The sequence below is a fragment of the Lytechinus pictus genome, chromosome 2, assembly GCF_037042905.1.
Source record: "Lytechinus pictus isolate F3 Inbred chromosome 2, Lp3.0, whole genome shotgun sequence".
Taxonomy (NCBI): Eukaryota; Metazoa; Echinodermata; class Echinoidea; order Temnopleuroida; family Toxopneustidae; genus Lytechinus; species Lytechinus pictus.
Window position 1 is genome coordinate 46,607,445 of NC_087246.1, and position 120,738 is coordinate 46,728,182.

General features: G+C 36.6%; 6 protein-coding genes across 6 annotated transcripts; 3 read left to right on the plus strand and 3 right to left on the minus strand.

Annotated features, from left to right (window-relative positions):
- Window positions 1-7,842: 7,842 nt before the first annotated feature.
- On the plus strand, window positions 7,843-18,454 carry LOC129271353 (growth factor receptor-bound protein 2-like). Its single transcript, XM_054908732.2, has 3 exons — window positions 7,843-8,183; window positions 12,921-13,021; window positions 18,298-18,454. Exons 1-3 carry the CDS (start codon window positions 8,106-8,108, stop codon window positions 18,422-18,424), a joined length of 306 nt encoding a protein of 101 aa, XP_054764707.2. The 5' UTR covers window positions 7,843-8,105; the 3' UTR covers window positions 18,425-18,454.
- A 4,628-nt stretch (window positions 18,455-23,082) lies between these two features.
- LOC135153238 (uncharacterized) lies at window positions 23,083-23,760 on the minus strand. Its single transcript, XM_064095665.1, has one exon. It carries the CDS (start codon window positions 23,758-23,760, stop codon window positions 23,083-23,085), a length of 678 nt encoding a protein of 225 aa, XP_063951735.1.
- A 1,653-nt stretch (window positions 23,761-25,413) lies between these two features.
- On the plus strand, window positions 25,414-38,320 carry LOC129278847 (growth factor receptor-bound protein 2-like). The gene is made up of 5 exons (XM_064094943.1): window positions 25,414-26,059; window positions 28,528-28,660; window positions 31,892-31,930; window positions 32,956-32,988; window positions 36,857-38,320. Exons 1-5 carry the CDS (start codon window positions 25,998-26,000, stop codon window positions 37,052-37,054), a joined length of 465 nt encoding a protein of 154 aa, XP_063951013.1. The 5' UTR covers window positions 25,414-25,997; the 3' UTR covers window positions 37,055-38,320.
- Window positions 38,321-47,471: 9,151 nt separating this feature from the next.
- Window positions 47,472-49,991, minus strand: LOC129278837 (uncharacterized). Its single transcript, XM_064095666.1, has one exon. It carries the CDS (start codon window positions 48,663-48,665, stop codon window positions 47,472-47,474), a length of 1,194 nt encoding a protein of 397 aa, XP_063951736.1. The 5' UTR covers window positions 48,666-49,991.
- An 11,357-nt stretch (window positions 49,992-61,348) lies between these two features.
- LOC129278817 (uncharacterized) lies at window positions 61,349-62,591 on the minus strand. The gene is made up of 3 exons (XM_064094945.1): window positions 62,540-62,591; window positions 61,873-62,273; window positions 61,349-61,572 (listed from the first exon to the last, which is right to left on the minus strand). The coding sequence occupies exons 1-3, from the start codon at window positions 62,589-62,591 to the stop codon at window positions 61,378-61,380; spliced, it is 648 nt and encodes a 215-aa protein (XP_063951015.1). The 3' UTR covers window positions 61,349-61,377.
- Window positions 62,592-66,863: 4,272 nt separating this feature from the next.
- LOC129278806 (uncharacterized) lies at window positions 66,864-120,436 on the plus strand. The gene is made up of 6 exons (XM_064095667.1): window positions 66,864-67,052; window positions 111,142-111,281; window positions 112,603-113,071; window positions 114,233-114,412; window positions 115,685-115,811; window positions 117,049-120,436. Exons 1-6 carry the CDS (start codon window positions 66,864-66,866, stop codon window positions 117,204-117,206), a joined length of 1,263 nt encoding a protein of 420 aa, XP_063951737.1. The 3' UTR covers window positions 117,207-120,436.
- The last annotated feature ends 302 nt before the right edge of the window (window positions 120,437-120,738 follow it).

Genomic DNA, 120,738 nt, shown 5'->3' on the forward strand with positions numbered 1-120,738 from the left:
TGGCAGAGGTAAAAATGGCAGAGGTAAAAATGGCAGAGGTGGATATGGATCGCACTTAATAAGGAGCTGATATTTTTCATTACTATTACTTTGAGTTTTAACATATAGGACCGGGACATCCTTAGGACACGCATATGAAAATGATGACTATCTCACAATCACAAATACAATAGACAAATGACCTACCATTGTAAAGCTTAGAATCTCCTCTTTCATCTGAAATTACTTAGATTATTTCTCATTCACGCAAAAATGGCAGAGGTAAAAATGGCACAGGTAAAAATGGCAGAGGTAAAAATGGCAGAGGTAAAAATGGCAGAGGTAAAAATGGCAGAGGTGAAAATGGCAGAGGTGAAAATGGCAAAGGTAAGAATGGCAGAGGTAAAAATGACAGAGATAAAAAATGTGAGAGGAATATATGGCAGCGGTAATAATGGCAGAGGTAATAATGGCAGAGGCAAAAATAGCTGAGGTAAAAATGAAAGAGGTATAAATGGCCAGTCTTAAACCCCCATGCCAAAAAATAAAAAAGCCCCTCTATGTACAGTAGATTAAATAAGAAAAGGTCTGAGAAGAAAATTGGAATTATAATGTTGGACTAATGGAAAGGGTAACATTTTTAAACCATACTGTAGATCTTCTGCACCAAATTGATAACACTTGAGTTGGTATTTCTTTTTTCCCCCGGAACTTACATGCACGGCCTTCTCATGTCAAATCGCTCTTCTAATATTCAATTTTGAAGCACACTTTGGATCCCAAGTATTGTACTTTATTCATTAAAGGGGGAATTCACACTGACATATAGTTTATTGTAGAAATAGCAGAAAATAATTAAAATGATATTGATGAGGGTTTTAGGGAATCCATCAAAGATTTTAAAAGCTATTAGAACTTTACATTTTAAAGTTCACGTCATTTGCGAGCAGTTTTTCCCACATATGGTGTAATAAAAAAATATGAATGAAATGTCATTTTCTAAAAAAAAGGAAATTGGTTTTCACTGTACCTTAAGTATATCAACATACAAATCATTTCACATCCGCTCCTGAAAGATATTTTAGCAATCATGAACCACTGATTAAAAATTGAAAAGTATACATTTTTGGTGCATAAAATACGGTGAAGCTGCTAGTATATGTCGTCACAAATCAAAAACTCAAACTTCTAATAACTTTCTTAATCTTTGATTGGTTTTCCGCAAACCTTCACCAATATATTTTTCTGCTAATCTAACAGTAAACCATTTGTCAGGGTGAATTTCCCCTTCAAAACAGGTTGATAGAATGGTACCTAAGAAACACCTATAAATTTAAATCCCTGATTCGCTATACACATTTAAAAATTCATGCGGTAACCGTTACCATAGAAACTAGTTTAGGAACCTTACATCCACTTGGACTAGCTGCAATGCGGTATTGCTCTGAAAACCTGAACGCTAGTTGCTATTATTATATAATTTACATTAAACTATATATGTATCATATCAATATCCATTCGGATCCATTGTGATGTTGAAATATGAAGAAATTACTTTTATTACAGAACGTTTTATTTTTCTGTTATCCAAGTTTTGCAAGTGGCTCAAAGAAATCCTGAACTTGTCTATTTCAGTGTGTTATTATGGTAGCGCACATTGGTGTTTACATTACAATTCGTTTGGTATGTATGCAGTGGCGTACCTAGGATTTTCCACAGGGGGGGCAAAATCGGCCGCAAAAAATTTGACAAGCAAAAAAAAAAAAAAAAAAAAAAAAAAAAAAAAAGGTCTTCAATTAAAAAAAATGAAGGTCATCGTACCAGAAAAAAATTGACAAGCAAAAAAAAAAAAAAAAAAAAGGTCTTCAATTAAAAAATGAAGGTCATCGTACCAGAAAAAAATTGACAAGCAAAAAAAAAAAAAAAAAGGGGGGGCAGGTATATGTCTTTTGTATGGGTTGTGGCTCGTCAGGGGGGGCAGAGTGCCCCCCCTGCCCCCCCGTAGGTACGCTAGTGTATGTATGTGATGAAGTGCTGTTCTACTTTATGAACTGTCCAACATAAATCCTTTCATCACTCACTAATTGAAATCATTTTGGCATGAAAATGTTTGAGTTTATATCATATCAACGATAAAGTATAGACCTATAAAATAAAATTTTACTGTTATGAATAAACATAAATATATAATATCATAATCCTTATTTATATAATGCGAGCGCGAAGCGCGAGCTAAATTTCTTTAGAAATATTATGTATTTTTCCTAAAATTTTGAAAATTCTGGGCAATGTTTGCTATCCTGAAAAAGATGTGTATGTAAATGAATAATTACTACAAACGTGAAGCGTGAGCAGAAATGAACTGATGGAAAAGATACTTGTTAAAGACTGCTTGCAGTTAGCCATGAAGACGTTACATATTTTAAAAATCAAATAATGCGAGCGCGAAGCGCGAGGTGAAATTTTTTGACATTTTTACCTAAGGAATGAAAATTCTAAGCACTTTTTGTAATTTAAACAGATAGGTATATAACTAAACAATCGATGCGAAGCGCGAGCGCAAAATTTCGAGATTTAGACCTACTGAACGAGACACTCTATTCAAGTTTTGTAAATCATGAAAAGGATGATTAATTGGGGATCTTCGTTACATTAATGCGAGTGCAGAGCGCGAGCAGAACATTTTTGTATACGTTTTGAACTGATCGAAAAGGTACCTGTTGAGGACTGCTTGCAACTTAGCCATGAAGACGTTACATATTATAACAATCAAATAATGCGAGCGTGCTGAAATATTTGGACATTTACATAAAGAATGTAAAATTTTAATCAAATTTTTTAATCGTGAACAGGATAAGTATAACTAAACAATTGATGCGAGCGCGAAGCGCGAGCGGAAAAAATCGAGATTTAGACTTAAAAACGGGACACTATATTCATGTTTTGTAAATCATGAAAAGAGTGAGTAATAGGGAATCTTCCTACATTAATAATACGAGCACAAAGCGCGAGCAGAGAATTTTTGATATTGTGATCTGAAACTGGATAATGATTTAAATAGAGAACAAGTTGATCATCTGAATAAACATGCGCGCGCGTGTTTCATATATTTAGACCTAGAATCTAGGCATCCTAATTACATCTTTTATCATAAAATTCAAAGCGAGCGCGAAGCGCGAGTTTAAACTATGTGATATTCCGATCTGAAAAAAAGAGTCAATTTCAGCTCAATATTTTAAGCACTTTGTAGGAAAATTGTGAGGTGGATATGGATCGCACTTAATAAGGAGCTGATTTTTATTTTATTTTTCATTACTATTACTTTGAGTTTTAACATATAGGACCGGGACATCCTTAGGACACGCATATGAAAATGATGACTATCTTCCTATTCCTCTTGCTAAGCGCGAGATGAAACAAAAGGGACAATTTAATTATTAAATTAATATCTTATTCATTAATGCCTATAATGAGGGCGCGAAATCTGATGATATTATGGCCTGAAAAAGCACTTTGTAATTATAAATAGGATACATCAGTTAATATATCAAATAGTAACTTAGATACCCTTGACTTGATACAAAATCATTGAAATTAGCTGCCCCATTTATTGCCCTATCCTTATGTGACATCTTTAACACTAGTTTAGATACGGGGATTTGTTCCTGCTGACTGGAAAATTGCACGTACGACACCGATTTTCAAAGGTAAGGGTTCAAAAGACGAAAAATCGAATTACCGACCAATCTCAGTCGGTAGTCACATCCCCAAAATCATAGAAAAGGAAATACAATCTATCCTACCTCCAAAAGCATGACATGATTAATGTTGATCAATACGCATTTCTTCCGAACCATTCAACAATAACGTGCCTACATCGTGTCTTAGATGATTTCTATGATGCTTATAAATATGAAAGAAATGGTTGCTGCATGCTTTCTAGACATCTCAAAATGTTTTGATTGTGTAGATCATGGACTTCTTCTATTCAAACTCGAAAAATATGGAATTATCAATAATATGCTCACTTGGTAAAAAAAAACTATTTAAATGATAAAAAGCAAGCTGTATTTTCCAAAGGAAAATTATCTAATATTAAAAAAGCTTTCTATTGGAGTACCGCAGGGCAGTGTTCTGGCCCCCATCCTGTTCTTAATTTGTATTAATGATATATCTGAATGTATTACTGAAGGTACTTGCAGCATATTTGCTGATGATGTAGTAGTATTTGCCTCAGACAGTAAATTGGAAGATGTAACAAAGAAATTACAGAAAGATGTAGACGCCTTAAATGACTGGTATAACCGAAACCGATTACGCATTAATACAAGCAAAACCAAAACAATACTATAAATTAAATTAAGATCATCCGATACATTGAATACATTCATTAATAATGATCTGATTGAACAGGTAAAGTCTATAAGGTATTTAGGCATTGTGATAGATGAAAACCTGAAGTGGAATGTATATTTAAGAGAATTATGTAAATCGATTGCCTATAAGATCTACTCTTTAGGCAAGTTGAGTAAATTCCTGAGTTCACATGTACTAAATATCCTATATAAATGCATAATTCAGCCCTGTATAGACTACTAGTATGCAATCTCTGTTTGGGGCAACTGTCCAGCAGCTTACAAATTGCCCCTAAATAGATTGCAAAATAGAGCTGCCAGATATGTATCTGGAATTTCTGACTATCAAATTGCGAGCGGGAATACATTGATAAATCAACTCTCCTGGCAAACTATTGACCAACGTCGAGATTATTTTCTGGCAATTCTCATGTACAAGTGTATAAGGGGCGTTGCCCCTCCCCGCTTATCAAATGAAATTGAAATGTACTTCGATCGCCATGACATGAACACTAGGAATGCAAATTCACTAAATGTAGTATTACCCAAACCTATCATATCCCTATTTAAACAATCCTTTAAATATGCCGGAGCAGTAACTTGGAACAAACTCCCGGAAGATATCCAGAATGCCATTTCTGTTGAAAGTTTCAAACATCATTACAAGAAATTTCGCTTAAATCTATAACAATTATTTAACTGTTCTTTCATGGTCCATATATATCTATAGTATTGTTATTATAAGCATGATTACCAAATAATACACATCTACTTATTATCGATTATTATGATTTCCTATGAGTATTTAAAATTGTTACAATTCTTTAAATTGAGACCCATTCCTGTCTTGATATCAATGTATAAAACCTCTTTCCTTTTCCTTCACTTCTTTATCTTACTGTGAGATAAATCTTGCTATTTGTTCTTTTTTTCTGATGTTTCATTTTTAGCATTATTTGTATTTTAGTTTTGCTGTATATAATAACATGTATTTCTAATTATTTGTAATCTTTCTCTTTAATATGTGTATATTTTCTTTATGCAGGACCATTATGTGAAACAGCCTGCGAGCTGATTAATGTTTTATCCTGTTGAAAGATGTTTTAATAAATAAATATAAATAAATAAAATATTTGAACCATTAATGCGAGCGCAAATCGTGAGACAAAATTTTTGATAAACTGTCATGAAAAGGGGATTTTAAGTAGTTTGTTGTATAATCAATATTGAGACATACATAACTCACAAATAAAAATGCGAGCGTGCAGCGCTAGCTGATACGTTTTGACAATCAGACCTGAAAAGGGTATTTTGAAAACTTTATGGAATACACGAAAATAATAGGTACCTGTTCATCAAAATTTGCGAGCGCGCAGCACGAGCAGAAATGTTGATATTCAGACCATAAAATTGACATTTTTACAGAGCACTTTTAAAAAATAAATTTGTAAATCACACAAAATAATAAAAGTTCGATTTCCGCGGTGAAATATGTTTTGTATATTGACATCCTAACTTGATATTTAAACTCCATTTTGAACAAGAAATGAAAATCATCTAACAGGCAATGCGAGCGCGAAGCGCGAGCGAAAATTTTATATAGCTTTAGTGACATGAAAGATTCTTTTTATTTTCCAAGTCTCCCCCTCATCTTATTTTATTCACTCGTTTTCCTCCTCTTCTTTTTTTCTCCTCTCTTTTCCCTCTTTTTCCCCCCTTTTTTTTTCTTTCTTTCTCCCCCTTTTTTTGCTCCGCCAATGGGGGGGGGGGGGGGGCCTCGGGCCCCCCTGGATCCGCCTATGATGTGGGTGATACCTGCAGAGCAATATCTCCTCTAACATTTCCAAAAGCAATTTGTTTGATTTTGCCCTTCATTAACCAATATAATGATCATTTTGATCAATATATCTTTTTAGAGTGTACCAAGTTCGGATAGACTCAACCAATTGACTCGAGGTTAATTTAAAATACATTCTAGTGTGCGGAGCCTCAAGGACAGTTACCATCATGATCAGTGGCGTACCGTGGTTCACGACATTGGGGGGCATCAGCAAAATTCTGAGTCACATAGTGTGCGCGCGAAGCGCGCTCAACTGCCAGGTAGGCCTATACTGACCTGAAAGAGAAATTTAAAGGATTGTGCCATGAAACGTATATGTATCTCACTGATCAATCAAAGCGAACGCGAAGCGCGAACTGATATTTTTTTCATATTCAGACCCTAAAAAGGGACAATATAAGCAAATTTTTACAATCATAATACACATCTCACCATAGCCATCTAATGCGAGCGCCAAGCGCTTGCTCATTTTGTTAGAATTACATTTAAACACATTAAACATTTTTTTGTAGTCATTGTAATCATGAACATGATCACTAATCAAATATTGCGAGCGCGAGCTGAAAGTTTTTGAAATTCAAACCTAAAGAGGTGCATTTAATGCTTGTTCATAGGAATTCACTAAGACCATACTTATTTCACTATACAAGTGATGCGAGGGCGAAGCGCGAGCTGAAAATTTTCGATATTCAGACTAGAAAAAGGGACATTTTAAGAATTGTTATTTAGGAATTCATTAAGAGCTAACATATCTCACCAATCCACTAACGCGAACGTAAGTACGGATTGGAAATGTTTTATATTCAGGCCTTAACAGGGGACAATCACTTTAGGTAATCATGAAAAAGAAGCATAATATTATGCCACTACATAAAACAATAACAACTGGAACTATAGGCCTATTTGGTGTATATAGACTTGAAAATGGGATGTTTTAGTACAGCAGGAATTAAACAGACAATGCGAGCACCAGGAATGATGAACACATAGGCCCTAAGCAAATTATGTTTCATAAAGTTATGAAAAATATTTCTTATGTAATATAATATAATATAGTATAATCTAATATACAATAATTTCTTCATCCCCCACTGCGTCTTTCTTTCTTTCTCCCTCTTTTTCTTCTTTTACCCGTTTTTTTTTTTTTGGCCAGTCGATTTGAGGGGGGGGGCACGTACCCCCATGCCCCCCGTAGTTACGCCACTGATCATGGTTTACTTGTGATTTTGACGAGGGAGTGGGAAAGCCTGCTCTTAAAAGGGAGACAATTTGTGCTGTCCTGTGTCGTCTATGTTGTGTAGTATCGGTGTTGTATCTGGGTCTTATGTCCTTTACCATTGTTTATCTGGAAACATTAATATGGCTATGTTTCTTTTCATGTAAATAATTATGTTTGAAACTCAATAAAAAAAAACATACATTCCAGGCGTGTCTTAATGTCTTCCTGGTACTAGCTCAAGCATCACCTTTGTACAGTTGTCCTATTTAGACTTTTAAAGGGTGCTTTGGCCTGGGGATTTGATGCAATAACTTGTTTCAAAAGAAGTCAGACAATTACTGTCCTTCAATCAGCGATCTGTACAGCCTATACAGATCAGTGCCTTCGATGCAGTGAAACACATTGTTAGGCCGTTCCGGATAAGGCATGCGTCAGTGGTCCTGTATAAGATTCCGCTTCAGTGAAATAACAAACTGTGACGACGCAATCGATGAAATAAAGGTACATCACCTCGATCAGGACAATATTGGTTCAAATTGATCAACGTAGTGGTCACCATTGACGTCCAAGACTAGAGTGGTTTCAGAGTGTGATCAATGAATGTGATTCCATCTACACAACCTGTAGGTAATTTGCGACACGTTTGATCTTTTCTTATGACCAGTGGATTTGAATTCTTGCCGCCAGTGATATTTGTGATCTTGATTTAGACATGGAGGCGGTTGCTCGACACGATTTTACCGCAGGAGCAGAAGATGAACTTAGCTTCAAGAAAGGCCAAACCTTAAAGGTAGGATTGGATGGGGGAATACGGAACCCTTCTTTTCCCTCTGTACACCAACTCTCAAACAGTCAAGTGGCTCAAGTGTAGGGCATATATTCTTGAGAAGTATATGGGCTCCCTCTTTTAGAAGACCTACGTGCCCTGGTATAGCTCATCATTAAAGGGATGCTCCGGATTGAAAATATTTATATCTAAATAGAGTAAATTCACAGAGCAAAATGCTGAAAATTTCATCGAAATCGGATAACAAATAGCAAAGTCATTGAATTTTAAAGATTTGCATCATTCCGGTGAAACAGTTCTAGGCATGTCTTCATGAATATTCATTAGGTGGTATATGATGTCATATCCCCACTTGTTCTTTTGTATTTTATTATATGAAATTAGCCGGGTTTATTCAAAAAAAAATTCTACCAAGCACTAAAACAATTGGATTGACAACTGATTCAGTGCATTAGTTATTCCTTCAGTTGCTGTAATTCTTATTTCATAATAATGGAGACACATCATTTACACATATATGAAAAAATGAAACATAAGAAAAAGGAGAGTGGGGATGTGACATCATCAGCCCACCTAATAAATATTCATGAAGTCATGCCTAGAACTGTTTCACCGGAATAATGCATATCTTTAAAATCCAATAACTTTGTTATGTGTTCTCCGATTTTGATGACATTGTCAACATTTTGCTTTGTGAATTTTTACTCTATTTACTTAGATTTACTTAGACAAATATTTTCAGCCCGGAGCATACCTTTAAGAAAGCCATCTAAGATCATGTGGTAAAAAAAAAGGAGAAATAAACCAAAAAAAAAAAAAAACAGACGCTGAGGTCTTACCCCCTCCATAATCAGACAAGCATTTAAGCAGGATAGACATGATATAGAGCTCAGCCCCTCCCTATCTCCTGAGACATACCTTTCTCGATCCGGGCTCGGTAAAATTGAAAACTAAAAAAAAAAGAAAATGTTGAGTAAATGCCGTCATAAGCATCTTACTCAAGCTGAACAGCATTTTCACTCATCGAATTTTGAAAATTTTCTCATCCACTGTTAGCACAAATGTCTCAAGTTAATACATACAATTCAAAATTTCGCTCGCGCTTCGCGCTCTCAGTGGCTGTTGGTTGAGATGAATGAATGATCTATTCAATAGGATATCATGGGGCTTTAAAAAATCATTGTTCAAGTCAATATGCACAAATTATTATTCTCGTGATTCGAGATTTTGTTATTTGTTTTAGCTATAGATACACGTCCTTCATGCACGTTCGCAAGTACAAAAAAGTGATGAAAATTAAAAAATTAAACCCTAATCCTACTCGCTCGCATCAACATTGTTTAGTTATATGCCCTTCCTGATCATGGTGATTATAACGTCAATCATATCAGGATATTAAGACTTTCAGCTCGCGATTCGCGCTCGCATTATTTATTTGGTGAGATATTATCTTCATATGAGTCACTACAAATAGTCATTAACAGATCCCTTTCCAAGTCAGTAGGGCCTGTATTAAAAAAAATAGCTCGCGATTTTGTGAAACAGGCAAAAAAAAATTGTGTCCGTCTTTGCTCCCACATTTGCCACCCCCCAGTTTAAAATTCCTGGTGCTGCCACTGCTTTATATTGCAACACGAAAACTGAGAAGAAAAGGAAAATGTAAGGGTTTTTAATACGAAAGGTATGTTTCATTGGGGGGGGGGGGGATAGCCTACTCGTCGAAGGACGCAAGGAAACAATCTTTACACTAAATTTAGGCCTACATTCATTTGTGTAACTCCCAGTGGCGAAGCTAGTATTATTTTCTCCGGAGGGGGGGGGGGTGGGCTGTGGGTCCTTGCTTGTTAATGGGGGGAAACAATTTTTTTCTGTGTATGTTTCACAGGGACGGATCCAGCTTTCGCCAATAGGGGGTGGGGCCCAAAATTATTTCACCCGATACGTCGTTCAAAGTTGTTTCTTTGAAGGGGCAGTCCTCACAATCACTTCTTAGCTATATTCTTATAAAACAACATAAATTGGAAATAATCTCATAAGCCCTTTATAAAAAGTGCGAGCGCAAAGCGCGAGCCAATTTTTATTTTTAATTTCATGTATTTTGTACTGAAAATTTAACATTCTGGGCAATGTTTGTGATCCTGAACAAAATGCGTATACAACTAGATTGTCTAGATAATTACCGCGAACGCCAAGCGCGAGCAGAAATTTTTAATAAATGTTCTAGCCTGATCGAAACTGGGACTTGTTAAGGACTGTTTGCAGTTACCTATGAAGACGATATATATTTCAACAATTAAATAATTCGAGCGTGAAGTGCGAGCTGAAAATTTTTGCCATTCCGACTTAAAAATTAATTGTCATTCTAAACACTTTTGTAATTCTGAAACGATAGGTATGTGCGCCTGTTTTAGATTTAGACATAGATTATGGGCATTCTTTATACATTTTTTAATCATGAAGATCAATAATGCCAGCTCGAAGCGCGAGCTGAAAACATTTATATTCTGATCTGAAAAAGGGTCAATTTAAGCACTCTTGTGAACTGGATGTGGGTCACACTTAATAAAATATGATGCGAGCGCGAATCGCGAGCTGATATTTTTTTAGTTATTATTTTGACCTAGGACCGGGAGATTCTAAGGACATTTTGTCATCATATGAAAATGACTATCTTCCTATTATTCCTAAGAGCGAGATAAAACTTGTCGATATTTCATTCTGAAAAAGGGCCAATTTAGTTATAAGGAATTCATGAAAATTTTATTTTATTTATTATTCTAATATGATTAATGATAGCGTGGAATTTGTTGATATTAAGGCTTGAAAACTGGACATTTTAAGCATTGTAATCATAAATAGGACTCATACATTTTTGACAATTAATGCGAGCGCAAATCGCGAGCCGAATTTTTTATAACCTGTAATGAAAAGGGGATTTTAAGTAGCTTGTTATAGAATTAATATACAGGTATACATAACTCACCAATCAAAATGCGAGCGCGCAGCGCTACTTGATAGGCCTAAGATTTTTACAATCACATCTGAAAAGGGATATTTTGAGAACCTTATGGAATACACGAAGACAATAGGAACTTGGCTAATCAAATTATGCGACCGTGCAGCGTGAGCTGAAATGTTGATATTTTCCATAAAACTAAAATTTTACAGAGCACTTAAAAATCAATTTGTAAACTAAAAAAATAATGAAAGCTCGATGTCCAAGCTGAAATATGTTTCGTATATTGACTTCAAAACTTGATGTTTTAAATTCCATATCAGCCTATTGAACAAGATATGAATCTCATCGAACAGGCAATGCGAGCGCAAAGCGCCAGCGAAAATTTTACAGTGACATGAAAGTTTTTTTTCCGCAAGTCTTCCCCTCACCTCATGTTGTTCAGTCGTCTTATTTCCTCTTCTTTCCTCTTCTTTTTTTCCTTCTGTCTTTTCCCTTCTTTTTTTTTAATTTCTTTCTCCCTTTTTTTGCTCCGCCAATTTTTATCAGGAGGGCACCTGGGGGCCCCCGTAGCTACGCCCCTGGTAACTTCCCCCGTCAGGGGTGAAAATTTCTAGTTTCTAGTCATGAAATTGACAGTTTTAATCAAGAAAAGTGCCTTCATTGTTTATTTTATTTCCTTTCCCTTTCCCGCCATAAATTCCGTTCCATTTTGCCATTTCTTGGTTTATTTCCCTTTTCTCACTCATATATGTGAGTATTGTGTGGAGCGTAGTGGCCCAGTGGATTAGTCTGACTTTGAAACAGAGGGTCGTGGGTTCGAATCCCAGCCATGGCTAGCCTCTTGTCGAGGCCCTGGCAGCTGCTTCCCGAGCAATTCGCGAAGCGAATTAGTCCTGGCGAGAGCTGCGCTCTTCTTCGCCATGCATGGCTATATATCCCTCGCTTCGCTCGGGAAGCAGCCGACAGGGCCTCGACAAGAGGCTAAGCCATGGCGTAATTTCATTCAGCAAGAAATTTATCCATATTGTGCTGCACTCAACCCAGGTGAGGTGAATGGGTACCCAGCATGAATATTTCCTTGAATGCATAAGTGCTGGGCTGAAAGGCAGCTCGAGCTAAAGCCGGGGTAATAATAATAACATCGCGCCTCGGAATATAATATTTCTAGATAGATGGCGCTATATAAATGCCTATTATTATTATTACTATTATTATCTCGGGATCATTTCTTTCTTTCTCACATGTTTTTTTTTTCATTTTCCTCTCTTCTTCCGTTTTACCTTTCTTCTGTTTATGTCGAACTTCTTTCTTTCCTCTTTTCCCCTTTCCATTTCCCTTTTCTTTTCTTTCTTTCTTTCTTTCTTCCTTTCTTTCCTTCCTTTTCCCTTCCTTCCTTCCTTCCTTCCTTCCTTCCTTCCTTCCTTCCTTCCTTCCTTCCTTCCTTCCTTCCTTCCTTCCTTCCTTCCTTCCTTCCTTCCCTCCCTCCCTCCCTCCCTCCCTCCCTCCCTCCCTCCCTCCCTCTTTTCTCTTCCTTCCTTTCTTCCTTCCTTTCTTCCTTCCTTCCTTCCTTTCTCCCTTTTCCCCGATGTTTTACTTTTCCGGTGATCTCCGCCAGGGGGGAAGGAAGGGGCAAACTGCCCCCCCCCCCCATCTGTTACCCCACTGGTGTTACCCACGGAGGTGTTACCTCCTAATTTTACCCATTTTGTAGTTAGATCATCTGAATTACTTTGAATGAAAAATTCATATTGAGTCATCTGTTTCATTTCTACATGTTTTAGTTGTTGGAATCCACAACGGGAGCTAAAAATTGGTTGCGTGCTGAAAGTAATGGACGGGAAGGACTAATACCATCAAACTATGTCAACCCTAAAGATAATTCGTAAGTCATTTCAAGCGCGGTTTTAGACTATAAATTTTGTGGGGGCTTCTGGGGGTTTGAGAAATTTTAGACGTTGGTTTATTCAATGCAATGGAAAATGGCCTATACTGGGCAGCATATACGTGGGAGAGTACTGATCTGACAAGCAGGTAGCCCCTCCACCTCGGCCCTAAAATGTTTCTAATATGCGAGGGAGTGTAGCGACCGAGCAAAAAAAAGAAAATCTCACATTCCAAACGCTTGAGAATGCTTTTCCTAACCGATTTCATCTACATGTATAACACCCATCGAGCCACGATTTGGGGACATGTGATAATGATTTCACTTCACGATAAGGGGGCTTGATTTGTTACTCTTTCCATGCGTTTCATTTATTTCTACGGCAGTGAGCCAAGTGAACGAGCGAAAAATTCCTACTTTCAAGAGCGATATTTTCAAATATTAGAGACCTTTGATTATGACGGGCCAAGTGTCCGCCAGTATATTTCGTCGAATTCACGCCATTCCGTACACAAAATATGTTTTATTCAGACGAAAATAACTTTGTCATGACGCAGTTTTATTTCGTATACGAAAGTTATTTTTTGTCACACGAAATGAATTTCGTCGAGACGAAATGTAATTGCGTCTACAAAATTTATTTCGTACCATACGAAATGAATTTCATTGAGACGAAATGTAATTGCGTCTACAAAATTTATTTCGTACCATACGAAATGAATTTCATTGAGACGAAATGTAATTGCGTCTACAAAATTCATTTCGTACCATACGAAATGAATTTTGCTGTAACGAAATGTAATTTCGTGTACAAAATAGGCGCGCCAAGGGTCCAGTGGAAAATTCCGTCGAATTTACACCATATAATAGAATATGGCAGGAATAGGATTTTTAATGTCAATGGTACCAACCCCCTTAAATGTGGGGATAAAGTTTTTCGAAGGTTAACCTAGTATTTAGAGCACTTTATTACGAACTTCCAAATAATTGTAAATTTAGAACATCTTTAAATTCCTGACTGTGATTCTCAACCTGATGATAGGCTGCATAAAAACATGGCCTTGGGATCGTCGCTCAATGCTATATAGGAATCGAGGGAGGGGCGATCGCCCCTTGAAAATATTCACTGGAGGGGACATATCGATTTGCTCCAATAATTTTCATTTCATTTCATTTATTTCCATTTCCAACAATCATTTACAATAAATTTTGTTCCATACATTTCGATACATAATCAATAAAACAAGGAAAGTTTAAATGAATAATTATCAAGATAACCATGAAAACAGGGTGGAAACTGCTAAAAAAAGCGTAGCTTGTATAGTGCAGCCTCCTATTAAAATATTCGTATAAACAGTGTAAACAAAAACACATGGTGAAATCTGAACAGAATACAGTTGAATGTATTTGGCAACTTGTTGACAACTTTAAAAAGTTATAGTATTCAAGCAAAACATATATTTGAAAAGTATCAGAAAGCACTATAAAACCAATTTACCTGACATCAAAATTTTATTAAACATACACAAATTGTCAAGTTTTAGACGCTTTTCATTATACAAAAATTCTATGTTAAAAATTGCCGCGCAGACCGCACCTAAAATAATGGATATTTTTTCACTCCCCCATCTGGAACATGGATCGACATTCCTGACTCTAAACTATATTCTTTTTGACAAATTTAGCCTCGGTCGTAGAGAATATAGCGACCAAACCATTTTCTTTTTAAAAATATACATTATCCTAAAGAATGAAAAAAAAAATCAGAGTGCTTTTGACAAAAATAAACAAATCTAGGGTTAAAACTGAATTTTACAGCATTAGTATTCGTGTTGGGTACAGTAGGGAGGTGAATATGAAATAAAAAAAAAAAAGTTGCTAGGAATTATATTGCATTACAGGGGATCATTGACATGCTATACTCGCACTTTAAGAGAGCATTAATATATTTTGCATTTAGAAGTTATTTTGCGAAGGATCGTGTAGCGACCGAGCGAGAAAATTTCGAATTTAAATAGTAAGATAAGAGCTTTAATTTTAGAACATTTGACATGTCGATTGAATAGAATATTGCCCATATAGGGCCTACATAACTATTTATTTTTCCTTTTTGGTCGAAAATTTTTGGAGGGCTTCTGTCCCCCCCCCCCCCCGCATGGAACCGCACCTGGGTCATTTTCTTGCCATTTTACAATTATTTAGTTTATCGCATGGGCAGCTACATGATGTATCTCTCTCTCTCTCTGCATTGCCTGTATCGGAAAGAAAAGGCGCCAAAGAGACCCTGATTTCAACACCTGGCGCCTGGTTTTTAAGCAATAGGGGTGTTCATAACCTTTCACTGTTGATCATTACTGACTTCGAAATTTCACCCTGACAACAAGTTTATAGTAAGAATAGCAGAAAAATATTTAAAAATATAGTAGTGAGGCCAAGGTTTGAGGAAAGTTAGTCAAAGATATAAAACGTTCGTATAATTTGTTTCATTTGTGACGTCATATGCGAACAGGTTCCCATGTATTGTTATATAAAATCAAGAAAATCAATGAATGCCATTTTCGCAGACAAAATGAAATTCAGTTTTATGGTACCTTCAGTATCTCGACAAAAATATGTCACACCCGCTCCTAAAAGAAGGAAATTTTTAGTCATCATGAACCGTTAACAAATTGATATTTTATGCATTTTATATTTCATAACATATGTTGCAGCTGCTCATATATGACGGCACAAGTCATTAATCTTTTTATCACTCGGATCAGTGGCGTACCGTGGGTCACGGCATTGGGGGGGGGGGGCACCAGAAAAAATGTTGAGTCACGTAGTGAGCGCGCGAAGCGCGCTCAGTTGCCAGGTACACTGACTTAAACAGTGCCATTAAACGGATATGTATCTCACTGATCATATAATGCGAGCACGAAGCGCGAGCTGATTTTTTTTTATATTCAGACCTAAAAGGGATATTATAAGCAATCTTTTGTAATCATGATATGTACCTGTCTCGCTGAACAAACAATGCGAGCGCAAAGCGCGAGCTGAAATTTTTGTATATATTGATCCCAAACAGGGACATTTTAAGGACTATTTTTTTAAAGAATCCATTAAGAGTACACATATCTCACCATAGTCATCTAATGGGAGTGCCAAGCGCATGCTGATTTTGTTATAATTACATCTAAACACATAAAGCACTTTTTTTAGTCATTGTAATACGCATCTCACTAATCAAATATTGCGAGCGCGAAGCGCTAGCTGAAAAATTTGGAAATTCAGACCTGAAGAGGGGCATTCTAAGGCTTATTTGTAGGAATTCACGAAGACCATGCGTTTTTCACTAACCAAATGACGCGAGCGCGAAGCGCAAGCTGATTTTTTTTTTTTTCAGATCAGAAAAAGGGACATTTTAAGGACTGATTTTAGGAATTCATGAAGTGCAGACATATCTCACCAATCCACTAATGCGAACGTAAACACGGACAGGAAATGTTTTATATTAAGACCTTAAAATGGGTCTCAATAGCTTAACGTTGTTTATTTAAATACATGAACACTTCATATTGACTGGATATTATAATTGCACATGGAAACAAACACACTTTATTATTAAATTCTTTGTTTTAATGAGTAATGCATCTAAACATATATTGCCATTTTATACCGATTTTATTTTTCTATCTTTGTAAACCCCGACTAGTGAGGAGAGCTTCATAACAGAAACTAGTTTTTCTTTTAGTCATCCTCGGGCACTAGTTGGTGGTAATTTATTCCTCTTGTACATATTCTTGTTGTCTTTTGCCTGAAAAAAAAATATTAAAAAAATATTAAAAAATTGGGCAATCACTTTAAGTAGTCATGAAAGAGAAGCATATGTCAATTAATAAAACAATAATAATTCGAAGTGCGAGGAAATATATTTGGTGTATATTGACTTGAAAACGGGATGTTTTAGTACAACAGGATTATATATCTCGTTAAATAGACAATGCGAACACCAGGAACAATGAAGACATTGGCCCTGAGCAAATTATGTTTCATAAAGTTATGAACTTGTTTTTATTTGTATGTAATATAACATAACATAACATAATTATAATATAATATTATAGTAAACAATAATTTATTCTTTTTTGGGTGGGGGGGGGGGGGGGGCACGTGCTGTTTTGCCTCTTTAAATCATTGTCACACAGTGTTGAAAGCGGTGACGAGTTTTTTCTATTATTATTATTCTATTGGCTCTGTCCGACCTGTATTATCTCTAAAAGACTGAAAGAAGAATTTCACCCTGACAATTAGTTGGTTCCAATAATATAAGAAAAAATTGAAAAAAGTCATCGTGGAGGTCTGACGAAAATCCTTTGGAAAAAACGGAGTTATGAAAATTTAAAGTTTTTATTTTTTGAGGTCACAAACAGGCAACTCATCCATATGCCGTGTGACACAATTCCCACAAATTGGCATTATCTAAAAAAGGAACTGAACTGGATTTAACTTGTTGGATTATCCTCAGACACGTCATTTCATACCCCTTTCTGTAAGAAAATAATTTTTACTCATCATTATGGACGAGCTGCTAAAAAAAATAAAGACTTTGACAATTTACAAATCTCTTAACGGATTTCATCAAACCTTCACCAATGTTTTTCTATATTTTTGTTCTGCTTTTATTAAAATTAACTCGTCATCAGGGTGACCTTCCCCTTTAAACTGACACTCACGGCTGAAAATAATATAATAATTAAAAATGTATGAATATATAAAGCTAAATCAGACATATAACACTGGACATTTCATCGAAATCGAATAAGTAACAACTAAGTCATGGCACTATAGTTTATATCATTTCGGCAAATACATGTCTTCATAAATATGCATGCAGTAAGCGAGCTGAAATTATATTTATTGGAATTTTGTCTTCCAAAAATGTACACTGCAATATGATTTACTGCAACTTATTTTGTTACGAGGGCACTTTTTATATGCACACATGTACGAAAATATGAAATGGTTATCATTTCATGTAATGAAAAAAAAAGGGGGGGGGGTGGGTAAAGAGGGTGCCTGACATCATAAGCCTACATATTTCATGCATATTATTGCTATTGTTTTCACAAAATATTGCTAAATTTTAAAATTCAATAACTTCGTTCTTATTTGCTTTCGATGAAAATTTTCAACGTTTCTTCGATCGTTTTGGTTTAATCTATCTATTTAGACATGACTATTCAACCTGGAGTATATGCACCCCTCTAATCATTTCATATTTATAATCATGACAGCTGGTTTGTCGGGCAATTGAAGAGAAACATGGCGGAAGAATACTTGGCAATCATGCCTAATGATGGCGCCTTCTTAATAAGAGAGTCAGAAAGCACTCCCGGAGACTTCTCTCTCTCAGTAAAGTAAGTGAATTCCTCACTACTGTTATTACCCTGCCCTTTTTCCATTAATCGTACCAATTATATGTAAATATTGTGATTATGTTTGTGATTGCTAACCCAATAAAACACATAATTTAAAAAAAAAGTAACTGAATTCAAGGCATATTACTTTTGGGTATATAAATTCAATTACAAAACAGATCACTTCAAGATGAATCTGGATGTACTTATTACAAGCAAAGCTAAGTCACCATTTCCGTCAGCAGATGCTAAGAAATACACTGTTAGAAAATTTATCCTTAAAATAAAAGAAGTTCCTGCAGCAGAGTCTCGAGAACACCTGCAATCTTACCAGATTGCGTAATCTTACATTGGGTCATTCCATGCCAATTCACCCAATGAATGTGCAATTTTGCACCCGACCCTCTCGGAATTCGTTGTAATTTGGTACACATAAAATTCACCATGGCCCACACACAAAACAAAAAAATAGGTCCAATTGGTCCGTTGGTTCTCGCGCTACGGCCCGCCCTTTTCTCCTTGTTTTGACAAAAATGGGCGTGACCCTCAACTTTAAATGGCCACTGCGTCGTAATGTGTTGACCAATTTTCATGAAACTGGTACCATTTATTAGGAAATTAAGAGAGGAATCCAAAACATGCATCACATAATGTATTGGAGCGATTTATAAGGTCTCGACCTTTGACCTTGAGTTTGACCCCCAGACAAATAATTTTTTAACTTGATTTTCGTGTATGTTAATTATTAGTATGATATTGACAAAATATGTTAAAATCAATGATGATATTTTATTTCTTCACCTTTTAAAACTCTTCCAAAGATACCATTAAATTTCACTCTAGTCCTACATACTGATATTCATGTTAGTATAGTGTTTACCAGTTACATGATTTCTTCCAATCTTAAGTTACAGTATGAATGCACATGAAAAGAAATTAAGCTCATCAGTTCACAAATGAAACATTAAACATTTATGCTCATGAATAGGTATCTGTTTAGGCATTTTTATGTTCAGCAATATATAGGGGAAGGCGGGGTAAGTTGTGACACTTTTTGCATTTTGCATGTTAGAATTGATATGACTAATAATATTGTAGAAATAAGTACCTTGCCTTTAAATTTGATTCTTGGGAAATATTTTTCACCTATATATAACTTTCTACCCCCACACTGAAATTCATTGTGACCTTTGAAAAAAAAAATGTCAAATGGCTCAACTTGCCCCATATGTGGGGTAAGTTGTGCCACCTTCTGGGGTAAGTTGAGCCACAAAAACTATGTACAAAATGTATGCGGGAAGAAGCAGCATGTCAATTTTTTATTTCAAGTCTTTTCACTTGCTAATTCTCTATAAATACTAACATCCTCTAAAAGAAAAGAACTGTCATGAAAATTTACACCATTCTGCCTGCATATCAATGGCTTTTCAAGGTTTTTTAATTTTTTTATTCTTATTATCATAAGAATTACCATGGCTCAACTTGCCCCATGTTGGCTGGCTCAAAGTACCCCAGTCCGAACTTAATGCGATATTTTCACATCCACACATTTCTTATGCATCCATCATTTAAAATACTATGACAATAATGAAGATCTATACCTGGACAAACAATATTGTTCTTATTTCTTTGTTATATTTAAAGACGTTTGTGGGTAAAAAGCACTCCTCTATTTTACACCCTTTTTACTATTTTGGCTGAAATTTGTATTTTTCCGTTTAAAAAAGTACTTTTTGTTTCAAAGTCAAAAACAATGTGGTTGGGTAAAGGGTTATGTAATGGGTCATCAATACATGACACCACCACAATGTCTGACTCATTCATTATTGGCTTGGGGGTGGTGGCTCAACTTGCCCCTATGTTCAACATACCCCGCCTTCCCCTATCATATGTATATAAATTCTTGTTAGTAAATAGGCATATACTCAACAATTTGATGATAAAAGTAAACACTTTACTAACAAGAATATATATATACATATATATGATATATATTGCTGAACATCAAAATGCCTAAACAGATACCTATTCATGAGCATAAATGTTTAATGTTTCATTTGTGAACTGATGAGCTTAATTTCTTTTCATGTGTTTGCATACTGTAACTTAAGATTGGAAGAAATCATGTAACTGGTAAACACTTTTACTAACATGAATATTACTAGTATGTGGGACTAGAGTGAAATTTCATGGTATCTATGGAAGAGTTTTAAAAGGTGAAGAAATAAAATATCATCATTGGTTTTAACATATTTTGTCAATATCATACAAATAATTGACATACACGAAAATCAAGTTAAAAAATTATTTGTCCGGGGGTCAAACTCAAGGTCAAAGTATAGGTCAGAGAATAATGACGGCGATATGGCCATTCTAAAGGTTCACTCAAGCGTGACGCGCGCACAATAGAATATGACGTAATACATTAGCATAACAATGAAGGGTTGAATAGGGATAATTAGCATAACAATGGAAGGGTTGAATAGGGATAATTAGCATAACAATGGATGAATAGTCGGGAAAGATGGCCATTGAATAGGGGGTCGATTAGCATAACAATGGAAGAGTAGTCTGGAAGGATGGCCATTGAATAGGGATCATTAGCATAACAATAGCGAGTGCGGAAAGATCGGATGGACATTGAATAGGGGTTGATTAGCATAACAATAGCGAGTGCGGAAAGATCGGATGGCCATTGAATAGGGGACATTTAAATAACAATAGCGAGTGCGGAAAGATCGGATGGCCATTGAATAGGGGTTGATTAGCATAACAATAGCGAGTGCGGAAAGATCGGTTGGCCATTGAATAGAGGATATTTAAATAACAATAGCGAGTGCGGAAAGATCGGATGGCCATTGAATAGGAGATATTAGCATAACAATAGCGAGTGCGGAAAGATCGGATGGCCATTGAATAGGGGACATTTAAATAACAATAGCGAGTGCGGAAAGATCGGATGGCCATTGAATAGGGGTTGATTAGCATAACAATAGCGAGTGCGGAAAGATCGGATGGCCATTGAATAGAGGATATTTAAATAACAATAGCGAGTGCGGAAAGATCGGATGGCCATTGAATAGGAGATATTTAAATAACAATACCGAGTGCGGAAAGATCGGATGGCCATTGAATAGGGGATCATTTAAATAACAATAATCGCAGTGACGTAGTAATGTTACGTATCTGTTAGAAGGGACGCGTAGTCTCCTTGGCAACGAATGAACAACCATAAAGTTGAATGGAAGGATTAAAAGAGTGTTATTGTTAGAGTAGATTTTGGGTAATATAATAGCACTGGGAAAAAAGGGCAGGAGTGTCAAAGTTTGACTTACCCTTTTAATATTTCCATTCGAGCGTCGATCGTCCAAAATATTCTCCATATTAACATTGTCATAATATTCAAAACCTAGTTTCCCATGTCCATATATTACAGTGAACATATTTACAATGAAGATTAAGTGATGCCATTATACATATATACAACTCATATTTTATTGAAAATTAATCGATTTCATCTATAGGTAAGATCCCGTTTATGGTTCCTTTGTATAGAATCTTCGACGCTGTGTATCCTTTTTTGAACCAGCATGGATGTTTGTAGAATGAGAAGGAGGCTGCTGGAATCTTCGTGCTTGCAATGTGATTGAGATAGACATCGATGAATAATTTATTATTACAAAATCGTTGAAGAATTCGTCTCTTCCACCCTTTAGACCAATCTTCTTTCAACTCGTGAGGCATGCCGTGCCTGTGTAAGAGTTCGAATTTCTCTTGGTCTGAAATAGTTTCGTAGTGATTGGAGATGAGACACCCTGGTATCGCTACGCAACGATTTTCTATCGACGCCATCCCTGGAACACAATCCTTCTCAAACCTGTCCAGCGTGTCTTTGTGATCTCCCCAAATTAATTCCTTTGCAACTCCTTGATTTTCCATCGCTTCCATCGATTTTTCCTCTTAATTTTGGATCTTCCCCCATACTCTTCTCCCTCTATCATCTATATTATAATAGATGAAAGAAAACGAACCATTCAAGATGTCATGGTCGAAAACAACCTTTGATTTTCTAACAAAGCGAGGAATGCATGAACTAATCTTTGTATCTTCACTCCAATCGGTTATTTTGGTAAACGATAGAAAGCAAACTACTTAACGATGTCTTGGTCGAAAAAACTTTTGATTTTTCGAACAAAGCGAGGAATGTTAGAAACTAATCTTTGCATCTCCGCTCCAATCAGTTCTTTCATACTTCCATAGTTTTCATTTTGACCCGCATACACGTCTCTCTTTATTGGCTTTCTGACTCACACAAATTGTATTACATAGATGGCACTAGCTTCAGGTCAACTCCATTCACGCACATGGTGATAACATAGAACACTGTACAATTACATGTTATTATTATTCATTTTTATTCCATTTTAAGTCCAGACATATACACAAAGAAGATTTTGATACAAAGGTAAAAGTAATCGAAGTACGTATTGTGTAGACAAAATAATTGTTAACTGTTATATCTTCGCTGTAACACAATCCATGTATAGGCCTATGGCTGGTATGCATATTGACGATAGAAATAATAGAGTTCAATCTGTCATTTTTGTTGACGGCGTTTTCAAGTTCTTTGATTATTTTTGTTGACAAGGTGGTGTTGTGCCTTTAGTTGTAGACTCCATCCTCACTCTCTGTTTCTTCATCATCGTCGTCATCGTCACCTCCATCTTGGAACTGGAATAAACCATCAAATTGTGGACCATGCCTGGCTAAGACTCTTTGTACGGCTTTCTGGAATTCCATGCCATTTTCTAGTCTTTCCTTGAGATCAGAAACGATCTCGTGATTGACGTCAGCTTCTCCTAGGCTAATGTTTTGCTGCAAGAACTTGGAGTAAAGATCGGAAAAGATGCGTTTGACGGCCCACAGTAATTTCACGTGCGCTTTTTCTTTAGCGTCTTCTTCTTCCATTCCCTCTGAAATATATTTCTGATATTTTTCGTCTCTCAGGTCCTTGGTGGCTGTCATGGCCTGCTCCAACCATACTTGGTAAGCAAGGTTGTCTTCAATTTCATCCATGTTATCTGTCTCTGACATTGACGATTCATCCTCTCCATCGTTTTCTGAATCACTAGATTCTTCAACTCCCTCCGTTTGAGAGGGTGGTTCGGAGTAATCATCCTCACTTGTACCTTCTTCAGCGTCGGAAGATTCAATTTTGCCTTCATCTTCTGTATCAGGGTGAGCTTTTTGTTCATGCCTCTGCATATCAAACTTCCGACTATAGGTCCTATTGCATTGGGAACATGCGTAACGCCGGTTGGACATATCAAGAGCGTTCATGTTGACTCGATGCTGTTTAGGTCAGAATTGAATCAAAGTGTTATCAATCGTATCTTTATACATGATGTCAACATCCATAAACGAATCCGTAGATCCGTAATGGAATCCATAGATCCGTTAAACGAATCCGTAATTCCGTTCAACGATTCCGTATAAATCCGCTAAACGAATCCGTAGATCCGTAAACGAATCCGTAAATCCACTAAACGAATCCCAAGATCCGTAAAAGGATTCGAACTTCTTTGAATCATATTGATAGAATTGACAAAGTTTAATCTGTTTTAAATCAAGGAACAACCAATGACTTTGATATTGGAGTACATATTTTATTACTACCAATGGTTTAAAGAGTTATACAGACCTCATGTAGGAATTTATGACAATACTGATGATTCGCAATATTTGGGGTTTTACTAAGGATTTATGACGTCATTACTTTTCAGATTACGCAATGCATTCTTGGATGGTGCAACGTCGAATTGATTTTGTACATGCAATACCGTGTTATGCACGAATGATCAAGCATGCAACGGCTTCATGAGCGTGGAAAATCCTATCACTTCCCCTACTTCATTGAAAGTATAAAAAGTCAAGATTTAATGCTCAAAATCAACTTTGTTCGTATATACGATGTTATCTGTTTGGAAAATTCAATGACACACTTTATTACCCTACCATATGTAATATTCAGCGTTATGTAATATCGTTGCGCACGGCCGATCGAGTGGGCATAATTGACGTCATGCTTGAGGGAATACCCAATAATGTTTATCAGGGCCCCGTCTTAGAAAGAGTCAATCAATTGTAACTCTTTGGAAATCCATCCACCATATTTTTTTTCTATGGGAAATTTGCACAATATCTTTTGTAAACAAAGAGAAGCATATATAAATTTTTAAGAAAACAATGAATGCTTGCATATACATCATCGTTGAACGGAATTACGGATTCGTTTAGTGGATTTACGGATTCGTTTACGGATCTACGGATTCGTTTAGCGGATTTATACGGAATCGTTGAACGGAATTACGGATTCGTTTAACGGATTATTTCTATCGTCAATATTCATACCAGCCATAGGCCTATACATGGATTGTGTTACAGCGAAGATATAACAGTTAACAATTATTTTGTCTACACAATACGTACTTCGATTACTTTTACCTTTGTATCAAAATCTTCTTTGTGTATATGTCTGGACTTAAAATGGAATAAAAATGAATAATAATAACATATAATTGTACAGTGTTCTATGTTATCACCATGTGCGTGAATGGAGTTGACCTGAAGCTAGTGCCATCTATGTAATACAATTTGTGTGAGTCAGAAAGCCAATAAAGAGAGACGTGTATGCGGGTCAAAATGAAAACTATGGAAGTATGAAAGAACTGATTGGAGCGGAGATGCAAAGATTAGTTTCTAACATTCCTCGCTTTGTTCGAAAAATCAAAAGTTTTTTCGACCAAGACATCGTTAAGTAGTTTGCTTTCTACCGTTTACCAAAATAACCGATTGGAGTGAAGATACAAAGATTAGTTCATGCATTCCTCGCTTTGTTAGAAAATCAAAGGTTGTTTTCGACCATGACATCTTGAATGGTTCGTTTTCTTTCATCTATTATAATATAGATGATAGAGGGAGAAGAGTATGGGGGAAGATCCAAAATTAAGAGGAAAAATCGATGGAAGCGATGGAAAATCAAGGAGTTGCAAAGGAATTAATTTGGGGAGATCACAAAGACACGCTGGACAGGTTTGAGAAGGATTGTGTTCCAGGGATGGCGTCGATAGAAAATCGTTGCGTAGCGATACCAGGGTGTCTCATCTCCAATCACTACGAAACTATTTCAGACCAAGAGAAATTCGAACTCTTACACAGGCACGGCATGCCTCACGAGTTGAAAGAAGATTGGTCTAAAGGGTGGAAGAGACGAATTCTTCAACGATTTTGTAATAATAAATTATTCATCGATGTCTATCTCAATCACATTGCAAGCACGAAGATTCCAGCAGCCTCCTTCTCATTCTACAAACATCCATGCTGGATCAAAAAAGGATACACAGCGTCGAAAATTCTATACAAAGGAACCATAAACGGGATCTTACCTATAGATGAAATCGATTAATTTTCCATAGAATATGAGTTGTATATATGTATATTAAATGGCATCACTTAATCTTCATTGTAAATATGTTTCACTGTAATATATGGACATGGGAAACTAGGTTTTGAATATTATGACAATGTTAATATGGACAATATTTTGGACGATCGACGCTCGAATGGAAATATTAAAAGGGTAAGTCAAACTTTGACACTCCTGCCCTTTTTTCCCAGTGCTATTATATTACCCAAAATCTACTCTAACAATAACACTCTTTTAATCCTTCCATTCAACTTTATGGTTGTTCATTCGTTGCCAAGGAAACTACGCGTCCCTTCTAACAGATACATAACATTACTACGTCACTGCGATTATTGTTATTTAAATGATCCCCTATTCAATGGCCATCCGATCTTTCCGCACTCGCTATTGTTATGCTAATCAACCCCTATTCAATGGCCATCCGATCTTTCCGCACTCGGTATTGTTATTTAAATATCCCCTATTCAATGGCCATCCGATCTTTCCGCACTCGCTATTGTTATGCTAATCAACCCCTATTCAATGGCCATCCGATCTTTCCGCACTCGGTATTGTTATTTAAATATCCCCTATTCAATGGCCATCCGATCTTTCCGCACTCGCTATTGTTATTTAAATGTCCCCTATTCAATGGCCATCCGATCTTTCCGCACTCGCTATTGTTATGCTAATGATCCCTATTCAATGGCCATCCTTCCAGACTACTCTTCCATTGTTATGCTAATCAACCCCCTATACAATGGCTATCTTTCCCGACTATTCATCCATTGTTATGCTAATTATCCCTATTCAACCCTTCCATTGTTATGCTAATTATCCCTATTTAACCCTTCATTGTTATGCTAATGTATTACGTCATATTCTTTTGTGCGCGCGTCACGCTTGAGTGAACCTTTAGAATGGCCATATCGCCGTCATTATTCTCTTAGGTCAAAGGTCACGACCTTATAAATCGCTCCAATACATTATTTGATGCATGTTTTGGATTCATCTCTTAATTTCCTAATAAATGGTACCAGTTTCATGAAAATTGGTCAACACATTACGACGCAGTGGCCATTGAAAGTTGAAGGTCACGCCCATTTTTGTCAAAACAAGGAGAAATGGGCGGGCCGTAGCGCGAGAACCGAAGGACCAATTTGACTTATTTTTTTTTGTTTTGTACGTGGGCCATGGTGAATTTTATGTGTACCAAATTACAACGAATTCTGAGACGGTCGGGTGCAACCACTGGGTGAATCCAGATGGAATGACCCCATTATATCATGTAAAATTACAGGAAATTGGTATTTGGTGTATGGAACCTTACAAACTTCCTTAAATAAATACCATTTTCCCCCTTTTAAACAGACCTGTTCTGTTAAAGGGTATAAAAATTCCTGTTTTATGAATAAACAAAATGATTCAGTTATTGCTTTCTGCAAAATCTTGTTTTTTCTGTAAAATCAGGGTATTTTAACAGTGTAGAACTTTACCTTTTTTTTTAAATTGCAGATGATATAATTTTCCGCCAAGAAGCAAAATTACACCAATGAAACCCGGCGATGAAATAAAATTAGACACCTTTTATGTACATGATAAGTTATGACGGGGGCGAAGCAGGGAGATATGCATTTCCATTATAATGAATTAAAAAATGTCAAATCCTCCAATTCATAAAAATATTGGGCTGCTTCAGGGGAGCGTTTCATGAAAGGACTTGTCGGACATTTCATCCGACAAGTCCTGTTTTATCCGACAGTTACCATAGTAACAGTGCCTCTCGGCCAATCAGATTCAAGGAAAGTTGTCAGATCTGACAACTTGGAGGACAAAAATGTTGATGAAACACTCCCCGGAACCTCGATCCAGCACCCCCGCTTCCCAGGGCCATGTGTTCAGCATCAATCGGGTCCCCAATTAGAACATCAGTTTGGCCCCCGTTACATTCGGGTTGAGTTTGCGCCCCCGAGTTCCAGATCAATATGGCACCCGTATCAACTTTGCACCCCCTGTTAAATATAAATTTGGCGCCCCAGGCGCTTCCATAAAGCCCAACGCATACTATGCGATGAGATTGCACCAGTTAAAGGACAAGTCCACCCCCAACAAAAAGTCGATTTGAATAAAACAAGAAAAATCCAACAAGCAAAACACTGAAAATTTCATCAAAATCGGATGCAAAATAAGAAAGTTATGACATTTTAAAGTTTCACTTAATTTCACAAAACAGTTATATGCACATCATGGACAGTATGCAAATTAGGAGACTGATGACGTCACCAACTCACTATTTCTTATGTATTTTATTATATGAAATATGAAATATTCTAATTTTTTCCTCATTGTCAAGTGAAACAAATATTAATTTCTCCCTGATCATATGGAAACAGCATTGCTTAATACTATATGGTTCAGTCAAGTTGGTTCTTATTGTCAAATCCGTAAAGAATGAAATATTGTATAATTTTTCTGGGGTGGACTTGACCTTTAAGATCCGATTACAACAAGTTGCCAATCCCATCTCAGTGCAATCACTTACACACAAATCGATTTATTTCTGTGCACGTTATCATGTTTATGATGATAAAAATTAACTTAAATATATGTTTTGTTTTTCTCATTTTTATTGTTTTGTAAAGGTCTAAAAATAGTGTACAGCATTTCAAAGTTCTTAGAGACGGGTCTGGAAAATATTTCCTTTGGGTGGTGAAATTCAATTCATTAAACAAACTTGTCGAGTATCATCGAACATCCTCTGTGAGCAGAACACAGGTATGACTGATAAACACAGACTTTGTACCTCCGCATAAGTTTAACAACATCTTAAAAGAAATGTACAAGCGATATTATTATCATGATAGTAGTAATTGTAGTAGTAATAATAGTAGTAGTAGAAGTAGTAGTAGAGTAGATGTAGTAATAGTTATAGTAACTTCAAAATAAATATGCCAGAATGCTTTTGAAAAAAGATTATAATACATCACAAATTTCTTTGTTGCAGTCACTGAAGTGGCAATCAGTAGATCAGCGTATAAAATATCAGTATTGTGTTCTTGTATATAAAGTAATGAATGATTTAGTTCCAAATTATTTAAAACCTTTAGTATGTAAACGGCCCGTGAAATACAGGACACGGTATTCTTTACGATGCCCCCTTCAGCTTCCCAAAGCTAGAATTGAACATAAAAGAAAATCTTTCGCATATGTCGGACCCAAATTATTCAATGCACTTCCTTCAAATTTACAAGTTTGTACCTCCTTGTTTTTAAAAAATTATGCAAAGCCTTTCATACGAATTGATAGAGAGCGAAATGATATTCCATTGATTTACAATGCTATGTATGTTTAAATTGTCACTTCCCACTCTATATTTTGGTGTTAATTGTTTCTGATGTTAGATATTTTGTATTTTTGATGTTGTTTGTTGTTGTTGTTCATAGTTATCTTGACATGTATTTTAAACTGCAGGGCGCCTTTGTAAAGCAGTTTTAAGCACTGAACAGGCCTACCCTGCAGTATAAAATAAATAAAACAAAATAAATAAATAAATGTTATTAGTAATATTAGTAGCTGTAATTAGAGTAGAATTACAAGTAGTAATTTAAAAAATAGTCGTAAAAGTAGAGTAGTAGTAGAAGAAGTTGTAGTAGTAGTAGTAAAGTATTAGCAGTAGTGGATAAAAATTAGCAGAAGTAGTCGTAAAAGTAGTAGTAGTAATAGTAGAGTAGCAGTAGAAGAAGTACTAGTAGTATAGTAGTGGTGGTGGTGGTGATAGTAATAGTAGTAGTAGTAGTAGTATTAGTAATAGTAGTAGTAATAGTAGTATTAGTAGTAGTAGTAGTAGTAGTACTAGTAGTAGTAGTAATAGTAGTAGTAGTAGTAGTAGTAGTAGTAGTAGTAGACTACAAGTAGTAGTAGTATAGTAGTAGTAGTAGTAGTAGTAGTAGTAATAGTAGTAGTATAAGTAGTAGTAGTAGTACTAGTAGTAGTAGTAATAGTAGTAGTAGTATAGTAGTAGTAGTAGTAGTAGCAGCAGCAGCAGTATAGTAGTAAATTAGAAGTAGTAATAGTAGAAGTTGTAGTGGTCATGGTGGTGGTGGTTTCGCACAACAACGCGAACGGACCTCTGCGACGCTAGTGATTTTTGGAAGAGACTTTTAGCCCCGTCGTAAAAAAAAGTGTGTGATATATCAGAAAATAAGACTTTTCGCAACCGCAACAGAGACGTTAGATCTGCGGTTCGTGTGCAAAATTCTAGTTGCTATAGCAACTAGAAATTGGTTACAGCGACATCTCCGACTTGGGATGATTTTTTTGCAACCATCGAGAACTACACGCTCGAGAGCGCCCTATAATATGGAAGCGAACAGCCAATCAAGTCACCTCTATATACACTAGATACTTATATTTTTACTCTCTGTACACATAGTACAGGGAACCCACGGGGCATATTTCCTTCACATTGTGTGGAAGACGGCTTGCCGTTTGTAAAGGAGGAGCCAAATCAAGCGAGAAAAAAAATCCAGACTTATTACAGACGGATTTTAGCTTTGCAGATCAACGCATGACACACGGTTTAGATTTTACAGGTGAAAGTGACCTTTGAATGTAATTGCAAGCGATCCACCAATCCATCGGCCGCTCAGATGAGCAAGGCTCTACAGTTTTTTTTTACGACGGGGCCAAAAGTCTCTTCCAAAGTCACTAGCGTCGATCGCAGAGGTCCGTTTGCGTTGTTGTGCGAGAACTCTCTAGTGACAGGCGACCTGACTGGCATGTGGCTTTCGACTTTTGAAAAAAAAAATCATCCCAAAACGGAGATGTCGCTGTAACCATAGTACCAACAATTTTTGCACACGATCGAACCGCAGATCTAACGACCCCGTTGTTGTGGTCGCGAAAAGTCTCTATACTGTCTCACCAAACTTCAGATCGGAGGTCGTTTTCATGTACTTGCTTGGTTTATATCCGTTATCGGTATTATTATTATTAAAGGTCAAGTCCACCCCAGGAAAATGCTGACTTGAATAAAAAGAGAAAAATCAAACTAGCATAGTGCTGAAAATTTCATCAAAATCGGATGTAAAATTAGAAAGTTATGACATTTTAAAGTTTCACTTATTTTTCACAAAACAGTGATATGCACAAATAGGTGAGTCAGTCGATGATGTCCATCACTCACTTTTTCTTTTGTTTTTTATTGTTTGAATTATACAATATTTCATTTGTTATAGATTTGACAATAAGGACCAACTTGACTGAACCATATAGTATTAAACAATGCTAATTCCACCTGTTCAGGGAGGAATTAATCGTTGTATCACTTGACAATGAGGAGAAAATTAGAATATTTCATATTTCATGTAATAAAATACAAAAGAAATAGTGAGTGGATGACGTCATAGTCTCCTCATTTGCATACCAGCCAGGATGTGCATAAAACTGTTTTGTGAAATTAAGCGAAACTTTAAAATGTCATAACTTTCTTATTTTACATCCGATTTTGATGAAATTTTCAGTGTTATGCTTGTTGGATTTTTCTCTTTTTATTCAAATCAACTTTTTGTTGGGGTGGACTTGTCCTTTAAATACAATAGACAGGAAATTTAATTGAATAAATAGCAATAAGGATCCCGGTCTTCGAGTTAGAAATTATTGATAAAATTTGATAAATGGAAAGCTAGACGTGATTGATCATAGCGTGTGTATACGCGCACTGTTAAAATCACAGCGATACCATCTTACATGCGATTAATATATTTAAGCCCCGCCCATAGATAGGTTCCCCCCCCCCTTTTTTTTTAATAACTATTAACGGCTTGGGGTCCTATTCCCGCGGCTTATGACGTCAGATGTCGGAAATCATGCGGCATTTTTTTTTGCCAATCTCGAGACAATGGTTGGAACTAACTTTGTTCAGGGGTTTAGACCAATCACCTGCTTAGATTTTTATCATGACGGATATAAAATAAATTAATTTCTCAATGATCGTTTCTCTTACAGGTGATTCATCTCAGAGACCCACCTATAACAATAGATACGGTAAGTATATTTCTTATATAAAACCAGCAATTCATGGGCTAATGCTGGGCTTACGTATGAGGTCTCATTGTTTAGTGAATATATTGCACGCATACCTTGCTATTATAGTATTAAACACTATTCAGCGAAACGTCATATGTTGTCCATGTTTCAGTGAATATTGTGACGCTTATAAGGCCCGGCCCCACTGCATTACGGATGCAGAGAGGGTGTAAAACGGAAAAAGAATCTTGCCATCCGTTTGAAAACGTTATGTATCCGTTGTGTACTCTTTGCATACGTGTTACATATGCTCTATATCCATCGAGCATCCGTCCACTGTCTTTTCATTGTTCGCCCATTTTGTCCCATGTCTAGCTGGAGCAGATGAAAACGGATGGAACCACCACGAAATTTTGCTTGTCCGCAGTATCCGTTATGAATACGTTTTGCATCCGTCGGCCAGTGGGATCAGGCCTTTACCCTGTTGGGTTAAGAAATTCCCAGTTGCCAATAATCATGACACAGTGTATATGATATAGTTGTTTTAACATGAACTTTGGTTGAGAATGCAAGGAAAGTACACACACCTGCAAGGGCAGTCAATTGTGGGCATCTTTCGTAACGGTCATCAATGATTTTTCACTTCAAAATAATAAATAATAAAACAATAAATTGTCGCGATCAAATTTTGTTACGAAATATCTTTTGCAGGTCTATTTTCATTCAAACCAGGGACACGATAAGCACGTTAAGATTAGGCAAAAACATAGAAGGGTTTGCTTGTCAAAATTTCCAGCCCCTGGTCCCCGTGCCTTTGGGGAGAGATTTCCGCCCTTGCCTCTTCCCCCCTTTTTTCACCCCTACCATCCTTCACCCTGTACCATCCCCCACCCTGGAGTGTAGATCCGCCTCGACTGAAAAACACCTCAAACCATTGCATGCAGAAATGTAAACATGTTGTTTATCCACAATAATATAAACTAGATTTATTCTTATATATTATTTATTACCCGTCTTCTGCATTTTTATGTTTGATTATCCAGAGTAAGACACCAGATGAGCTCAGAATGCAGTTGGTGAGTTGATATTTGTTAAAGGGCAAGTCCACCCACCCCAACAAAAAGTGGATCTGAATAAAAAGAGAAATAATATCCATCCAGCTCAACACTGAAAATTTCATTAGAATCAGAGGTAAAGTAAGAAAGTTATGGCATTTGAAAGCGTCGCTTAATTTTACAAACAGTTATATGTATATCCTGGTCTGGATTATGCAAATGGGGGGGGGGGGGGGGGGGGGGCTGGTGACGTCACCCAATCACTATTTCTTTTGTATTTCATTATATGATATATGGTATATATCTCTTCATTGCCATGTGAAACAAAGTTATATTGCTCCCTGAACATGTGGTATTACCACTGTTTTAACATTTTATGCTTCGGTCAAGTTGGTCCTTTTTGTCAAATTTGTAAAAACTGAAATAACGTATAACTCAAACAATAAAAACAAAACAAATAGTGAGGGACATGACCGTCTCATTTGCACGTCACTGAGATGCAGTGGCGTAACTACGGGGGTGCATGGGGGGCACGTGCCCCCCAATCGGCTGGCAAAAAAATAAAAGGGGGAAAGGGAGAAAAGAGGGAGAAAGGAAAAAAACGTAGCGGGAAAGAGGAAATTATTGTTCATTATAATTATAATAATAATTATGTTGTTATATTACATAAGAAACATTTTTTCATAACTTTATGAAACATAATTTGCTCAGGGCCTATGTCTTCATTGTTCCGGGTGCTCACATTGTCTGTTTAAAGAGATATATAATCCTGTTGTACAAAAACCTCCCGTTTTCAAGTCAATATACTTTAAATATATTTCCTCGCACTTCGAGTTATTATTGTTTTATGTAGTGGCATAAATTTGTTTTCATGACTATATAAAGTGATTGCCCCATTTTAAGGTCTTAAAATGTCCCTTTTTCTAATCTGAATATCAAAATTTTCAGCTCGCGCTTCGCGCTCGCATCATTCGGTTAAGCCCCTTTCACAATTGACGTACGACCTGTTTACGACCGCCTGCAACAGTTTTTTCTTGTTGTTGCACGATCGATCTCCTGGTGTCTTGCGAGCACTCGCAGTGGTTGTAGACGAACGCACGAATTTGAGGTGGTCGTGACTGGTCGCATCTGAATTTGAACATGTTCAAAATCCAAACGCGATCAAATACGATTGATTTACTCGCATCAGGTCGTACCATCGGTCGGGCGATCATCGTGTGAGTGTTGTTCAACGTTGTGCGACTTGGTGCGAGAGGTGACACAACTACGTATAGTCGCATTTAGTCGACTGGAGGTCGTACAACACTTGCACATGCGCTAGATATATACCTACAGAGACCAGTCTTGCGACTGGTTGCGATAATATAAGACTGTTGCAAGACCGATCGAAATTACGGCTTACAACATTCCACTACCGTTGCATTCGCATGTATGCGACCGTACATTCCCTTTCACAATTGACATCCGACCAGTTTACGACCGCCTGCAACAGTTTTTTTCTGCTGTTGCACGATCGATCTCTTGGTGACTTGCGAGCACTCGCACTCGTTGTAGACGGTCGCACGAACTCGAGGTGGTCTTGACTGGTCACATCTGAACTTTGAACATGTTCAAAATCCGAACGCGATCAAATACGACCTATTCACTCGCATCAGCTCGTATCCGGGGTCGTACCATCGGTCGGGCGATCATCGTGGGAGTGTTGTTCAACGTTGCACGACTTGGTGCGAGAGGTGGCACAACTAAGTAGTCGCATTTACTCGACTGGAGGTCGTACAACACTTGCACATGTGCTAGCGACCTACATGTACAGAGACCTGTCTTGCGACTGGGTGCGATAATATGATGGGCCATAAGACTGTTGCAAGACCGATCGCAACGGCTTACAACATTGCACTACCGTTGTTTGCGACCGTTCCCCTCGCAATCCCTCGTGCAACACTCGCATGTGATCGCACGAGCACAATAGGATCATAAGCGACTTACTCGTGCAAGGGGTTTTACTGGTTGTTTTTGTTGTACGACAGCTGTTGCAACTGTGAAAGCCTATGTGCGATATTATGAGATGACTGGCGATTGATGCCTGTTGCAGCCTGTCGCACGACCAAAAGGTCGCAAGTGGTCGTACGTCAATTGTGAAAGGGGCTTTAGTGAAATAGTATGGTCGTAGTGAATTCCTACAAACAAGCCTTAGAATGCCCCTCTTCAGGTCTGAATTTCCTAAATATTCAGCTCGCACTTTGCGCTCGCAATATTTGATTAGTGAGATGCGTATGATAATCGTGATTACAATGAGTACAAAAAGTGCTTCGTGTGTTTAGTTGTAATTTTAACAAAATCAGCAGGCGCTTGGCACTCGCATTAGATGACTATGGTAAGATATATATACTCTTAATGGATTCCTTTAAAAAATAGTCCTTAAAATATCCCTGTTTGGGGTCAATATATAAAAAACTTTCAGCTCGCGCTTCGCGCTCGCATTGTTTGTTTAGCGAGACAGGTACGTATCATGATTACAAAAATTTGCTTATAATGTCCCTTTTTAGGTCTAAATATAAAAAAATTTCAGCTCGCGCTTCGCGCTCGCATAATTTGATCAGTGACATACATATCCGTTTAATGGCACTGTCCTTAAAATGTCTTAGGTCAGTATACCTAGCAACTGAGCACGCTTCGCGCGCTCACTAAGTGACTCAAATTTTTGTTCTTGTGCACCCCCCAATTCTGTGACCCAGGGTACGCCACTACTGAGATGTGCATATAACCTGTTTGTGAAAAATGTGCGAAACCTTAAAACGTCATAACTTTCTTATTTTACATCCGATTTTGATGAAATTTTCAGCGTTCTGCTAGTTTGAGTTTTCTTTATTGATTCAAATCAACATTTTTATGGGGTGGACTTGACATTCAATAATTTGGGCATGTTACTGATGAATAGTGTAGCACACTCGAAAAGCAGACATCGCTATTTTCTGATCCCAGTGATGTCACACACTATACAGTACATGCGTGTGCGCCGGTTATGATTATCTGAATGCTGATTTTGGGGGTATTTAAGTTTCATCATAAGATATACCGGATGATTAATATATAGTTATTATATGCAATCGGTCTAATACCCCGGGCTTTTTGTCATATTTCGTAATGATCGAATGACTCTAAAATGTATTTTTGTCTTTTCAGGGAATATTACTAGAAGATGGCTAACAATTATAGTTTTAAATTGGCAATTCAAATTTGTAATTGAAGATAATTGTTAGCCAAGATCAACACGCTATAGCATCGGAGAGGTTGGAGGAGAGATAAATATTATATATTTTTTTAAATGTTATATTTGAACCTTGCATAATTTAGTTCAATAACGATGCAAATGCACATCAACGGTACGTATGTAAAGGTTCCGTGACACTTGCTCCGGCGACAATTGCTCCGCTGTAAATTACACACACTAATGGACTGACCAACTTCAACCCTGGATTTGACACTACGGCCCGTATTCTGAAGTCAGGTTTAAAGTTGTGGTTTAAGTATGGATAGCCAATTGTTACATAAATCACTAACAGTAGAGATATCATATTTCAGCTCATTTTGCTCTCAAATCATTCATAATTGTCTATAGCCTCTAGGAAGCATAAATAGACGATTGTCTTCACCATTGAAGAATCAGGAAAGAGCACAGTAAATATAAGAAACATACAACTTAATAAAAATTTTGACACTTTTGGCTTCCCATAATTTTAGCACAGAGTAAGACCATGGTCAAAGATAAACCTGACTTCAGAATACGGGCCTATATCTTAGACGAAATGAAGCCCGGGGTGATTGTCGCCGGAGCAAATTTCGTGACACCCGTATAAAACTCGTATTCATATATATTTTACACTTGTAGGGTGCTGGGAAAAAGAAGTACAAGGCATTATGGGATTTCGAGGCAGTGGAAGAGGGATATATGTCTTTAAAAAAGAATGATACCATTACTCTCATCAACAAGGTAGAAGGTGATTGGTGGATGGGAGAGATCGTAACGGAAACTGGAACACGAGATGGTCTATTCCCCGCGACATATGTTGAAGAAATTCATTCTTAAAACACCGTTAAACGCCTTAAACCACGAGCACATGACCAAAAAGTCTCCCTGATTATCTGCATATATAGACATTAAGAATCGGGTAGGTAGAGGTTAACTATATTGATAATTCATACTGCTTCTTTTAATATTTGTACATTTTTTAGAAAAGTCTTTTAGTATCAATTATGTGCGCCCAGGAATTTATTCGGAATTTTCCTTTCACAGGTACATTTTTTCAAATAAAGGATAGACATATAAAAGCTGGTAAAAATCCAGGGGCAGGGGGTATCATGAACCCACTCTACTTCGGTTCAATGAATAAAAATGCCCGAAGATTTGTGCCCCCCCCCCTTGAAAGTGAGGAATGAAATATATCCCATTTTCCCTTATGTAATGGATCCCTATCCCCCTTCTTTTGCTTATCAGAACTTTTTTTCAAGTGAAGTTAGAGTGAACTATTTTTAGCGAGTTTAAACAATAGTTGTCAGAGTGATGGGCTTAAACAACGTGCTTAAAATGTTAAACATCGTTCAAGTTATATCCCGACTTACGAGGTCCATCAGGGGCAACTTTTGTTGTTAAGATGTTGAAAAAGTTCAGTGAAAAATTTACAGCATTTCTAAATCATTTGAGTTATCAATACGATTGTAAGAAAATGTTTAGATTTTGAAACAATTTCCATTGATTGCGTAGTAAAATAATTTTGCTTTACCATATCACCATGATTTTTTTAATTTAAAAAGGTTTCTAAGCTGGGGGATTTACGACTGCTTTATAATGTTGAGTATATTCATTGCGTATAATTATGTTCATTGTGAGTTATAAATTTGCATATTTCGCACATCATTTTCAAAATAATTATTTAAGATTTCATTGATATTTATGATTTTTCAACATAATATATACAGTATTACTTATGGTGATGTATTTTGTTTTTGTATTGAAGAATTGTTATGTAATTATTATAGTATGTTATTTCGATAATTTTTTCAATAAAGTATAGGCTATCGGAGGATAGTATAAATGAGTATACGAGAACAACCATTATGCTATGAAATATCACTCTTTCAATATAATTCAAATTCCCTTTTTATGGGTGAAAATATTCAAACTGGTTTAGTTTATATATTATAGAAAATAACACGAAGAGGAATTCGAAAATGACCAATGTGTATGTAAACAATGCATGTTTTTGCGATAATTTGGTTCAAGCATGTAACCATTTATTAAATGTTATTTTAAGCACATTTTTAAAATTAATTAAATATATATATATATATGTGACTATACCTTTCATTTTTGAGAGCTATGCTCCTTTTAAAATCTACGATTTTATTTGTAGGGCATTTTCTAAACCATTTGTGATTATTTTATATATAATATATATATATATATATATTTGAGAGGATGCTATATGTAGATACAGCGAGAATAAAGCAATGAAACGTAGCCGGGGTTCAGTTCATCAAGTTATTCACAAGCTTTCGGCCATAATTGGGCCTTCTTCAGGTATCTGAAGTACAAGAGAAACAAGTGGCCATAATGTACAAACAAATTTGCGGAATATGTATACACAGAAGAATGTTACTACAACTAAAGTAAGGCTAATTTAGGTCGTAATTTAAGTCGTTGAAGTCAATAAGTATTGGCAGCCGCCTTATGAAAATCTATAAACAGACGTCTTAAATTACGACCTAAATTTGATGAACCTCCAGTCAACCTTGTGAACTTGTGTTTATTATATATATATATATACATATATTTATATGTATCTATATACATGTATATATGAAGTACTAATAAAAATTAATAATTTTTTTTGCTCAAAGTAAGCATTGGAACTTATGATATCGAAAAAAATAATATTTTTTCGAATAACTTTTTTTAAGGCTACAGTTGGGGTGTGTGTGGGGTTGTATTGAAAAAAGTGTGGGTTTTAAAATTGTGCGAGCTCTTGTTTAGCCGTTTGTCGCAGAACAGACCACAAAAGAAAATGCATTCAAACAATGGTCCTTTCATGGGATATCGAGAGATTATTAAGAAACAATAATTGTCTTTGTAAATATAGGATTACAGATATTCGGGTTATAGATTTTTTTTTTTTACCCATGAAATTTATTTGGCCTTATTACCAATTTTTTTTAAAATATTTCCTGATGATCTATACGACTAAATTTACTTTTAGTATTTCGAATTCATGTATGTCACTAAACAAATATTGTGTGCGCGAAGCACAAACTGAAATTCTTTGATATACTGACCTGAAAAAGGGACGTCTGTTAAGACGTCTCAAGGAATGACCGGAGAGTTTTCACTCCGCAACGTACGAAATTTTAAAGAACACATACATTTATTAAAAATGCCCGTCTAACGACGTACAGCTGGGAGGTCTTTGTCGAAAATTGGTGATCCGGAACAGCATGAAGTATCGTCCTAAGTTTCGGAGCTGACAAATAATTTGAGTCAAGGACTTCATCATCATCATCTGCTGTAATCTTCAAAGGGCTCTGCAGCCTATCTCGAAGATGAAATTAGACTTGGACGCACGTTATGATGAGTGGGGGATATTTTCAAGGTGACTTAAGAGCCGTTTTGATTAGCAAATTTTCGACAAAGACTTCTTGGTCATTCTTTGTCGTGAAGGACATTTTGACCAAAAAAAATCTCTGTTCTTGTATTCTCCGTACATCGCTGTGCGAAAACTCGACGCAGAACCCTTGAAGAACGTAAAAAATGAGTTACACACATGCACACAAACCTGGTACAGGAGAACAACTTTTGAAGCCCCCCCCCCCCGTTGTCTTGAAATCATGCTTTTATTTGACTCCCCTTCTTCAACCCACCCTTTCGAGAAAGCCTCCCCCTCCCCATGCAGTTTTCTCGGAAGGGTGCGGCCACCCTCTCACGCTCCGCGAACGAAGACTGTCCTCACAAGCCAGCATGGGGAAAGGAGGAGAGGGGGTCTCACGAAAGTTGTCAGCACTGACTAGATTATTGTCAGCGCTGACAATTTCAGTGAAATTCTTGGATTTGGATGGCTGAGATACACTGGCCTCTGAATGTTACTATGGTAACTGTCGGAGAAAGTCAACTTTTTAAAGCAAACAACTCTTATGAAACGGTCGCCTGTTGTAAACATGGCACTGTTTCATTTATCTTCGGAATGTTAATGGAAACTCTTTAAGTATCTCTCACACAGCTCGTTTAATTGCTTTTAAGTGGTTTGGGGAAATTCCACTTACGATCTCGATTGTATGATAATAACATATTATAAAATCTGAATAGATATGACACTGTCTACTAGTTAAGCGAAGTTTTGGTTTCTTTTATCATGTTTTTCAATACATTGAATATGTAAGAACATTTGAAGTTGAGGCCAATGTAACGATGTAAGGAGTATACAACATTAATCTTGATATTTCAAATGTTTCAACCATAAACAGCATGGTTGTCGAAATGTCGCCATGAATGATACTCGGCTTTTATTTCCACTTTCTTGTGCAGTAAATGCATCGGTTTATTTTCATTTGGTCCAATGCCAATTCGTCCTATTGCCAACTCGTCTGCTATCATTTGGTCTATCATCAGTTCGTCCAATATCCACACGGTCTAACTGCCATTTCGTCCACTCACCATTTCGCCTAATAACCAGTTGGTCCAATAGTCATTTAGTCCATATACCAGTCTAATTGTCAATTTGGGCAAAATGAATGAAAATAAAAACGAATATCAGACCAACTGGTAATGAGACGGAATGGTCATAGACGAACTGGTGATAAGACGAAATAATGATTGGACCAAATGGATGTTAGACGAAATGTTGATGGACGGAATGGCAATTTACCCACGCATTCCCTTATATTACTACTGTATCAGTTACCAGATGATAAAAACATAAATCGCTCGCAGACTTTTTTGCAAATTAATGATTTATTACAAAACTACCAGAACAGATAAACATTGTGCGTGATATGAATAAATAATTAAATACACGTACAAACTGAGGTCCATTCAGACAGGAATAATGTATTCATATCTCAAAGGGATAGTGGGATGGAGACACTATTATGTCTTTAGGAGTACCTGGAAAACTTCGCCAGGAAGGGAAAATATTCGGACAAGCCTCCACTCCCAGAAAAAAAAAATGGAAATACCATTAGAGATGATAAAATAGATGTTGAAAATCCACATTTTATTGTTCGAAATAGACATGAAATGGAATACTCGATCGTGGGCCCAGCAGCCGCTGTGCAGCGCCAGATAGACGAGGCCCTATCCCTTAAATTATTGAACGCCAAACAGGGTACGGTAGCAGCAACTCTAATCTTTTAACGTCTTTAGGTCTGACACTCTGACGCTACCGGCGTTTTAACTCCGGACCTCTCGGTTGTGAGACGGACGCTCTACCGACTGAGCCTACATTCCGTTCTTTCGAGGAGCACTCGAAAAAAAAGGCATCGTTTGTAATCCCATCTGAGGGCAGGGTGTGCTCTCTTTAACGCCTATGTTTTTATGTCATCATGAAGGATAGATCTATCCAGATATTCATAACCAAACAACCAAATTTAATTCTCTAATGTGTCTTAAACATAGGAAATCCACTACAACTACTACGATTATACGACTGATGTCAACTGTACTGAAAGGGAAATGTACTTGACGATAAGACCGCAAATCACGTACCCATGGTACCATATAGAGTCAATAAAAATGGCTTGTGTCATCACATCGAGTTATCACGTCGGGTCGGGTAATCGCGTATACCCGACCATTCGTGAAAAGGACCCCCTAAATTCCGAAAGGTCGGGTCCAGTTTACCCAATGTTTTGTGAAAATGATTGCAAAATTATCGAATGGTCAGTTAAAGTGGACCCTACGTTTCGGGAATTTAGGGCAGGGGCGGCGAAACCGTAGGGGGGGGGGGGGCAGGGGCACAATTCATTTTGAAAAAGGGCATTTTGATTTTTTTTTCAAAATGAAAATGCCCTTTTTTCAAAATGAATGTGCCCTTTTTCAAAATGAAATATCCTCAGTATTGAGGTAAAACCTAAGACATTTTAGGCAAAAAAAAAAAACATTTTTGGCTCGCGCTTTGCGCACGCATCAATTATTGTTCAGTAAGGCATTCAACCTGTTCATGGTTACAAAAATGCTTAGAATTTCCGGTAGAAACATCACGAATTTTCAGCTCGCGCTTGCATAATTCAATTGGTGAGATATCCTATTCATGGGTAACTAAATGCAGTCGTTTACAGGTTCCTTTTCTGGTCAGCATATCAAAAATTTCAGCTTGTGTTTCGCGCTCGTGTTAATTCTTTAGTTAGATACACATCTTTTTCATGATTACAAAAACTGCTCAGAATGTTTGATTTTCATGTCTTATTATATGAAATGTCCAAAAGTTTGAGCTCTCGATTCGCGCTCACATCATCTCCCAAGGATGCCCTTTTAACAATAATTAGCGCCGTAATTAACCAAAAATGCAATTTTGACTGGTTTGACTCCACATCAACTGCACAGACTTCAGCGTCTGCAGAACATGGCCGCACGTCTTGTGTCCCTTCAAAGAAAGAGAGTCCACATTACTCCAATTCTGCGTGACCTACATTGGCTGCCTGTAAACCAGAGAATAGCCTATAAACTTGGGGTCCTCGTATTTAAAGCGCTTAAAGTATACATCCAAAGAATCAAAAGTATTTTATAATGACTTTATGTGGTCATCATTGTAAAGGGGAAGTATACTAATCAGATATATAACTTCACTTTTCAAAATAGTGATCAGAGTTTGCAGAAATCAGCTCTCAAAAATGATTTATTTTCATGCCATATTTCTGCCTTCCACCGGTCCTCTTGCGAGCTCCAGCTGAGTGACGTCACACAATGAGCAGTGAGCAGCTGAGCTGACAGCAGCCCATTGGAGACAATCTTTCCAATCAGCGTTTTTTGCTCTTAGAATTGTTTATTGCTCTTAATATTGGTCTTGTTATATAGATAAAAGTTTGAATTTACTGAACAGTGAAAAAAAGTGCACATTTAACGTATTTTGGTAACCGATATTTAGCTTAGAATTTTTTTTTTTTTCAAGAAATATATGTGAATAAACAAAGCATATTTTCACGTAGAAATCACACTTGCGTCACATTAATATTATAATCAATATAAAGCATAGACATTCTTCTTTATGACTGAACAAAAATCATGAAATTTCATTAAGTAGCAAAGTCAGGAACCACAAAAAAAACACAGCAATATCCATCGCGAAATGACTGAAATTGCAGTTGAATTGCCGAAGCATTATTAGGCAACAGCGGCGAGCGGACTTTATTACATATATTTAAAAAATGCCTTTCCGGTAGGGCAATGGTCTGTGGCCAAATGCGTTGGCCATTGTTTTGTCATGTGCGAGGACCCTGGTTCGAAACTCGGATTTTTTTTTCTGGGCATTTTTGTTTTATTCCTTCCCCGTCCCTACCCATCTTTTTTTCTCTTTTTATTTTCTTGTGAAATTCTATTCAGACCTGTATTTATCAAATCTTGCTTATTAATTGCTGCTTTTGATTTTCAAGTTCTTGATTAGATTATTTCTACTCTTATTTGGGATGGGAGGGGTAGAGTTAAAAGTCAAGTCCACATCAACTAAAAATTATTTGAATAGAGTAATTTCCCTTGTTGTTTTTACTCAAAACAGTCATATACACAAAACAATGATATGCAAATTAGAGTTGTCACTCACATCACATTCGTTTCTATTTTTTGTGGCATTTTGTTTTTTATTCTTTGCAGATTTGACGATAGGAAACTCTTCATCTGATCACAATAGGTTATATTTACGGAACTGTTAAAATAGTAATTATATAAATTTGAATCAAAGTTTTAATGAAATTTCCTGCAATATCTTGTTATTTTTCTTTAAATTCAAATGAATTTTTGATTGCGTGGACTTCTCCTTTACTCTTAATGTAGGGAATGCATAGCAAAATTTATCCAGAAACAAAATTGTCTTAGAATATGCAAATCAGTAATTGGACACATGTTCACTTTTCTTTCATCCAGGCCACTTCCTCACATCCACCAGGCTTTCAGTCTTATAACAAAAATGATGAACATCACACAACAGCACACTACATTCACAGTGCTTCACAATAAATATTTCACTTCTGTTCATACATGCAATAAATATTGTGGAAAACAAATAAAAGGCGTACCCATATTCAAATACCGTTTAAAAGGACAAATATATTATACTTTTCGAGAAAAATCAGCACGTTAAATATCTGATAACAAAACATAATTATGGGGCACTGCAAGAAACTTATGTTCAATTGCAAATCAAGCGTAAGTCTTAAATTCAAATTCAAGCGTAATAAGGTCGAGTTGCAATCGCAATTCAACTACATGTTTAATCAAAGGACTTACCCTTGATTTGGGACGTGTGATCGAGTATAACATTTCTCGCAAAATGCCCTAGTAACATTAAAATTGTTCTTTCGTTTTAAATTGTGTGTTATTATTTTTGACAAGCTGTATTCCTGTCCAAGTCAAATTTCTTAGTTCTCTCCAAAACTGTGCTCAAAATTGTTTCCAAGATTGATAAAGAAAATTTTTCTTTTGTATCATTATCAGTCCACAACTTGCAAACCGTAGGTCCTGGAAAGAGTGAAGAAAAAAATGGCTATATCCAAATCATAGTAAAAGGACATGATGGAATCTCCCAGATTGAGGTAGCAAGCAGAGACCAGAAGTCACCAGAGTCAGCAAGTGTGCAGATCTGTGTGTAGAAGAGAGAAAAAAAGAAATAGTTTAAATAATCAAATCAAAGTATGAATTTAATTATCGTGATGATTGATGACGTGCGGTGGCATGTAATTCCCGGTCAACAACAAATGATAGTAGGTTAAGACACCTGAAAAGTTCCACTCAGAACACTGGTGCTCTACCTCAAGTGATGTTTGTGTAGGCCCCACTCCACTTCACTACCGCTACACTACCGTACATGTACGCCACACCTACCCGGGTAGGTGTGTAGCGTAGTGTAGGCTGTAGCAGTAGTGAAGTGGAGACTACACGAACATCACTTGAGGTACGGTGCTCTCTGAGTCTCTGTGTCATTACAAAGATTGCATTTATCTTCATTGTTGAAGGCATTACGCATGCATATATGCAGCAACACTCTAATCAGAAAGAAACACCAGACTCTAATTTTGGCCCACCCAAGGGTTCATTCATGCCGCCGCGCACAGAAAATTCAAGCCATAGAAGTCGTGTGTTGTGGACCCAAGAAGTGAGATCCCAGCACGCGCGACCCACTAGTTAGAAATCCACTGCCAAACGCGGTTCGTGGTGCGAGGTTAGTATACTAATACTAACCTCGCAATACGTGTGAGTGATTTTGGCCAGGAATCAGGGTAATCACTGCTGAAAATTTGTCTGGCTTCATGACATCGGCATCATGGTGATATAATTCTGTGTATAATAAAAACTTAAACATTCCTCTGAAACAGCAGATTTTCAGCCATGGTCCATACCAGTGCTCCTAAATAATTTAATCGCCTGCCTGAGTCCTGAACAGTTTTAGAAATCTGAAGAAAAAATCTGCTGGAATTGTGCAAAAACATTATTTCTAAAATAAAGACTTTTTAATTTTAATAGTATACGCCAAAATGCATGATTCTAAACTTATATCAGATCTGTATATGTCATCTGACCTGAATGCATCGTCAGAACAAGTAGAGTTTCCAAACATGCTTACCTTGACTTTTGACTGGATCAAACAGCGTAACCTGCAACATGCATCGGGAGCAAGTGAATGGGACCGTGCAGCTTGGAGTTTTTCAATAGTTAGTAGAGCAACACAACGAAGACTGTCGAGTGGACAAAATCGATCTTTCCAGTTCACAATTCAATAAAAACCGGGCAAAATAACACAGTTCTGGTTCCCTTATAGTCTGAAGTTGTCGAAAACAGAATTCGGATATCACAATACATGAAGAAAACGGTAAATTCGAAGAAAAATAGAGACCAGGAAGGTGAATCAGCTATCAGTGTACTGCTGGCTTGCACAGAGCTAGAGAGCGGCTGAGTGAGTCGATCATCATGTGACGTCATTATTCTCGACTGTATTTGATAGCGTTATTGTCTGTCTGGGGGCGGCTGGGGGGCTGAGAAGGGTCTCTAATAATTTCATTTCTTGCATTTCCACGACATCAATAAGACTTTTTAGTGACATATTTGTGTATAAAAATACAAGACCTTTCCATTCATATATAATTTGTCTATAATCATCACTTTCGTGAATTTTCTTTGGATGTATACTTTAACGATAAATCTCCACCCTACATATCAGAGCTCTTATCTCAGCATAGACCAACACGCAGTCTCAGATCAGCAGATCAAGCATTGCTGACAGAATCTCTCAGCCACACAACTTGGGGTGACAGAGCCTTCTACATCTCTGGACCAAAGCTGTGGAATAGCCTTCCCCAATTTATCAGGAGAGCAGAGACCCAATCAACTTTTGAGTCTTACCTGAAGACTTTTCTGTTCCCCACTCCAACATTATTGCAAGAATAACTCAATTGTAGCATTACTAGGACAGTACTTGAACTGAATGATGATCCTAAGCACTGTTTGAAGACAATGAAATTTGTGAGATATTTCCTATTTTTGAGCAAGCGCCATGAGCGCCCAGCTGAGGCGGATACCGGCGCTATACAAGAACCCATCATCATTATCATCATCAAAAAGCAAGCTTTACAACTACAGATTTGAAAAATTTCCCAAGCAATAAAAAAATGCCTAAATATATATCTTATCAATCAGAAATCACTTTAAAAGGGATTTGTTCAACTTAATTACTATAAAACACACAACTACTTCACGCAGATGGTAATCTCATGGTGAAAATATCCGTTTGCACCTAAATACACATTTTGACCTATAAGTGCCCCTTCTAGCTTTGCCCCCCCCCCAAAAAAAAAAAAAAAAAAACGTTCCACCGCCCCTGATTTAGGGGGTCGCTTTCTCGAATGGTCGGGTAGGCTGTACACGATTGCCCGAGCCGACGCGATAATCCCATGGTATGGCACAAGCCATAAAAACACACTCTTTACATATCGTAAATTATTGTGTATGATTGTGTTAATGGGACAATATGACAAGTGAGGGTATATATCTTACATGTAATTATGTATAAATTTTGGATGTGTAGATTGTACAGAACTACTGCATTGGCCCGACCTACAGGACACGACCTCGTTCTATATCAGAATCCCTAATCGCCAATATACACAGTCTTAAACAACGAATTCACAGTGCTAAAGGTTACTTAATATTTAGCTTTCTTCGGGAGGGTGTGAGTAGAAAACTTGTAAGACAACTTTTTTTATGGAGTACCTGTTTCCGACACTCGTTTCAACTCGTGTGAAATAAAACGAGTTTAAAGATGTTGCTCTGTAGTATTACAGGAGATCGGATAGTTCCACTTAATGAATTCCTGGTCCCCTTTGTCCAGTTTCAAGCCCAAGTAGAAACCAATGGCGGTAAAGAGAAGGGTGGGGGTAATCTCTCTGGGGTTGTCCGCGTTGATCTCGTGCAGGTACTTGTTGATGGCCCGCCAGTAACTTTTGTATGCATACCTCTGATTCTTGGCGATTTCGTACTTCAGCCGCTTCCAAACGTGCTCCAGGTTCAGCCCACCTATTGCTATGCATGGGACCACGAAGAACATGACCTTCTGCGCGCTGACGAGAATGTTGAGAGATCTTATGAGATCGGGAGTGCGATGGGGGTCATGAACATCCATGTTGCTGTAGATGAGATAGTTCCAGGTGAGGTGAGCGGTCAGTCCCCAAGTGGCGACGACCATGGTGAATGCCATCCACCACCGGATCAAACGACGCAGAATGTGGTAATGCTCGTAGAAGCTCAGTATCCGTCTGCGTACCCCGTCTATATTCTTCGCGGAGGCCTGGTCGCGCGCGAATTTGGAAATCTGACGCACCTCGCATTGAAACGAAACGCGCTCGATGTGGATGAGATAGCAAAAACAGCCGTAAAAGATGTACCCGACAAGAGCGCTCCAGTGAGAGACTTCTTTGTAGACTGCCAAGCGACTGTGACAGTTAGATCCGATCCGGTAATCGTTGGCCAACCTGAGCGTAGCATTCGTAATCGGCCATGCGAGGAAGCAGACGAGACGAAACCAGGACAGACCTTTGGCGCCAAAACGTGAGCCAGTCAAAATCTTTACGCGCCTCGACAAGAATCCACGAAAGAGCGGAGAACCTTGCCTGTAACGCGTTCCCATGGTGATGAAGCCAATCCGGGAGAAGAGGCATGCGAATGGAATGACCATTACCTGAAAGAGGTAAGTGGAGTAAGACACAAGGTGAAGGATGTCGCTTTTCTTTCCCCAGAAGTTTCTGAAGTAAGTCTGGAAATCATACGTCAACAGAGCGCACGACAAAAGAAGATAAAGGACAGCGATGACGTCAGAGATCAGACGACCTGAAATATAATTATATACAAATTGAGAGGATTTACAATTGGATAATATTTGTGAATTGCCTTCAAAGGCGGCAATGATAATGAGATGCCTATGTAGAAGGAAATGGTCCTGCCCCTTCCCCATATCAAGATTCCATCAATATAGTCATTTCCAACATGCAATGTATGCCCGTGTATAGTAGTAGTACATCATGTCTTTATTAAGGATCAAGCATAACAAGATCCAGGCCCGGCAACCTATCAGGTTGGCCGGCAGGTTAAAATTACATTATTACATGATACATAAATCACAGTATATTATACATTACAATCATAATACATTATTATACTACTGTTCGATACAGTAATATACCCCTTAATTATGCGGCTGATAGCAGCATAATTTGTTCGTAAAATCGGAGGAGGACCAGAGTTATCCGCATTATTTTGATGCTGCAAGTATCCGCATAATAGCAGCATCGGGACAATATTTTGAGTTTATGAACGTATTTCCAAATAATGCGGATAATTGCCATGGTGCGGTCACAAGGTCACCCTTTTCCAACACAACCGCATCGGAGGGGGCGTGTCCAGTTGTCATGACGATTATCCGCCTTTTTCAGGACGGGCGCTCGTAAAAATAATGCGGATAATTTTCGGAGTTTGTGAACGCAATTTTTATTGAATTATCCGCATTACTATTAGGCGGCTAATTGGAGGATAGGTTTATGAAAGATTGATAAAATCCCAACAGAAGATGACCAACACCAATCAACCCAAAGTGTGCCCCCCTTTTTTAAAGTGAAAAGTGAAGACCTTTTTTTTTTTTCCTTGTCAAACTTTTTCGTGGACGAAATGATGCCCTTCATTTTTTATTAAAAACCTTTTAATCAACCTGTTAATTTCATAACCAATCATTATAATTGTGTTAGCGAAATAGGAAGAAAAAATATGTCTACTTTATTCTTATATGTATTGTCTTCAAAGTACGATTTTACCCAAAGCAGAGCCATTTTGATTATTTTAGTGTCTCTGCTGATTCAAAAAGTTTCATGTAGCGCCATCTTCCATCTCAATGATCAATTAGTATTCTGCTGGTTTCATGGGCATAAAACATTTACCATAGACTAGTGTGTTAAAATGGCACTTTAAAAAATATCATTTAAAAATAATAATGTTTACTACCGGTGGACAGGATATATATCTGGCAATCCATATCTGACCAGGTAAGGGTCCCTCGACCGGCTTATTTTTAAAATAGATCGGCATTTATAAAGGCATCTCCTGAGGGATCAAATTCATCACTAGTCATGAAGCAGTAAAATAGCCCTTATCCTTTCTCCATGCAGTCAAAATATAGTTCCAAAGTTGGTGATATTTCTTCTCAATTAGGGAAAAGGAAGTTCAGTAATTACCAAAAATAGAATCAGTGTTAGATGGACGATCATATTCATACACTTTGTAAATCAGCCATTTCAAAAAAAAAGAAAAGAGAATAGGTTGGCTCGAATGAATATCTGTATACCTTCCCGTTGTTAATAGCCCCGTGTGACTTGCTCATGATGAAAGTAAATCCATTGAGAAGTGAGTACGTAAAGAATGACAAACACATTCATGAAAGATTGGTTTATAATTACCATTAAGAAGCAATTAATTTTTTATTTTCACATGATCATGGTATTGATGATTATACACCGTGTCGTATTTCATGATCATGATAACACAATTTTGTGTGGCATTCATGGTTTCAGAATTTCTCAAATGGGCTGTGTATATTACCGAGGCCATTGGCCGAGGTTAAAATATATAGTCCACGGTTATGACTGCACAGCTTGAAGTATGCTCTATCATGTCTATGTTATACAAGATGATTAGAAAAATATCAAAAGCCTTTAAAAAACATGGTTTAGATTGAAGCATCCACTACAGTCATAATTAATATGTTTACAGCAAAATCATTATTACGTCACAAATTTATAGTATAGAAAAGTATGCAATGCAACATGCCCCATGTTGGGCCACATCATGGAGGCCCCCGTGGCCCCAAAGAGGTAGGTGGCATTTCGAAGGAGCGCAAAAACGTAAAAGAAAGAGAAAATGGAGATGATAAAGGATTTTCTCCTGGATTTCGCAGCTTCACCCCCCCCCCCTCATTTAGAAGTGAAATTAATGCATCAAAGCTTGTCTTTGTACTGTCTTTACAGGTTTCAAAGAGCACAAATCTTTTAAAGCTCGGTCGCTTTGCTCGATCTTATACGGTCCCACGTTGAATCGTAATTATATGCAACTTATTTTAATAGGGACCATCGGGGTCCAGAGATTGCAGTACTTTAAGAGTTTAAAATCAATGTGAAAAACAAATTTGACATCAAAGGACGGCGATTTGAAAGGGTTGAGACGTCGCAAAAATGAAATGTGACAAGTCCCATTTGAAGGCGAGCACAGTATTTAAACTAGTTTATTTAAACTTTAGAAACTTTAATTAAACTTGTTAAAGGGCTTTTTTTTGGGGGGGGGTAAAGATTGATCGCTCACATGTTTCCAATCAAAATCGCACAATTTCTCGCCCATCATACTCTTGAAACTTTTTTTTTAAAGATAAAATCTAGGATTATGCGAGATGAATATTTCCAGATTATGCGAGTCGGGTATAGAAATGGACAGAGCTATTGAAATTAAACATGTTATAAGTAATAAATTGGGGTAGATTATCGATATACTTGATCATATTGATTGTTAACTGAATAGTGTATTTGAAATGATCATTAATTTGTACAATCCCCTCCATTCAACACGAATTTGAAATCTTAAGTTGATTTTATTGTCTTGTTTTCAGACATAACGTAACGATTTAAAATGATACGTACGTTTTCTCTTGTTGACCATGTCGATTTTATTTTCGTTCTCGTCGAAAAGAACGCCGTCTGACGATTTTTCCAAATGGATTCCGTCATCGTCATCATGGTCATCACCCGGGAGCATGGTGACGACCGTATGCTTGCAATGGACGTTCAGGTTGGCCTTCGAAGGCGACATCGGTGAGGGGCTCCACAGCCCGAGCAGCCCGAGGGTGAATTGGAGAACGGCTGGTAAAGATTGGTACGACCCATTCACGCGTTCTTTCCCGTTCCGTTGACGGTCGTGGCTTGGGCTGGACGATGGGGAGGACGAAATACTCGACATGCTCGAGCTGTCCGATGAATAGGTGTCCCGCAAGGGGGTATGCTCGTCTAAGTGGTGGGCCATATCATGTATTCTATGCATGGTGAAATCGATGTCGGAAAGTTTAGATCTGAACTAGAGAATGGTGTCAACGCGATTTTGTCTTGTATACTCTTTCGAATATTCCTCAATTCTGGGTTTGAATAATCAGATCAACGTATGTAATTGAACTGCATGCTTTGTGCAGGACTTGAAACCAAGAGTAGGATAACTTTTAGGGTGTCGCTTACTAACACAATTTATCGTTGACTCGTTCTATAATATATATATATATATATATATGCAAAATCTCACGACAAAGTCATCTTGACTAAGATTGTCTTGGATGGCACAGAGCTCGGCAGATCGTATTAATAACGAAAATGAAAACTTGTCTCCAATGACTAGAAATTTACCTTGTTTCTATTTCCCTCTCTCTCCCTCTCCCTCCCTTCCTGTCTCTCTCTCCTTCAACTCCTCTCTCTCTCACTTCCTCTCTACCTTTTAGGAAGGACTTGAGAGAAAAGATCATTTATGATCACACACAATGTAGCAAATCAATTATTCATCAGTTGGCCTTAATATTGCGCAAGTGACCACATTTTCTTTTACTTTCGATCTTGTGCTATTAATGAAAGTGAGCTTTGTCACAACTGACCTTAACAGGTTGCTAATTTGAGAATTGAATAGAATGATCTAATATTTCAGAAATCCCAAACTAAGTTTATGCAACTTTCACGATACAATTTGCTTTATTAGATTAATACTAAAGTCAAATATTCATCAATATATATAGACAATTCATGATGGTATATGATCTGCCTGTCGATTCCTGATAAAATGCCCATTACATTTCACTGCAAACTGTACGGAATCTAGATTATCCTTTGCTCCAGAAGAAGAAGAAGAAGAAGAAGAAGGAGAAGAAGAAGAAGAAGAAGAGTAGGAAGAAGAAGAAAAGAAGGAGAAGAGGAAGAAGAAGAAAAGAAGGAGAAGAGGAAGAAAAAAAGAAGGAGAAGGAGGAGAAGAAGAACAAAGCAGAATTAGGAAAAGAAGAAAAAGAAGAGGAAGGAGAAGAAGAAGAGGAAGTAGAAAAAGAAAGAGAAAAAGAAGAGGAGTGAGAAGAAGGCGAAAAGGAAGAAGAAGAAAAAGAAAAAGAAGAAAAAGAAGAAAAGAAGAAGAAAAAAAGGAGGAGAAAATGAGGAAGAAGAAAAAAAAATAAGAGAACATGAGAAGGAAGATATTTTTCAGCCATTTTTGTTTTGTTTATTTATACATGTAAAGGTATATATGCTGTATCTTAAGGGAGACACGAATTCAGAGCTAATGTACAGATGTATATCTGCACAATTTTGAAACATACTGAATAATGCCAGATTGTCCGCCGTTATTTTGACACTGCAAACTGTACCGAATCTATATCCTTTACTCCAGAAGAAAAAAAAGAAGAAGAAGAGGAAGAAAAGAAGGAGAAGAAGAAAAAGAATAGGAAGGAGAAGAAGAAGAAGAGGAAGAAGAAGAAGAAAAAAGAAGAGGAAAGAGAAGAAGAAGAACAGGAAGAAGAGGGGAAGAAGAAGAAGAAGGAAAAAATGAGGCAGAAGAAGAAAAAAAATAAGAGAAGGAAGATATTTTTCGCAATTTTTGTTTTGTTTATTTATACTTGTAAAGGTATTAACTGTATCTTATGGGAGACAGATATATACAGTTATAGCTGCACAATTTTGAAACATACTGAATGAAGTGGGGGTTGGTTATAAGATGAAATGGTAATAAGCCAATCTCCACTTACCGACTTTATGCGTGTAGAGACATCCGACAGACAATCCTCCAATATATTCAAAGTGCTCCAATCATTGCACGATCCCAATATTTGTATGTATACGTGCATATTATACACAAAATCACACAGATATTATCACAAAAACTAACTTGGCTAGCACAAGCGGTATTTTGGATTTTTCTCTTAGTGGAATGACGGAGAAATAAAAGGGTAGTACGAAAACTTGTTGAATATGAAGTAGAAGATACAATGGATGAATTTGCTCTAAGTGAGACGATGGAAGTCCACAAAAGTATTAAGTAATTTGACGACGTTCTCAAAACACGTGTTTACTAAAGACGAAAACTTTGAGAAGTGTGTCAGAAAAGAAAGTAGTAGTTTTCATCCCAAATGTGATGTAGGATGTAAACAAAGAGAGAGGGGAGAGAGAGGTACCAATTCAGAGAATTTATAGTGAGTCACAGGTGAGCATGGTGAGTGCTGTGTGAGGGTCATTATTGACGACATGTTGGCATGTTTATTGCTAAGGACTCCTAAGTACTGCACTGTTGGAAAGACATTCGCCCGAGTGATCCTGAACAGACTGCATTTGCTTGCAGCCCGTGTGTACCCAGAATCACAGTGTGGATTTCGGGCTGGAAGATCAACCATTGACATGGTATTCTCCATTCGCCAACTGCAGGAGAAAAGCCGTGAGCAGAGACAGCCATTGTACATTGCGTTCATCGACCTGACCAAGGCCTTTGACCTAGTCAGCAGAAAGGTTATCTTCAATTTGCTACAGAAGATAGGATGCCCTCCCACACTGCTTCAGCTTATTGTATCATTCCATGATGATATGCATGGCACCATCCAGTATGACGGCTCTACTTCTGCCCCATTCCCAATCAAGAATGGAGTCAAGCAGGGATGTGTGCTTGCCCCTATGCTCTTTGGGATCTTCTTTTCTGTGCTGCTTTCACACGCCTTCAGATCATCTAAGGACGGTGTGTACCTACACACAAGAAGCGATGGAAAACTACTCAATCTTGCACGACTTCAGGCTGAGACGAAAGTGAGGAAAATCCTGATTAGAGACATGCTGTTTGCTGATGATGTCGCTCTGTCATCCCAATCCGAGGAAGGCCCTCAGAGACTGATTGACTGCTTTTCAGAAGCTTGTGAAGACTTTTGCCTCACCATCAGCCTCAGGAAAACAAACATCATGGGCCAGGATGTACGCAGTGTTCCAGATATCTCCATTGGAAACTACACCCTTCAAGTGGTTGAAAACTTCACCTATCTCGGCTCCATGATTTCCAGCAAACTCTCCCTTGATCCCGAGCTCAACGTACGCATTGGCAAAGCAGCAACTATGATAATGTCTAGACTCTCAAAGCGGCCCTGGGAGAAAACTTCACTTACCACCAACACAAAAATGAAGATCTATCAGGCCTGTGTGCTCAGCACTCTCCTGTATGGCAGTGAGTCATGGACCTTGTATGCACGCCAGGAGCGTCGTCTGAACGTCCTCCATCTCCGCTGTCTGAGACGAATCATGAACATCAAATGGCAGGACCACATCCCAAACAAGGATGTCCTCAAGAACTTCGGAGGAATGACAACCATCTATGCTTATCTAACACAACGACGACTGAGATGGCTTGGGCATGTCACTAGAATGGACGACGGCCGTATTCCGAAAGACATATTGTACGGAGAGCTAGCGACCGGGACCAGGGCTGTTGGAAGACCTGTCCTCCGCTTCAAGGATGTGTGCAAGAGGGATATGAAGACCAGTGAAATCAACACTACAAACTGGGAAGCCCTAGCTGCAGATCGCCCCAAATGGAGACATGCTGTGAAGATGGGCATCCAAAGGAGCGAACAGAGAAGAGTAGAACAATGGGATGAGAAAAGACAACTAAGACGACAGTTAGCCATGGCTCCAACAGCTCAGCCACAAGTGACATTTGTATGCAGCAACTGCACCAAGACCTGCCTCTCAAGGATTGGACTATCTAGTCATCGCAGGAGCTGCACTTTATGAATTAGGAACTAAAAGAAACTACCAGCGCAAACTCTATTATCTCTCGAGACAGACAGATGCCAATGGGGGGAAGTAACTGGTATCCAAGGGTAATGTTCTCTCGAAGATGATGAGCAATAGACAGATAGAAGGCAAAGTTGAGAAATTATGTAGGATGAAATTTGGAAAATACTACATGAATAATGCCAGATTGTTCGCCATTATTTTGACACCTGAATTATTTGAACCTTTGAAAACGACAGTTTTACAATTTTTTAATTATATACTATAAATAGTTTTTAATTTATACATTCTATTCATTATTCAATATTGCTTACTATATTTTGAATCAAATTGCCAAACTGAAATCAGAAGCAATGCGAAACAGAAACAGTGGCAAGTTATCGAAAGCATTAACAGCATGAACAGTGAGCAGATTTATTCAATTGATAAGTCATATTTCATAATAAATAATGTACTTTATTAAATCAGCTGGTTAGGGTAACAACTAATTGCGGTTTTTTGTTTCATCCAACAATTATGTACTACTAATTAATTAACCTTGACTGCAACCATGCAGCATGATCCTGCTTTCGACCTGGAATGCATTTTAATTGGGCTATTAGATCGTTTTCTTTTTTTTTGGACAGCAATATTTCGAAGACTTCGTTAGAATGGCCATGATTGCCAACATTCTCCAAATAATACACAACGATGTATAGTTTTGTACAATTAAGCACACAACTGAAGCAAGAGCAGTAAGTTCATATTCATATACGGTATACGTGTTTATTCATGATAATCTGCCAATGCCTATCACTTGCCCTTCCACCATGGAGGTAAAAAGAATGGAGTGACAACGATATGCAAATAGCTTCCAATTTCTAAAGAAGTACAAAAGAAACACACAGGTGCAATGTAACCTTTGGTGGCGATCTGTGATGCCGCCAATTTCATGGAAAAACTGAAAAATGATTTGTTGCTAAAAAAGATGACTGGGAAATTTCCATTTTTATTTGAGCACAAACATAGATATTGAACACAAACATGGATATTAAACACATGACGAAATATGTATCAAAGGCGTATTGTGTCCTGATATTGGGCGAAATATTGAATGATAACAGTTTCAAAATGTGATAAAACCGAATAATTTGACATTTTTTCAATCAACATTTTACAAAATCCCACACACTATACAAATGTTATGATTAGTTTGATGGATTGTATCACTTTGTGATGCTATGTGTCAGAACTGCGGCCAAATGCGGCCAGTCGAGTGATTTCAAATCAGATTTCAAGAAATATTGCAACATTCATTTTTGTTGTCCCCTGTAAAAGTGAGCAATGTGTCTGCTCATATTATCCGACCAGAAGCAGCGTAAAGTAATTATCATTACAAAAGCATTTTCCTTATTTTTAATTCGCCTGTAAGTCTGTAGTTAGGCAGGAATCTTTGTCTACAATCTGCAAGATATATGCAATGAAACACATGTCTAACATATTTTAGCATTGCGGCATCAAAGTGGCTATAAACATGATAAAGGGAAAGTATTGGATGGTTCTTCATGTCTCAAAACTCCTTGCCTCCACCCAACACTCATTTTCACAAGTGCTTGCTTCGCCTTTTCCTTCAACCTCTTGATTAATTTTCAGATAATGCATTATATACTTTCGTATCTATAATGTACTTCAGTTTGTTAAAGGTCAAGTCCACGCTAGAAAAAAATGTAGATTTGAATCAATAGAGAAAAATCAGACAAGCATCATGCTGAAAATTTTATCAAAATCAGGTGTAAAATAAGATAGTTATGACATTTTAAAGTTTCGCTTATTTTTCACCAAATAGTTTTATGCACAATTTAGTCACATGCAAATGAGAGAATCGATGATATCCCTCACTCACTATTTGTTTTGTTTTTTATTGTTTGAATTATACAATATTTTAATTTTTACATGCAGATTTGAAAAGGCTTGACTGAACAATGGTAATTCCATATGTTCGGGGAAAAATAAAACTTTGTTTCACAGGACAATGAGGAGAAAGTAAGAATATTTCATATAATAAAATACAAAGAAATAGTGAGTAAGTGATGTCATCAGTTCCCTCATTTGCATTCCGACCGGGATGTGCAAATAACTATTTTTCTGAAATCAAGCGAAATTTAGAAATGTCATAACTTTCTTATTTTTCATCCGATTTTGATGAGTTTTCAGTGTTAAGCTAGTTGGATTTTTTTCTTTTCATTCAAATCAACTTTTGTTTGGGTGGACTTGTCCTTTAATGAAGTTTATTAATATTGTATTGTATTGTATGTGTGTAGTTTTAAGTAGTTTGAAACCCGGAAGCGACCTTGTACAAGTTCTTTAACCTCTGTTGTCTTTCACGAGACAGGAATTTTTTTCATAACTTGTCTGAATAAAAACAATTTAATTCAACACTGAGTGCTTATGTAATTCTAAAATTGGCAGGTATTTTTTTTTTTTTTGGGGGGGGGCTGGGGTGTATTTTGGCAAGTGGTTGTAGGGCTAGCACTCCTTTTCGTCGTATGCTTTTATTGGCAATCTACTTTTAACCACCCTTTTCCGTCCGGCAGTAATAAAACAAATCATAAAATATCCTCATTAGCCGACATGATCTGGGGCCCGTTTCATAAAGACCTGTATATTATATGGAATCCTTGATTGTAATTGGCTGCTTAGTAATGTTACCATGGTAGTTACAATAATTGTTCATTTAAAATAGTTGTAAGTCTTTATGAAATGGACCCCAGTTTATAGATCTTCCGTTGAAAGTGGTGTCGCCTCGGGTGTCTCGCCCACCGGCTCGCCCACTGTTTGTAGTCTCGCCCGAACCATGGACCTATCGTAGGTCTATGCCTAAACGAAGTTCTGCAGAGACCTTCTAAACACTTTTCCTGTTGGTCTGTTAATCTGTTTAAAAAAAAATTAAATTTGATTTTATCAAAGGTTGTCTAGGGGTAAAAGGTCAAATGATAAGAGGTCATATCCTTCCCTTTTTCAAGTTTTTGTTCAACTTGCTCTCATTTCTTTGAATCTGCATCAATTGTGTTTTTACTTGGTTCAAATTATTTTTGGTTGATACCACATGGGTGTTCTTGAGGATGACAAGGTCAAGGTCATCTAGGGGGTCATAAGACCATATTGCATATTTTATTGAACGCAAAATCAGGCGAGACTCGTGGTTCGTGAACCACCTTGTTATTCTTGCGATCATTCGGAATTCGTGAAGTTTGTCGATCAGTGAGACCCTTCAGGCTTGAACGGTGCAGTCTAGCGCCATCTATATTCTTGCGAAATCTTGTTTATAGAGGAAAAAGAAAATTCTTACTAGTATAGTAGTTGACGAGGTAATTACTTTTTTTTACACAGAAGTTGGGCAATGAGGAGAAGAATATTCCTGTCAACTTATTTTGTCATTTAGTAAGTTCCACGACGTAGAAATAAAGAGGAAAGAAGGGGGACTTGCACTTGAAAAGAAAGAAGAAAAAAAACTACGATATGATTTTCTGAATAAATAAAATTCTATTACGAAATTTGATTTTCATTTTAAAAAGGTAAAAACTTCCTCCTTGCTTGTTTTGTTTGCTCTCAGTGTTTTTTTTTATGAGAAATATTTTCCCGAACGCCATTTTAGGCACATTACACCACTGATTAGCCTTATCATCACCATTAGCCTCAGCAGGGGCAGATCCAGATTCACCAGAAATACTGGGGGAGACATTTCCAAAAATATACAATCTACACGGGAAGAACTTTGCTCGCATTACATTTGTGGACAAGCAAGGCAAAGCCCGCTCAGTCATTATCGTTATGACCAACATACTCACGAACCTCACTATTCTCATCATCCTCATATCCCACCCTCGCCACAAGATCAAAGGCAAATTATGAGGCCATGTACCGCACACCTTACAATGATTTGGTCTGCTACCCAATTTGGAATAAAACGTAGTAGAATTTGATGCTAATAATTATTGAAACATGGAATATCTTACTGTATAATGTTGTAGATCATCGTACGAATACTGATGTTCAAATCTGTGATTATGCTATCATCCTTATCAGAATCAAAGCGAATTTAATATCTAGTCCTGATGACGTCATACCAATCGTACGATTGGCTACGATTTGAAACTAATTTGGCTTGCAGTCATCCAAAAAAGAAAATATATTAATGTTCTTTGAGTTAATCATTTTGGACCTAAAATAAAAAAGTTACTTTTCATTCACAATTTCAGAAAAAGAGCAAAATGCGATTTGTTCCAAAATCGAATCGAGGGCCAGTCTTATGGTGTGCGGTGGCTTTAAAACATATTGGCATCTTCTCAATCACCATCATTGCCACCATGATTTATCAAATTCACCATTGTCATCACTACCACCATCAGGGCGATTCCATACGTGTTGTACGGTACATTTTGACAACAATTTCTAGTTTCCTAGCCGAATGCTTGAGCAATAAAATATTCTTTTTTGTCAATGATAAAGCTATAGTGGGTAGTCATGTGAAAAACTAATAACCAACACAAAAAAATGTTTATGGGTAAATTATTGGTGAAAATGTGTGTCGTACGGGGCGCAGAAATGTCCCGTACGACACGCAAAGCTCTAATTCACGTATGGGCAACATGTTTTTGTTGGTTGTCAGTTTCTTGCATGTCTCCCCAGTAGTACTGTAATATTACCACAAAGCAAATTGAAGTTCTTCGTTCATTTGGACAGTAGGTTGTAAAATGTTGTGAAAATTTCTGATTTTTCTGCATGGAATCACCCATCACCATGATCACCACCATTGTTGCACAATTTTAATTGCCACTCAATGATGTCCCAAAGTCATCAGAAAGAAGACGGCATAAAACAGATTTGATTTGTATTGGTTTTAATTCATGCTGCTTCATTCCGCAAGACACTTTCTTGACTTTCGACATGAATTGCTCCGAGTTTCATCAAAACTGCTGTCAAATCTCGCTCAGTCACATTGAATGTGATATTGTGCAGTGGGTCTCAAAGCGGCCTACTCTATCTCCACATTGTCCTTTTCTGCCATGGCTTTTGTTAAGCCTTGAACACGTCCGAAGGTGACTTTGGTCTTTTCTTCATCAGAATTGGCTTTTATAATGTCCATTGTCCACCTAAGGTACAAGAAGATGTTCCTTTGCTCAATCTACTGCACCATCTTCTTCTGCCATTCCTTGAATCGTGCCTGCGCAATATATGCGAAATTATCCTTCACCACAATGTATCAGTGTACGAGGGATTATGTCTGTTCAATGGTCCATCTCACCGACAAGAAGATTTTCCTCGATCAGGTGCAACATCATCTTCTTCCGCCAGACCTTCAACGAGCCTGCCTAAGGTGACTTTGGGGAGAGCTGGTTTCCTTCACCAGGATTTCAAGAAATAATGGTGGCTATAACGTGGTCCATCCAACTCCCACTTCCCTGGTCCATCTCAACTTAAACCTCCGGCAATTTATTTTCTTGATCAATCAACTGCATCATCTTCTTCCGTAATACACTGAAAGCCTATCTTGGGCGATTGGCTTATTGACTTTTCCTTGGATGCAGATTATCTATCATTACTTGGCTAGCGAGTCAGAAAGTCCGCCTTTCAAAGAAGATAGTGTTCTTGACAACAAGAGTGTCAAAGAACTATCCGGTCTATCATACCGGAAGCCCTCCTCTGCAACGAAGGTCGTTTGAAGGGAATCCCACATCTTCTTCATTTTCCTTTTCCATTCCGTTCTGGGAAGGTGTCGCAGGCCAGAAAGAAGAGATATCATGGTGGATAGCTGACTGCAATCTAGTATAGCCTGGTTGTGCAAGAAATTCTTACTTGCTCAATCTACTGCATCATCTTCTTCTTCCAAGCCTTGAACTGGGCTCTCCTAAGAAGACTGTGTTCTGCACAGGTCTCCTTCACCAGGATGTAGTGAAAGCTGTCAATGGCTCTCTCTGTCATAGTGGCTGTCATCAGGTCGAACTCTTCCTCAGCCTTCCTCAGAGACGCCAACCGTTTCTTATTCCTCTTTGCATTGTCCTTAAAACAAACCAGCAAGAAACAAAAACAAATATTATTCCAATTATCCGTTTATACCAAAGACACGGTAGTGTCTTTGCTTACACCGATATCTTCAGGATATCACTTGGTGAGAGAAAAAACTTCTTAAAGTATTCTAGCATTAAATGTTTTGAAATATGTACGTAGGCCTATTTGCTTTTTCGTAAGCACTAACATGAATTTAAAACGAATTATGACGTACATGTATCTCTGTTGTAATGTATCCAACTCAATTAAAACAAAAAACAATTCTCCAAAATCTGGACCCGCTCCACTTACATTCATTGCAAGAACTTTGTTGGCCACCCATACATCGTCAGTTTCTTTGATGACGTCATGCTCGCTCCACCCATCTTTAGCAATGAGTGACGTCACTTTGCTGAGAGTCTTGAGTTGTTGGTTCTGCTCCTCGTTATCGCTGAAATCGATCTCAAAAGCCATGCCTTCCTTAGCGTGACGTGTGCAGCTCACGGTTGTGATTGGTGAACTCGGGAGAGACATCTCTGAAACCTCTGCAGAAGGAGCAAGAGATTGGTCTGCTGTGATCTCGAAAGCCACGCCCCCACGGCTGACTTTGACGTCTGTCACATCTGTGATATGGTCAAAGTTATTCGCAACTTCAAAAGCCACACCCCCAGGGCGTGCTTTGATTTGAGTGATGTGAGCCGAGTTATCTTCGTCTTCGCCATGATCTGCAGAGAAAAGCAAAGAAGAACATAAAGCGTGTTTAATATTATTATTCGTAAATCGAGATTTAAATAAGGAAAGTTAAAAGTAAGCATCAATTTCTAGATCCATGGGCTTAAATATCCCTACTTCAGATATTTTTTTTTGTATTTCACTATCCGTTAATATTGTACCATAATCTTAATCATCCCAGGCTATCCTACTTCCCTTTGTGATTAATTCCTATTGTGTTACTTCTCTTTATAGAGAGACGACCTACCAATGACGAGGATGTCACTACTCTTCTTGATCTTTCCTGGTGGGTATGACATTGATGGTTGTTTTTGCTTGACGACGTTGTCATTGAAGTCAGAATCGCTATCATCAAGAATAGTACTGGCCAAGAATCGTTCTATGAAAACAGGAAATCAAAATGGGAAATGTTTAGAAGATAGGCCAGTGAATTGTAAATTATAAAAAAAACAAAGAAATTTAAAGAAGAATCTTCAAAAAGTAAGACAATTTGACAAGAACTTATTGGATTAAAGATTCTTCAAATTAAAAGGCGCTGCCTTTTTGTAATTATAATCCTACCGTTCTTACGAATATTTTCTAAATTACATATTCATGACATACCATAAGCCAGGAATTCTTGAGGGTTGACATTTTCGTCTCTGGGATATGATGTCGAAGGCTGGTTGATGACTTCATCAATGTCGCAGAAATTGGTTGGTGCCACCTGTTGATGAGTATGATTCATGAATATAGCACTTGATTATGCTTATGTGTGTATTCTTCATACAAGCTGTTAAGGGACGCACCATTAGATATCCAGGGGGGCTGGATTTTTTATAAACTTGACTTGCTATATGAGCAACAACAAAAAAAATGACTCACCATCAGAGTAAAAATAAAACTTGGTCCACTGACAAATCATCTGAAAGGGGGATAAAAAGCTTGTCTCAATGGAATAAGGACTTTACTCAAAGAAGAAAGGAAAAAAAATTGCATCAACCCAAAGTTCCAGCCCCCCTTGCAAATTTGTCAGCCACTGGGTTGCGAGACAATCAGAAAGTATACCATGAGTAATTCTTTCAATCCCCTTCCATCCGCCCCCTCTCTCTCTCTTATGTTTTCTCCATCCACTGTGACAGTAACCAAGGTCAATAATTAATAGTCATACCATTCTTGTTTTTTCAACCTTTTTTTCCAATCAGCTTCGTAAAAAGTTCATTTTAATAAAGTCATTAGTACTTTTAGCGCTTGCAGCATTCGAATTTACTTTAAAAATTATACTAAACATTGTAGACGGTCGGCCCCTAATGTTTTTCTTACCCCCCCCCCTTCTAAAATTTGAGTGTTTCTTACTTTATTTCTCCGGCAGAACACCTTTTTCAATGCCTTCAACAATGATCTCCCATTACGTTTTTGACGCCGAGTTTGTGAAGTTTCCACCACCAAACCCATCGGCAGAGGACATACTTTTGAATTTGTACATCCCATGATGAAGATTTGGAAAATACCGAAGATTTGTAAAGAATTATCAGAGAAACCGCTGAATGCAAGTTCACTCGGATAAGATTATTACAATAATCACTGTGATAAAATAGAGGCGTTCCCAGGGTGACTACTGTGACGCGCTTCGAGTTTCATGTATGTGACGTCACATTTGATGCTCTTCGCGTTTCATGAGATTGTCAAGCGCATGCGTATTGTAGAAAGAGGCTATAGCTTTCCCTATATTCCTTTCATATGACTAAAAATTAGTGATCCATTGTAATTTAGGAAGTTGTTAGCAGAACAATGTCATTTGAATTATAGCGTACGATCGCCCACCCAGTCCCACAGACTTTGAAGTTCTCATGACACCATTCTCCGTAGTTACCCACCTTTTAAAACAAAGATTACACTATAGGTGATAGTGCCTTTGTTAGTGCTGTGCACACCCACACTCTCCCATTTTTAATAAGCAGTGATTTATCTATTACCTTCTTCAAAAATAAACTGAAACCTACCATTTTCAAGAGAGTATCAATAAATAAGTCACTTTTTGTTATATAATTTGTAGAGATATAGGCTTCCCTTTTCCAGTAATTAGAACTTAATCGAACTTTCGTGTATTTATCTTAACTATTTTACCTTTTATTATTGTAATGCGCGGTTGAGTATTTACAAATAAATGTACAATTATTAGTACGATACTCTCTATCAACACGTCTGATGGAAAAAAGGTTGGCAGTCTTGGTATACCAAAGTCCACCATAACAACAAATTGGTGAACCATTTTTTATTGAAAAATTAATGAAAATCGGATGTGAGATGAGGAAAGTTTTCTAATTAAGCTTTGCTTAATTATTTTCATATAATGTGATGGTATCACCCACTTATATATTGTGTACTTCATTGTAATTAACATTAAAGGGGAATTAAACCTTCGGAACAGGTGAGCTTGTGTGGAACCAGAAAAATCAAAGAATATAGGATAAAATAGGATAAAAAAAGTTTGAGAAAAATCAGACAAAATTTAATGAGACAAAAGTTATAGCATTTGAACCGATTTGGCGGTGGGTGATGCAACTGACATTGTTGTAATGTCACATGTGATCAACTCTCCCCTTAATGGACTATAAATTACTCCAAAAATGTCTTTTTTTGCTCTTTCTCATGGTTACACAAACTCTTCATCTGTAATGTATAGTACATGCCCTCTTATAAGAAAGAATAAGTAATCTACTGATAGATGTGATAAAAGAGGGATTATTTGAAATATATACAAAAGTAATGGCAAAGTTGTTCACATTGTGACATCACGCATCTCGTTGCAATGGGAGGATCTACATTACAATAAAATAATGATATGAACTACAAAAATAATGCTCATTATTTTTCTTATTATCTATTCAATTTTTCTCAAACTTTCCTTGATCTGTGTCTTTGATTTGTCTGTTTTTGAACAGGCTATCTTGTTCCATATGTTTCATTTTTCCTTTAAATAGGCCCCTATTTCAATTTTTCTGGATCTGATAGAGATGCTTTCTATTTACTCGCGATATAAAATCATTGTTTATTTTTAAAATTGTCCATCTATATGACAAATGAATTCAAGATTTACATTATTATTTTGAGAAAAGTGATGAATATTTATATTCAAAATATAAGAGAATAAAGCACCCAAAGATAAGCTCGGTCGCTTTGCTCCCTAGTTTTCATGTTCAAAATTTGTTATGTGTCTTGCCTCCCCAGAAGAAAAAAAATTCATTCTGTAAAAGAGACCCTGAAACATTTGTACATATATTTTGTGATTGTCCGGCGGTTAACATTGTATGGGATGATCTTTTATCTATAATAAACCAAAAACAACATTCGAATATTATCCTTTCCCCCTTTGTAAAGATTTTTGGTATTCAAGGTGATAATTTTCTAACATTCATTTTCCTTGCTTTCAAATACTATGTTCACTTTTGTAAATTTAATAACAAAAACCCCAATATTGTGGAATTCAAAGCTCGTATCAAAGGTATTAAGGATATTGAATATGTTTTGGCGAAGAAAAATGGTGAATTACCTGTACATTTTAAAAAGTGGAGATTTGATGTCTAATTTGTTTTATCTATCTGTCTTGACAAGTATATAGCTACATGTACGTAAGTGCTGCTCTGTTTAATCATGTAAATAGCTTGTTGATTTGTTTGATTTGTACTGTGATTTATTTTTTTATCAATAAAGATTGAAAGAAAAAAAAATGCGTTCGGCTGCTACGGCCATGTATCAGGGAGTGCATATTCGGTTGGGGCGAGGCACTTTTTTCTCATTGACCATAATATACAGAAACGTGAAAAATGACGATCAAATAGTTATTTTATGTATATGCCCCCCCCCCCACTAGCACATTCGTTCCAGGGCTCCCTTATGTATTGTACTTGTTATTTATTTTCTTTTCATCGTTCTTTCCTTTCAAAATATGATGATGACAAAAAGGAACAGTGAGAAATAGAAAATTATAGATAAAGATTTAAAATTCTTCTCCTTCTTCAGGTTACATTATATATCTGCCTAATTCAGGGTTGAAGATTCTTGCAGATGGTAATTGTGACATTATTGTGACTAGGGGCGGATCCAGGATTTTTTAAAAGGGGGGGACACATTTTCCCGAGGAAAAAAAAAGAGAAAGGTCTTCACTTTCGAAAGGGGGGAGGGAGGGGTGGGCACACTTCTGTTTTAACGGCATTTTTACATTACACATTTTAATTGTGCCTCTCAAAAGGGGGGCATATGGGCCGGCTGTGCCCCCCCCCCCCTGGATCCGCCAGTGATTGTGACATTATGACACTAGACAAAATTGCAAATTCAATGAGCAAATTTTCTCGTACCGGTAAACATTGTATCCGCTCATATATACGACCACATAGTACGACGTGCTCGTAGCTAGCTGCGCTAGCTTGATGCGCGCGCGTTCGTATTGCGCAATTTTCACATGTCCTCTGCATTTCGACGAAGGTGATCCAACGATCCGTCTCTCAAGCCTAAAATAACTCATTTCCAAAGATCATATCACATTATTCTGGAATATTTCGACGGAGAAAAATCTTAGGATACTCTAGAATATGGCTACTGTCTTGAGAGTCAGACGAAAGCGTTCCAGTGATCCAAGTGAAGCTCTCATCTTTTCTTGTAAGAAGGCCCGTACTTCTGGAGATGGCAGCGGGAAAGGGAGTGCCACTGCTGCCGGAGCTGCGGGCGGTGGGGCAGACATCAAGACGGTGTTCAAGTTCGCTGGAACTGTTGATAAAAAGGTAAGAAACTTACTGAAGTCTTATATTAATGAGTGCTGGGCCAAATTTTACAATTTGATTACATCACTATGTAATATGTGAAATCTAGATACAAAGTCTGATGCATTATTTGTGCCCTCTAACGTTAATTATTCCAACTAAAGTTAGCATTGCCAGGCATTAGACAGCTGGCAAGTGGCAGCCGTCTGTTTCAAGGAGTTATCATTAGGGGGTTAACAAATAACAATGCAAAATCCCCCCAACTGGGCTCATCGATATTTGTCTTTATTTCATAAAAATATTTAAAAAGAACTACCAAATTAACGATTATTATTCCATTTTGGCCTGAAATGCACCAAAACGGGGAAAAATAAACTTAAAAGAGGGAAAAAACAGTGACTTACTTCGGCTGTTGCGCAACTTCCCTTTTCCTGTTTTAATACATAAACATATGGCCATTGAGTCCCTGTACAGATCGAGCTAGAACTTCGGTCTCTGTATTTGGTGAGTGGAGCCAACAGAGTTCAGCAGCAGGAATATCAAATCTTTTCATTTCGATTTCGATTTTTGGTGACGATGGCATGATTGAGGAGGAGGTCATTCACAGACGCTCGCAATTTCTAGTTCAGTGCACATTTCCAATAGGGTAATCCCAAGCCTGTAACACTTCAATTGCACAGAAGCTAAATCCAAGGTTTATTTTTCTGTCAAGTAAAATTTAGAAACGCTATCCTGTAAGAAAAATGAATTCACGGAAAATATGAAAACTATGAAATAATATAGGCTATATTATTTCATAGTTTTCATATTTTTCATGAATTCGTTTTCGTTGAAATTTTCAATGTATTGGTATGTTTATTTTATTTATTTTTCTGTTTGTTTCCAAACCAACTGGCAACTCACTAACTACTAAGAGTAGATCTATGGCAAAATAATGCAGACAGATACATGTAGGAGCGAGCATTTAAATATAGGATTTAGAAAATATTGCAAGGTCTTGTTTTTTGCATTAAAATGAAACGTATATCAGTTTGTAGATTTTGACTTGCAGATGCAGAGTAATTTTCAGTTTTCTTTTGAATTGAAAGAAATGGACACCTCATAGATTTACATAGATACATGTACACATAGGCATTTGCCATAGTTTAGTGTGCACAACTTTTTGTTGGGATGGCTTGACTTTGATTTAAAGGAGAATTAAAGAGAGGAAACCTCTGAAAGCGGTTGAATTCATGTAAAAGAGAAAAATCAAAGTTCAACAGATCAATGAGTTTGAGAAAATTTAAATGAATGATAAGAAAGTTAATGAGCACATTTAATAAATTGAGATTACTAATGCTTGTAGATCATCCTTTTAGCAATGCAGATGAGATCTGTGATGTCTGTAGAAAATAATTTTATTTTTAGAGGCTGTATTTTTTGCCTAATTGGGTGGTGGCTGAATTTGGGGGGCTATTTCCTTAATAATTTCAAGGCTTCTTTTTTCCCAGTGAGCCATTATGCTATAGGCCTACATGGTAAAGCATTATTCTCGTGTTTGGAGAATCAATATTTATTTTCCTAATGTTCTTGAATACCGATGGGGCAGACATTGGGGCACTGTTCAAGATGGTCAGCCCAAAGCATTTCGTTTTCCAAACGTAGGGTAGGGGCAATATTTGCTGTCATGAGGGCGAAACCGCCCATCGCTCTCATTCATACAAGTCATAGTTAATTGGAAGACGTGAAATGGTGTGAAGATTTTCATAGAACTTTTTTTTTTTTAATGTGAATTTGATGAAACCATTGGTGTATAAACGGGCCTCAATGTACCGGTACACATATATGATATTGTTGCTCTCTCCTTGTTCTGTTAACTTTCATGTTGGCTACATGCACAGGTTGTCTTTTCTTGTCTTGTATTGTTTTGACTGGGGCTGAGTTGGCATATATTCAGGCTAGATGTACAAAAATGTGCATGTACACGTACTCCACCAACTTTGTTGAATTTGTAGCTCACTGGGCTGTGGATGACTTTTGTGTCCAGGAGCAGTGTGTCATCCTTCAGTCAATAGAACTCCTGAGTTGTGTAAGGGAAGAGGCTGAATATGTGGTATGGGCATCGCTTTTCAAGAAATGATGCTGAAGCTTGATGCTGTTCCCTCTAGTCTGTACTCTTGTCTGAAGTCACTAGGGTCGATGGCAACTAGGCCTTGTTACGATGTCAAACATTTTGCAGAGTCTGCTATTTTTTTTTTGTCTAACTCAATTCCCAATTTACAGACCTCAGACCTGTAGCATTAGTTTCATACTGCTGGTTCGCCTGTGTAGCCCTCATTAAAAGAATTGGAGGTCATTTCATTTGCTTCTATTTTGAATATAATTTGAGCCTAAGAGGGAAATCATCAGAACCAAATAGCATTCTTTAGTGAAGAAAGAAAGATAGGACTCTTGACAAAAACACGTTGATCATGTTTTACAATGTATTTTGTTTAATCTGTAGTGTGTTTATTTGAATATTTTGTCTCCTCTTATGTCTGAGAGTGATGACCTTGCTTGTTGTTTTGGACAATCTTTCATGCTGACATTCTAAACCAATTGATTTTCACTTTGATGGGCACTGGGCAGACGAGGCTGACTCCCCTTTATACTTTGCTTGAGTGCCTTGCAATAATAGCCTACTGCTTGCAGTGTCATCTAGAATGCACAACTTGTACCTTTTAACTCGCCCTCAAATAGTACGGATCAGATAAGTGCTGACCCGGAAATAAAGATTATGTTCTTTATTTCCTCTATTAACTCTTATTTTCTTTGTTTTAGAAGTTCAGCAAGGGAATAGTGTGGAAGAGAATCATCGTAATTCTGCTAGTGATAAAGCATGCAAATTGTGATGCTTTTTGAATTTTGATTTCATATGCAGTTATGCACCATGTTCCCAGTGGAGTGCTGGTGCTAACACTTTTTTCAGAATACCATCCCTGGGTTGAGTGCAGCTCAATAATATGATGAATTTCTTGGCAAAGGAGTTTGATACTGTTTAAGGATTCCGGTTTTAGCATGCACTGATTCTTTTTTCTTTCTTCTTATATTTTCTATTTGAAGTCCCCTTCCATTGATTCATTCCATCTCAATCAGAGTGTTCCCCCGATCGCTCGTCACATTGTAATAAGATAAAAGGGCCTCTATGTTGAAGTCATGTTCGTTAGGCTGCCATGTTGAGAGGCAGATGGGTAGAAAAAACATAATTAAATTAGGCATGACATTATTGACAAGAGAGAGAGAGAGAAGGTTGGACGCCTTGGAGTAGAGGGAATGTTGAGTCAATTTCGTTGGATTTAGCATGGACCCTACCATGGATTTAGTGACCATCTTCGGGGTCCACTCCTGTCTTATCTGTAGTGCAAACAACATACTGTACGTACATAAACACTAATATTTGTGCAGTACATACATAGGCCTTCATGTACAGTGCCTTTGCATACAACTAGTAATACAGGCATGTGCTATAAAGGGGTAAATGCACTATTTCTATAATGCTGTTTATAACAGGATTGTGTAATTTGCAGTAATGGAATTACAACTGGATATACAGTACATTGTGTACTCATGGCCACAGAATCCTCAATTACGCTTTCTTTGAGATTTATGTACATGTAAGTAGATAGACCTTTGTTGTAGGGTTTAATACATTATGATGCAGGTCTGCATTGGGTGTAGTCTGCAGGCACAGACTCATATTTGACACTTTAACCAATTAATAACAGGTCTAGAGTCAAGACTAGACTCCAAAGACTCTGTCTGTGTCAAAATAGAGCCTGCCACAGTACATAGTGAATCTAGTCTCACTAATTCAGACTTTGCATTATGTACTATGCGAAAACCAAGGATATGTGCATGATTTTAGAAAGTTCTTTGTATGTTGGTTGCCTATATTACCCTAAAGTATAAATCCTCTTCATCGTCTCGAAGACCACCATACTACCAGCACCACCATTATTATCATAATTTTTCATCAACATCATCACCATCATCATTATCGTCAGCATCATCACCTTCATCATTGTCATCATCATTATCATCAGCAGCAGCATCATCATCACCATCATCATCATCATCACTTTCAACCATCATTGTCATCACCACCATCAATATCATCACCATCATCGTCGTCATCACCATCATCATCACCATCATCATCACCATCATCATCACCATCAACATCAGTATCATCATTCAGTTTATAATGTACAACTTTTATTTTTACAAACTGTATGATGCTATATTCTTCTAGGATTCATGGGTTCTACCAAGGCATGGAGTATTACTGTGCAACCTATCCATCATACACAATGTACATTATGCTTGACGGATGGATATCAGGCCATACATCTTTGATTGGTGATGGTTTTGTTTCACTTCATTTCACACCCATCTGTGTCCTCCGACTCCTCTCTGTTATAATAGAGAATGGGTAACACGTCGCCTTCATCATCTGATGAGGCAATTCCATTTTGCAATCACATTGATGCTATTTGTGAACTTACATGTGTTAGGACCCTACATGTGTGCACGTTAATTAGAAGTTTGGTAACTTTTTAAGAAAAGTTGATTCATGCATGTTGAAGACACTAGCGTACCTACGGAGGGGGGGGGGGCAGAGGGGGTAGTCTGCCCCCCCCCCCTGACGAGCCACAACCCATGCAAAGGACGTATCCCTGCCCCCCCTGACGAGCTTGAAGACCTTTATTGCCCCCCTGACGTGCTTGAAGACTCTTTTTTTTCTGGTACGAAATCCTTCATTTGTGATTGAAGACCTTTTTCTTTTTTTCTTTTTTTTTTGCTTGTCAAATTTTTTACTGGTACGATATCCTTCATTTGTGATTGAAGACCTTTTTTTTAAATTTTTTTTGCTTGTCAAATTTTTTGGCGGACGGTTTTGCCCCCCCCCCCCTGTGAAAAATCCCAGATACGCCACTGGTTGAAGATGATGACTTGTAGGTCAAATACATGTATTTATTGAGCAAAATAAAACAAGAATGCTCTTAAAGGGAAATTGCAGTGTGTGTGGGGGGGGGGGGGGGGCAGTAGGATTCAGTTCTTAATCAACCATGCATTGAATCACAACTGTTTAATCACCTACGGTAATATATTTGCACGTCTGTGGGTTTTGGACTCATCCATTTACTGCTTTGATGAAGATTATAGCAATTTCATAATTAGTTTTTAATGGCAAACTAAGAATAGGTGTTGGGGTTTTGACCATGCACTCTGGTTTTAGGTTGAGAGAAGATATTCATGATGATTATACCAAAGGACTGACCAATTAGAGTAAAAGCCCAAGGGAAATAGTACATTGTACATATTTTATTTACTTTAATAATCATAATAATTTTTCAAAGAATACTGTATTTTATAGAGGTCCTCATCTTTGGAGTACTATTCCAAATCATCTTAAGAATCAACTTTCTGTTAATAGCTTTAAACATTCCTTTCGACTATTTTTATTAAACTTGTACTCAGTAACTTGATATTATACATGTACATGTATGTTTACCACAACTTTTTCTTTTTTGTCCCCCCCCCCCCCTTCTTACTATGATGTATTTATTTTGGGGTCAATGCTCAACAAGGCAAATTGCTCTTTTTTGTTGACCCCTCATTTGACATAAATTGTTTTCTTTGTTCTCTTATGTTATTTTTTCTATAATCATGAATTTATATGTTCATCATTGTTTTTTAATTATATGTATTGACTTTTATACAGTGTATGTGTTTTTATGAAGAATGAAATAAATCAAATCAAATCCAATCCAATCCAACGATGCTTGTAGGACTACACCTGTTCATTGATCAGTGGAAATAATATACACAATGATCCATACTTATCAGTTTCAAGTAGTCGCATGTTGCAAAGTCGTACATTAGCAGCATCCTTCCAGCGATAATATTGTACGTGTTGGTTCTTATAAAAGGTTCATGTACACGTAGGCTACATATATTAACATTGAATTGCATTCAATGGAGGTTTTACACACACGTACATTGAACAGATAATAAAGAAAACCTTGAAATACATATTTGTGAGAAACTTGGGATATTTGGAACAATTTTTTTAGCAAAGCTCAAATCATGGAGATCTGTTGCCTACTTTCCAAATATCTATATTATCATGAGAAATATCATGCACAGCATGAAAGGGGAACTTTCCTCAAAATATTGATGTCAAATCTAGGTCTGTTTACGATTGATATGGAGAGATAAAGATGACCAGAAAGTCGTCAGTAATTGGCATCCAGCCATGGGAAAACAATTCAGCATCGTTCTCAATCCAAGAGGCACCTTGTACGCATGAGAATAGTAATATGATAAAGCAACCAGTCATTATGGGGTTATGTTATGCGTTATGTTCATCCCCATGTCTTGGGAATGTGATTGGTTTCGACACATGAGCCTTTTGCATGCAAGGGCTTGTGATGTTCAGTCAGTTTGCATAAAGAAGAGAAGAGATCCTTTGTTGTTGGGTGTACATTGTAGTCTTTGATGTTATAATGGTATATAAAAACTGCAGGCTTAGTGCTCTCAATTCACGCTTTGTTTCCAATGTATTGAAATATGACAAATTATCCATTCCAAATTGAAATAAAGTTGCTTTTGTTTAATTTGTCATGATGGCATCTTAGATCTTCATCAGACCTTGAAAGAGATCTCAAAGTGCACAAAATTGAATATCATTCCTAATTCTTTTGTAAGTCTTGTAGGATTGAAAAGGTGTGGTTAAATATGTACCTGAATATGGATGGTGCTTATACTGTATATGCCAAGGCTCAAAGGGGAAGTTCACCCTGATGAAAAGCTTACGGTATTGTAAAAATATCAAGAAATAAATAATAAAAACACTGGTGAAGGTAATTATTTTTATTTATGACGTCATATATAAATGCCCCATATGTTCATAATATTACATGTACTGTACATGCAAAATTCATAATTTTTGTCTCACCTGTATAGCAGAGTGAGACTATAGGCGCCGCTTTTCCGACGGCGGCGGCGGCGGCGGCGTCAACACCAAATCTTAACCTGAGGTTAAGTTTTTGAAATGACAGCATAACTTAGAAAGTATATGGACCTCGTTCATGAAACTTGGCCATAAGGTTAATCAAGTATTACTGAACATCCTGCCTGAGTTTCATGTCACATGACCAAGGTCAAAGGTCATTTAGGGTCAATGAACTTAGACCATGTTGGGGGAATCAACATCAAAATCTTAACCTAAGGTTAAGTTTTTGAAATGTCATCATAACTTAGAAAATATATGGACCTAGCTCATGAAACTTATACATAAGGTTAATCAAGTATCACTGAACATCCTGCATGAGTTTCACATCACATGACCAAGGTCAAAGGTCATTTAGGGTCAATGAACTTTGGCCGAATTGGGGGTATCTGTTGAATTACCATCTTAACTTTGAAAGTTTATGGATCTGATTCATGAAACTTGGACATAATAGTAATCAAGTATTACTGAATATCCTGTGCAAGTTTCAGGTCACATGATCAAGGTCAAAGGTCATTTAGGGTCAATGAACTTTGGCCAAATTGGGGTATTTGTTGAATTACAGCCATAAATTTGAAAGTGTGTTGGTCTAGTTCATAAAACTTGGACATAATAGTAATCAAGTATCACTGAACATCCTGTGCGAGTTTCAGGTCACATGATTAAGGTCAAAGGTCATGTAAGGTCAAAGAACTTTGGCCACGTTGGGGGTATTTGTTGAATTGCCATCATATCTCTATAAGTGTATTGGTCTAGTTCATAAAACGTGGAAATAAGAGTAACCAAGTATCACTGAACATCTTGTGCGAGTTATAGTAGTTTTCAAAATCAGCACTGCTGCTATATTGAATCGCGTGATGCAGGTGAGACGGCCAGAGGCATTCCACTTGTTTGTCTGTTGATATATATTCAAAATCATTTTTATTTTTTAATAGAAAAGGACATTTCCTGGATGTATTGCTACACAATGTATGTGAAAGCAGCTAGTACATCACAGACCTGTACAAAAAATAAAACTCTAATAACTTTTTGGATTTTTTTTATGTGTTTAACTCAAACCTTCACCAATATCAGGTTGAAATTCCTTCAAGTCTTCAATCATGAAGCCATTATGACATTAATAAGCTTCCTAATGTCTTTTTATGGTACATGTACCTACTCAGTTGAAGAGCATGGTCATGTTTAGACTTTGTTGGATGCGCCATAGCTTGTGCTCGATGCCTGCTGACATGGAAATATCTAAATAGAAAATGTATTATGATAGGAGAGGAACTACATGTATTCAAGGTCTTCATGTGCTTTATAAAGACATGCATGTAGATAAAGGAGGAGAGAGAGAGAGAGAGAAAAGAAGAAAGGAAAGAAATGGAGAGAGTGAGTGAGAGAGAGGGGGGGGGGGGTGAGGGATGAAATGAAAGTGGGAAATGAAAAAGAATAAAAGAAAAGAAAAGGCAGACATAAAGTGTGTGTAGATGAAGCCGGGGGGGGGGGGCATAAAAAAGAATGAATAAGAAATACTTGTACGTTTTATATGATCATTTATATGTACACTGTATGGGGAACTACAAATTTGAATTAAAAATAAACTCAAGTGGTGTGGAGAAGGAATAATGAAATGTTAATGTGGATAAAATGTATATGAGTGAAATCTTTAAAGTCATTTGTAGCAATTGGGGGGGGGGGGCTGTGGTGTATTTTGAATTTTGTACAGAATTCTGTTATAGAAGGTGTCTTCCCCCCCCCCCCCCGAAAGATGTGACAAAAGCCTTAAGAATCATAACCAACTAGTTTGGATGTTAGACAAGATTACAACTCATGGTTTTAGTATTTTTAGTAATAATAGTATCACCATTCCTCCTGATTGCTGCATAAGTGCATATCATTTTTCCTACTTAAGCATACAATCATAGCTGCTAATAAGGTGCATCTTTATAGCATTTCAAGAAAGATATATATATTTCAAAATTCAAAAATGTCATTGTTGTGTCCAATATGCAATATATCAATCCAACAACTTCTGCTCTTCATTTCAATAGAATAAAAAAAAATAGTTGGTACATGTGTATCCTCTATTATTATGTCCAAAATATCAGATGCGCATGTCACTAACTCTTAATGCATAATCTAGTTTAGGATGTCATATGGTAAGATAATATGACACAGTGTATTGCGGTTATGGTTTGGTCTTCTTTGTCTGTAGTCTGTGCACTGTTATCAAGGGTGACAGTTACCCTCCTGTAATTGATCTTTCTGAAGATGATTCTCTCTGACAACCATCGGACATCGGCCCATCTTCATCAACCTGCAGGAGTATTCGACCCATCCTACTGATATTGCACTGCAAGAAACTGGTTATCAACATAGTTTACATGTAACAATCAAATTAGTTGCAAGGATTCTCCTACTGATGGGAATGTTATTTTTTAATTCCATGATCAGGATTGATAACAATATTTTGATCATAATGACATCTCTGAACAGATTTCAGATCCTGGCTTGAATTTGTGCACTTCCTCCCCTCCCTGGGGAGCATCCCATCGAAAGTTTAAACACTCAATTGCTAGGCATATATGTACTACATGTTACATCTTATACATTGAAAGTCCATAAATTATTGTTCGAAATATAAATCTGAACAGAAATACTCCTAAAATTTGTTTTGCCCAGTGATCATGCATGGGTCTAGCAGCCACTGTGCAGTGCCAGATTGACGTAGCTCTATCCCTTGGATCTTTAAATGCAAAACAGGGTAGCAGCAACTCCCATCTTTTAACATGTTTTGGTCTGACGCGGCCGGGTTTTGATCTCCCGACCTCCCGGTTGTGAGGCGGATGCTCTACCAACAGAGCCAACACACCATTGTCTTTTGCAGCCTGCAGGGTGCCTATTTAGCATTTGGGTGGAGGGTAGCAAAGTGTGGATCGATGCCTTGCCAAAGGACGCTAGGCCGCGGTTAATCCAGATTGGACGTTGTAGAAGCTTGGCACTTGGTGAGGGATTGGGGATGAGGCCCTCCATACAGGCGGTGCTGCACCATCCCGAGTTAGCTCAATCTCGAGATTTTAGCCCGATCGGCCCTCTTCGCGAATAATCTTGAGATTCAAGAAACCCTGTCTCCACCATCGCAAGAAGAGCGATTCCTGCTCGAGCGAGGCATCGATGCATTATGGTCTGACGCCATGAATAGATAATCCCGAGTGCATCTGCACCTACGAATTAGCGCGATAATTCGTAAAATAGCGCGCTATTTTGCAAATAATCCCAAGTTGACTTGGGATTGCAATCTCGAGATTAATCCTACGAACTACATGGAGCGATAATTGCGTCTCCATTGCAAATAATCTCGAGATTGTTCAGATCGGGATAATTTGCCGGGTCATAAATAGCGCGCTAATTTGAAAACTCGGGATGGTGCAGACAGCCCTTACATGTAGATTTTAGCTTTGGAAAAGAGAGCTTCACCGATATCTAATCTGGACTAGGCCGCATGGGATTCGGACGCATGACCCTCTGATCAAAAGGTGGGAGTCAGAACCTCTACACCACATTGTGGCCAGACTAGGGCTGATTGAGATCCACCTAGATTCATGTACATGATTGATGATGATTTGGACTGACAGTCTGACATGTGTAAAGGGGAAGGTGCCTTGTAGCGTTCTATTATCCCCTCATCATGTGTCTCTTCATACCACACATTCTGAACTTACATGTAAATGTGCTTTAAAGCTTAAAGGTCAACTGTCCACCCCAGAAAAATGTTGATTTGAATAAATAGAGAAAAATCAAACTAGCATAACGCTGAAAATTTAATCAAAATCGGATGTAAAATAAGAAAGTTATCGCATTTTAAATTTTAGCTTATTTTTCACAAAAGAGTGATGTGCACAACTGAGTGACAATAGTTGATGATGTCCCTCACTCACTATTTCTTTTATTTATTATTGTTTGAATTATACAATATTTCATTTTTTACAAATTTGACAATAAGGACCGACTTGACTGAACCATATAGTATCAAACTGCTAATTCCACATGTTCAGGGAGGAATTAATCGTTGTTTCACTTGACAATGAGGAGAAAATTCGAATATTTCATATTTCATATAATAAAATACAAAAGAAATAGTGAGTGGATGACGTCATCACTCTCCTCATTTGCATACCAACCAGTATGTGCATATAACTGTTTTGTGAAATTAAGGGAAACTGTATAATGTCATAACTTTCTTATTTTACATCCGATTTTGATGAAATTTTCAGTGTTATGTTTGTTGGATTTTTCTCTTTTTATTCAAATCAACTTTTTGTTTGAGTGGACTTGTCCTTTAAATATGTAATCGCAAACTAATATCTAAGAGGTATCAAACAATGTTATAACTGTGAATTGTGGTGTATCGTAGGGTGTTGTAATATTTTATTCCATTTCAATGATATTTTGATATAATTTAGAGGCAACAGTATAGTTGATTGGAAATGAAATTATGTTAGAAAGGGAAAAAAAGACAAGTGAATAGTTACAGGAAGGTGTTTTATAGAACTAGAAGAGAAAAGAAGAGAGAGAGAAAGGGGGGGGGGGGAGAATGAAATAAAAATGAAAGACCGAGGGACAAACAAGAATATTTCAAAAGATCATATAGTGAATACAAGAATTTGTATGAAATCATGAATTTGTTACTAGCATTTTAAATGCCACCCCACACTTAAACCTCTTTTTTTTTTACTATCATTTGTATGCTTCATTGCAGTGTTCCTCAATTTGAGTTTTTTAGACTACTTCCACATCAAAAGTAGATCACTATTTATGGAAAAACATGAGTATGTACTCTACTCATTTGTTTTTAAACTATCATCCTCATTAATAACTTTGTTTGAAACTTGTTTAGCAACAACCTATATGGGACAAATGGATTATAATCATTTCCAAGGGACTTAAATCATGATTGTTTATCGAAATGGTTTTCACTCATGGTATCATAACTTGTGAAATAATCCATAAAAATTGCATACCGGTTGAACTGTGAGTAGCATGATCTTGATAGATCTATCAATGTTTGATTCTTTTCTTGATTCAGCTTCATAACCAGCAAATTAAAAAGAACTGAAATTGTTTTGATTATTAAATTTAGTGTCATTACATGTTTACACACCATTCATTCCCTATGTTTCTTTGGCATCTCTTATTCTCTTTTTGAGGCAACATGATGTTGCTTTATATATCAAACTGAATGGAAAGTTCCCTTGAAGCATGATGTATTACACCTGTGCAATATGAGAATGCCTTTTTTAAATTGGCATTTACCTTTAATAACCAATTTGGCCTTGAATAAAATACATTTTGAATGACTGTAATTTTCACTGTACCTGTAAATCCCCTGAAATTGTAATATATATGTGTAGATGTCCACCTACATGTACAATAGCACACCTACCATTTCCATTCCATTCCTTGTTTTTATTTGGCAATAAGTCATGATTGACTATTTTTGCCACCCACTGTATGAAAAGTAGGGTAACAATTTTATTTATTATTATTATTTTTATATTACTTTTTTATTATTATTTCTTGTATATTCATTCCTTTTTTTTTATTGAAAATTGATTTGTATAGCCTAAGACCCAAGCATTTTTTTTCTTCAATTTTTATGATTCATTTTACTTTTTTATACAAAAACACTGAATTTATACTTTATGTTGGACTGTTAAAACTTCAGTGAACAGAGATAGAATAATTGAGATAGGATCTACATGTGGAATCATGCTATGAGAAATACTTCAGATTTTCTTAAAATGAATTTCTCTGAAACCAACCTTTTACAGATACCTTTGGCTGGAAGTTAGGCCATCAATATGGCAGCTATTAGAGTGTGGTTGATATTGTCCCCTGATTAGATGGACTGGTTTTGTTTCCAAGAATAGCATTTAGGTCAAATAAATAGGTTACTAGATATCTGTGTCATGAGCAATGCCATATATCGGACTCGGACTTCTACTTTCTCATTATCTTCAAATTTACTGTTCTGAAGACAAAATGTGGGACTTGATTTTCACCTCTCTCTGTTTCAGTGCTTCTTGTTGTTTCTTCCTTCCATCCTTTGCACTGCTGTGTCGTTCAATATTATGACAACACAATCCTTTGTGTGATGGAACTAAAATGTCATATTGTAAAATTATACTTTGAACAGCTTTTATTTTCATGTTACCAAGTTTAAAAACACAGAGATCAATATTATCTCAAGTTTTGAAAAAAGGATAAAATAGAGAGATAACCCTGTCAAGTATTTCCTATAATTAAACATTAATGCAATGAGGAATACGGTACAAATAAAAATGTGTGCTCAAACTGCTCATACACATTACCCCCCCCCCCCCCCTACGGAACTGATGATTTCTTTTAAACTTATATTCATAATTTTTTTATGGGAAAGCGCTTCTAAAAATTGTGATAACTCTCGGTCTTTTTTTTTTGTCAGAAAATATTTTGCCCCTCCTGACATGGTTTTCCAGATACATGTATACCACTACTTGTGCACTATACATGTACAGTTCCATCCCCACTTTTTAAAACAGCATTTCCAATGCTGTTCATACATGTAGAAAACCAGTGCACAATGCCAGGATAATTATAACTAAAAACTTGTAAAGAAAACAGCTTTAAATATAGCATAATGCACTCGAACCATGATCAATTATCAACTCAAGTTGATAAAAATTTCATCAAAATCGGATGTAAAATAAGGAAGTTATGACATTTTAAAGTTTTGCTTAATTTCATAAAACAGTTATATGCAAATCCTGATCGGTATGCAATTGAGGAGACTGATGACATCATCCACTCACTATTTCTTTTGTATTTTCTTGTATGAAATATTCTGATTTTCTCCTGATTGCCAAGTGAAACAACGATTTACATGTATTCCCCCGTGAACATGTGGAATAAGCATTGTTCAATACTATATGGTTCAGTCAAGTCGGTCCTTGTTGTCAATCTGTAATAAATGAAATATTATATCATTCAAACAATAAAAAACAAAAGAAATTGTGAGTGAGGGACATCATAGACTGTCTCATTTACATGTCACCGAGTTGTGCATCTCAATGTTTTGTGAAAAATAAACGAAACTTTAAAATGTCATAACTTTCTTATTTCACATCCGATTTTGATGAAATTTTTCAGTGTTCTGCTAGTTTGATTTTTCTCTATTTATTCAAATCAACATTTTTCTGGGGTGGACTTGACCTTTAAAGAAGAGTGGAATAAGTTGTCACTCATTCGCCCTTTTCCACTCCTTCTGCCCTTTAAGTTCTTAGAGTTTATCATAGAAAATTTAGAAATCTAGAACAAAGAGGATGTAAAGCACTTGTCTTGAAGGACTTTTGCATGAACATGTAGTAGCACTAGAGCGGGAGACCAGACACCCAATATGCATTTGTTATGCATTTGTTATGTCAGACATGTTTTCATGTTTATTCCGCTGGGAATTCACCAGACTTTAAGTAATTCAATACTATGAGGTGTGTCAGTAAATATAAGGAGGCCAGTTGTCTAAAGAGGAGAAAATGGCAAATTATTTATGTCTTATGATTTTAAGCCTCATCAAGTTACTTTCATCAGGTTTTATTATTGTTTATTGTTGACCTACTTCTCTATGGAATTGTCTATTTTTTCCATTTGCGATAGGGGCCTATGTATTATCACTAATTATGATGGCCTTCCAAGAGGCCCTTTTGAAATAACTAAGCATTAGAAGGAGTCAACAAAAAGCAAGATTTTTTTTTAAATAATAGATAGCCTACATGTACTACTACTAACAATAATATTGGGCTATAGAAAGGTATCCATTTAGAAATTAGTAGTCTAATATATGTATATTCACTTTGATGTGATATTACCCAAATTGCAAATAACTTTTAAATATGTTGATGGGATGATATCATTCTGATGTGACAAGTATTATGAAAAGCTTGATATTATTTTTATGGGCTCAAAATGAAATTTAGACTTTGAAACTCATGAATATAATAATGTGTGTTTACACTCATATGCAATTTACAATGTATGAAGGGGCATGTACTTGAAACTGAATTTGTGAATGTTATGCATTATAAATGCCGAGCTATATCAGTGATGTAAATTCACTTTATTTCCCACATGCATGCACATGCTATTTTGCAAAGTAGTACAGTGATGAAAAGATGCGTGCCTGTATTACCTGCACTTCAAAAGCCTAAAATACTTTATAGCAATGTACAGTACAGCTCTTAATACATTTTCTCAAAGTTTTTATGATGTCTAAAAAGAGCATTGTATTGTGAAATAATTTGCAGAAATAGAGCCAGCTCATGAACTACAAGCAGTGTGTAGCTTCAGAAAAATATTCCTCGTTTTGTTCTGATACGCCCCTAAGAAGGCCCCTCGATGCTCTTTGCCATGTTGATGAAGATCTCGGCATATTCTACAAACAGGCAGATGGCTTCACACCAAACAGAATATCTTTTTTATTTTATTCTAAAGGTGGATTTTGCATCCCTTGAGTTTATTTTCAAAAGTGTAGTAAAATGGTCTGTTTCTTTTTAATAACAAATTTTCTTTCTTTATCAGCATCAGAATAGGATTCCCAGATGCTATATTAACAAAGGCAAATGAGTATTTTTCCCAACCTAAGTATCATAAAAATAAAAGAATAACAAAATAATAATGAGTGAGTACCTGTATAGACCAGATCAATCAACAACATGCAAATTCTAAGTTTTGTCTTAATACCATTTTTTGTGAATATTACTTCTTAAGAAAATGTTGTTTGTTGTTGAATTACATACTAATGCAGAAAAATGTGCCTATTGCATGATTCTATTCCCCTTGCAAAATTGTTATTCTGGGCCCCTGAAATATCTGCCTTTTAGCTTGCCGTCCAACAATGCAAGTTAATTCTTCTTTTTCTCTTTTTTTCTTTGTTTTACTTTTATTTATGTTTACCAGCATCTTGTACATTAATTCATTTTGTTTAATGGTATTTTTGTTGAAAACCGCTGTAATGTTCCAGCTTTTATAGATATAAAGCCTACTAGGATGTTAGTGGAAATATGTCCATCAAATCTCTGAAAAACAAGCTTTGCTGGCAGGGATATCTTGGCGTACTGTATATGTGTATGCAGGGCAGTCTCGCTTGATTTCACTCTGTGTACGGATGAGCTTCTCTTCAATGTATGCTTGAATGATCATTCTCCTATACTTGAACTTGTCGGCCCTGCAGTGTAAGATGGGGGATGGGGGGGGGGTGAGTTTATACATGTACAGAAACCCATCAAAGGCCATTACCATGGATGCCTGGTTGAGTGGCCTTGATGCCCCTCCATCGACCTTGGCGATTTTTGCCTTTTTTAATATACCATTAACACTCTAAATTGCAGGGATTTATAAATCCATGTGGACTGTACACTGTAGGTAAGGACCATCAAATTGGAGATTTATTTTTAATTCTAAACATTCATGGAGGTACATAAACTACATTTAAATGGAGAATGGGTTGGGCATACTAAAAATTTCACAATATTACAATATCTGTCCTTTGTTGGTAGGGTGATTTGGTGAAGGAAGGGAAAGTGGTGGTATTTCTCGCTTCATTGTTAATGTAGGCCTAATGATGGGTACAGAGAGTGTTGCCTTGTGTTTGAGATTCTGCCTATTAGTGTAAATTGCACCCCCCCCCCCCGAAAGGACTTTGTACATGTAGGCCCTACATAGCGACAGAGCTCTATAAAATATTTGAAAATACCTTCCAGGATTGTTCTATTTATAATGAAGTTTTAATAATTTTCACAACATGGATTTCTTTAATAGTCAAGTTTAAGATAACTATATAAAATTAACAATCGAACGATTCCTCGCTTTGCATTTGGGTTAATTTCAATTAGCTCTTTTAGTCTTTGAGGAAAAGGATTGAACGCCTGAAGGTATGAATGGGTACGTGTGGAAACACGAATTGAAGTTTACAAATCTTTGTAAGTCAATGCTCTCTATGGAATTCCTAACAGTTTACTTTAACAAACTGACCATTAATTCAGGTGGCATTTAGCAAACACTTTGTCTCTGCTGGGAGACTGAATGTCAACAAAAAATGATTGAAAGATTTTTTTTCCCTTTTAAATGCCTGAAATAAGCAACACACATAAAAAAGAAATTTGGGTCACTATTGAAGAGAAGGCCAACATGTTTGTACAGTGTAGATGGATAAAATCTGAAAAACTCTGGTGGTAAGGATGTCATTTTCTCATCGATATATCAGTTGGAATAATAAAGGGAGAATGGTAAAGTTGATAATAGTCTACTGTAGGTAAAAATGACCATTATTTCAGGAGGCATTTAGCAAAAAAAAAAATCTCCAATAATGGGAGACTGGAAGTCAACAGAAAATGGTTTGACTTTCTTATTTCCATTGCTGAATTAAGCAAAAATGAGGAGAAAAGAAAATTGGACTTGTGAGAAAAAAAAGTGTGACGGGTTTAGGGGGGGGGGGTCATCTTCTATTTTGATCAAATGGGAATTCTTAGTGAATAATGAAATTAAATTGTAAATGTTTTAAATTGTAAATGTTGATGTACATTTACCCCCTGTCTTATTCTGAAATTTCTCCTTTAATACAATACATCTTTCCGCCACATTCTATTTCTTCATTTAATTTTTCTTCATCTACCCCTTCTCGGCACCTGTTACATAGGCCCGCATGCACTCCAAAAGCAGTCTACTCAAATCTAGATAATTCTCATGGCAAGAATACATTTTGTTTAAAAAAATAAAAGGATTCTTGTTCGAAAGAAATTAAGTGATTACCAAAATTTAGATGAAATTGTTTTATTTCTTAAAATACATTTAGTGTAGGCCCTATGTCTGACATTTTCAACCTTTGTTTTAATACTTCTTCCTCAGAATTTCTTCATCAACAGTATTTGTGATCCTTCATTAATTCAGCGCAAAATTCTTATTTGCATTTCAATGAGTAATCTTGATCCATCTCTAACTTCAAATTCTTTTCTTGTCTCTGAGTCTGTTGTCTGCCATGCATTTCCACCCCCATCCTCATTGTTTAAAAAAATCATCATCTCTGACATCCAATTCATTTCATTTCATTAAGGCCAACACCGAGCATGCATGCAATATCTTCTCCTTCTCCTCATCTTACAGCTTTTTTTAAGGATATGTTTTAAAAAACAATAACCCAAAGTAGGGTTTTGCATGATTAAATCTACTTTGCATACCCTTCATGAAATCTTAGCTTTCCCTCTGCGTGTCCTCTCCGTGAACTGGCAGGACTTGTAAACCAGAAAATGGAATAATGCAGTAATTTGTGCCAAAGGCGATAATAACCCGTGTACGCCTGACAACGCCACCGCCAATCGAATAACGTTGGTCTGCATAAGTTACCAGGATAGCGAGGCTCTGTAAACTTTGTCATTTCTCAGCTTGCTGCTTTTCTTCTTTACAAATACACTCTAAATTCCAAGGATTTAAAATAAATCCAGATCGGCTGTGAATAGTGACCAGCCAAGTATTAGATTTAGATTTAAACCTTCTGATTTAAATATAAATCTGAAAGATTTGAATTTATATCTTTAGAGATTTAAAAGTTAATCCTTAAGATTTAAAATAAAATAAAAATTTGGCTGGTTACTATTCACAGCCGATCTAGATTTATTTTAAATCCTTGGAATTAATGTAAGAGCGTATTGGTGTAAAATTCAATTATTTTATGAATTTCTCTATTGTCGTTCTCATTCTCAATTAAAGCTCTATATGATGTGACCTCATTGTAATGCATCACCTTGATATTGTATCTTTTTATTTCAGTCTTGTTTTGTATTAAAGATATCATTTTTATCGAGGATAAAATTCCTACTCCTTTTATAATGTCACAATGTTATGCTGATTTTTATGTGGTAATCAAAACTAAGAATAAGCAATTAAGATTTATATGTCAGAGTACATGTACTTCAAATGAAGTTAAGGCTTGTATCTCTTTTACCTTTGATAACTTGTATAGCGCCATACTACAGCTGAAAAGCACTTTAGAGGGTTATAGTGTGATTTTACTCCCTTTTGAATTATGTATTTAAACTGATTTAAAGGTTTTACACTGTAGGAGGTATGAGTCTTCTAATGCACCTTATGTTCATTCTATTCCTCTCCTCTTCATTTGTCAATCTTCCAGCATTTTTATTTAGGCATGTATTTACTCAATATACAAACCGTCCGTTATTGCCTCCTCCACCTCCCGATATTAGGCTTGCACAAAATGAAAATTGCTAACGGTTACTGAATAAATTGAAATAATGTATTAATTAAATACAAACTTGATAAGGATGCTATACAATCAAAATGTATGCTCAATATCAACACATGTGTATACGTCAGCATAAAAATCCCCTACTAGTATATTAATATTGTGTCTGGCTTGTATTTACATGTATATTGATATTGGGCACTCCCTCCTACTGTCTGTTTGGAAATCCCCATGTCTGGTTATCCTGTGTAAATGTCAATTGTCTGCACCTGTTCAGGTTAAAGTAAATGATATTTCAAATCATGTTCATAAGGACTTTTTGATGAGAAATCATCCACAATTGAATAACATAAACTTATGATATTTCTCAAATGAAGGCTGTGCACTTAATGAAACTTAAAGCTAAACTCATGTACGTTAGTACTGTAGGTGCTGGAAGTAATGATTTAATCAAATACAGGTTGATATTCTGAACTATGACCCCACTGAATGCAAGGCAAAAGGCAGGACCACTAGACCACAATGCTTCTACTTTGCTATTTCATGCTAATTTGAAAAAAAATGAAACTCATCAACATACATGTAGGCTTTTTTTTTAAATCTGGGATCTATTACAACAAGGTATTATGCAAACTAGTTGTGATACCATTCTTCTTTCATGTAAAAGATACATGAAGATAATATAAGATTTTGAAGACTAAACAAGATTAAAGTTTATTTTGAGTACTAGTATTCAGTTTTATTTTCATTGTTAATGTTCTGCAACGTGTCATTGTTACATGTATATTTTGCTATTAGTTACATACATTTCTTGGTATTCTCTTGTTATGTTAGCTGACAGTACCAATATGATTGTTAGTACATGTTGGTCCAGGGGATGATACTTCCCTTTGAAAAATGTATGTATACGGCTTTCAACTTTTCAATTACATGGCTGTGTTATAAACTTGTCTAGACTTGGAACATTGGACCCTCTGGGGACATGTATATGTGCATTATGCAGGAATAAATCGGCACAGATGGCCATATATCCGTAACGCCTGGGGACAGCAACCTAATTGAAATCCCTGGATCATATTAATTCTTTAATGAAGTATTATAAAGTTTGATAGTGTAAATTTGATCATTTACAAGTGCTCATTTCACTGACTCTCACTATTACTTTTGTTGATTGTTCATGCTCTTCTAAATTATTTTTATTCAAGAAATGATTTTTTTCAATGTATACATACATGCAGATGCACAAGAATGTAGACCCATCATTAAATAAAGTACTACATTTGATCGTCAGGACTAGCCAGACTGTACAAATTCAAGAATATTTTGTTTCGCCCTTATTATTCAGTCAGTTTGTTTATGAAATATACAATCGTTTTCCATTATTATTCAATCTGTACATGTACGTTTTTAAAACATTATATCTGGTCATGCATCTTTAACTACATGTATTACCATTTGTGTAACATTTAAGAATGATATTAATGAAAAAGCATATTTACAAAATCAACCCTTTTTGATGGGTGAGTTTGAAATACATGGCCATTCATGTATTGTTAATGTTATCTTGGTAAAGATATAATTATTTTTTTTAATTCAGTCTGAGAAGTGGAAATTAAGGAGCATTTTAAAATTGAAATGACATTTCTTGTTTATCTTCAGTAGATGTAAACATTGTGTAGATTGTATATGTTTCTCCTGACTCCAGAGTTTTCAGTGGTGTAGTAGGGAGACGGGTATTGCAGAGTGGAGAGAAAAGGTGTCCCTGTGGTACATACAGGAGTATTGTAGCTGCAATGCACACACATATCATCCCCCCCCCCCCCCCCCCGGGTTTAAATGTACTTTGTCTAAAATAACTTGGTACAATTTTAAAATTGGAACCCTTTTGTTCCTTTTGTCTATTTCAAAACTGGCACTTGGTCTAATTACCACAATACCCAATGACCATTTGTGCTAATTTGCAGATGGGCCTAACCCTTTTGATTCATATTTCATTTGTCCAACTTGCACAGGAGATCTCATGACCACATGGGCAAAAGATCACTTGGTCCAAAATGAATCCTTTTGTCTTTGTCAAAGTGAAAAAACAGGCTAAGATTATAAAATTAATGGGCTTTATAGCTGAAGACGTACATTAGTTCAAATGTCAACCTTCCAATCGAATAACCACCTGTTATAAAAGTCAAGGCATTTTTAGACCAGAAAATACAAACATAATTTACATTATAATTTTCCCAAAGTTAAAACTGACTTATATGGTCGCTAAAAGATTTGACTTGTGAAGATTCACCTGTATACTATTAAAATAAACTGGCTATTAATCCAAGTAGTATACTGTCAAAATATAGATAGTTTAAAGACAAATATTATTTCATTGTACATAGAAAAAACTAGTTGAAGAATTTTTTTTTTAACTGCACAGAATTGGAATAAAATGCTGAAGACCAAGTTGTCATAGACCAAGCGACAGTAAACCCCCTGTCTCATGTACCCTGTTAAAACTACTGTGTTTTGATAACACCATTCAATGTTGTGAGAGGACCTAGCCCATGTGTGTTAAAATTACACTTTGGAGTTTAAAACACCAAAAACTGTAGTGTTGATATGTAGTGTATGTAGGATGGTCTATAAAACAACAAGAATGGGTGTAACTAACACCATTAATGTAACACTTTACAGTGTAGTTGTATAAAAAATACTTGGTGTGACCCTCTTATACATGTAACTCTGACTGGTGTTAGTGTATTCACATGGGAAAGTTGGATAGTTCTGCCTTGTGTAGGTGTTTAAATTGGCTTCATATACAAGTAAGTAAACTACTCTGCCCCAACCCATTGTTATCATGTCTATGAGGTGGTGCATTCACTTTTAGAGCCTTACAGACAGTTGAGGCCAAAAGTTTACATACACCCATGGAATTCAGTGAAATTTGTTTGCTTGCCAAACATCGTAAAATTTACTATATCTTCAGAAATATAAATACTACAATGTATTATATTGTTTGTTATGATATTTTCAAACATTGTTTTTTAGAATCTATGATTTATATTACATTTTCTATCATGATATGTCACCACTGAACAAAAAAGTTTGATCTGAAATGTTTGTGTTGAGAAGTACCTAGCACAAATATGAAACGTTTTTGTAATTTTTTTATTTTTACTATGTCTAAAATATGAAGATTTTTGGGGGAAAAAATGACACTTAAAGATTTTTCAGCTCCTAATGACAAAGCAATGTTATGAAGGGGCATGACATAATATTCATTTGTTTGATATCAAATTCGCCATGATAGCTCAAATAATTTATAAGATACAGTAAATTTAATGATGTTTGGCAAGTGTCAACTTTTCTTTGAATTTCCTGGGTGTTTGTAAACTTCTGGCCTCAACTGTACATGTATAGCTATGTCCATCCTTCAGACCCAAAAGATTTTGATGTGGTAATTGCCCGAGCACTCCTGGAGCGTGAAGAATGAGAGGAGATAATTGGCGTTATCATAAGCCATGTCCCTGTCGGAGATCTGTCATGTTATATTGATGAGTGCCATCAATAATACCTTGTGTTCGTCATCCGGTATGATGATAGCTATGGTAATGGAAATTGATTATTGTGAAAATGATAATTGATAACAATGGTAATAATAGTAGGCCTATTGTGTGGAAGTATTTTTTACAATGTGTATAATTTTTGTTTGATAAAATGACATGTTAGGGAATTTTCTTCTGGTAATGTCCTTTGAAATTTGCTCCACATCTTTTAAAGACTACTCTCACTTTTGGTAATGAAAAGATTTATTACATGGTTGATTACATAATGTACACCATTAAGCCTGTGTTGCTTGTCAATTCTTACAAACTGAAAAAACTTGTGAGACTTAAATTTGTTTGTATCATACATTTCTGGAGATTGTTTGGATATCATCACATTAATAGGGTCTTTTTATATATATATTTTTATTTTTATGTATTTTAGCTATCTTTTTCTCAGCTTATTTCTAACTCTGTAATGTATTTTGTACATATTATGTACTTAAACCATGCATCTGTATAGAAGACCGGATGCTAGTAGTGCTTTTAGGAGTCTGCAACACACAACCATGCAAAACAAATGCCCACCATTTTAGCAACAGGTACAGTGTATCCCTTTTATATGCAGTTTCGTTGTAGGTTTACGTGCCTCGCAGAAAAATTCTGCATTTCATTTACAATTTGTTCAAGCTGCATTCATCACATCCTACATGTATGTGCATTGGGTGCAAAGGTCTTTCATTCAAATACAGGTAGGTTCTGGCAAAGCAAACAAAAATGAGTAAAATGAAAAGATTTTGGGGCAACATTGCCAATTAACAGGGCATCCATGGCAATGACCTTCAATGGTCTTGCATTAATTTTTTTTTGAAAAATCAATATTAAATGATACATGTATGTTAAATTGAGGATCAGTTATTTATTGTAGTACAGAAAATACATTGATGACAAACAAGCTAAAGAAGAAGCACTGATGATCATGTACTGTATGCATCTTTGAATAAAACTGAATGTGAATAGATACAAATTATTCAAACTTTATAATCTCAATCATCATCACTTATTTTCAGTCTGCATTTTCACTCTTACGAAGGGTTACTGATTCTCCGGCCATGATGACACCCCCCCCCCCCTCCTTCCACTTCTATCTTGAGCATCCTCCCGATTCAGACTATCCTTTATAATGCTTTCCTTCTTCACCATATGGGGCCTGTAATACAAAGGTTAGCAATGATCGTAGAACATTTTTCTATGATTGATTCCATTAACTACAATGTACAATCAATAGTGAAAATCAAGCTTACAATTAATTGCTAACCTTTGTGTAACAGGACACTGGTCTTCCCTTAATACCCCACGTATGCCATCTACTTCATATATCATAGACTGATTTTATTTTTGAAACATGACTACATGTAAATGACCAAATATAGTAATTATTTGAACCAATCGACCATCAAAGTCTTTTTTTTTTACCTCTGGTTTTACACACTTGGAGGGATAGCATGTGCCACATTTTTATGTGCATCATATTGGCTCAGAGATTTAAGTATAAAGGTAAGTTATGAAAATGTCTTTGTACATGGCAGTCAGCACTCCTCACCTTGATATCCATCGTAAGCTTGCCTCTAACAAGTGTCATTTCCATCTATTAAACACCCCCAGACAAGCATTCAATGATATTAAAAGGATAATTGCTGCCCAGCTTTGGCTCAACAGACCTGCTAATCCGTAGCTCCGGTAATTATCATAATTAGAGTTTTAGCTAAGCCTGTCTTGGTGTGTGACTGGGTTGGAGGGACAAAGTCATTATTGTTCCCTTGGTAACCAGCTAACAAGTGCATGTACATACTACCCTGGTAAATTGCATTCCACTATGTAATGAGAAAGGGTATGGCCATGGATAATGTATGTCCATGCTCGTAATGTATACTGTACATTAAATCATTAATGCACTTGACAAGTTCTGTCTGTATATGAGTTTCGTTTTCTTCTTTCCTTGTCTTTTTCCCTTTATTTCACGTTTTCATTATGGGAAGTTTTAGGCCCGAGTCAAAATTACCATTAAAACAAAACAAAAAAAAGTTTACAAATTTTAGTAGACGTTGGTTAAGACTGTTTGAGAAAAGGTGACCAAAAATACCATTTTGTTTCTTTCTGTTCAAAATTATTTCATCATAACTCCAACTGGAATGTACATTTAACTTGGCTTAGAATTTGTATATACATGTACATGTATGCCAGCAACCCTCAAGAAAACAATCCAACCCATTCCGTCATATTTCATCAACTATGTAATCATACATTTATTCCTCTGCTGAGTCATAACATGACACAATGCACACCAATCCTACTCAAATAAACATATGTCTGCATACAACATTTGTGACTCTTTATTTCTCTCATTGAAATGGAACTAATATTTCATGGTTTACTGCATTGCTTCACTGGCATGCATTGATGATCTCATGCTTACCTTGATACTTACATGTACTGTAGCAATGTGATATACATATAGGTTGAGTAAATAGGAGTAATATACTATGCCCACGGGATATACTGTATTATACATTCCTATATAAACAGAGATGATAATGCAATTATTTTGATTCAATTTTGAATTGTTAGTTTTTCATTTACAATGTTTAGATTTTTTCTTCTCTAGTTTTTGCAAAAGAAATCAATCAACATTAAAATTGCACAAAATGGACATGATGACTACAGTATGTATGTAAGAAATTAAACACCAAAAATACATTAATAATACCTGTATTAAGTAGTGCAAGGTTATCAATAAGTGAAAATAAGTGATTATACTCAATTTATTCAATGTTCTAAAAGTGGACAAGGAAGTGCTATTCTTTTGTTTTCCTGTCTTATATCACCAACATTTTAAACTAATGTTATTGCATGGTAGTTTAACTAAATATTTGACTCTATTGATTCCTCAGTTTCTCAGACAAGACTGCAAATACATCCAAATGCCAGGTGTGAAGGTTTTTTTGTTTTATACAAACTGTGAGAGATATGACACATGTGCTGCACATTTCTTTCCTGTTTGATTTAAACATTGATGAAAAAAAAGAAGAATTACTTTGTCAGTCCATAGTCCATACATATACTGGAACAAGATCTGCTGACTTTTTTTAAAAACTCCATTGTTATTTGCCATTGGATGCGAATGATGAAATATTATAATATAGATATGATGACAATAGGTTAATTTATCAATTACTTTTGAAATTAATATTAACCCATTGACCGCTGAAATCTGTGATTCCTATTAATATGTTTCTTACATGGACTACCCAGTTAGGCAAAGGGACACTGAATTCCCCCCCCCCCCAAAAAAAAAATGAGATAAAGGAGCTTTTCATATTAAAGTAAGATGTTGGGTAACCTTTGAGACTGCTGAACCTTTTTTTTTCAATGTCATAGATTTACTGTTATATTTTAACAGCACATTCAATTGCATACATATTTTACTTTTTGTACTTTGTCTTGTTCTGTGTCTTTGTAAACATCGTAATTAAAATAGATCTTTGTTTCTGATATTTCAGGTTCACTTGAAGATAAAATTATGACAATGCAAATTTCTGAGAAGTGTTGCAAAGGTTGGAGATTATACTATTGTGGGTTTATTTACTTCTCAATTTATTGATATATATATATATATATATATATATATATGTGTCTTTAATTTGCCTGGAAAGCAAATGACAAAGGTCAATTATATTGATTGCCATTAAAGGAGAAGTTCACCCTAACAACAAGTACATAGTAAAAATAACAGAAAAAAAAATATTGCTGAAGGTTTGAGAAAAATCCATCAAAGAAGTTATTAGAAGTTTAATTATTTGATTTGTGACGTCTTGCGAGCAGCTTTTCTACATATCGAATGGTAAAAAATCAATTAAATGTCATTTTCTCAGAAAATCGAAAATGTTTTTTTACTGTACATTCAGTATATCAATAGACAAATAATTTTACACCCGTTCCTATAAAAAGAAAACTAAGTCATCACGAAAGATTAGAAAATTGAAACTTATGCATTTTATATTTCAGAAAATATGGCAGCTGCTCGTTTATGAAGTCACAAATCCAAAACTTAAAATTCTAATAACTTCCTTAATCTTTAATAGATTTTCCTCAAATTTTCACCAATATTTTATATTATTTTTATCTGCTATTTTTACAACAAACTTTTCTTCAGGGTGAACTTTCCCTTTAATGGTACAAATGATTAATCATTCTGCCCAATAATTTATTGTAAATAATGTATGAATGAGAACTATATGATAAGAATTCATGAAGAATAATTTTTTCCTTTTTAATAGAGCTAAAGATTTTCTTTAGATTTCAGGGATTCTTAGTGAATATTAAAATTTGGTGAAAAATAATGAAGTTGCAACCATCTTTCCCCCAAAACCCAAAGATTTTTATCTAATAGATTGCAGGGAATTTTTGTGAATATTCTTTAGCTGAAAAAGATGTGATATTGAATTGCAAAGATAATTTTTCATTATTCACAAAAACAAGAAACATTGATTTCTTAAAAGATAAAGAATTGTTAATCACTCAGCTCATATTGAATGGGGATGACTTGTCAAGTAATTTTATGTTCTTTTCATTATTATTCCTACAATCTTACAACAATCAAAATAAAAAAATAGACAAGAATGTTTTATATAGAATCATTATATACATGTAGAATCATCAGAATGGTTGTTGAATATGCATGTTCAGAATGCCTATTAAAAGGGAACAAAACAGTGCACAATATTTCTCAGAATTTCCCTCTTTATGAGGCCTATTCCAATAGTTGTATGTTCTATTCATATTTATGCATGAAAATTCCATGAAAATACGATGATGCACACATAATTCTTTTTTTTACTGCTTGCGTGTGAAAGCATTGCCCACATTAGCAATGCATTAACAATGAACGGAGAGAAGCCCGCAACACCACAAGGTCGCCTCTGCCTTTCTTGCATTGTTGTTAAATACATGCCAACCCTCTTTGTCATGTCTGGGGTAGCGCTAAAAGGTGTCATTTGAGCCGTGATGATTGTTGACATAACAGACTCATCATTTGTATCATTCCAAAGCAAATAAAGTATGAAAAGTTCAAATTTGCACTGTTTTGAAATCTTATTGGTTCATTTATTCGTGTTACTGCTTGTAATTACAATAACGGAAATTACTGTCTGTTGCAGAGCTAAAGGAACTGTAATATGTTGTATGTAATTACAGCTGTAACAGCCAACACAACATAAGAGTATAATAACAATGGAGATAATGATAAAATCAGTGGTGACAATGATGATGATGGCGATGATACTAATAGTAGAAATTTAATAATTATAATAATAACAATAATAATAATAATGATAAAGGTAATCATGATAGGTTATATTTCATACAACATTTGAAAAGCTTTAATTGTCAATAGTCATGTATCTGAAGTATTCTTCTGAGAAAAGTATATTTTGTGATTCAGTTTGATCTCTACACCCTTCTCTCCCCCCCCCCCTTTCTCTCACCCGCTCTTTCTTGCTCTCTCCTTCTCTCTTGTGATGATTTGTGGTAGTGTTTCCGCTATAATATGCATTTGAATCCCCTTTGGATGATATATTCACCAACATGTTCTATGTAATTAAAGTTTGTACTGAAGCATGTTACATTTGAAAATGTTTCTTCATGACTGGAGTCATGTATGTGGAAGCAATAAAAACCTGAACATGTCATCAATCAAGATTTTATGCTTGGACTGAAACAGTGACTTGAATATGTCATTGACTGTTACCAAGGAGAGGTCTAAAATATATGTCCTGTGTTCGGACTTGGAAAATAAAATGAAAAATGTGACTGTAGTGATCTAGTGAATTATATCACCCATTGTTTTCAGAAGTATCTCAAATGGCAAACAATAAAAGACAAAAGGAGATGGCTTAACCCTTTGTTTGAAGAAAAAGAGCATTTGTTACCATAACGATAGTTGTTTTCAGAACTACCCATAAAAGATGAAAGGAGAGAGCTTAATGATGCTTTGTTTGGAGTATTTGCATAGTGATAGTGAATTATGTTGCCATTGTTTTTATATAGTGTCTCAAGAAGCCTAAATTTCATTTAAAAAACTAATGTTTTAAATATTTGAAATAAAATGTCAATATGGTCTTACAAGACTTCAAAGTCCCACTCCATTCCTTAGGTACTGTTCTTACACTGGTATCAATGATTAAATTCATTCCCATTAATGTCTTGTCCTTTAAAAAATATCCTAAATGCATCAATCTCAAAATTGTTTTGATCTACTGAAATCCTCTTTGTTGATCAATTTGTTGATGAAAAATGACGATAATATAATATAATCTGTTTCGAGCCAGAGAGACGGAGTACACGATGCAATAACCTACCATCATATAAGATCATGCATTGTTGTCAAGCAGTTACCAATCATTTCAGCCTACTTTAACACCCTTTTCATTTAAACCTTGCTACAAACTTTTAGCCGAATATGACTTTTATTAAACCTGCCTATTGTGATCTTGATTTTGTTGTATTGTCATCAAAATGACTGATGAGGGAGTGCAGAAATCTTAAAATATTTATCACTTTGTATCACTTTGGTAGATCAAACTTTGAACCATCATAACAAAGAAAATCTCATTCAATTCCTTGTTTGGCATACATGTAGGTTTCCTATTTTCCACTCCATTCAACTTTTTGAATGTTTACAAAATTTGTCAATCAAGGGTCAAATCTAGCATTCTTTCAATTCTTTGTGCCTTTTCATTTTTCAGGTGAAATTAAGTCTGTTGTTGTGGGTGCTGAACCCACGAAATTCAAGCATATGATCTTGATGCCTGTGTTGTTGATGTGGGGTCAAATTGGGAACATTTTCAAATGCCTTTTGTGCCGTAAACGAATGTTTATTGTTGCATCAAGACAATCGGTTTTTAGTAGTACATGTATGATTTCAGAGGTCATGGAAGGGACAAATATATTGAGGAGCTTCTTGTAAATTCACTCAACAGAGATTGATTTTCTTGGCAAACTTGGTGGTTTATATTTCATATTGGCGGGGAGGGGGGGGGGGTTAAAAAATGGATCTTAAGTTAACATGCATGAATACATCTTGAACTTTTACAGGGATGTCTTTATTCATCATGTATTCTTGCATTATGAATATTCATGACATATTTTTTTAGGGGGACGACTTTACCAGCACATAGGTTTATTGAAGTGGGGAATAATCTAGTAGTACACTCATGATTTGAGACATATTCATGCTCTATGCCTTTCTTTCTATGACACGAGGATACACTGCCCGTTCTTCTCCAAGAGAGAGACTAATGTTGTAGTCTTCATTGACCAATATTGACAAACTCCGAGGGGAAACCCAATTCCCTTGATCAATGGCAGACTGCGTGCTGGGCAAACCTCAAATTGCACGCTGAACTCCAAGGGTAGTGCCAACTGCCATCAGTTAAATGGTAAACTCATGGCGACTCCCGAGTGGATTCGACAAAGGTGTGCTCTGACCCCAATTGAACACCATCGATCAATTGCTGAGATCTTATCGCTTAACCTTTGTCTTGCTTGTACGAAGGGATGCTTGTCTTGAGCTATTAATAACAGGTCTTTTAATTACCTGCTATCAGAAAGTTGTTTTTGTTTATTGTTTAATCTGCTTTAATATGCTCTGTTTATTTTGAGAAACACTCTTGATTTTACAACCCCCCCAGAAATATGTGTGTACATTCAGAGCATTTTCGTATTCTATCCTATCAACAATTTGTGCCTAGTATTGGTTGCTGTTCTCATAATCAAGTCTTGCAGTGGTTGTCTTAAAAGATTCAAGCATGCTATTTTTAATGTATGAATATTTTTTATTCTTAAGTTGATTCATTATTTTTATATTCGTAATGCTTCTTTTGCAGCAATCTTCTTAGAATTGCATATTGCAGATAGGAAAATCATAGAGTTAATCCTTATCCAAAAATAAGGAGATCTTCCAACTAGACATTGATTATCTATTACTCTTTTGTAACACTCAATAGTATGTGTACATTAGTAGAAAATATTTTGATGATTTTAATGTGTTTTATCAACAATTTCATATTTTGTTGCAATGCTGTAATTCAGTCATAATTTGTGATGCATTTCTCAGTATTTTAAGGGAATATTGATACTCCAATTTTTCCTTGATGCCGCCATTAACTGATTAAGTTTCATCATTTCCCATTCATAAAATAGGAGAGAATGGTCCTATTACCTATTAAAAAGGAATTTTACCCGGGGAGACATGCATTATGATAGCTTACTTTCATGAGGGAAGAGTCATCCATCCTTTGTTTTCATCAAGCATTTCCTTCCCCCTTGTGACATACATTCAGAAATTGATTCATTCTCTCCCAGTCGCGCACCCACAGCCTGAACATTCATGTATTCTATTTTCATTGAATATTCTCCAGCACAAGAAGGGGACACGCACCGAGTATCGACCGAAGATGGTTGATTAAAGGGGGTAATTTTTCTCAAAATCAGACATCTGAGAGTATGGGGACCTCTTTTACGAGCCTGAAGATCATGTATCAGTCTGGAACGGAGAAAGCTGCTTTTGTCACTAGCATTGCCCTCTTCTTGTTGCAAAAACGTGAGGAACGATAACATGGATTGAGATCTGTGTGCCTCTAGATGGGATTTTACCAGCATTTGATCCTTGCCCGGTAGAGAAGTAGCTCTTGACGTCAGTGATTGGGGGGGGAAGAAAGGTTGCCTGGATAGATCTATAAACAGCAAGCAATCACCAAAGCTGATAGGACTTGATTGTAGATTCACTCTTCTGTTTCCCCTCCCTTAATTCTATTCTCTCTTGTGTCTATACTTTCTGTCTCTCTATCTCTCTCATCTATCTATCTATCTATCTATCTGTATATGTTTCTTTGTCTGTCTGTCTGTCTGTCTGTCTGTCTATCTATCTATCTATCTATCTATCTATCTATCTATCTATCTATCTATCTATCTATCTATCTATCTATCTGTCTGTCTGTCTGTCTGTCTGTCTGTCTGTCTGTCTGTCTGTCTGTCTGTCTGTCTGTCTGTCTGTCTGTCTATCTATCTGTCTGTCTTAGTTGTTTTGGTCACTTGCTTTCCCTCCCTCTCTCTCTATGTCTCTCTGTTTGTCTATCTCTTTCCCTTCTCATATATTTATATAAGCTCCCCCCCCCCCCCACCACATAGGCATCTCTTACCCATGAACATGATGAAAGCTCTGTTTGATTATTTAGGCATTTGCAAAGTGAAAAAGAGTGTGCAAGTATGCACAATGAGTCGGCTCTACCCAAAAATGTTTCATGCTCTGCTTGCATAAGGCCTCTGTCACCATGCCATTTTGAAAGGGCAAGAAATTTGAGCATTCCACTGATATTTCACGACCAAATCCCTCTGCTTTGCATGTGATATTTGTTGTCTGGGGCATCCATATTTATACCATATCTCCATGCTTACTCGCTGTGGATTTTGTCCCCATTTTTTTCATTGCTTGTTTGCATTCTCTGTACACACAATATGTTTTCCTCATTTTTTTTGCAGTATCATACTATCATTACTTTACTTGAAAATGGGATAGTGATTGTATAATGCAGTGCATTCTTTTATTAGGGAGAATTAAAGCTGCATGTGCTTGTAAATTGCAGGGATGTATTTATTTCTCCCCTTCTCTGCCCACTGTCTTGTTCTTTAAAATAATTTTACCCCTCGATCTAAAGAATTGTTTCCCTTTTCCCCGCTTTTACCTACGTCCATGTTCCCTCTATCACTCTCTTTCTCCCCCTTGTTATCTCCTCACCTTTTCTTTTCTCACTTTCTTTCACTCTCATTCTCCTCTCTGTTCCCCCCTCCCTGCTTCTCTCCTCCCCATAATCTCCTCTCTCAAACACACTCTCTTTCTCCATTCACGTCCCTACTTCCCTACATGTTCCCTCTTCCAGTCTCTTGCCTATGCATCTATCTGTTTATATCTTCCCATCTCCCTCTATCTATCACTATGTCTTCTTCCTCCTCCCTCTCTACTCCCAGTACCCCTACGTAGCCCTCAATCCTCCCCTCTCTTCCCCTCCACTTCCCTCTTATTTCCCTTTCCTATCAATCTCCCAGAGCTATCAGGGTTAGATGTGAATAGAGTAATGCAGTGTTTGGGGTGATGAGATGATAAAAACCAATCTGAGTAAATGCGATACAGACTGTTATTGGATGAGGCATGTGATATGCTACCAAGATACATGTAAAATGTGTTAGGTGTTACAGAAGTAGCACTGGTAGTACTTGCAGTTGTAGCAGTTGTAGCAGCAGCAGCAGTAGTAGTAGGAGGAGGAGGAGTAGTACACCAGCATACTGCCAAGATGTGTGCCATGGATCTATGGTATACCAGTGTACCGCCCTAGTGCATGCCATAGATCAATGTTATTGTACCGCGCTGGTGCATGCCTTACCTCCCTGGTGCATGTCATGGATCTGTGGTATACCGCCTTAATGTGTGCCATGTACATGTATCTGGTGTACTGTGTTCCATGGATCTGTGGTACACCAGTATACCACCTTGGTGCATGCCATGGATCTGTGGTATACCAGTATTACAGTATACTGCCCATGTGATGCCAAGAATCTGTGGTATACCAGTATTTCGCCATGGTGCATGCCATGGATCTGTGGTATACCGCCTTAATGTGTGTCATGTACATGTATCTGGTGTACTGTGTTCCATGGATCTGTGGTACACCAGTATACCACCTTGGTGCATGCGATGGATCTGTGGTATACCAGTATTCCAGTATACTGCCCTTGTGATGCCAAGAATCTGTGGTATACCAGTATTTCGCCATGGTGCATGCCATGGATCTGTGGAATACCAGTATTAATAATAATAATATACAAATAGCGATTAGGCATGAGTGCGATGGTGCGAGATTTCGCATGAGGTAAAAGAAAGATGCTCTATTCAACGAGGCGTTAGCCCAGTTGAATAGAGTGTTTCTTTCTTTCACCGAATGCGAAATCTCGCACCATCGCACGAATAAGAATATCCGCTATTTGTGTTGTACAGCGCCTCGGAATTTAGCGAAAATATGAAAAAAAACAAGAGTTTATTCCTATAGCAATCTATGAAAATGGAGCAAATATACAGAAAGCGGAAAGCAAAATCCCACAAGCGCGCATGACCTTGGACAGCATTGCGCATTTAGCCAGCAGGCTTATACGCGCATTGCTCCTTCATTTTTACTGAGCGCAATGAATTAAATCATATTGTGACGTCACCTCCTAAAGCCGTGCAACGGTACATTTTGGATGGTACGTCTTGTGTGCAACGGTACGAATGTTTGACATTCAGCCCCCCATTTGCTTGCGTACAACAAGCTAAGTAGGCGTTGTACAATAATAATAACTTAGTCTTATATAGCACTTTGAAATCCATTTCAAAGGGCTTTACAATGTAGAACATACGAAATATATACAAACCACCCAGATGGGTGCCATGAATCTAGTCTGCTGGCACAGACCCTTGGTTTTTCGCAATTTGCATAGTGCATAATGCAGAGTCTGAAGAAGTGAGACTAGATTTACTACATGTACAGTATGTACTGTAGCTGGCTCAGACAGAGCCTTTGGCATCTAGTCCTTACTCTAGACCTGTTATTGGTTGAAGTGTGAAATAAGAGTCTATGCTTGCAGACTACTGTGGATCTGTGGTAAACCAGTATACCTCCCCGTTGCGTGTCAGCCATGGATCTGCACATTTCTGCGGTATACAGTCATGTACCAGAATATCACCCTAGTGCGTGCCAGGGATCTGTGGTATACCAGTGTTCCGCCCTAGTGCTTACCATGGAGTGCACATCCTCCTTCACTCTTGTGAGAATAGGGTATCAGACTGCTACTCACTCAACCGCATTGTAATGCAATACCATCTCTGTATACATCTCACATCCTTCAAATTGCATCACTTTAAGTGGTAGATTTTGTGAAGGTATGTGATCATTAGGACGATGATAAGCCTTTCGCCGTCCCCTCCAATCCAATAAGTGGGAAATGGAACTCCTGATTAGGGGTGGAAATCCCTCTTTCAACTCTCTGTACTTTGGCTGTGATGCTAATTGTGTATCAGTCTTGATACATGTACACAATGCATTGGCTATGTGAAGTTATGCTCTTCTCTCTCTTGAATGCAATTTGTTATAATAACGAAGCTAACTTGAACATTACCTTTCTGGTCATTTTATAAATAAATCTGTAAACTGATGGCAAAGGCTTTGGGTTTTTACCCTCAGAAATCTTCAATTTTATAGTTTACTGTTAAAGAGTTTGCAACACATTGTTTTGTAGAGGTTCACACATACTGTAGGTAGATTATAGATATCCAGAGGCTCAAGATCGTATACTTGCTTCTCATTGGTTGGAAATCAAGTTGTGTTTGATATCTTGTTGTGTTTGATTTCAACTCTTTCTCAAGGGGGGGGGGGGTCCAGATGACTTGCATGTACATGTATTTGTAATAATTTTCCTTCATCATGGTGTAGCAGATTAAAGGCTAAAAATGTGAATTTATAACAGTAAAAAAAATCCATGTTTTACAGAATTGTTCTTCATTGTTCAATATTCATTAGATGCTGCAGCATATTGTGTGAAATTCTAAGGTTTTGAATTGGAATTCCATGCAATTGATATTTCCCATGTTCTGTGAAAAAAATCACTCTAAAGAGCAAACAAACTGTGTGTGATCTCTCATTCACTGTTTTATAAAAGCTAGAAATATACCTTTTTAAGATAACTATCAATATTATATACAGAGAATAAATTAGCCTATAATTTTACTTGTATGAAGAAACTTAATTGTTTTGAGAGGAAAAGTACTTGTTACTTACTAGGTAACATATTTATTGCAGTGTAAATGAAATGAGTAGCGAATTTGTGTGACATCATTCCAATGGGCTTACATTATACAGGACTACACTGCTCTGAATGTTGCATTATGGGTTAGCAACCTGGCCAGATTTAGATAGTTCAGGACTTGAGATGGCTGGTTTTTTGTGTCTGCTTTAATATATTTTTTTAGTTGTAGCTATACTGCACATAAATAAAAAGGGATTGGAGATTTTGCATCATGGGCTAGGCTGTATTTGAAATCTAAAGCTCACTATTTACCTAAAGGACCTACTTAAAGGGGAAGTTCACCCTGAAAGTATGGGTGAATGTTTGAGGAAAATCCGTTAAAGATTATATTGAAGAAAGTTATTAGAATTAGAAGTTTTGGATTTGTGACATCACAAACGAGCAGCTTCCCCATATGTTATGTAATACAAAATGCACAAATTTCATTTTTTCAATAGTTCCTGATGACTTATTTTTGTTTTCTATTCATGATTGGATGTGAAATGATTTGTCTATTGATATACAAAAGGTAGAGTAAAAATCAATTTTTTACAATAAACTTTTTGTCAGGGTGAACTTCCCCTTTAATAGTACACGTTGGTGATTGTAAAACAGCAATGTTAATAGTTGCCTTTTTATTTTGAAGGTAGGTTTCTGCGGCTGGCAGGTTCCTACAATGATGGCAGGTCTGGTATCATAGAATGAATTATGCATTGGTGAATTGTAGATCATTGGCGAGTAGTAGTAATGGGATATGTTTGCTTCTGGAGATAATGCTAGCAACCTACATTAGCAAATGCCAGATTTGCTTTTCTTGCGGTTTGACGTCTAGAATAGTGCTCCTGTTGAAAAGTCAAACCATGCTGAATGTTTTTGATCTGGTGGGAAGGAAAATCTGTCTTATATGATTACAGTGAAGACGGGGGTTCTTTATGGTTGAGTAATGCTGAGTTTGTTGAAAGTGGAAGTGATGATGACGATGATGTTGGAGATGATGATGATGATGATGGTGGAGATGATGATGATGGTGATGGTGATCGTGATGATGATGATGATGATGATGATGATGATGAGGATGAGGATGATGATGACGATGATGTTGGAGATGATGATGATGATGATGATGGTGATGATGATGATGATGATGATGATGATGATGATGATGATAGTGATAGTGATGATGATGGTGATGTTGAGGTTTCTAATGAAGATGGCAGTGATGATGAACGAGTTGTCCTAAAGCCAGAGGCACACCAATCCATTAACATTTCCATTGATGGTGTACCCTTTCTTCCCTTCCTCTCCCCCACCCCCCCCCTCTTTCTCTCTCTCTCTCTCTCTCTTTCACTCCTTATTTCTCCCTTTCCATCTCACACCCAAACTTGTACACCCAAATTCATATTTAATGTCTCTTTCTAAATTGACTCAACCCTTGTACCTTGCTAGAGGGTGGCTCGTCCCGGGAGCCATCGACAAGAAGGCTCCGGCCAGGACACCCGTTTGAGCACCGCAATTGATTGTTCTCGAGTGTCCGCTTACTAATTTCCCCCTTTTGCCCTGGAGTGTGTGTGCCTGTGGGGTATTAGGGCGGTTTATTTTTATTCACCATGTGAATCACTTGTACCTGGCAAGGACACGTTGTAGTGGTCCGATTTGAGTGATGGTTTATTAGAAGCAACGTCGCGTGTGGTCCAGCACGCATTGCCAATTTGCACGCCCCATTGCAAGGCTCTTGACATGGCAGGTCACAGGAGGGCAGCCTAATATTGTCTCCCAAGTGGAATAGTACATGGACATTATGATAAGTAGGATTATAAACAATGCCTATTAATTTTTACCTTCAATACATTGTCATCAGCATATGATTCTTTTCATATGAATAGCATGGTGATTACATATTAATGATTTCATTGTGATGTCCTGACTCATGTTATTTGAAGTCATAATGATTTCAGGGGCCTGTTGCAGAAAGAGTTGCGTTTAAACGCAAGTCAAAAAATCAATCGCAAGTCAAAAATGCGCGCTGTTGATTGGATGAAAATCAAGTTGCGCGTGATTTTTAGAGTTGCAATTGATTGCAACTCTTTCTGCAATGGGCCCCAGGAGTTGTGTTGAAAGATGTGAAGAGTTAAATGTAGTCCATACAACTCAAATACAACTTGTCACATTATTTCATGCAAACCTTTTTGGTTGGTACACTTTTTGATTGTACATACATGTACTTTTTGCCCCTTTTTTTGCATCTGTAACCATTTCTTATTCCTCATGTTATCTCTTATCCCATAGATTTTGTACTCAAAAGGATGTATACCATTTTTTTTAGCTTTGTTGCTGAACATTGTTGCACAGCTTTGTTGTTGAACCTTGTTAAAAGCTTGGTTGCCAAACAGTGTTAATGAGCGTTGTTGCTGAACATAGTTGCCCAGATTTGTTGTTGAACTTTGTTAAATAAAAAATGAGCATTGTTGATGAGCTTTCATGCTGAGCTTTGCTGCTTTGGTGATTCTGAAAAATCAAAAGAATAACTAAGAATTGGATTGCAATTGCAATCACAATGTCATTTCTTGAAATTTTCTGTCCACACACACACATGTATTATATTTAAGGTATACTAGAACCTCTACAGCCCCCTTTGTCCCATTCTATGTAAAACCTTTCTGTAGAATCCATTTAACGTACGGCAATTCATCATTATCTAGATAATCACAAACTGCCAATGGCCGTACTTGGGCTGATCTCACAAAAATCATGCATACTCAGTGGTCAAGTGTACATGTAGATGCAAAAGAAAAGAAGCCTTCCAAGAGGTTCTCTATCCTATGTCATAGCACACAGATTTCAATACTGTATCATACTTCTAGTGGATATTATAAATAAAGAGCAAGTTCTGTATAAACTAAATATTTTGCTATAATTTCATTTTCATATATTATTTGTTCAGACTTAACACACAAATAGATCGATTCTCTCTTTCATTATAGTTAGTTTTTGCTGTGTGTTTCATGGTTTAATACATGGTGTACAGATCTTGGAGAAACAACCTAGAATTTCTATAATTCGTTTTAGTTTACTGGTTGGTTAAAAAAAATGAAGTGCATCGTTAAATGAAGTTATACATACAATGTATATGTACAGTACCTTCCAGTTTCATATCTAATGTAGATAACAACATTGTTAAGTTTAATATTTATTTTTCTTCAATGTTTAGTAGTCAAAGTGAGCAATAATTTACTCTTTTGGGGCCAGAAATAGTCCTAAAGTTCTTGTTGGATACATTGTTTTAATGATTAGAAATAGAATTGTAGTAATTTTGACAGGACAAACATTATGAAATCATGATTCTTAAAACTGAATGTAATGAACAACAATGACCAAAATGAATTAGAACATGTGGGCATATATGTTAGAGTACTACCAGAATAAAAGGCCTGTCTTATGTCGGAATAGATTATTTTTTATTTTCTTTATTACTGAGCATTACTGGGCAGTTGTAGATATTCTGCCAGAATCATTTGACACATTTAGTGTTGTACCTTTTGTTCATTTCATTTATCCAATTGAGAATTTGTTCTCAAATTTTACAAGTAGATTTAATCTTCAAAGTATCTTTAGAAAGTTGAATCTGACTACTCTGCATGCTTAAGTATAAATCATCAGACTTTCATTCAATTTTGACTGTACATTTTTAACTCCTGGGCCTCGTCTTACAAAGAGTTATATTTGATCCAATCAATCGTAACTCTGGAAATCCGTCATTGTCATTATTTTTCCTACAGGAAATTTACATGATGTCCTTTGAAAACAAAGAGAAGCACACTGAATTTTCAAGAAAACATTGAATTCATGAATATACATCATATTTAGAAAATATTTTGAACAAACATGCATAATAGATGTTGACATTGTTGGCCGTCCATAGTTGTGATTGATTGGATCAATCATAACTCTTTGTAAGACGGGGCCCTGGTCCTGTTTCATGAAGACTTGTTATAATAAAAAGTGCGCAATTTCTATAACAAATTTACTATCAGCCAATAAGATTAAATGATTTCAGTAGCTTTAAACTCTGAGTATTGTAAATTTGTTATTGTTACAAAGTTCATGAAAGGGATCCCTATTCCAATGGACATCTTGAGTGACAAGTACATGTACAGTTACCCCGACCCGATCATGACGAGCGTAACATTTCATCATTCATTACCATCATCACTACACAGATTAGAAAGTAATTATTACACCCGTGTGTTCTACCGACTCACAAACATGTATTAATAGGTGATTCATTTTCTCTTTGTGACACGATGGCATAAAGCAATGATGTACTGTACTTCTCACTATTAAAGATATCATGGAACTTTCATAAGGTCTGCCATTGGAGGTGCATAGCTCACACTTTCCAATATTCAGGGTAGATTTATCGGGATTTTCTTTTTCAGTCTTCGTATTTCTACCTCATACGTCTTCTCTGTCTCCCCCTCTCTCTCTGTTTGTCAATCCCCCTCCCTTCCCCGCCCTGGTCTTGTCAATGTATACCTTTATCTCCTCCCTCCCCTTCCTCACTGCTCCATCTGTAGGATTGTATCCATAATTTGGTTTCATGAAATCCATATACAGCATCTTCATCTACTTTCTTCCTTTATCAAATCCAGAAATTTATCTTGTGTACCTCCTACTTAATTGATTTTAATTATTTTCTTTCATTCTCCCTCTATTTGTCTTTCTCTCCCTCCCCCCTCTCACTCTTTCTCTCTTTTCTCTTCTCTATCTATCTGTTTCCCACAAACAAAACCTTCCCACACACGCACCTTCACGCACACACAACATACACTTTTGTTCAATCCTGTCTTATGGCTGCATTTTCATTTTCTTCTTTTTTGTTCTTCCCACGTCTCCTCTGATTTCCATTCACTCCACCGAGCCTAGCCTGCTCCACTCACGTTGACATTTACACGTTGCTGCGTAAAACCCGAGATGACTGTAATTTCAGGAGCAGTCTTGCTTTGATTAAAGAAACAGAATCCCGTGAATATATCTACCAGTGTCTCTCTCTCTCTATCATTAATTTCTCATCTGGTCTTTCATGCAGACAGTGCCTTGAAGAAAAACACTTATGTCACTGTGATAAAACTGGATGTATTTTTTAAATAAAATAATTCATCTGTTTTTAGTTTAAATAATGTTGAGAAAGTTTAGCAGTTGTCGAATAACACAATATTTCCTTTTATAATATATACATTTGTTGAGTGAAATGATGGATCCTGGTCTTTGTCTATAAAGGTGATTGATCTAGAAACTTAAAGGAGAATGAAACCCTTGAAACCAGCTGAATCCATATCAAAGAGAAAAATCAAAGAAACACATTGTTGAAAGTTTGAGGAAGATTGAATGAATAATAAGAAAGTTATGAGCATTTGAATATTGAGATCACTAATGCCATGTAGATCCTCCCATTGGCAATGCGACCAAGATCTATGATGTCACTGATGAACAACTCTCCCCTTTTGGACGCTGAAAATATACCCTAAAACATCTCTTTTTGCTCATTCTAATCATATGACAAACGATTCATCAATGATATAATGTTGTGAAACCTCTGTACTTGTCCTCTCATAAAGAGAACACCTCACCTTGTGACAGACTCTATAAAAGTGAGAATATAAGTGAAATATGTACTAAAGTAATGAGGGAGTTGTACGTGTGTGACATCACAGATCTTGGTCGCATTGCCAATAGGAGGATCTACATGGCATTAGTGATCTCAATATTCAAATGCTCATAACTTTCTTATTATTCATTCAATCTTCCTCAAACTTTCAACAATGTGTTTCTTTGATTTTTCTCTTTGATATGGATTCAGCTGGTTTCAAGGGTTTCATTCTCCTTTAAAAAAAAAAAAAAAAAGGTTATCATGGATTGGGGGGCAGACCCCTGCTCGATCTACCATTTTCTGACATTTTCTATGTGGTTATATATATGGACAAAAATGAGGTCACTCTTTTTCCTCTGGACAGTGGTATTGTAATAGACAGTCCCTGTAGCAAGTTCTGCAACTGTTCCCCTTCAGACTTCTAAAGTTGCAGAGGCCAGCTTCTGTTTTTGGTATTTTCTCCCAGGTAGTTTAAATCAAAACACATGCATTTTAATATCCCCTGAAAATGCATCAGGAATGGGGAGGGGGGGGGGGGCTTGTCCACTTCAACATGTCATATTTTCAGAGGGTGAAACCCAACTGTATAACAACATTGTTTGTGCCTTTAGTCAATCCAGGAAACCTGGGAAAATTTTTAGTGTTTAGTTTTGTATTATCAAGCAAGCGGAAAAACACATTCATCAAACAATATGTACATGTATGTCTTTCGAATTTGTCATAATAAGTACAATACTGATTTTCAATTAACCACCGTGAAATGACTATCTCGTTCATAGAGCATTAATTACAGTTGGTGAGCATCTTTCATCCACCGCACTGCCTTTAATGAACGACTGTTTAGGACCCAGACTGCTGGAGAAATCATTAATGCAAGGAGTGGTGGCAAATTGGCTCTGTGACCGGTTTTAATCAAGAATCAATTCAGTCGTACTGTTTTCTTTTCATGAGGAGTAAATACTGTTGAGAATGAAAAGTAGCAGGAGTGTTTCATCAACATTTTTGTCCGACAAGTTGTCAGATCTGACAACTTTCCTAGATTTTTATTTGCCGAGAGGCACAGTTACTATGGTAACTTTCGGATAAAATGTCTGACAAGTACGTTCATAACATGCTCAGATGGAACTTCAATGGAAACTGGGAAAGGATATTAAGTTTGATTGAACCAGATTGGATAAGGAGTAATACAACATAAAATGATGTTTAAAAATGAATGGCAACTGAACAGTGCTCACTCCAAGTAAAGGAAAAAATAAATGATTCCTTTTTTTTTGTCTTTGAATAGAAAATAAGTGCTTGATTTTGAAAATTGTATCTTGCCTGATAAATGCATTCTGGGACCAACGACCAAGATCAATTTATTCTGCCGTGATATTAGTTGTTGCTTGGCTTTTTGCTTGCCTTCACAAAATAAATATTTGAGCTAGCATTCAATTTCTCTGATTATACCACGAAAAAGCTGACGAGTGCTCCTGAAGATGGACAATTATATCGTCAGAGGGGGGCTGGCCGACCTTGACCGCGTATGTTACGGTCAACAAACACTTGGAACGGATGATCTGCGACAGCGGGTTAGTCGCCGGTGGGAAGACGAGAGAGGAAAAAGCAATCAATACCCATCATGCATTGTGCAGGAAGTAGAATTATTCCTTCGGAGGTTTAAATCAATAAATAATATGGATTCATGAATCTTCCCTAGATGTAAAGCTAGGATGAGAAGGGGGAGAGGGCGAAAGAGAGGGAGGAGATGAGATCAATGGAGCCTTTCTTTGACTTTTTATCTTTTGTATGTTTAATATTTAATAATCGATTATGTTTGTACATGAAACCTTATGATGTTATAAAGGTTTATAAGGTAGTGTTGTAGTGCCTTGATGCTCGGCCTTGGAATTATGGCCTACTTTTTCAAAGCCTTGGCCTTGAGGTTTTCAAGCCTTGGCTTTGTCCTTGGGTTTCCAAGCTTTGGCCTTGGGTATTGAAGCATTGGCTTTGGTCTTGAGGGTTTGGGCCTTGACTATTCGTAAGATCAATATTTGACAGCAGATGGATCATTTCTCTCTAACATTTTGACTGTTCTAATTATCATCATGAAAGCAATTATTACATATGTCCAGGGATATATAAAAGTAAATAGAAATGAAGTTATCTTTTTATACCTTATTGCAAATGTGAAATTGAAGGAATATGTGACTTGATATATCAAACTCTTTGAATTTGTTTTTCTTATAAATATATGGACAATGAGAGCTTGTGGCATGTTAGATAAAACAGTCATAAATACCGTTTGCATGAAATAAAACAATAGCATACTGTAATCATCAGGGTAAGATTTTTACATAAATTTAGTTGAACAGTGTCCTTTGTAAACAAAGAAAAGCACACTGAATTTTCAACAAGACAATGAATGTATGAATATACAGCATATGAATATGCATTATAGACAATATTTTGAACAAACATGCAAAACAGATATTGACGTTGCTGGCTTTCCATAGTTGTAGTCGATTGGATCAATCGCAACTCTTTGTAAGATGGGGCCCTGTAGACTTGTGAAACATGTCCTCATTTTATCTGGTTCATTTAGATAATGTTTCTGGCCTTTCTGTTGGGATTCATTTGTCTGGTCCCAAATCATTATGTAGTGTTACATACATGTACCATCTCATTCACACAGTCATGAATGCTCTCCTTTAAAGGAAGAGCAAGGGGGAGAAGGGGGAGAAGATGGAGAGAGGAGAAAGAAGAAAGAGGGGAAGAAGAGGAGAGAGGGGAAGAAGAGGAAAGAGGGGAGAAAAAAAGGGAGGGGGAGCTTAAGAGGTAGAGAGGCCTTTGGAAGGTTTGGAGGAGAGTATAGACAATGTGAAGAGGCAGACAGCAATCATGTAAATGAAGGGAGAAATGAAAAGAGAGAGAGAGAGAGATGCAAATTTTTATAGCATACTGTATGTCATATTTTGTACTGTATGTATCTTATCAAAAGCCCTATGAATTTGTCGTCAAACTTTTGATAATTTTTCCTTTTAAATCTAAATGTAATCATAAGAAAATGCAGTTTTGCACCTCAAAGTATTAGTATCCCATCATTAATGACACCCGATGATTTTAAATGGGGAGATAAAAATATGATATTTGTTTACCAAATTATAAAAAGCACTGACCTTTCATAGAGCTTCTCACACCATAATGCCATGATTATATATTTATAATTACAGTACATGTAGGATACTATAATGAAAATCATAAGGATACCATTGTTCATAAACAAGGATGATGAATACTGCTTACGATGCAGTTTAGCATCTTCTGAGATGAGATGACAGCCTCTCTCTCTCTCTCTTTCTGTCGCGGTCTCCCTTGCACACGACTGTCACCACCCGACCGCCTGCTCCGGCACATGTGAGAAATCCATTTAGCTTCTTGCACGCTTGGTTGAGGATCCAGGCACGAGTCTAAATCCGGTGCGGCGGTGTGCATCCGTTTGCTGGCGGTGATGCTTTGGCCAGCTAAATTAGCTCCTTGATATGAGGGTGCTGTCCTCTCAATGGAGGTCCTTACATCACATTATCCCTGTTTATCAGTTCTATGTACATTGGAACAGCTTGTTATCCGATTATCCGTATTAGGTTTTGCACAATATGTCTTGCAAACATTTCATGTTGTATTCAATTCAGTTTGTCGGCGTTTTGTGTGGGTGGCGTTTTTTCTTCAAAGACCAATAAAATGGATGCTCACTTTCGTTAATGAAAACCCTGATCAAACTGCAATAATCATTGTTGAAGAATTTCCAGAAACAAAATCAAATGAGAAGGTGGAACAGAGAGAGTAGCAGTAGCTTGAGGTTCACTTAGGCATGAGATCTCCATTCTGTGGAAAATCTGTTGAAACCTTTTGTGATCAATGAAAAATTATATTTCTTAAAGGAATTTCTGTATCTCATTTTCAGTTGAATTTCATGACTTTTTGATAGGAGATAGATAAGTACTCTCTTAGGTGTTAAAAAGTCAACTCTCTTGTTATTTTAATTTCTTAAGCCCAAATGTCTATTCTGGGTTGTTACAGAATACCTTCCCTGGTACCTTAGCATGGCTTTTGATATGGGTTTTTCAATATGATAAGTATGAATATATTTTCTCCTGAGTGAATTTACCATTTCGGAGTACTTGTCAAGCATTAGGCAACATTTGCTTTAGAAGTGCTCATTGTTTTATTGTTTTATTATATTTCCACTTTATACAGGACCAACCCATTTCACAGAGGATACAGGCAGCGCTCAGTACAGTCCATCTCTACGCCAACCTTGAACCCCCGAAACCCCAGGCCAAGCCCAAACCCACATCAACCTCCACATCATCGTCGTCGTCATCGTCCTCATCCAAGAAATCAAAGAAGAGCAAATCAAAGTCAAAGTCAAAATCCAAACAGGACACTAAGAGCAAAAGTCGAGCGTCCCAGCTCGCTTCTCAGCAAGAGGGAAGGTTCCAGATTGTATCAACGTACAGGGGAGTCAATCTGAAAGAACTTGATGGGCAAAGAGCCCCCTCTAGTGTCAGTAATGGTGTCAGTCGGAATAAAGGAGGAGCCAAGGACGAGCTTTTCAGTCTATTTGATGCTGTCATAGATGAAGAGGTATTTTGCATTTATTTGTTTTTGATGAAATATAACAATAATAGTTGCATTTTTACAGCGCTTGATTCTTTGCTTCACATCTTACGGATACCCATTTAACACCTGGGTGGAGAGTGGCAAAGTGCGGATTGACGCCTTACTAAAGGATGCTAGTCTTTGGCCGCGGTGGGATTCCAACACATGACCCTCTGATTACAAGGCGAGAATAGGAACCGCAACACCACGATGCTTCCACACATATCCTGTTTATAGATGTGCCTAAGAAAATTATGACTGAAATTATTGTGATCCTGAACTGGATACGAAATCGGGGGGTGTGTGACAAACATTTCAATCGGAATTGAATTGTGCAATTTTATTGAGATTACTAAAGATTGTTGATGTATCTTCCTGCCTCTGTCTCTACCTTTCTCTCTTGCTTTCTTTGCTTCTCCCTCCTATTCATTCCTTTTCTGTCTTTACCTATCTCTTTTTCTTTCCTTTTTTTTTTGGTTGCTCTTTCCCTTTCTGTGTCATATAGAGTACCTAAGTGATAACATCACAAAAAACTTTTTTAGCATATCAGTGTATTTTTACCATATTTTGGAAAGCATGATGAAAAATCCCCCACATGGCACTACAAAAATTTGGTGGGAATGGTCCATGGGGTTTTAGATATGACCTCATGAATACATACTTAGCCCCATTGAAGTCAGTGTATTATTGGCCTGGTTCTAAATGTTAGGAAGCAGGCCAATAAGACATCGACTTCAGTGGGCCTAATTATGTATTCATGTGGTCATATCTTGGGGCCCCATGGACCGATTCCCATCAAATTTGGGTTGAGGGGATTTTTCATCATGCTGTACCAAAATATGGTATAAAAACGCTAATATGCAAAAAGTGAAAATTGATGCGTCACACTTTGTTACTCTATTTGATATGTTTGGTTATTTTTTCTCTATTTCGTTATTTTTCTCTCATCTAATTCAGTGTGACAGTGAGCAACTTTCTGTTTTATAGCTGCTCTGTAGCCCTATTCCCTCCCTTAGTATATCTCTTTTGTAGCCGTTTTAAGAATGGCTAAAAAACAGCAAATTTTGTCCATCTTCCCCACTGCGATATCTTTTACAGTTCAATTCAATTTGTCTTTCTTCTTCTTCTTTGAATTAATTGGCCAAGGCTTCAAGTAGTTACCAGAGGCAATCCTCCAAAACGGACTCCATCACATGTAACTCGGTGCAGATGATTCGAGAGAAGCTTGTCATCGACGATGGTCCCGCCAGCGAGTACGTCTACGATCTCTACTATACGGATGATAATCAGCTTGACTTTGGCCAGACTGTTGTCACTGGGGTCCAGGTAGGTTCATATCAGAGGTAGCCAAGATATTTTAAAATTTATAATATGATGCGCTCACACGTTCATCATATGTGGTGACACAATTGCTTCGGGCTTTATTTCATCTTAGATGAAAGGTCAGAATAGGGTATAATGTTAGGTTTAGGGTTAGGATTATGACTGAAGTTTATAGTCTTTTGATTAGCGAAGCAGTTGTCGCTGGAGCCAATGTAATGGATCCAACCTCGTGTGTCAACTGAAATAGGTTCTTAACCATCAAAATAAGAGATCAGGGTATTTCTTATGAAAGGTATGAAAGGACTTGTCAGAGGTTTCATCTGCCTTAGCAGATGGTTACCATAGTAACAGCCAGACGCCTATGCTTCTCACCAGCTAATTAAAACCACTGAAAGTTGTTAGATCCATTAACTTGCTGAGAATGAGAGGTGTCTGACTGTTACTATAGTAACTATTAGATCTGATAACTTCTTGGTTTTGACTGGTTGAGTTTTAGAGGTGAGGACTTTTACTGTGGTAACCATTGGATAAATCAGACTTTGATGGATGAAACATCAGATAAGTCCTTTCATGAAATGTTACCCTGGTCATCGTACAATGGTTGTCCTCAATGATAGGCCATCATCATACTGTGATACTTTCAGTGAAATCCTTGCTTATGATTGGTTCATAATTAGGCCTACTGTTACTATGGCAATAGTCAGTAAATGGCAGCCTGTTAGTCATGACATCCTTATCGTAATAGTAGTCAATTTATTCTATAAAGAAAGTTTTGACAATTTCTTCTACCCTGGAACACAGTTCAGAATATCTCTAAAATGGAAAATGTACAAGTTCATCAATACTTGATATGATACCGATGTGTTGGCTCAGGTAGTAGAGCATCCATTTCACAACCAGGAGTTCGGAAGTTCAAACCCCCACCGCGTCAGATTTAAAGACGTAAAAAGATGGGAGTTGCTGCAACTCTGTTTGGCGTTCAACTTTTGAAGGGATAGAGCAACGTTGATCTGGCACTGCACAGTGGCTGCCGGGCCCATGATTAGAATAGAATTTTCGAAGTATTTTTATTTCAGATTAAATTTCGAACAATAAAATATGGATTTTAATTTTTTTTTTCATTTTCATTAATATTTATAATACATAATGTAGATTTTCCTATAGATTAAAATGCAGATTTATCAGAATACATGTTTACAACATCCTGATGCATTTTGTTTTTGGTTCTTTTGTTGATAAGCTGCATATCATTTTTGCGTTGGTATTTTTGTTCAGCTGGAGGATGAGGAGCTAGTACATGATTTCTTTGATGAAGGATCCCACGAGACCTATGATGACGAGGACGATAGCAACGATGAGAACAACTGGAGGAATGATTACCCAGATGAGGATCCTGATAAACGTGAGATGTTGTTTGATCAAATAATCATGTTCCAATTCACCCAGGGTAGCCGTTCATTCACCCAGGGTAACCTTTTATTTACCCAGGGTAGCCTTTTATTTACCCAGGGTAGCCTTTAATTTACCCAGGGTAGCCATTTATTTACCCAGGGTAGTCTTTTTATTAATCCATGGTAGCCCCTTATTTACCCAGGGTAGACATTTTATTTAGATTTAGATTTAGATTTAGATTTATTCATTTTCCGTTCACAAAGCACAACAAAATCAAACAATACATAGTCAAATTTGAAGTACAACATCAATCGGAGTAAGGTATAAACAATGAGAACTAATGCGAACTAAAGTAACTTTGACTATAATGACTATATAAAACAGAACGGAGGGGCTTGCCAAGAAAAGCAAAGCTTGTATGAGAGGCAAGCCCCCGTAACTTAGTTTCAGTACGTATATTACAAAATTATAATATAAAGGAGAGACGGGAGACAGTTTAAAAGGAGGGAAAAGGAGGCTATACAAAATATCAAAGGTAACAACGGAAGAGTAACACAAATTAGAATAAGTGATTTACCCAGGGTAGCCTTTTTATTTAGCCAGGGTAACCTTTTTCACTTTGATAATACTACTCATCCATCAGGTCCTGCATAACTTATTCATGACAAAGTAACCATGTCTTGTGTTATGGCCTAATAACTTAAGAAACAGTGCCCTAAATATCGTGCAAATATATCAGAAGTAAGAGAAAGAGAGAGAAAATAAATCTACATATGCTAAGGCAAATTCTATTGGGTAAGTATTTTTCATTCAGTGCTGAAACGTATTTGAAATAAAATAATCATGAGAATTTTCAAATTGACAGTACAGTGGAAATCACCATTTTCCCCCACACAAATTGGCAATTTTTTTTATTTTCAAAGACAAATTTTTTTTTTTTTTTTTAATCAATCTATGTTTATTCTTGTATTGTTTCTTTTCTTTTATCCTTGTTTCGTTCACAAGACCCCATTTTCACTGTTTTTTACTTAAACTCATGCACTGTTTCTCTATTCATAATTTGAAACCATTACAACATTATATATGAACTAGAAGCCAGAGACAAGTCATTCCAGGAACACTATGAGTAGGACGTACAGTGTAGATTCTTATGGAATTACCGTACTGTAAACTTCAAATCCCAATTGTGTCATTCTATATTCCATTTTGTTTTCTCTTAATTTTTCTCTGATGTGATCTGTCTACAGGACATGAAGATCTGTTTGACGAGTACAAGGATGAGTATCGATACGGCGACGTCTCCAGCGACGATGATATCCTCAACGACTACAGCGACTACAGGAAACGGCCTGCCAAGAACCTGGACTACTTTGGAGGCCGGGATCCACTTGATGATCTAATGTGATTGGCTAGTTACAAGCCAATCACATGGTCTGTTTCGTTGTTGTTGTTTTTTTCCTTCAAGTATTTTTTTTCTCACTATTGTGGGTGTTTCCGGCAGCCTCTTGACCTATCATGTGTGATGTACGTGGGAGGATATGTGTATTACTACAGTACACACATGTATAAATCAGTTTGTGTACAAGATATACCATTCATTCACATCTTGTAGGTGTTGAAGAAAATTATTTTTGGTGATGGAAGAAAGTAATTGCGATCAATTGCAAATTTCTGTTGTTGCGAGTTTACAATTGATATATCAATGTTTTCTGTAGCAAATTAGTTTACACTCTGTTTCAAGAAGAAAATCAGCAATCCGTTGTGAATTTGCAATTAATTGCAAGACATACGATCGATTTGGGCACCCCAAGTAAATTTGCGATTGGTTGTAAGGTTCTTGCATTGCTCCATCATAAGTCTGCATTTAAAAAACATTAGAATAGATTTTTAATCTCTCAGACTTAATGTTTAAATCCTTAAAACATTCCTTCTGCATGAAATTACTTTCTATCATCTTCAAAGATCTTCTGCTGGCTGATATAAAAACCTAAGTAGCTTTCATTTAAACGAAGCGCTCAGCAGATTGAGTTGTGTAGAAATTGAGTAGCTTTTAGAGAAAGATTAAACATACACCTAAACATGTAGAGATTAAATTCGGTTTCGATAGATTACATTTGCCATTAACTCTGGGATTGTTAATGGGAAATAAGTGACTGACTGAATTAATAAGTAAGCGGAGAAGAAAAGCACTCATATGGATGCGTTTGTGACATAGAAGAGAGATTGAAAGAGACCAAGGAACAGTGTCGTGTTGAAAAAAAAACAATGGAAAGGGCAATTTCATTTTTTACATAAATTAGAGGACAACATAGTATTTTTCGATTGATTACTCTGAAACAGTTTTTTTTCTCCCATAATGCAATGCCCTTGGTCTGTGCATTTTTATATCATGGCTGTGCTGCAATTGAAAACCTTGTCTGTTATTTCTTTATCGTAGTAAATCTAAGAGAGTGTCCAGAGAATTTTATGACAGAATTTGGGTTAAAAGGTGCAATTCGTAGGAGAAAAGGTGTTATTTTTGTATTGTTATACAGTGGCTTATTTGTAAAATTTTGTATTTGTGATAAAACCTGTACCCATTCTTTTTTTCCCCCTCTCTCATTTCAGACTATCTTTTGAATGTTGTGATTGTTTGCGTCTTAAGGCAGCCATTTTACAAATGTTCTCAATTAAGAATTTTTCAAAATATGTGTGTGCATATGTACATTGCTCTGTATATTTTCAAAAAATACTAAACTTTTTTTCTATACTCGCTTTATTTTTTGATCAAAATGATTTTCCATTTAAGTGGAAACTGTTATCGCATATCATTATATGACAAGATATAAAGTATAAAATCACTAGTTCTATATCCGTAGGGGCTGAGTATTGCATAGAAATGACTGTGTAGTTTAAATTGGAAATTGATTACAGCCCTCCACTACTTAGGTCGGACCCCTCAAGCTCTAGTGGAGCTCAAACTTCTTTGAGTGCTGTGCTAGCACTCCTTTTTGCAAGTAGAGAAAGAAAAAAAATTTAAAGAGAAATACTATATAGAGTACAAGCAGATCCCAAATAAATTGCAAGTTAACAGTATTTTTGAGCCTGCTAAAAAACTTGCAATGGTAAAAGTAAACTCACAGGCATTTTTCATGTCGATCGCGCATTCTTAGGGCAACATACCTTGTAATTGAATTAATGAGTCATTTTGTTTTAAGCATAATTTGCTTTGCCGGACCATCAGTACTAAAACAACAAAAGGGAAACAAAAAAATTCCCACGCCGCACTGAGTATAAAAAAGTGTATATTGTCTGAGTGTGTGTGTTCCTTTGCCAGAGTTTTATTAGAAATTTATTTTTATTTGAATTCTGCCCATTTGGTTTCAAAATCGGTTATTATATGGTTGAACAATAAGTACTTAGCTATTTCAAACTTACTAGCAGGCAAGATCTACATTTATCAAAATTAAAAATCAGTTTAGTCAAATTTGAAATAATTTTTTAGAAAAATTTGTTTTTTCTTGCCTGATTTGTAATTAAATATTGCGCCAGACAAAAATGAAACAAGATTTAGTTCCCAACTACAGCACTAAATATTCCATTGTCATATCGTTATTTGTAATGTTTGTACTACTGGGTCTTGCCCTATAAAAATAAAATAAAGTACTTCAAAAGTACTTTATACCTGCATGAAGTATGCCTTTATGGAGGAAAATGTACATATCCAGCTTCTGGAGATTAGTTTTGTATTCAATATGATATTGTGAAGTTTATTGCATAGTCAAGAAGAAAGCAATGTATTCTTCGGGGTGTTTGAACCCGATGATGCATCTATCTAAACAAAAATTGTCTACTCTTAGTTTTTACCAGGAGGTTTTAGGATTTAACGTTCTAATGATGAGTTTCGTAACAAATGATGTGCATTTGACAAATTTGTCCATCAGCGGTCATTCCTAATTATGACTTTCAGTCAATATTATGATGTATTGTGATCATTTTAATAGCGTACGATCTCTATTTCGGTAAGGGCAAGGACTTTCTGGCATTGACGTCACATGCATCAGTAAAGTCACATGATCATGCATACCCTTTTTTTTTAGCTTAGCATGCATGAGAACTGCAAAAAATATACTAGTTTTTCTTTCATTTTTAAACTCAATTTAGAGGATTTCTGACAAATTCAAGGCTGGAATATTGATAAAGAGAGGTGTTTTGATGTTTTCAAATAGGTGGGTTAAGGGGACCCCTTAATTCTTCTTTTCCTTGTCCTTTATTTGATTTTTTTTTCGGGGGGTCACTTTATTAAAATGCAAAGTAATGGTGTCCTACCAGTTTGGGAATAATGCTATGTTTGCTAAATTAAAATACAGTCCTGTTTTTATATACATTTAACAAATGAGCAGAAATAAGATACGATTTAGCATTGATCTCTATTCTGAGCTTGTCTAATTGCAATTTCTATCTATTTTCCCAAGAAATATTATTTCATAGAATGGGAGATCATGGCATTTTTTTCGTATAATAGTACAGTTGCAACTTTTTTCTTTACTTTTGCTAGTGTTTAATCAATGAAATAGAGTAACTTAAGTTTGAAGAATATCAAAGAAAAAGGAGTTTCTTTATCTATGAAATCACCAGGTATGATTTATTGTAATGAATGTAGATTTCTCTGCAATTGTCGGTGTTGTGCTTCTTGGGCCGGTTCCAAGGCCAGTTATCTGTTCCTGGTCTTGTTTTGTGACCTCAGGCATGTAGCTTTGGCCTTGGCCCAGAGGCCTTGGGAAAGTAGACCTTTGCCTTGTCCTTGGTTTCAGACAATCTGTCCTTGCACACCAGACTGCTAGTTTGAATAAAGCAGTCTTTTTCAGTCAAATGATATCATTGGGAAATTATTTACGATAGCAGGGCAAGTTGTATTTACTGAGAGTAAGTGTTTCTTGAAATGAATAGAATTGTAC

What these genes read in the sequence shown, in the direction of transcription:
- LOC129271353 (XM_054908732.2), top strand. Translation starts at nt 8,106, where the DNA reads ATGGAGGCGGTTGCTCGACACGATTTTACCGCAGGAGCAGAAGATGAA. An exon ending in AGAAAGGCCAAACCTTAAAG is followed by an intron (nt 8,184 to 12,920) that starts GTAGGATTGGAT and finishes TACATGTTTTAG; the next exon opens with TTGTTGGAATCCACAACGGG. An exon ending in GTCAACCCTAAAGATAATTC is followed by an intron (nt 13,022 to 18,297) that starts GTAAGTCATTTC and finishes TAATCATGACAG; the next exon opens with CTGGTTTGTCGGGCAATTGA.
- LOC135153238 (XM_064095665.1), bottom strand. Translation starts at nt 23,760, where the DNA reads ATGAACGCTCTTGATATGTCCAACCGGCGTTACGCATGTTCCCAATGC.
- LOC129278847 (XM_064094943.1), top strand. Translation starts at nt 25,998, where the DNA reads ATGACAATGTTAATATGGACAATATTTTGGACGATCGACGCTCGAATG. An exon ending in CGAATGGAAATATTAAAAGG is followed by an intron (nt 26,060 to 28,527) that starts GTAAGTCAAACT and finishes TGTTTTGTAAAG; the next exon opens with GTCTAAAAATAGTGTACAGC. An exon ending in CCTCTGTGAGCAGAACACAG is followed by an intron (nt 28,661 to 31,891) that starts GTATGACTGATA and finishes TTTCTCTTACAG; the next exon opens with GTGATTCATCTCAGAGACCC.
- LOC129278837 (XM_064095666.1), bottom strand. Translation starts at nt 48,665, where the DNA reads ATGGGGAAGGGGCAGGACCATTTCCTTCTACATAGGCATCTCATTATC.
- LOC129278817 (XM_064094945.1), bottom strand. Translation starts at nt 62,591, where the DNA reads ATGTCATACCCACCAGGAAAGATCAAGAAGAGTAGTGACATCCTCGTC. An exon ending in TAGTGACATCCTCGTCATTG is followed by an intron (nt 62,274 to 62,539) that starts GTAGGTCGTCTC and finishes ATCATGGCGAAG; the next exon opens with ACGAAGATAACTCGGCTCAC. An exon ending in ACAAAGTTCTTGCAATGAAT is followed by an intron (nt 61,573 to 61,872) that starts GTAAGTGGAGCG and finishes GTTTGTTTTAAG; the next exon opens with GACAATGCAAAGAGGAATAA.
- LOC129278806 (XM_064095667.1), top strand. Translation starts at nt 66,864, where the DNA reads ATGGCTACTGTCTTGAGAGTCAGACGAAAGCGTTCCAGTGATCCAAGT. An exon ending in ATGCTGTCATAGATGAAGAG is followed by an intron (nt 113,072 to 114,232) that starts GTATTTTGCATT and finishes TAATTGGCCAAG; the next exon opens with GCTTCAAGTAGTTACCAGAG. An exon ending in AGATGAGGATCCTGATAAAC is followed by an intron (nt 115,812 to 117,048) that starts GTGAGATGTTGT and finishes ATCTGTCTACAG; the next exon opens with GACATGAAGATCTGTTTGAC.